The 130,729-nt window shown below is 43.9% G+C and overlaps 8 protein-coding genes across 17 annotated transcripts in view; 5 read left to right on the top strand and 3 right to left on the bottom strand.

Moving 5' to 3' along the window:
- The first annotated feature begins 12,350 nt into the window (after positions 1-12,350).
- LOC143512349 (hyccin 2-like) lies at positions 12,351-59,287 on the top strand. Of its 2 annotated transcripts, XM_077002542.1 has the most exons (13): positions 12,351-12,777; positions 29,788-29,870; positions 38,521-38,572; positions 39,230-39,331; positions 42,552-42,731; positions 44,109-44,189; positions 46,503-46,618; positions 48,449-48,544; positions 49,473-49,589; positions 50,761-50,848; positions 52,125-52,281; positions 52,975-53,097; positions 55,281-59,287. In XM_077002542.1, the coding sequence occupies exons 3-13, from the start codon at positions 38,522-38,524 to the stop codon at positions 55,907-55,909; spliced, it is 1,740 nt and encodes a 579-aa protein (XP_076858657.1). In that variant the 5' UTR covers positions 12,351-12,777; positions 29,788-29,870; position 38,521; the 3' UTR covers positions 55,910-59,287. The 2 variants fall into 2 exon arrangements, with proteins under 2 accessions (XP_076858657.1, XP_076858658.1); XM_077002543.1 differs by lacking the exon at positions 52,975-53,097.
- Positions 59,288-66,973: 7,686 nt separating this feature from the next.
- On the top strand, positions 66,974-70,113 carry tmem169b (transmembrane protein 169b). 3 transcript variants are annotated; one of them, XM_077001196.1, is made up of 4 exons: positions 66,974-67,129; positions 67,838-68,134; positions 68,347-68,693; positions 68,784-70,113. In XM_077001196.1, exons 2-4 carry the CDS (start codon positions 67,870-67,872, stop codon positions 68,976-68,978), a joined length of 807 nt encoding a protein of 268 aa, XP_076857311.1. In that variant the 5' UTR covers positions 66,974-67,129; positions 67,838-67,869; the 3' UTR covers positions 68,979-70,113. The 3 variants fall into 3 exon arrangements, with proteins under 3 accessions (XP_076857311.1, XP_076857308.1, XP_076857309.1); XM_077001193.1 differs by having other exon boundaries at positions 66,975-67,129; positions 68,347-70,113; XM_077001194.1 differs by having other exon boundaries at positions 66,976-67,119; positions 68,347-70,113.
- A 611-nt stretch (positions 70,114-70,724) lies between these two features.
- On the top strand, positions 70,725-80,868 carry LOC143512348 (X-ray repair cross-complementing protein 5-like). Of its 2 annotated transcripts, none has more exons than XM_077002540.1 (21): positions 70,725-70,846; positions 71,686-71,799; positions 71,908-72,091; positions 72,419-72,467; positions 72,562-72,684; positions 72,843-73,025; positions 73,243-73,357; positions 73,566-73,704; positions 73,975-74,087; positions 74,318-74,380; positions 74,548-74,685; positions 74,779-74,869; positions 75,211-75,341; positions 75,714-75,910; positions 76,410-76,494; positions 76,869-76,938; positions 78,373-78,482; positions 79,172-79,268; positions 79,339-79,406; positions 79,527-79,601; positions 79,714-80,868. In XM_077002540.1, exons 1-21 carry the CDS (start codon positions 70,829-70,831, stop codon positions 79,726-79,728), a joined length of 2,178 nt encoding a protein of 725 aa, XP_076858655.1. In that variant the 5' UTR covers positions 70,725-70,828; the 3' UTR covers positions 79,729-80,868. The 2 variants fall into 2 exon arrangements, with proteins under 2 accessions (XP_076858655.1, XP_076858656.1); XM_077002541.1 differs by having other exon boundaries at positions 70,836-70,891.
- A 2,100-nt stretch (positions 80,869-82,968) lies between these two features.
- On the bottom strand, positions 82,969-94,148 carry LOC143512347 (E3 ubiquitin-protein ligase MARCHF4-like). Its single transcript, XM_077002539.1, has 4 exons — positions 92,511-94,148; positions 86,872-87,027; positions 86,433-86,625; positions 82,969-84,003 (listed from the first exon to the last, which is right to left on the bottom strand). The coding sequence occupies exons 1-4, from the start codon at positions 92,901-92,903 to the stop codon at positions 83,576-83,578; spliced, it is 1,170 nt and encodes a 389-aa protein (XP_076858654.1). The 5' UTR covers positions 92,904-94,148; the 3' UTR covers positions 82,969-83,575.
- A 427-nt stretch (positions 94,149-94,575) lies between these two features.
- LOC143512345 (SWI/SNF-related matrix-associated actin-dependent regulator of chromatin subfamily A-like protein 1) lies at positions 94,576-109,203 on the top strand. Of its 4 annotated transcripts, XM_077002534.1 has the most exons (17): positions 94,578-95,243; positions 95,340-95,703; positions 96,633-96,683; positions 96,875-97,135; positions 97,372-97,422; positions 97,682-97,865; positions 98,773-98,923; positions 99,033-99,194; positions 99,577-99,642; positions 99,894-100,034; positions 106,547-106,765; positions 106,915-106,985; positions 107,249-107,351; positions 107,608-107,790; positions 108,157-108,257; positions 108,367-108,463; positions 108,931-109,203. In XM_077002534.1, exons 1-17 carry the CDS (start codon positions 95,007-95,009, stop codon positions 109,105-109,107), a joined length of 2,619 nt encoding a protein of 872 aa, XP_076858649.1. In that variant the 5' UTR covers positions 94,578-95,006; the 3' UTR covers positions 109,108-109,203. The 4 variants fall into 4 exon arrangements, 2 of the variants coding, with proteins under 2 accessions (XP_076858650.1, XP_076858649.1); XR_013130445.1 differs by lacking the exon at positions 108,931-109,203 and having other exon boundaries at positions 94,576-95,243; positions 107,608-107,815; XM_077002535.1 differs by lacking the exon at positions 107,249-107,351 and having other exon boundaries at positions 94,576-95,243; positions 107,608-107,815.
- A 274-nt stretch (positions 109,204-109,477) lies between these two features.
- Positions 109,478-118,378, bottom strand: LOC143512346 (thioredoxin domain-containing protein 6). Of its 2 annotated transcripts, XM_077002537.1 has the most exons (19): positions 118,203-118,378; positions 118,047-118,086; positions 117,872-117,929; positions 117,205-117,308; positions 116,907-116,978; positions 116,698-116,814; positions 116,441-116,522; positions 116,259-116,341; positions 116,012-116,104; positions 115,428-115,582; positions 113,292-113,500; positions 112,719-112,863; positions 112,401-112,508; positions 111,929-112,080; positions 111,304-111,448; positions 110,656-110,918; positions 110,366-110,461; positions 110,079-110,201; positions 109,478-109,801 (listed from the first exon to the last, which is right to left on the bottom strand). In XM_077002537.1, the coding sequence occupies exons 2-19, from the start codon at positions 118,077-118,079 to the stop codon at positions 109,752-109,754; spliced, it is 2,088 nt and encodes a 695-aa protein (XP_076858652.1). In that variant the 5' UTR covers positions 118,080-118,086; positions 118,203-118,378; the 3' UTR covers positions 109,478-109,751. The 2 variants fall into 2 exon arrangements, with proteins under 2 accessions (XP_076858652.1, XP_076858653.1); XM_077002538.1 differs by lacking the exons at positions 117,872-117,929; positions 118,203-118,378 and having other exon boundaries at positions 118,047-118,185.
- A 1,357-nt stretch (positions 118,379-119,735) lies between these two features.
- LOC143512344 (death-associated protein-like 1 homolog) lies at positions 119,736-122,602 on the top strand. 2 transcript variants are annotated; one of them, XR_013130444.1, is made up of 5 exons: positions 119,736-119,894; positions 121,057-121,141; positions 121,418-121,481; positions 122,146-122,312; positions 122,413-122,602. XR_013130444.1 is itself a non-coding variant. In XM_077002533.1 (4 exons), the coding sequence occupies exons 1-4, from the start codon at positions 119,828-119,830 to the stop codon at positions 122,260-122,262; spliced, it is 333 nt and encodes a 110-aa protein (XP_076858648.1). In that variant the 5' UTR covers positions 119,736-119,827; the 3' UTR covers positions 122,263-122,602. The 2 variants fall into 2 exon arrangements, 1 of the variants encoding a protein (XP_076858648.1); XM_077002533.1 differs by having other exon boundaries at positions 122,146-122,602.
- Positions 122,603-125,340: 2,738 nt separating this feature from the next.
- The window catches only part of LOC143512341 (protein FAM171B-like), a 10,831-nt gene continuing 5,442 nt past the window's right edge, over positions 125,341-130,729 (bottom strand). Inside the window, exons 2-8 of the mRNA XM_077002531.1 lie at positions 128,845-129,078; positions 128,120-128,212; positions 127,855-128,010; positions 127,586-127,756; positions 127,345-127,461; positions 127,090-127,213; positions 125,341-126,573 (exon numbers count right to left, since the gene is read on the bottom strand). Of these exons, the coding sequence (XP_076858646.1) occupies positions 125,364-126,573; positions 127,090-127,213; positions 127,345-127,461; positions 127,586-127,756; positions 127,855-128,010; positions 128,120-128,212; positions 128,845-129,078 (2,105 nt within the window). The 3' untranslated portion in view covers positions 125,341-125,363. The remainder of the gene's footprint in view (positions 126,574-127,089; positions 127,214-127,344; positions 127,462-127,585; positions 127,757-127,854; positions 128,011-128,119; positions 128,213-128,844; positions 129,079-130,729) is intronic.

Here is a 130,729-nt window from a genome sequence, read left to right as displayed (position 1 = left end):
CAGTGGACTCTAGATGCATTGTCTGGACCAACTATACATTTACATGCTTGTGGTACACACACACACACATACACACACATGCTCTCTCTCTCTCCCTCTCTCTCTCACTCTCTCTTTCTCTCTCTCTCTCTCTCTCTCTCTCTCTCTCTCTCTCTCTCTCTCTCTCTCTCTCTCTCTCTCTCTCTCTCTTACACACACACACATCTTCATAAATAGAGACACATCTTATTTAGTTTGTGGATGGGCAAAATGTCTCTATAACTGCTACAGGTCCATACTGAATAAAAAAGCATCATAACAAACAGACATTATTACCAAGTGATATTTTCATTGAATGCACATTAAAAAATCCTTTAAAGTAATAAATCATGGGTAAAAAATATTAGTTTAATATTGAACAGCGTATATCAATTTCTTAATAAGGTTCCAAAATATATTAGAAACACAATGTATAAAAAGAAAACGGAGAAAGAGAGAAACAGAAGATAAAAAGAACAGAGAGAAAGAGAGAGAGAAAGAAGGAGAGAGAGAGACCCTGTAGTGCCCTGCTTTTTCTTTAGGGAGGAACTCTACACAGGATCAATATGGGGGTAAGTGTGTGTGGTGAGAGTGTGTGGTGAGAGTGTGTGTGGGGGGCATCAGTCCTGGGTCATGTGATGAGGGGGAGCCCTGAACCACTGCTAAATGATTTTGTGCCAGTTTTGACAGCCAGGTGAAGCTTGCAAGGACAAGTGGGCGGCCTTTTTAATAGCAGTGAGAGAGAATTATACCAAACCCAGGAGAGAGCTTAGTCAAACCATCCACAGGGGGACATGCCCTATGTTTCAGAGTTAGAACTCTGAACAATCTGCACTAGAGTACATACAACACACACACACTGCGTCTGAGTCTGTCATGTTTAATTTGACAATTTTATGCCCATTATAATGCACTTTAATTTAGATGTGGACCTGTGAACTAAACTAATACAGCTAAACTGATACATGGACACACACACACACACACACACACACACACACACACACACACACACACATAGGTGTGGACTACTTAAGGAGTGAAAAGTTTCAAAAGGTCAAGTATTAATCAAACTCATTACCGAAAGAGAGAAAAAGAGAGAGAGAGAGAGAGAATCTTTATAGCCTTTGATAACTGGTTTAACTTCTCTTTTACCCTCAGTTTTCTCTGTAAAAGGTTGGAAAAACCCTGCTGAGGGTGATCAGTCATGGTGACCAGTCTGGGTTCAGACAGATGCAGGAGGTCCTGGATCTGAAAGGGTTAAACAAATACATTTGAATACTCTGCACAAAACAGGACCTCATTAAACTATGAATAACATATTGCAATAGCCAAATTCATGACTGGATGCTCTTTAAGTTGTATGTTGAAACCTGTGCATGTTATGGACTACTCACCTCTGGACCAGAAAGTTCTGAGGTCTTCTTTAACCGTGCAACTAGATCAGAGAGGAGTAGGGGTAAAAAAGAAAGTAAGATATTAAAGTGAAACAGACAGTCTGGATGAGAGAGAAGAGAGAGGTGTGTGTGTGGTGATTTGCACTGCTCTGGTGTGTCGCTTCTCTGAGGGGTCTGAGTCCAGATTTTTTATTTTTTTTACTTTGCTTTTACAAGTAACATAGTCACATAAACCAAGCACAATGTGGTCTTCTGTAGACTTTCTATCAGAACAACATTATGTAACAATATTACAAGTATATGTTGGTTCCAAAACTAGAGCTTTTGTCAAAAACCCAACCGAAATGTATAATCTCTGCTTTACTCTGGTGCTATTAGAGAGTTGTAAGATTGTTTAATGTAGTAATATTCTTTATGAAGAGCAGTGGAACTGTGAGACAACATACATTTTTCTTGTGTCATTTTCATGTCTAGAAAATCAATTCTAAAATAGCTTGCAGTAACAGAATGAGTAAAAGTATTTTTGGAGAAGAGTCCTGGATCAAAACATTGTTTTGTCTAAAGGCAAAGCTTTATATAACATCTTAGTCAGGGGCGATTTGCAAGTGACAGTATGCAGGGAGTTTATTAACAAAACGCAATGAGAAAGCAAAGCAGCTCGGAGCAAAAGCCAAACGAGAACAAACAGAACGACACCAATTCACCGTGCTAGAACATTACCAGCACTCAGGAGCAGCCATGGCAAAGCCTGCAACAGCGGTTTAAGGACCATCAGGGCAAAGCCCTGGACTCAGACACCTGTGAAGGGTTAAAAAGGATGAAGAAACAGAGGCAAAGATGAAGGGAATCACTAATAAACCGGTGACTAGGACAGAGAAGCGCGTGTGTGTGTGTGTGTGTGTGTGTGTGTGTGTGTGTGTGTGTGTGTGTGTGTGTGTGTGTGTGTGTGTGTGTGTGTTGTGATGGAATGACTTTACTCAGTGTATGTTTTTTTCAGTTCTTGTTGAAACCCTTTATTCCTATTTATTCCTAAATGAAGTGCCTATGTAGTTATTTAAAGTAGATTAACTCCTTATAATTAATAATGGTAATGATAATGTCAAAAAGCTTGAGGGACAATACATGCATATAATATACACCCCAACAACCGTGAGGAAGCACGTGGGGGTTGTGAAGCTAAGAGAGGGGACCTGTGTCCTGTTGTCCAGTCACAGGTCTGGGAATGCAAATGAATCAGGAAATGTAAACATTTAAAAAATAACACGAGTAGCAAGATTGAAGTAGAAATGAGCCTTAAAAGAAGATGTAGGAACAGAATATTCATCTTAGGTTCATGTGTGGGTATTGCACACTGACTCGCTTACAGTAACACACAAGACAGCTGGTAGGCTGAGAATTTGGCAAGCCTGTGTTTGAATTCAAAACTCTCAAACAGGCAGTGTACAACTGTGTTGTTGTTGACTGTGCATTTATGCAAGCTTAAATCGATCACCGCCTAAATCCAGAATCACTCTGTCTCCTTCCAAAGAGTGGTAAAGCACTTCGTCTTAACCCTCGTTAAGTACACCTGTACAGCTGACTTGTTAATGCGGAAACCAGACATGTTAACCAAGCATGTTAAGGTCAATATTTAAAGAATAAAATACTTTTCATCAATACTGATCAAAAAAGAATATAAAATAATATTGTGTGTGTGTGTGTGTGTGTGTGTTCTATAGATGTAATTTTTATTCTTTCTCACGGCATTTGCACAAATAATCACAAAAAGTAAAAAATGTTTATTAATATTTAATTTTCTGAGGACTATAATAAATAAAAAACATAAAAAATGAACAGTCTGACTACACATCCTAAAAAACAGAAAGACACTTATTGACAGGGTGGATAAGTCCAAATAGAGGAATCAGTGAGATATGGAGGAATGTGAGGGAAGATGAGACTGATAGTGGGCAAAGGAATTAGAGAGCAAGGGAAGAATGGAGAGATAGAGAGGGAAGGATGGAGAGATAGAGAGGGAAGGATGGAGAGATAGAGAGGGAAGGACAGAGAGATAGAGAGGGAAGGATGGAGAGATAGAGAGGGAAGGATGGAGAGATAGAGAGGGAAGGACGGAGAGATAGAAAGGGAAGGATGGAGAGATAGTGGAGAGATATGGTGAGTTTTGTGAGAGAGCTGAAAAAGTGCAGTGTGTTGCACATTATCCACATGTCAGTTAAGTGCAGAGGGAGACTGACATGGTGTCAGATCTGTGTGACAGAATTAGGTGATCACTGATGAAGGGGCCAGCATGGTGAGAGCTGCTTAAGGCTGAGTCTCACACACACACACACATAATTGCACACACTCGCACACGTGCTCATGCACACATGTACTTACACACACACTCACACACCACACACACACACACACACACACACACACACACACTCATTCGTTAGAAAAACCACTAACACAAGCATGCATGAACACTCCCCTTATGTGCCCATACATGTACACCTTCATCTAACAGACAAACTCAGCTGTGAACCCACTGTCATAGATTAAATAGATTTTAAAAAATGAATGTTGTTAAGAACAACAAAAAACATTGATTTCATATTTTCACTTTTGCATTTTAGGTTCTAATGTTAGAACTTGATTTCTTTTTGATCTGATGGCCCATTTACCAGGCAAATATGATACAGTAGACCTTGGAATTCATTCACTGAGCTTGTTTTAAAATGATTTGAATGTTTGGTCAGTGTCACACAATGTGAAATTGTATTATTAAACTAGTCTTTGAGATTATACCTTTTCTTATATTTGTTGTTGATAATGAAATACTATCTAAAAACTTAACCTATTTCATACTGAGATTGCATAAATTATTTTGCCTGTATACCAACTAAAAAAACTCTAAATAAAAAATGTAAATAACTGATCAGCAAATAAGCCATAACTTACCTGATCGTCTTTCTGTCTTCAGAAGGCCAGCTTAATGTGGGGATGTGCCATTAATATACGATTTTATTTATTTTTTTACCCACTTTCTGGGCTTTACTTTAGTGAGGTTAGTCTGACATCTTCTGGATGTAAGACAAATTGCAGCTTGGTATTACACGTCGGTGCAGGTGTATGGAAACATTGAGAAAGAAAAGAAAAAAAAAATTATTTATATATATATATATATATATATATATATATATATATATATATATATATATATATATATATATATATATATTCTGACATGCAGAGCACCAGGACAACAGAGAAAACAGCTCTAGAATCCACATAGTTGTGATCAAGAAGTTACACAGAATGTGTTCGTGCACAGTATAAAAATACATGTTTTCTGTAGAGTGAGACATATAGGAGACATATAAGATTCACTTGTAAAATATGCAGCCTGGAAGTCCTGTTCCAGAAGAGAATTACTAACATAACATATAAAAACACAGAAAATTGTTTAATCTTTTCTTGTTTATAGAATGAAAATGGATTAATAGTATATGACAAGTTCCCTGCTTGTGCAGGACCAAACGTTTGAAATAAATGCAGTGAAAAATGAGATCTCTAAATGCAGTTCATGTCATTTCTGCTCTTGTAGTTTTTAACATGATCTGAAAGACAACATGATGATAGAGGAGCTTTGGGTTCAGCTTTTTGCTGCTTTTCTGTTTTAGGTCTCGTTTTACAGCCACTATTACAATGTATTAAAGACTCTTTGGCAACAAATGGGTTAAATCTTCTATGAGAGATCCTTGAAATGGTGCAACTTTACTTGAGTGATCCTGTGTATAACTGAATATATTTGTATGACCGGGCATATTCAGGAAAGGTATACAGCAGTTTTTAAGGTCTGACAGTAGATTGTGTATGTCAGAGTGAAACAAGGCCAAGGTCAAGAGAACTGCCCAAAGATCTTTGAATCAATGTGCCAATGTGCAAATCTGGGAAGGATACAAGACACTTCTGCTGCATTGAAGGTACCCAAGTGAACATGCATGTACATGCATTCTGGGTGAAAACCTTTTTCAGACTTCTTAAGATCTCAAGTTGGAATTTAACATCACAACAGATCATAGCATTACAGAAAGAAAGCAGAGGAAGGACTTCAGGAACTCTGTGGAAGTCAAGGTGCGGTTGAGGCAGAGTGTGAACCTGAGCCTAGTAAAGTATCTCTGAAGGTAGCTGTGCAATCACACTCCCTACGCATCACAGATAAGTTTGAACAGTTCTACCAAGAAGGAACATTCATAATATACTACTACTAATAAAACATTAGGAATATTTGGGTTTTGGAAATTTCAGGATGAACCAAAAATGCACTCTAACCTTCATTGATGAACTTAGTCTGACCTTCTCTACATTTACATTTATGGCAGACACCCTTATCCAGAGCGACTTACATTTTTATCTCATCTTTATACAAGTGAGCAATTGAGGGTTAAGGGCCTAACTCAGGGGCATCTCAGTCATGGCCTCTGGTCTGGGAATCGAACCCACGACCCTCCGTTCACAAGACCAGTTCCCTAACCACCAGGCCATGACTGCCCTAAACTTGCTCTAAACTTCTCTAAACTTGCACACGTCCAACTGTTCAATGTTCGTGTACTTTTTGCACAACTTGCTGTTCTCTAATAAGCAGCTTAACAGCAAAATTCACAACAGGTGTTTGATCCATGAATCGACCAATAAATTTCCTGGTTCAGTTAGAATTAGTATTTAAACATCATGCAGTATTTTTAATCAGTCCTCCTGATCATGCTGTTCATATTTTGACATCATGAGATCAAGACAACACCTCACAATTGATCAACAGCACCTCACCATTATGAGACTTCAAACAGGATATTCTCAGATGGAAGTGCCCACTGAACTTAGAGTGTCACAGAGTGTCATCAGCAGCTTGCAACAAATACAGAGAGACTGGAAGAGACACAGAAAGGCATAGAAGTGGACATCCTTTGTCCACATCCTACACCGATGACCACTTCTTTGTGAACGGTGCCCTGCAGAACCAGATGCTGAATGCCACACAACTCCAGGCACATTTAAGGGAGACGAGAGGCACCCTAGTGTCATGTCAGACCATTCGAAACCGTTTACGTCAGAGTGTCTACGTGCTAGATGACCTGCAAGGGTACCGGACCACAACAGCAGGCACAGGCTTCATCGTCTCACATGAGCCAGGGAGAATTTACACTGGACGAGAGACCAGTGGGGCCTCAGTGCTGCTCACTGATGATAGTCAGTTCACACGGAGCAGAAGTGATGGCCACCAACGATGCCGTCAAGTAGAGCGCTATGCATCAGCCCCTGTTGTCATCAGACGAACCTTTGTTGGTGGTGGTATTACAGTTTGGCCAGGTGTGTCTTGTCAATACAGAACTGCCCTACACTCTGTGACAAGCCCATACTATTAGAAGAACATCATTACTCCAGTCATTGTGCCTCTGCATCAGGGCCGGCGCCACGGGGGGGCGAATGGGGGCGTTGCCCCCTCAGGCGAGGTGTCCCGCCCCCTCAATGTAAAAAATAAGACCCATTTATTTTACTACAATCGCTACATGGTGCCCCCTCGGCCGCTCGACAATCGTTACATGCACCTAACATATATGGTCACATAATTAATATAATACACTCTTACTCAACGGCCACGCCAACAAGTCATGCCAATGCAATACACAAAGTCTACACAATGTCTATCAATCATCCCCCCAGGCTGGCATCTACAGATGCAGGCCTAGTAGCCTCATCTCTTCCTGTCTGCCGTCCTTATATTCCCGTTGGCCGTCCTCCTATAAGGTGGAGTAGCATCTCAATTAGAAAAGATGTTCAAAACAAATCCCAACCTGGAATCTTGATCCAACTGCCACAAAACATGCATGCACCATCCCATAATAACATAACACTTGTACCTAGGGTGTAAAATTGACACAGCGAGGAAAAAAAAGACGGATTTTAAGTGTGCAGAAACAGTCTAAATAGTCGTTTGAACTAACCTAGTGAAAACCGGGACATTAAATTATTTTTTGCCGGGACCCAGAATATTAAAAAGAAGGAAAACCGGGACAGCGACGTGAAAACCGGGACAGTCCCGGGAAAACCGGGACAGGTGGCAACCCTACTTGTACCCCAGAACCTCCTGGACCTGAGGGCCCTTCAAGAAGAGTGGGACGCCATGACTCAGCAGACAATAAGTCGACTTCTTCGACTTCTGAAAAGCATGAGATGTTGTTGTTGAACTGTAATTGGTGCTTAAGGGCACGTGTTATTGAGACATTGACATGTTTTGTTGGGGTATACCCACCATTGTTGTTGGCTTTCAGTATATTGTTTGATACATTTTTTAAATAAAGAACTTGAACGTAAATTAGTTCACATTATGTGTCGTGAACGGCAGACATCACTGTAAATGAACGTTGGAATTCGTTTTCCATTGAAAACTGAACGACATCTGCCACATCGACATTGTTAACGTTCTTAGCGCCAAGTACTTCGTAACCTCGTACTTACGAAAGTTCTTAAATTTACGCCGGTTTCCCAAAAGTCTTCGTAAGTTGTTCTTAACCTGAAGTTCACGCGCAGTTCTGTCTGAAAAACGATAGAGGCCGCTGATTATCCCTTTAAAAACGCTCCGAACTACAAACACAAATCCACGAACAGTTAAATCTAGGCTACTTTTGAAAGCGTAATTGCGTCACATAAATTAGATCCACGTCCTTAGTTCAATACTGCGCATAAATATACATACTAAATAGAAATTATTGTTTTCACCTAATACAACACGGCATGCACGTTCCTGATGAGGACATTGAGGAAGATGAGGAGACGTACACATTCCTGCTATCTTACCAGGAATTGGGAGAGAAGGACATTACCAGGCTGGCTTGGCAGCACGAATGCAAATGATTACGGCTGTTTTCAGTTAACTTCCTGAAAATAAAATTTGGGATACATTTTTTACATTTGTGACCCGTGTTTGTGTGTGTTTCTTAGGAATTTAACAGACTCCATGGTATTCATTGGGTACAAGTTAAGTATTTTATTTGACTCCACTAATTACATGCAACAACAGAGGGAGGAATAAGGAATTAAATAAAATCCTTGTCTGTGCACCTTCTATACAATGTCTCTGAGTAGAACTGAAGTCTGGAAGAAAAATATTAACATTATTGAAACTGCCACAAAACTAAAGGATTTGAAAAATTAGATATAATAAATGAACTTTGAGTTTGATTCGTTTTTTCTTTATATATCAGAGATCAGTAACTTTCATTTGCATTCACTATGGTTACATGGCAAAGTATCTTACTTTGTTCAGTTGGCAATATGATTGGCACAGAAATTGAGGGTCTGGATAACAAACTCAGCCGCTGAAAGTTGTTTGGCCATTATCTCAAGTTTGGCCCTCTTCAGTTCCACCAATTTTATATGGTGCCTCTCCCTCTGTTGCATCTTTTCCCATTTTAGCTGCAGATGCTCTTTTTCTATCTGCAGCCAGGGCCGGAGTGGGCCCCTTTTTCAGCCCGGGAGTTTCATGCCCAAATCCGGCCCAAAATTCTTTTTACCTCCCAATCGCCCCACACTAGAGATGAGCCGGCCCATCGGGAATCCTCCCGAATCTCCCAATTAGACACTCCGGCTCTGTCTGCAGCCTTTGGCTTTCAATAGAAATTAACTCCTCGCTGCATCTACATTGCAGGTTGAGGTGGGGTAGCCGGGAACTAATTTGAGGCTACATTTTTACATTTACAGCATTTGGCAGACACACTTATCCAGAGCGACTTACATTTTTTAATCTCATTTTTATACAAGTGAGCAATTGAGGGTTAAGGGCCTTGCTCAAGGGCACCTCAGTCATGGCCTCAGGTCGAACCCACGACCCTCCGGTTACAAGACCAGTTCCCTAACCACCAGGCCATGACTGCCCTAATTTGAGGCTACATCTATTCCCCCAGTGATGCCTTGGGTTGCAGTTGGGCCCAGTAATCCCAGGGCTTTTTCCTCTTCTGGTGTGAGGGCTGTTGTAGATGACTGACCCCCACCAGTCTTAGCCCTCTCTTTCCTAAGTTCTGCTCCCTTTCTTTTAGCATGACTAGCGAAGTCATGCCATTTTTTCCATATGTTCATTGCAGATCTCTGGTATGCACTGCAGGTACTTATTTTCTGGGTTATTTCTTCCCATTTCTGGTTTTCTTCTTTATTTGTTGAGCTTTCCTGAGCTTTGGAGAATAGAATACTCTTGTTTTCTTCAATTTCTTCCAGCATTTGAGTTAGTTCGTCCTGAGAAAAAACTTGGTTTGCGTGGTCGGTTTGCCATGCTTGCTGCTTGATTGCTTCTAAAGGTTATTATAATAGGTTAATTGCCTAGGCTTGGCATGCGATGGACAACAATTACAAATTATTTTTATTTTTAACTTTTTTTTTTTACATGTTGTGTAAATACTTTATCGTTGTTTGATTTTATGATTAGTTACATAACGACACTTTTGTGGCTTAATAAATAGAAATGTATGCAAATCGGTGGTTCAGTTTTCCACTGGCAGACCCTGTTCTGGGCAAACGTGGGGGCGGAGTCAAGTAATGCTACTTAGGGACTCGTTCCGAAGTTTGAAAGATAAGAAGGGTTTTGTAAAAACGGCGTTCTTAAAGTTGTTCGTAAATCGCTAAGTTCAATCGCCTTCGGGAAACTCACACCCGGCTAGTCTAATAACATACTGGCTTCCGCACGACGTTACCCGTGATGAATTGCAGCAGAGCGGGGTAGGCATAGCAACGTCGAGAGCGCGGAGGGCTGGAGGAGGGAGGGAGGGAGGGAGGGAGAGAGAGAGAGAGAGAGAGAGAGAGAGCTGCAATAAAAATTATTTTAATATCTCACGAAAAAAGTAAAATGAACTGAACTTTGAACTAGTTCAGAATTAAAATTGTGAACTTTGAACGTGAACTGTTCACTTTGAGCATGTATGAACTGAACTTGAACTAGAAGTTCAGAAAAGCTGTGAACTGGCACAACACTGCTGGTTTAGTACTCTAGTATTCAGATGTTACTGAAGACCTTGATTAATTGCATTGGGTGTTTTCAATCAGGGTTCATCGAAACTGAAGGTTTGAGTTGAGAACTCCGCTATAGAGCATGTTTTAGTAACATGACTTTCAAACATGTAGTTAACTGCTTCTCCAGTAGATGGCGATAAAAACCTGCTCATTGTTTTTCTATCCAGCGCTTTATGAGATTTAGGTTTTCAAAAAAGATTGATTATGATCGATTATGTTTGATTTTATTTAGAACAAAACTTATAAAAAACGAGACAGATTACATATTGGAACCTCATAACCGAGTTAAGAAAATAAAGAGCACTGATGCTGTACTGAATCAGAGAGTTAATGAAAAGTGATGTTGGTTTATTACGCAGATCATCGAACGATCTCCATTAGCTGCACGAGGTTGGTATTAAAAAAACACTAGGAGATGGGAGATATGCAGAAGTCATTTAGCTCTATATATCATCTCTGTTGTGTATTAGCTGTACAAGTCTCTCCCCTTATTCAATACATGTGCATTAAACACTCTTACAATCCTGAATAAGCACTCGAGATAACCCGAACATGCACTCAGGACGTCGTGTACATGGACTCAGGACGACCTGAACATGCACTCAAGACATCCTGTACATGCACTCAAGTCATCCTGTACATGCACTCAGGACGTCTTGCACATGCACTCGGGATGACCTGAACCTGCACTCAGGACATCCTGTACTTAGGATGACCTAAACATGCACTCAGGACGTCGTCTTGTACTCAGGATGACCAGAACGTACTAAGGAGGTCCTGAACAAACACTCAGGACGTCCTGAACAAACACTCGGGATGTCCTGAACAAACGCTCAGGACGTCTTGTACTCAGGACGCCCTGAACATACACTCAGGACGTCTTGTACATGTACTCAGGATGACCTGAACATGCACTCAGGACGTCTTGTACTCAGGATGACCTGAACATGCACTCAGGACGTCGTCTTGTACTCAGGATGACCAGAACGTACTCAGGACATCCTGAACAAACACTCAGGATGTCCTGAACAAACACTCAGGACCAGAGTTGTATAATCCAGGTTCAGAAAGATTTTGCTCAAGCTTGCTAGATTTTCTAATTAGTCCAATCCAGGTAAAATGAGTGGAATCAACACAATCCAGGAAGCCTGAGCAAATTCCTGGTGAGGACTTTTACTTTCTGAACCTGGATTATACAACTCTGCTCAGGACGTCTTGTACTCAGGATGACCTGAACATGCACTCAGGACGTCTTGTTCTCCCACACATTACAATCTCCTTTTTTCTAAACTGTGGATTAAACTATCCCAGTCATCATCTATTCCTTTTTCAAACACAACCTAAAAAAAGACTCTCTCTTTGGTATTGTTATTTGTTTATGCTGGGTGTTTTTGTTCCATATTACCTAAAAGTGTAAAAGTCTTAAAGTGTGGTTTAGGGTTAAGAAATCATTCAGGGAGAAGAGTGTGTATGACAAAAGGATAGTGATACTGAACATATCTTAGATAAGAATGATATTTGATATGAACAACAGAAAAACGCCATTGCCTGTATGCCATGACAATTTAAATAAATCAAAACTCCACCTGGTATTATTATTATATTTTGGCATTTCAGTATTTTCAAGCTTTAAATTTTGTTATATTTCCTATGCAGCTTAAACGTTAAATATTTTTATACTTCATATTCAGTTATTATAGGTTAAGGTTTATATCCTGTTATGCCAGTAAGAGTGTCAATATTTGTCCTTTTGCAAATAGAAACCACAAATAAACATAAACAAACATGCAAACACGTGATCATTTTTTTGGTTTTGTTTTTTAACACAGACGAAAATAACTTTTTTTTTGAAAATTTAAATTTATCCCAGGCTATTGCTGCTGTGTTCACCGGTGCTCCCCCCATCCAGAACTACGACCTATGATCGGCTGGGCGCGTTTGGTTGGTGTTGATGGGCTGACGGCAGTGAACGCTGGGGGACTACAGCGTGTGCTGGAGGCTGCAGACTATCAGTTCGTCTCAGAAATGAGAACTTACGGACGTCCGACACCGCTGAGTCCAGATTTCTGGAGATTTCGTATATCTTATGTTGCCTTACTTGCCTGATGATTCTGATATACTGCAACTGGCTTTTCTGATAATGTTAAACACCTTCATGCATCGCCTAGTCTAGTATTTGCATAGCAAAGCATTGCTGACAAGAGCTTGAGGGTTTTAAATTCGGAGGTCGGGGCAGGTGGAGGGGTATCTAGTAGCCAGGTGTGCCTCCACCCGCGGTGATCTTCTGAAGTCCACATCCACAGGCGTTACAGTTCAGGCGGTAAGTACGAGGATCCAGACTAAACCCACTCACACTCGGCTCGCTGTGTTGATGATGTGGCCATAGAAACCCAATTCATTCCGCTTAGTGCTACGCCGTGTGCATTTGCCCAGTAGTTAAACGGCGCTGACTGTCTTGACTAGTTTATTATTTTATTTTATTTAGTTAAGATAAGCTTTTTAAAAGGTTGTTTTACAGAAAAAACACCCGAGGGCACATATATGTGGCTTTGCTAAGCTACGCTCCCAAGCAAACCAATTCTGGGGGTTTTATCTTCGTGATTTCGTGTTGATTCTGTTTTAGACTTTTTAATTTCGCTACTGATATTTAAATAATAAAATGGGTTCACGTTATGGTTTAAAGGGTAAAGAAAAGCCTGAAAAACAAGAGTGGTGCAGAGGTAAAGCGAGTTAGCTTAGCATAGCTACAGATGGCCAAAGCTTGTTTGCATTTCCTCCCCATTACAGAGCAAAAACTCGACGTGTCATTCAGCTTGAAACTGGCTAACGTAACTATATATCCACCGAAAAATAAGTGTGTCTGGTTAACTAAGTCGATTTAATTAGCTGTGAGTTTTATCGGACTGGTAGGCAAACCAATGGACGCCCCAGTTGTGTTGTGGCTAGCTGGGAAAGTTACAGATCTACATTATAGCTGTGGTGTCTTCATTGGGAGCTTGATTTAGCTTGGCTCTCTGATTAATAGATAGGTTGATGAAATACTGCCGTAAATACATAGTCACTAACTTCCAGGTTTTCCAATAGGAATTTCTTGTCTAGAAAAGGTTACCCTGGCTAGTCAGGTTGATTCTGTAAACTTAAATGTGTGGCCAGGTATACTTGATATGCTTGGGTCTGTGTGTGTGCCAGTCCATTAGGACTGACATGTTCATGTCACGGTATCTTGTGTAATCCTGATGGGGTTGTGTCCACACCATATGTAACTGAGGACATTATTTCTACTGATGAAAGGCTGAAACGCGTGTGTTTGCACTTCCCTGAGTTCTGCACAAGGCTAGGAAGCGCCCAAGAGCAGTGCTGGCTAATGTCTAACATATCTGTTTCAAACCAAGCATTGATTTTAATTACTTGTTTATCTCATGATTATATCATTTTTATATGCTATGCTCTCTGGTACTATGTTTTGTTTCACACTACACAAGAAGTAATCGTTTTCATGCCCACATGCAACCCCTACAAATGGGGCTGCAGAAAGCTGTTTCTCAAGTGTACCCAAGTTACACACTGGCCAGATGTTCATGTCTGACTTGAGGCTTAAGTGATGTTAAGCATCCGAATTTTGAGGGAGTTTTTTGCAACTTGCTTCCTGCTGCTTTCTTTAGCTGTAGAGCAGATATCTCTGTGTATTTTAGGAATGGGCAAGAAGAGAATTCCATTCCAGAAAAGGCTTGTGTGTCACAGGTTTTGGTTCCTGCATTCTGGTTATATTTTTAGTTATGAAAATAAATAATTTTAAAAATCCAGTGAAATGCATTTTATGTGAAACACTATCACAACATAACAGAAATATATACCTCAGGTTAGCCTCAAAGACATTTGCCGTTTGTTTTATGGTGTGTGACGGAGACCGCCACTACTATGCCTGGACGCAGGCTCTTTGGTCCAGTGTTCAGAGCCCCTGTTTACCTTCTTATAGACCAGAGTTTGAATCCCACATGAGGTGACTGCCTTTAGCCGTCATGACTTGGGGAAAGCACAAACAACTCTGACTGACTGAATCTTAGCTTTTGATAAAGTGATTTCTTTCTCTTGATTGCTGAAGGAGGGAGGGGGGCTGAATCATTTTCTTACAGTAAGAGATGGGAGAGGTCCAGGAGAATTGTTCTCGGCACAGGTGAGATCAGTGAAATGCAATACTCCAGAACTCGGGAGAGAGTTGGCAAGTGCCATCTTCTTCTCCATTCTGCATTAGTATACGGCACTTAAAGAGCAGACAGGCGTTTAATATTTAATGTTCCTTTCAGCTAATGCAGAGCGTTTGTTGAAAAATTGTCCCATAGTGAGTGTGTGATGGAAGAGTCAGTTGTAATTTAAAAAGTTGTCTGTTCAATTTAAAAGACTCGGTATGGAATTAGACTTTCAGTAATGGGTAACAGACAGCAACCTCGGGTGATTATTCAACGCCTACTATTGTAAACTTCTGCCGAGCACTCATTCACCCACATGGCATTTCTCTTATGGTCATAAAATGTTAGAGATAAACAAGGTTTTGTACTGTGTGGCATTTTTGAGGTTTGTTATGTGGTTAAACGAGTAAAACCCACAGAGCTATTTGTGCAGGTGACACACCGGAGTGGCAGCCAAGGTAGTCCTGCTTGACTCATCATCTGTGCTTTCATCTTCCCATGATCGCCTGCTATCTATTCTTAGCAACATTCATATTTATGGGCACAAAATCTTGGCTGCAGCGAATCCCCATAGCACCATCTGTAACTCCTAGATGTAGACCTGGATATTTAGCCTGTGGAACACTGTGTTTATCGCACAGTCTGTCCTGTGCGGTTTTGAAAATGGAAACAGTCGATTTAAAATGCTGTCCAGTCACACCATGTTCCAGCTGGCAGAAATGACAACTCCTATTCTGAATCCTATGGCAGTAGGAGATTATTGAGCTTTATCCAAAATACCACATATGTAGGCTGCCTAAATTGAGTTGTGTATAAACCAAAACGTTTGCCAAAATGTTCTGGGTTCTGTATGGTTGAGGTGACCGGTTTCATGAGCCCACCCCATCCTGTTCCATGGTCCCAGTGTCCACTGGGACACTCATTCCAGCAGACTCACTCCTGTAATTAGCTTTTTATGGATTACCTATACTAACTGTCCTCTGTGTTCCCCAGGCCAATCCTCTGTCAGCACGAGGATTATTTTAAGCAAATGCTACATAGTCTCAGAAGGAAGCACATCGTTAAGGGCAGTTTTGCTAAATTTCCAAACTGTGTCCTCTGAATTGCAGTCATTGAAATGGTTTGTTTTGCTAATGTCTACATTAACCTTAGCTACATTGAAATGAAGCTAGATGCTGTTTTTCTCAGGTGTGCTGCACCAGCTGCCATGTTTGTTATATCTCTGGGCCAAACGAGGGCCAATGAAAGACTATACTGACCAGTTGTTCACTAGCTCCAGATCCATCTAGCCATGTGCTTGTGATTTTGCTCCAGATATGGAGGAAGCTAATCCATCAAGAATTGCAGGAGAATATATTTTTTTTCCAATCATGAACATACTGTCCCTGATGAATGAACCTCATTAAATGCGTAGTGACCCAGTTAAATGGTTAACTGTGTCGATGCTTTACTGATTCATGGGTTTCTTGATCTGTCTTGCTGTGAAACCAATCCAGGTGAATTGTAACCTGAGTGTTTGTGTTTGTGTGTGTTTGTGTGGGTGGTTGGTGGTGGTGGTTGGGCAGTCTTTCCGTTGTCCTGTGTCCTAGCGCATAATCATACTCCTCACATATTTGCAGCTCATGTAAAAATCTGCTGTGTCGGCATCGAAGGTAGGGATGATGTCCACGGACCATGAGCAGATGAGGCTACCAATTCTCACCGTGAATCTGCTCACTCGTGTCTTTTTGTTTTTCCTGCCGTCTTCCTCTTTTAGGCCTGAGCTCAGCATCATCCAGGGCTAGCTATGCGCTGACCACTTCCTGTCTCCGCGCACCAGGAGCGCTAACGCTAATGGCCGAGAGGTGTGGCACGCAAATTCTGAGACCATAAAAACATCAACATAAATCTGAAGTAATGGAGCTTCTTTCCATCATCAATGATAAAGGGGGAAAAAAAGAATGGAATGTTGAATCAAAATGTCTGCCAGTGATGTAGACCAGCATATTTTCTTTCCCACTGTCATTTCCACAAACACTTGTGTGACTACACAGTCCATTTACCGCTGTAATGTGCAGAGCCATAGAGACGTCAACAACAACACAAACGTGTTGTAACAATGTGTTCAGACGTGGCTTGATTTTGGTAGAAGTATGTATGATGGGTTTCACCGAGGCACCGTGCAGTGAGGTGTAAATGATGTTTACACTGATCAGCAGCAATTTGGGGAAACCACTTTCTCTTGACTGTGCAGTGATGAGAATGGAGAGATTGATGGTGAAGAAATGGAACGGCGAGATGCTCCGTGACCAATAAACCAATCACGCAATGTTTCATTGCGATTGTTGCTACCCTTGGTGCTCTTTGAGATATCTGGACGTTTTGGGAGGTGGAGAGTATACTATGAATTGTGGTTCGCTGGTGAACTAGTTAAGTGGATCACCTTTCAGCTGAGTTTGGAGTAACTGTGTAGGTCTCGGCTTGATGCTGTCTTAAACTAAAAAGAACAAAACCTGCGTCCTAACTGATTAATGTAGCTGTGATGTGATAAATTCCTCTTGTAAAGAACGTGTGTGTGTTTGTCGTAATGAGTTGTTTTGGAGAGTCACAGTTGGTGGATTGGAGGATTGTTGTTGATTTCATCTTTGCTGAACATTCCTTTCTGGATCATTTCCAAAAACAACTTCACAATTTCTCTACACAGTAAATATTCCCGGACTCTTTGGTAAAATAAGGGGTGTGTGCAGGCCCTCATTTTTAAAACTACTTTAGGTGGATATTTGCATCAAGTGACCCTTTTAAAACCCTCCCCCAGCCCTGATTGAAGATCATGGTCCATGTCTGCCTGCCCTTGACTCATCGTCTAGTGTTCATTCTGACGTACATAGCAGGCTGATGTTTGATTAGAGTTATTGTAAGTGAGTAAAGTCAATTGCACTTGTGACTGAGTTTGTGGTTTTGAATGGACTTTGCTCTCATGTCACTGCCACAGAATTCTTCACCACTGCGAGGAGAGGTTCTCATTAAACTTTAACCCAGGTATCTAAGCCAGTGTTCGCTCAGGAACCGAAAGCTTGGCCACAGTCATAATGGTGTCGTAATCAGGCTGACGGCAGTTGTCCTTACGTTTCAAGCCACGAGGATTGCTGGACCAGGATTTCATGCTAAGAAAATGAATGTTTTAAACTGGTCCTAATCTGCTCGGTAATTCGATATAGTGTAACAAAGGTAGAATAGCTTTGTGACTTGAGACCAGGTTTTCCCTCTTCCTGACTGATGAATCCCTAACTTTTAATTTGCTAACATATGCACATTCTTTAACATACTGTGATGGTATGTGTTCATTGTTCTTTTTTTTTCGGTTGTTTGGTATTTCCCACAGCAGTTGCTAGAGAGCTTACATACTCTACTTAACTCTGCAGTCTCGTGTCGGTGTAGGGCCAGCTCTGTAGGTTGCTCTGAGCAGCTGAGACTGACTTCGTGTTTTGAGGGGGAGGAGATATTTTGGCACACCGCAAGCTGTATATGTGGACATATGGTGCCAATGGATGGGTATCATTAGGCTTAATGTGGACTCGCTCACCCAAGCTGTAGGGCTGCCTTATGGAACGGACACAGTGCATGAACCTAAAAAGATGGAAATGTAAAAATAATGGGTAAAAATGCTGCTGTGCTCCAAATGTGTTTTTCCTCCTTGGAAACTTGGTTGGTTTACAGAGCTTTACAGAACTTTGCATAAACCGTTTCCATTTTTTACACTGTGTTCTTACAGACTGGACAGCTTGTTTTATTCTGATGGTTTCATTCCTCTAATCAATTAGTTTAGGGCAGGTGGAGTGGGGGTGTTTTAGTTTTAATGTACCATTGGGCCACAAATTATGAACCGATGTGTTTCGCAACAGCACAGCAGTTTGTGCATCATGCAGTGTGCATTGGTCATGTATGTAAGTATATTGCCTACGTCAGATGATGTAGTAGACCACTATTCACAGTCTACACTGCAAGACTGAATGACCCGTGACTGTCCCTTCTCTACCACGCTACATTATTTTATGTATTACTTTCAGATTTTAGCCACCCCCAAGGTACTTAAGTGCCTACACGTCCCAAAATGGGCTCCAGGTGGGGGAGTTCTAACTGCTGCTGATGTAACTTGAGAAAAACTTGTCCACTGATGGATATTTATATAAAACTTAGAACCGGGATGCTCTGTAACCCAGTTGCTTTGGCATGTGTTTCTGTGCCTTTTGTAGAGTTCTTTGAAATCTCGAAGTGTCTCTGCTATTTTGTGCAGCTCTAATGCTCTCTCGATTGTCCTGCAGCTTCAGGTGGACAATTATTGAAGCATGTCCTACACCTGAAATCCGCAGAAGATGCCCTTTTCCACCAATGAGTAATTGGACCCATTCCAGTTTGCTCACCCAATCTTGAGCGGTTTGGCTCTTTGCACAAAATATATATAGGTTCCTGAACCCGAAAAGTACCAAAGAATTGTAGTTTCTTCACCATGAACCGTTATGACAGCGGCATGAGTGTTGTAGAGGAGTTATCAGGCAGAGCTGGAATTTGCCAGCGCCTTATGTTGTGCTCGATAGTGTGCTGGGTATTAGATCAACAAACCAGATCACTAAATTCCTCCACAGTAGGCTGAAGCTAACCTCGCATTTCCGTCCACATCGACTATTAATGTTAGGTTGGTTACGTTTATCTTGGCCTATATGTACTGTTATGTATTCCCATGACTATTTAATATTGTTATATTCGTTGTATTAATGTTTATCATTATCTGATATTATTAAATTCAATTATTATTGAATTTGAAATTCAATTATTATTACCAGTAGTTGTTCAATGTTTGCTTTTTGGATAAAACCAAACTAAATCTGTAACAAATGCTTTCAGGTAATCTATGTGTTCCGCCATCTTGTTACTACTGTTTACTTCTGTTGTGTGCTGTTCCATGCCCTCTGTAGAGGACACATCCTTAGTGCCTTCAAATACTGGTCCAAACACATGCCCGTTCTCTATCATCAAGGTTCTCAGAAGTGTGATCTTTTTGTCACTGTCTCACCCCCCATTTTCACATCATGCAGACGGAGTGTCCTTTGTCTCCACCCTTTAGTCCCAGGAGAGGGTAGTTATTTTAGTTTGGTACATTCAGGGATCCTTGCCTGCAGTATTGTTGCTCTGGCACAGTGTGGTTTGTTTGGGGTGATTCCTTTAGTTTTGGAGACATTTGTCAGGTTAAAGCAGTGTGTCCTGCCCATTTGATCAAACCGAGAGGTGTTTGCTGCTCAGGTGGAAAAGGTAACAGTGGGTGAGTAGAGGTGGGGGACGTGGGCAGAAAGAGGGGACCGAACAAGTGGGGTGAAGAGTCTTGGGGGGGTTGGGGTGAGGAGAGGTGTGGGGGATTCTGGGAAGGAGTGATGGAGAGGGGGAGAATTGTGGGTTGGGGTAGAACAAATTTTAGGCCTAATCTTAGCACGCCTCATTTCTTCAGGCCCAGTGGAGACAACACTCACTAGGGACAGTAACTGAATAAACCTCTAGGGGTGTGCGTGTGCATGCGTGTGTGAGTGGGGTGGGGGGTGGGCACTGTGCTGCGTCTCACACAGTGGTAATGTATATAGCTCATGTTCCCACTGAGTGTGTGCAGAACCGCATGTGCAGTGTTGAGTGTCCACAGAGGATGCTGATGTGGAAGAAGAGATTGCGGTCCAGATTAGGTCAGGGATGCTGCTACTGCAGAAACTGAAGAACCGAGCTTGCCTTCCATTTTTGCTATTTTTAAAGTTGTAGTTCTACTTTTAGGTGAGAAAGTTACCAAACGAAGTCTTTTTCTTTTGCATACCAACAAATGACTGTATTGTAGATCTGCTGGAGACGCCTGATGAAGCAGACACATAGTTTTGACCCAGGTCACATGGCCGTGGGTGTGCGGTGTACATTATTGCTACTACCTTCAAACTGAATAACGATTTGCGCAGCATGTGGTGTGTTTAACGTCTACAGTTCACGCTCTTCCCACAGTGTGCATTACACGCTACCCCTTCTAGTGCAGCATTGATGTCTGGATGCCCCCCCCCCCCCCCCCACCATTATCCTTCCTTCACCACGTACGAGTTCCTCCCCCCCTTCATCACTGCCAGGGAGCTGTGCTGTTCTTTGCCATGAGGAGCGTGCTAAGAGGCAGCAGTGTGAGTTGAAAACGGAAAGGGTGCCCAGGGGAGGCGTGCGTGTGCGGGAGACGCTCTACTGCTCTACTAGAGATCGTGGCCTGACTGCTCAATAATTCATGGCCTAGTGGATGACTGATGCCGAAAGTGACCTTGAAAGATTTCCACGCTTTGTGATGGACCAGATTACTGGCCCGTGTGCTTTCCTGTATTGGAAGTGTTGAGGCAAAATCGTGTTTTTAATCAGATGAAGTGCAGTCGTGTAGGCCTACTTGATTGGGAACTGATGGGATTAGGACACAGAGGGTGCTGAATTAATTCCTAGCCATGATTTTCCTGGTTTCTGGATATTCCTGGTTTCTGGCTCCACTGAGACTGCACAGGTTCTCCCAGCAAATGCAAGTCAAAGCAAGTCATTTTGTTGTATCCAATTAGTAACCATGGGTACTTAACATGTATTTTCTTGTCTTTTTCCATTGTGCAGTGAACTTGCAATCACACTTTCAATTCCAAGGGGAAATATCCAAATGGAACACCACAGGTGGCACCAATTCCAGGTGTCGCTACTGAATTAATGATGATTTTTGTAGTCGACCTGGGACCTGTTGAATGAACTGTGGTCTTTATACTGCTTTAATGTCAATTCCTTGTGGAGGTAATTTGAAGTTTTCAAGCCTCTTCCAGTGGTTCAGTCCTGGATTCTCTGTACAAGTCCGCATTGGAGGTAGTAGGTGGACACTACCTGTGGCTCACTCCTGGATTCTCTATATATGTCAGTGTTGGAGGTGGTTGGGTGGACACGTCCTGTTGTTCAGTCCTGGATTCACTGTGTATGTCAGTGTTTGAGGTAGTGGGTGGACACTTCCTGTGGGATTTCCTTTCCAAAGTGCCTATGTTCCATTTGGGCTTAAGAAATATGACTATTGACTGACAAATCTACAGCCGGTGCGAAACGTAAGAGAAGAAAGATGGAACCTTCTACTTCCAGATGTATATTGGTCTTCCTCAACACCTCACAGGAACAATGACCTCTAATTTTGGCCTCTCAGACTCACTGACACATTCGATCAGTCGTTACGCCCAGGTGTGATGTCGGAGCAGGTTTGTCCAAGGTAAAATCTGTCTGGATTCCATATAGCCTCTGTGGTGCTTCTCCTGGTGGGTTTACACACCACACAGCTCTCTGCTTAACACACCTGATTCAACTGCTTGGATTATTATTAAGTTTGTGGGTTGAATCTTGGCACGAGAAACGCTGCTACATTATCATACCGCATTCATTACTGCAGCAGGCAGTGGGACTATTGGAAGTTATTTGCTTACTATATATTTGGTGTTTATGCAAATTAGTTTGGTCTTTCCTGCCAAATATTGATATTTGTTGAAATGCGAGAAGAAAGAGTGCACTATATATTTTTTCTGCATCTGATTTTTGAGTGGTGGTAGTATGGCCACTTGTGTTTAGCCATTTAATTTTCAGTTAGGACAAGATTTTACAATGGCGATGTTAGTGCAGACTGGCTGCTGTACCCCAGTTATATCTCACCCTTTACTGTCTCTTAATGTTTTTGTCTTGTCTGGAGAACACTAGTGGAGTACCCTCAAAAAGAGACGTGATGTCCGACGTCCCGAAGGATTCTGAAGTGTTTAAGTAAACATTAGTTTCTGATCTGTTTGTAGGATCTTGTTGTTTTAACAGTTGATCGTTCCTAGGTCAGAGCATGTGTCTTCTGAACAGATATATATGAACACAGATATTTATGACATGCTGGGGAAATCCACAGTTTTTATATCATAAAAGAAAATTCATAGGTTTATAATAGATTAGCCCAGTGGTTCCCAAAGTGGGGGGCGCGCCCCCTAGGTGGGACGTGGAGCTATTGCAGGGGGGGCGCGGAGCTTGAAAGTAAAACGTGCACATGTGTCAATATTAGGGATGCACCGATTCCAATATTAATATCTGTAAAAAATCTAGATCGGGTATCGGGGACAATGTGACCGATCCATAAAAACAGATCTATTCAGTCTAATTCTATGCTTGTATTGCTTGCTTTTCGGAGTTAGTTCAACTTTAATACTCGCGCTGGTGGTATTCCACTTAGTCCGTTTATTTGCTGGTTGACCAAAATAAACCTGGGCTCCAGCACTATTTGACTGTTCATACATGAACTGGTGAGTTGTCCAACTGGTGAGTTGTTACTTACAGAAATAAATATTCTCATCTACTAAAGGGGGGCACGGCAGAAAAAGTTTGGGAACCACTGGATTAGCCTATATATTATGATGGATAAATAGAATATTTTGGACATTGTAAAAAATCCCCCACCATAGCTGTTTCTTTTGTCTTCTGATATTTCATAAAATACATACACTATTGTTCCACCATGATTTCTCTCATTTTACAACCACACAAAATGAGATTAAAGACTTCAGCAAACCAGAATCTTCATTGCGAAGGGCAGACTGCATGCGTCTGTGTTCTGTCCTGGATGACTGTGTATCTGTGTGCTTGTGACCTGTTTTGGTTTTGTATACATCCTTATGGCAGGAAAACATGTGGAGCATTTTGATTGGTATAGTAGGCTGCGTCCCCAACCACGCAGAGGACTAGGGGCTGTTCCAGTCAACATACACACAAGCCGTCCTGATCACCAGCCCAAAACTAGGAGTCCTATGTAGTATTGTGTAACTTAAGATGCATGTAGTTGTGTAAGCCATGAAAAACATGCTCCTTGTGTCTCAAAAGTACTGAAAGGCCTGTTTTTTAGTTTTGGTTTTGTTTGTTTTGCGTTATCATATTTTTCTTTAAAACCCCAATTTTAAAGAAATGTAGTTGATTTTGTTTACTAGACTATTTGGGCTGTAGCTCACCTGTGAAGCCATTTTTTACGACATGCATATGAGATGGACACCGGGAGTGTAAATAAATGATTATTCCCGCCCACTTGTCTGTTTGTTGTTAAACGTATGACCCATTGGTTAACGCCTAGACCCTGAAGTCATAACAATATACTCACACCATTGTGATTTTTATTGGAAAATGTTTTGAATTCACTTCTTTATGGCCTTGCATAATTTTGGCGGTAATGAGTTATTTTGTTGGATCGTGTGCATGGTGTGATTCATCAGAACACCCACATAATAATCCTCTTAGAAGTTGAACAAAAAAATGAGATTATGATTTGTCAGGGGGCTTATTTGCATATTGTAACCTTCTGTATTGTCTGTATTTTTCCAAGGCCAATATGATGAACATTTAACAAGTGATATTCTGTGCTCTGGTATTGCAGAGTATTAGCGTACTCTACAACATGGGCTCCCCAAGACTGGGATTAGGAACCACTGCTTCAGAGCAGTTTATCTACTCTGCTGAAATCTGAGTCAAGTAAGTCAGTGTAAGAGTTTTAGTAGATACAATCTGGCATTTGTATTCAATATAGTGTCATATATTGCCAGAGGCATAGTCCTAAAGCAGTCCTTAACTTTTGAATGAGTGTCTGCACTTTGCAGTACTTTATCAGGAACACTAGACTGTAATCACCAGTAACAAATAAACAACTTGTCACCATGCGTCGCTGCCTTGATTCTGAGGTTAGTCCTCGCATTCCTAAGAGCTTAAGTACTCTTGTTAACAGACATGTGACTCACACCATGTTGTCTTTAGATGAAAATCAGAAGTATTCAACAAGATCTTGTTGTGGAATGCTCTGCTGTTTGTTCATTGAGTTGGAATGCTGCCATGACCTTTCTAACCGGTCAAACCCTCGTTTAGTTTGTCCGAGGTGCTTCCTCTCCCTATTCCGTTTACACAAATGGTGTGAATTCTCTTTCAGACATGGACACAGAGTCTTCCCTCTTCCTATGTCTCCGTCAACACTCAGTGGACTACTGATTTAACATGCTAGGCACTGAATATCCGGGCTGAGATGGGTCCCCCACCAAAGATACTACTGTTTGCAAAAGTAAATACTGGGTTGTTGACACTGTGTGTTGCACTCGGGGTTCCGCAAGGATCCCTACTGAGCCCGCTACAGATGTTGCATCATGTTCTGTCTCCCATGAGATTCCAACATATGTTATTTCCATGACGACCTGGGCAGTGTGTTGGTATCGTCTTGTCTGCGCCTGATGTTGTGTTGTGTTTCACTGTCTGTGTGGCACTGCTGCCACTGTTGATGCTGAGGGATCTCTCAGTTCAGCCCTGGAAACTTCTGTTTATCTGACAACTTGGCAACATGTCTAAATGTTTCAAACTGTAGTTATGATGTCAGGGATTTGGGTGTTTTTAAGCTTATTTGAAATGACATTTTGCAAACAGAGAGGTGGAGCTTTGAGCACTGAAGATGCACTACTGAGTTGTTGAGAAAATATAACTCCTTGCTTTTAAAAGGGAGATTTCTTGAGCCGAATCTTAAATGCCAAGCTTGCTTAAACTTTTAAGAGCACCAAGTTTTCATCGTGGCCTTAATTCGAGTTTGAATGTGTCCGTGACTGCAGGAATTCGTCAGCAGCCGGGCGTCCATGCCGAGAGCTTCAACGCTGCCCTCCATCTGCGTTTGGCCAGAGGAGCCGTGGCCTTGTTCGTTGAGAGAAGCCCAGCAAACAGGAAGCCGTGTGTTGTGTGGCAGTGCTGTGACAGGGCCCACTTCCACAGGAAGGTGGTCCTCGGAAAGTTAGCGCATTGTTCTGCGAGTGTCCCTAGCCAAAACCACCAATGGATAACTGCACTGGGCTTTTACACGGAGAACACAGAGCTGTGTGGGGAACCCCCGTCTCCTAATAACACGGTTATTACATTTGTATTTCCTCCACTTCCCTTTCTTCTAAATGAATATCTTAGCAGGTAAGTATAGTGTGTGCGTGTGTTAAAAAAGATGTCTGAACACCGTCCTTCCCCACTGCCAAGGGAGCAGCCTAGACGTCATGCCTTACTTTTTGGGAAGTCGGTCATTTTATTTTAGGTGACTCTTTGTGGGTGAGAATGAGGCATTGTTTTTAAAGCCTTGCTGTTCCGAGTCATTTTTCACCTTCGACAGCACTTTTGTAAGATGGTAGAGGCTACATATATACACGCAGTAAAGATCAAGTACAATTAACCGCAATTAAGCCTCTTGGGGACGTTTCATCATCGGGTCAAGCTTTCTCTCTCAACATGCATATGCAGTTGTGAAAAGGCTTGTTATTCTGCAGCAAAAACTGAGAAATAACTGGTGACTTTGTCTAATTGTCAAGTGCTTAACGTTCTTGTAGGCCTAATGCGTTACGTGACAGTAAAAAAAAATGTGAACATTTTTTTGTTAAACACGTGGATGACGTTCGGTGGCCACTACGGTCTTGCCTCAGTGCTGTGCGGTTCTGACGTGGTCCATTCCTGCCACTGTCTTGCCGTCCCTGTTCTCATTCATTCATAACAGGGCGGATTTGGTATACATCACGCTGCACTGAAGCTATGCAGTTCATCTGACAGGACCAAAGCTGGCTTTCTATTTATTGCCCTGTATTTCTATTCCTTTTAAAATAAAAATGTTTTGCCCTGTGCAGTTGTTTCATTACACAGGGCTGGTATCTTGACTAGATTGTGCTGTGTGCCTTTTGAGAGATGTTTTTGGAAAATTTTCTTTTTCTACACAAATGCAAATGAGTGCTTGCTTTTCCTTTAGCTGGAAGCGTGCTCCTCTGTTCGCCCTGATTGGATAAACACTGAACATACGTAGGGTTTGACCAATGAACTGCCTTCATTCACTCCAGTGTGAGAATCCTTCCTGGCTTTGCGTGGCCCACAGGTTGTAATGCACAAATCTGCTTTGGTTTCGCTCGTAGGCTGCTCTGATTTGTATGTTTATAAACACAATTCTGCTCATCTGTTGAAGTTGTGTATAGTTCTGATTCACTTCCGATATCTTGCTCAACATAGTCTTGACTTATCAGTGGCGCCTGTACTCAAGACTGGACATGTTATTTCACTGTGTTACTGAAGATAATACCTTTAAATAAATCACCTGTGACGGGAAGGGAGTGCGAACAAAAAGGAAGCGATCACGCCAAGTCTCAGGAAAAAAAGGATGGTTTAATGAAGAAGTGCACAAACCAAAAACCCGTGAGTAGATCCAAATGAATGATATAATGTCCAGCGGTCAACTGGTACAAAGACAAGATATACATAGGCAAACAAACGACCCTCAGGTGAGACGGATCACGGGCTCCGCCCACCAGAGGGACGCACACGATGTAACAAAACAACAACAACTGCTGTGGACGGAGGCGACCGGTAGGGGGCCGCCTCACCGTGACAGACCCCCCCACCAAGCCGCACTCCCCTCCACTGGGTGTGTGGCACACAGCGGCTGCATACAAAACATGAAGGGGCAGGAAGGCAGGGACACACCCCCTACAGTCCAGGAGCTGAAACACAAAACACACAACATTAATTAGCTCACCTCTCTGGGCGGGACCCTGGACGGACTGGGCCGTTAACAACACACAACCACGCCCCGGTCGGTCACAGGGCCCTCACGCCCTAACCGGCCTTCAGCCGGTGAGCCCCACACGTGTGAGGACAAGGAGCTACGGCTCCTTTATTGTCCCTCGTGTATGTGTGTGTGTGCAGGTTACCTCCCCGAGGTGTGGCTACTTCACCTCCTGGACCTACCTCCTCCCAGAGCTGACCCCTGCCCTCTGCTAGGGGTCACCCCAGCCTCCTGGGGAGCCAACCCCTCCCGGGGCCCCTCATCACAAGGTGGACTCCTCCACCCAACCCAGGAGCGCCAGAGACCGAGGCCCAGAGCACCCCCGTCACGGGCTGGGGAGCAGCCCCAAGGGCCTCCTGGTCACCCCGGGCAGGAGGGAGGATCTCCATCTTCAGCAGGAGCTTCTCAGACCGGAGCCCCATGGTCCCCAAACATCCGCGGGCCACAGCCCTCTAGGGAGGGGCTCCAGTCACCCCACAACATAAGGGGGCTCCTGCCAGGTGGAGACCCCCACAAGGTCCAGGAACACCACGACACCACCCGGGGGAACCACCTGCACAGAAAACACACACACACACACACAACCACACACCAACATAAAACACAAATGCGCCCCACCGACGCCCTCCATGCCATACCCCGTGGCACGGGACCACAGCCGGTCCCCCCTCAAACACACATTTAAGGGGAGGAGCATGCGTGTAATTACACGCAACACGTCACATGCACGCGAGGACAAAACACACACGCAAAGACTAGACAAACAAAACGGTGTACAAACAACGAACGGACGAGACCCACACATGCGCGCTCTGTTCAGACAACAGTGACGTGCCGCTCCCCACATGAAACACAAGACAACACGGGGAGCGAGGCGACAGTGAGGAGCGGCATCCACGTCACACATAAAACATTGAACATTTAACACCACGAGCACGCACACTGATCCAGACGCCCGTTCATATGTACACGCTAACACCACCCAACACGAAGAGCTTTCCCAGGGAGACTGCCCTGGTCCTCGCCGTGCCACACACACACAACACAAGCACGGCGGAGCTCTTCAAACAAACAGACAACAAACACGAAGAGTTTTCCCAGGGCAGACAGCCCTGGTCCTCGCCGTGCCACAGACACAACACAAAAGCATGGCGGAACTCTTCACAAAACACCACGCAAACAAACACTTACCACGAGACATGACCACAAACGAAGGAGAAAGTAAAAGAGACTGGCGGCTTCCGAAAGTGGCTGGTTATTCTGTGAGTGCGAACAAAAAGGAAGCGATCACGCCAAGTCTCAGGGAAAAAGAATGGTTTAATGAAGAAGTGCGCAAACCAAAAACCCGTGAGTAGATCCGAATTAAGGATATAATGACCAGCGGTCAACTGGTACAAAGACAAGACATATATAGGCACGACCCTCAGGTGAGCTGGATCACGGGCTCCGCCCACCTGAGGGACGCACACGACGTAACAAAACAACAACAACTGCCGCTGTGGACGGAGGCGACCGGTAGGGGACCGCCTCACCGTGACATCACCACAACTGAAGCGATGTGATGTAATGGCTTGTCCCCTCCTGGGGATATTTAAGCTGATGTTTTGTAAAACTTGATGTGATGAAGCAGTTCTACCTTGTCTCTATGCTGTGGGTCTGAGAGCTCAGCCAGTCCAGCTATTCACGTACTGCCAGCCAAAAACGTCATCTTTTCCTGCACTGTATTTACATCACTGCTGCCACTGCAGTATTCCCCAAGCGTCTGCCAACAATCCATTAAGCAAAACTCTTATATTAAGGAGTAGTGCCAGAATATTTTATTGATTTATTTATGTGCATATGTGTATGTGTACATACGCACACACATTGCCAGCGCTTGCCTATTTATTAAATTGTCATGTATTAAACCTCTTTTACGATTTCTAACACCATTGTTGTAAATTGCAAAGCCCTCTGAGTGCATGACTCATGTCAGATGATTCTGCCTGATTTCAAATGAAAATGCAGAGCCCTGTACATACCAAGTGCTTTGATGTTGAAAAGATGGAGGGACCTCTTGTGCTAATTCTTAGCTCGGTGCTGTATGCTAATGATGGCTCATCTGTTCTTATTCGGTCATGATTGAATGAAGAGTTTGTGGCTGAGTGTTGAGGTTTAAACCTTCAGGACTAGACCCAGAACTAGCTCTGAATTTGCTGTTAAAGAACACAATTTATGGGTTGTGAACACTAGTCCTGCCTGTCTTCCCCACACCACAACCACCCCATATGATTTAGTAACTAGGATTTGCTAAGCTATATAGTAAATATGTATGTGTGTGTGTGTGTGTGTGTGTGTGTGTGTGTGCGCAGTGTTTATATGTGAGTATATATGTAGCAGCAGGGGTACACAGGCCTGCATGACATCAGTGGTGTTCAGAGCTCTGCTCCCAGCTCCCTTTGGGCTGCAGCTTTCGCTGTGGCCCCAGAGGACCTTCTGCCTCAGCCGTTCTCAGCTTCCTGTCTCCGTGCTTCTCCCGCAGGTCACTGGTGGGGATCCAACAGATGTGCGGCTCCATGGAGAACCGAACTCTTGGCCCAGTGACTATCTGAGCACAAGAGAGAGGTAAGATGCCGGCGCGGGGAGAGGGGACGCCTCGGTTTCCTCGGTCGCCCGAGAGAGAGGCACCATCTAGAGCTGAGCAGGGAAGGGCAGTAAGCTGTGTTCCCAGGCGTGGAGGAAAAAGGCAGAAAGTCCTGCCTCGCTGTGTTGACCCCCGCCACCCCTTGTGCACACATGACCTATGTGTGGCTTTGCCATAGGATGAGTTTTACTCTTAGTGCACAGTGTTCTGGCTCACGAGTGAGCATGTGTCACATGAACGTGTGCACGTGAATCATGTGGGTGGCTGTTTCTGGGATCAGTCTGTACATTGGACAGTGAGGAAGTAATGCCTTGCTGTATTGAAAGCCTACGTGAGACGTTGCAGAGACAGTTTAAAAGTTGTAAAAGCCATAGTTAAAGTTCCTATAGGCTGCAATTGATCTAGGCCAGAGACTTTCAATCCCAGATTATGCAGAAATCCTTACTACAGTAGTCTGTGTCAGAGGTTATAATTAGTGAAGCAAATTATTATTACATTAATATTTGGTTACTGATTTAGGGTTGTAGTCTAAAGTACAAATATAAAATTTCAACAGTAAATTGATATCCATCATATTTAAACCTGGAGCTAGTGCATTAATTCTGTCTTCATAGCAGTTAATGAAGTTCAGAGGAAATCCATTGTTCAAATTTATGACTTAGCCAGGAATTAATTAGTTGAACAGTAGCAATACAGAAACTAAACACAAGAGATAGCATATCTCTAGGATATGGAAAGACTACGCACAATGGCACACGATGACGTATGGCACTTTTTGCCATCGTGTTATAGCCCTGGCATCGTTTAATAATAATAGTAATCTTTATTCATTTAGCACTTACATACATGCAACTCATGCTAAAATTTCTATTAAATAAGTTAAAATATATAAAATTGTAAATTAACAATTTAAATAATTGTTAAATAGAAGAAAACATAAAATGTAACTGAATCATAATTTAATTAAATAATTTCCTAAAGAAATACAGAATGATTCCTCTTTTTCCTGTACGTCTGAACTCTTGTGAACTTGCTGCAGGTGTGAAATTGAGCTCTTTGGGAGAGCAGATAAAACTGCATTACAATAATCTAACCTTGATGTGATAAATGCATGGACAAGTTTTTCATTATCAGCAGGAGAGAGAACATGTCTCGGACTTTAGCGATATTTTGAAGGTGAAAGTAAGCTGTCCTGCACGTAGTCATGATGTGTGATTTAAAGCTGAGCTCATTATCAAAAGTGACGCTCAAGTTCTTAACACATTGTTTGGCCTTCATTTTTTGATGTGTGGAGGAAGAAGTACCTAATGCAACATAATTACCACACCCATTTAGATAAGATCTAATCCAGTCCAAGACTAAGCCACTAAGGCCTACCCAGTTCTGGAGTGGATCAAGCAGGAATTCATGATCAACTACGTCCAAGGCAGCGCTTGAATCCAGCAGAAAAACAACAGAGTTTTTACCTGCATCTTTATACAGTCTGTTTATCATTTATGACCTTAACTAGCGGCCTTTTAGTGCTGTGAATGGCTCAGAAACCAGACTGAAAAGTGTTATTTATTCATTTGCTTTAACATAATCCTTCAATAGGTTTGTCACCTTTTCAGTGAAGAAAGGAAAGGTTTAGATATAAGTCGATGATTAATTCATTAATTAATTTCTGTTCTTTAGTTTTAAGAACACGAGGGAATTCTCCCAGTTGCTCATACTGATTGACAATCGTTAGATAATGAATTCAGAACCTACTTTAAAACGTATGTTGGTCATGTCCACTCGTGGACATGGATTTTAGTGATGAAATTTTAGTGATGAAAAAAGTTACCATGTCAATTTCTTGGAAACAAGACACATTACGGTCAGTTTTATTAACTGGTATTGGGGTTGACGTTCACCAACGTCTCTCTGCCTGCCTGCAATCTTTTTTTAAGTATTAAGTCTGTGAAGGCCACGGCAGTACCAGCACTGAGATAACGCCTGGTTATTTTGTGCTTTTCAATGACTGTTCTAATAGATAATAAAATGTATTAAAAAATACACAAATGATCTGAGATTGCAACATCAGCAATTTCAAGATTATTAACATCTATACATTTAGAAATGATCAAATCTAGAACGTCACCATGCTTATGAGTTGGACCTGATGCATGTTGTATGAGATCAAAAGTGTCCTCATGAATTCAGAAGTGATTTAATGATATATCCACGTGAATATTAAAATCCACAGTAATTAAAACATAACCAAAATCAATTAAATTCTAAAATGCATTTCTGCCAAATCTTCAAGAAAGTCTGTATGTAGTCTGGCAGGATGATGATGGATGATGATCAATAGAACTGGATAATTACTGTTCAGTTTTACTTCCAGATATTCAAACGTAGCATGTTCCCCTAATGAAATCTGCTTACTGCTAAATGCTTTATGGTACAAACATGTAACACCACCGCCTCTCTTATTTACTCTAGAGACATTAAAAAAAGTTAAAATTAGGAGGAGAAGTTTCATTTAGCACTATGGCACCATTGTTACCAAGTCAAGTCTCTGTACAGAAAAGAAAGTCAAGACAACAATCTTCAATTAACATGGCTATTATGAATATATGAGTGAGCGGACATTTAGTAGAGACTTTGAAGACCTGATGTGATCGATCATTATAGTACCAGATTAGCCAGTGTAGGATAAAGTAAGTGGAGGTCATTGAAAATCAGACAGAAGAGGATACGTTAGCATCTCCTTCATTTTAACACGTAATGGCAGCCCAAGTCTTATGACTGAGAAGAAGCTGCAGGAAAATACCAAATACTACATCAAAGTATATTCTAGCCTTTCATAGCCAAGCATGCACAACTCCCTACACATTACAGTTCCTGCTCACATGATCAAGCTGTTTGGCTATTTCCATATCTGCTGTTTCATGCCTGCTTTTGAGAGAGCTTGATTGGTGTCCTTTCAGATCCATTTTCTCATTGGTTAAAAGCAGAAAAATGTCACCCAAACCAAAAACCTTTCTTTATTGACTGCAGCACAGGAGTTTCTACAAACGGGTGTTGTGAAGCACTTATGTGAAGTTTAATTTGGAAGAGAGTGGGTTTGTTATGTGCCAAATGCAAAAAGGTTGCCCTCTTTAGTTAGCTAGAGTTACCGTAGTTAGCTAGTATGCAGTAAAGGCCTGTCACATTGTGTGTGTGTGTGTGTGTGTGTGTGTCACTCAAATGTTGTTTAGTTAACCTTAATAGGGAGGCAGGCTAGTGCTTCACAGTATATTTATAATGACAAAGTACCATGATACTGGAGCTTTGAAAATGGTATAATACCAGCATTTTGAGAAAAAATCTATACTCTTTTATGTGAATAGCTCATTGATCTAGATTCTAGTTAATAGGAGTCTGTCCCTTTAAGCACAATGCTGAGAGTGGTGATGTTACGACCCTGATGGGGTTCAGATATGAGTGACGGCAAGCTGAAGTGGGTGGAGGCCCATGGTGGAGAGAGCAGAGCACTTTTCCAGTTTGCTCAGACTAGAGATCGAAGAGATCGCTGCAGATTACGGCAGAATTCTCTTGAGAAAGAGGGGACACGAGGTGGAAAACAGATATTTCTGCATAAAAATGGTCAAAAAGGCGAGTCCCCAAATCGCAGGAGCGACGTTACATGAGCGCGGTTTTAAAATGTGGGGTCTTCATTTCCCCCTTCAGAGCTGCCCCTCTGCCTTTACTTCCAACCAGGTCTGCCAAGTTGGTGTTCAATACTCCATACAGTGCTGAACACGTGCATTTTGTCCACTACTTCTAGCAACACTTAGGATTCTAGCACGCACATCCACCAGGAACCTGTCTACAGTGCAAAAATTTTAAACGCATGCATGTGAATTCACTAGACCATTTTCTTGGTCAGGATGGTAACTCTTCCACTCTGGGGAAAATATAATAATTCAAGCTTTTTAAGGGCAGACTAGAATCGCAGCTTCTAGTGTAAATCTCTACTAGCTGAACTCTTTTAAAGATTGAATTTTAAATGCTGTTATTCTAATATACCTGTTAATCTAATGTAACTGGTTGTTTATATTCATTCTGCTGCAAACATCAGGGTTTGTAGAAAATATGGCACGCTAGAAACTGGTGTGTGCAGAAGACTTTTTAAAATGCAATCCGGATGCAGTAGTTTCATTACTGAGGTGTAAAATGTTTCATTACAAACATCCCCTGATAAACTAAGCCAGCCTGAATAGGGCTCATGACGTCGGATGCAGATAACCGTGTCTGAGAGACTGTCACCTAACTGGAGACAGACTTTGATCATGCATGTTGCAATCTAGTCAACACATCATCACATCCTCTGTACCCACAATAAAAATGAATTAAAGTGCACATGCACTCCTGTGTACTGAAAACGTGATTTTATGCAGAGATTTGGCCGTTGCCTTTTTTATCTCTCATTCAGTGCTTAAAAGTAGAGATGGAGCTCTTCATATTTGTTCATTATTAGCCTGCAATATGACATCCTAGTGTGACGGGCAGGTGTGAGCAACAAAAAGGAAGCGATCACGCCAAGTCTCAGGGAAAAAGGGTGGTTTAATATAAAGTGTGCAAACCTAAAACCCGTGCAATAGATCCGAATTAAGGATATAATGACCAGCGGTCAACTGGTACAAAGACAAGGCATATATAGACAGACAAACGACCATCAGGTGGGAACGGATCACGGGCTCCGCCCACCTGAGGGGCGTACACGACGTCACAAAACAACAACAACACAGCCGCTGTGGACAGAGGCGGCCGGTAGGGGGCCGCCTCACCGTGACAGACCCCCCCACCAAGCCGCACTCCCCTCCACTGGGTGTGTGGCACACAGCGGCTGCACAACAACACGAAGGGGCAGGAAGGCAAGGACAGGCAGGGACACACCTCCTGCAGTCCACGAGCTGAAACACAAAACACATAACATTAGTCAGCTCACCTCCCTGGGCGGGACCCTGGACCGACTGGGCCGTCAACAAGACAAAACCACGCCCCGGTCGGTCACAGGGCCCTCACGCACTAACCGGCCTTAAGCTGCATAGCCCCACAGGTGCGAGGACGGCGGGCCTCGGCTCCTTGTCCGTCCGGGGTGTATGTGTGTGCAGGTTACCTCCCTGGGGCGTGGCTACGTCACCTCCAGGACCCCGTGGAAGGGTCTCCGTCCTGTGCAGGAGCTCTTCAGACCGGAGCCCCATGGTCCCCAAACATCCGGGGGCCCCAGCCCTCTAGGGAGGGGCTCTTTCCGACCGGGCTCCGGTCACCCCACAACATAAGGGGGCTCCTGCCAGCTGGAGACCCCCACAAGGTCCAGGAATGCCACAATTCAACGCCAGGGAGAAGCACCTGCACATAAAACACAAATACACACACACACCAACACAGAACACAAACGCGCACTACCCTGATCCCCCCTCCAGGGGGGAGGGGTCTCCATCTTAACTCAGGAGAACCCCCCACTTACCTGGTCAGGGCCTCCCTCAGGAGTGACGCCTTCCGTGCCACACCCCATGGCACGGGACCACAGCCGGTCCCCCCCCCAAACACACATTCAGGGGGAGGAGCATGCGTGGAATTACACGCAAACACACACGCAACTACTAGACAAACAAAACAGTGTACAAACAGACAGACGGGACCCACACATGCGTGCTCTACATACACATACACAATAGTGACGCGCCGCTCCAAGTCGCAGTCGCTCCCCACATAAAACACAAGACACACGGGGAGCGAGGCGACAGTGACGAGCGGCGACCGCGTCACACATGAAACATTTAACATGAAACAACGAGCACGCACACAGATCCACACGTCCGTCAACATGTACACATTTTCCCCACACAAAACACGAAGAGCGCTCCCAGGGAAGACGTCCTGGTCCTCGCCGCGCCACAAACACAAACACGGCGGAGCTCTTCAAACAAACAAACAAACAACAAAAACGAAGAGTATTTCCAGGGCGAGAGCCCTGTCCCTCGCCGTGCCACAAACAACACAAAAGCACGGCGGATCTCTTCAAACAAACCCCACGCAGACAAACACTTACCACGAGACATGACCACGAACGAAGGAGAAAGGAAAAGAGACTCGGCGGCTTCCGAAGGGTGGCTGGTCATTCTGTGACGGGCAGGTGTGAGCAACAAAAAGGAAGCGATCACGCCAAGTCTCAGGGAAAAAGGGTGGTTTAATATAAAGTGTGCAAACCTAAAACCCGTGCAATAGATCCGAATTAAGGATATAATGACCAGCGGTCAACTGGTACAAAGACAAGGCATATATAGACAGACAAACGACCATCAGGTGGGAACGGATCACGGGCTCCGCCCACCTGAGGGGCGTACACGACGTCACAAAACAACAACAACACAGCCGCTGTGGACAGAGGCGGCCGGTAGGGGGGCGCCTCACCGTGACACCTAGATTATGATGCATCTGATCATTCTCATCAAAAGGTTTTCTAAGTATGCCATCTCACAAGCTAATTAAACATTCAGCTATGAAAAATTTACCACAATCTGTTTTAAATTTTGACTAATTTTAACAAGAAAAATTGTTCACATGTAAGAAACTGATATGACAGAGTTAACAATAGTTTTGATGATGACCAGGAAAAAGGACTAAGGTCAGATTGGAGGTTATTGAACAGTGACATTATGCTTTCTGTGCACAGATTACACTGTCATTTTAACCTACCGTTGGTTTAATTTGTTTTATTTGTTGTTAATAATTCATTAGATTTATGTTGTATTGTGTTCGCGGCGCAAATAGGAGGTGGACACAAACGCTGAGAGGAGTTAGATTTATTAGATACAAATTCGGAGTCATTATCGTTATCACAGTCCAAGGTTGAATAACCAGGTAATCCAGAGAGAGATCCGTGATTTACATGAACCGCAGGTTTAGACATTTTTATAATCTTACCAGAACATTTGACATCAACATGAACTGATAATACTGACATGCAGACATGAGAACTCGCTGACCTGAACAGCAGTGCATCAAACAAAACCAGCAAACCAACCAAGGAAACACAGGGCTTAAATACAAGACACTAACGAGAATGAGACGAGGAACACCTGAGATAGGTGAGAAGGGGGTGGGGGTGAAGATGACTAGGCAGGGAAGTGAAGAGAAGCACATGGAAGAGAAATACAAAGACTTGCCGCACAGGAGCGAGGCGGAACCAGACCTGACAGACGGCAGGTAATGTGACCATATGTAGTTAATCTGTGTAGATGATTCAGTGCTATTAATAACTAAATAATACTACCTCTGATACTGTTGTGAACTAAATTACACTACCTAAAAATACTTGGTTGTTACAGTGGACGTCTGATAGCTGAGACTCCTCAAGCATGACCCCTGCCAACGACGGACAAGGTGTCCTTACCTCTCTGAAGAAGTCAGGGTGCTTTGGCTTTCTGCCTTAGCATACAGACAGCTTTTCTCACATCTGCGACATATAACACCCTTCAGTGACACAAAATGGGGACCAAAACTGCAGCAAAAACTCAAACCCAAAACCCTGAGCCCTTTGAGCGATGTGCAGCTGAGTGTGAAGGCCCCTGGTGCAGCGTCGCTGTCACTAAATCATGGCCCGTGTTCCTCCAGGCCTTCAGTTCCACGCCAGTCTTCTGCTTTACTACCTGCCTGTTGTCTTGCCTTTGGCTGGATCCAGTTTGATTAATGGTTTAATCTCTCTGCGAGTGTTTTTCAGCAAGCATGCAGGAGTTTTGCTCTGAGCTATGAGGAGTGCACTAGAAAGTAGTAATATACAGTAGTAATACACTGTATGGTACTGGTAATGAATTCTCTGCTGATTTACTATGGAGTAGTCTGGATTGGCGTGTCTCACTTTCGTATTCAGAACACCCACACCTCCAGAGGGAGGGTCAATCTCCATTAGCCTACATGTTCCCACTCGCACACATATTTACTTTTCTCTCTGGTACCTCCGATAAGAACCAGGATATGCCGCATTAGCCATTTATCTCCTTCTTGGTTTCTCTTCGTCTCAGAGTGCTGATGTGGGACCTGATCCCGCTTTATATGGGCTGATATTCAGTCAGTGGGAGTTAAGGTGGCACTGATCCCAGGACAGCTCTGCTCTAAGATGGCTAATAACGGTATGCGAGTCTTGGATTAATGGGACTCGTGTTTGAAGGCAGAGGGTTGAAACAATAACACTTTGAGCTACCACTAAAAGAGGGGTCCGATACATCAGTGCCAACACGTATATATTTCACAGTGAAATGATTGTGGCCTAAATTGGTTATAGCCAAGTGACTGAAATGCACACCTGCTACAACATGAAAGCTACAGAGAGGTGAACTGAATAACATTGGTTGTAATAAAATTTAATTACAATGGCACATTTCAAGCATTCCCATGTATTTAGCAGCACGTGGACAGTCCACATGGACCTACACACCACCTGGGGAAAGGGGGCCATGGGGAACCAAACCATGACAAGTTACAAAATTGAGGGGAAATGTCACCATCCCTTGTTTTGACCTCACCAATTAGGGCTTTTTCATAAAATGGAATCCCCTATTTGAGTAGTTATTTCTGATGTGCAATTCTCTTGCTCTCTCTCTCTCACTCTCTCTCTAGGATGTTGGGGGAGGGGAGAGGAGTAGTGGAGGAATGGCTCTCGGAATTCAAGGTGAGTTGCTTTCTTGTCTTCTGCCTCCATCTCCCCATCGTTCCCTTCAGTTCCTCAGTCTGGTCCTCCTACTCGGCCACCGTACACTCCAGCACTCCTGCCTTTTCTCATTCAAATCACCTTTTCACAGCTCAGTCACCCCAAACATCTAGCTTGTACATAGCAGTTGTAACTATAGTGAACGTCATGTGTATTTCCTTCAGCTCCTACCTTCTTGCCTTACTGTTGGTGTAAAGATTGCTAGTGTGTGCCTCTGTAGCAGTGGTGCCTTTGACATTATTACTTATGTCTCTCAAACTCTGCTCCGCTTGGTGTGAGTCTTCAAATCCAGTTCTCCACATCTTCAGTTTGTGTGTGCATGTGTGTACACATCATAGTGACTCAGACTCCTTGTGGAGCCGATGGAACACGAGAGGCTACCTTCTTGAAACGCACACGTCTTTAGCAAAAACGGACTCTGTTTTGAGTGTTTTGAATGCCTCAAAGTAATGATGGCCGGAACAGAAACGTCTCTGTATGTTACCGAGCTTGTGTTTCCTTACTGGCGCCATTTACACGCAATGGCTATATTTTCAATCTCCTTTCCTGTTTCTCTCTCTCTCTCTCTCTCCCTCTCTCTCTCTCTCTCTCTCTCTCTCTCTCTCTCGTCTCTCTCAGACGCTACCTGGCTCTCAGTTCTCCAGCTATGCGAACACACTCTCTCAGAAGAAAACTTTGGTTCCAGCCCTCTACAGAGTCATCCAGGACCCCCACAGTGAGGTGAGGCTTGGAGATACTCTTCCGTTTCCTCCTTATGCCTTCATAGCAGAGGTGGGGACTCGAGTCACATGACTTGGACTCGAGTCAGACTCGAGTCATTAATATTAAGACTTTTGACTTGACTTGAAAAAATATTCAGAGACTTTACTAATGCTGCGTAAACTACGCTGATGCACTTTCTTTACTCGTTTTGTTGGTGTCCACGAGTCAAAATATGACAGATGTTTATATTTACATTTATCGTCTCTTAATTACATAAATGTACTTAAACAAGATTTACCATCCCCTCACCATTGCAGCCAACAAAGAAATCACGAATGGGATGTACAGGTGAGCCTTTTTAACTGGGGTCACCAATTCTGACGGCCGCCATCAGAATATGTGACCCCACTGAATCTCCAGGTAACAATAGTACACCGTGACCCCACAATAACAGAAAACAATGAAAAATAACCCTAACCTTTTATTAGTCTATATTTAAACATTTTATCCAAATGTTTAGAATAACCATTCGTAATGACAGCATCTTGCTTACGATGAAGCTTGCTATTTTCGTGTAAAATGATGTAACGAAACATTCTTGTTTAAGTACATTTATGTAATTAAGAGAAGATAAAATGATCTGTCATCTTTTGGTTGGCGGACACCAACAAAACGAGTAAAGAAACGCATCAGCGTAGCATTCGTAAAGCGTTGGTGCCTGTAAAAAAAAAAGACACGAAAGGACTTGAAATTCCAAGTTTCAGACTTGGGACTTGACTTGACGGTTGCCTGTCTTGACTCGAGACTTGACTTGAGTTGACTGTCTTTGCTTGAGACTTGACTCGGGACTTGAGGATAAAGACTTGGACTTACTTGAGACTTGCAAAACACTGACTTGGTCCCACCTCTGCTTCATAGCCACTGAAAGTAACCAAGATGTGCTCACTAAAACTAACCAGTAGCGGCGTCCTCAGCGTAGCGGTGACGCAGGAATGGTGGTGGATGGTACGCTGGTTTGAGTGGATCAGGCCCTGCAGGGTCTCAGGGCTTTTGATGTGTGTCAGTGTCTTCGCTGGATTGAGGGTGGCCTGTCAGCCAGCCAGCCAGTGCTGGAACAGTGGGCAGAGAATGTCAGAAACCGATCCTTGATGAAACCGATCTGTTGTGGAGAAGGGTCACTTCTTGCGCACACCACAGCACAGAAGCAGGACCGGCAGCAGCTTGCCAGAGTTCGGCCCAAGAGGTTCAGGAGACATTCAGCTCAAAGCGCTTTTAAAAATGCACCAGTGAAAGTTTGGGAGTTGGGTTTCAGCTGAGTGGCTGGGGTTGATCGGGAAGGGGCGAGACCCCAGTCCTGCGGGGTCCTGTTGTAAGTCCCGATGAAGTGTGGTGGTAGGCAGCTGCAGGCTCTCGCGGTTCACTGCGAACTCCGAAAAGCTTTTGGCGGCTGGAATCTCATTCCCCTTTTAGCTTTATCTCTTCACCCGAGTACTTTCACTTTGATTAGTTTGGGAAATTGTGTCCCATTAGATGCCAGTGAGGGAGGCTATATTCATTGCTCTTTCTCCTTCAGCTTGGATCTCTCTCTCTCTCTCTCTCTCTCTCTCTCTCTCTCTCTCTCTCTCTCTCCCTCCCTCCCTCCCTCCCTCTCACACTCATATTCTTGCTCTTCATGTAAAATCTTAATTGGCTTGAACATAATCTCACATTTTTCTAAAAGTATAGTAAAAGGCGAGGTCTAAATAACACACACTGCCAAAAGTTTGGCAAAACCTTTTTTTCCATTGTATTTAATAATAGAGCATATTTTCTATTCAGGTTTGCAGTAACTCCACATTGCTGTTTATTTGTTGAGATTCAGACATTTTTTTGTGCAAAAACGTAAGGAACACCGAGGAGAATTTTGGCAACTGTGACGGGTCTTGCTTCTTGTCTGTCCTGCTGTGTCATCAGTGTTTATACTTTCCAGATGTTCAAACCACCTTTGTTAAACAATTTTGTAGCATATGCTCCTAATGGCATTTTGGTAAAAGTATTTAAGGCAAAATCTTCATGCCAAATGAGACACTGTGGAACATGAAGCCAATTATAACCAGCTGGGACCTCCAAACTTTCTGGGCTCTGTTCCTTTACCTAACGAAACACTTCAAGGTTGAGCCATAAAGAAAACAGAATGGACTATTTATTTATCTATTTAATTCACATTTTTTAACGAGACTCGTTAATTTTGGGCAATCTAGGTGCAAATGTGTTTCTTGTGACTGATGTAACATCTGTCTAACAGACAGATTCAAGTGGTAAGACTGACCGGTGAGTATATACAGCAGAAGTTGAGGTACGCAGGTGGGCATATTACTTACATATATAATATCTGGGATTATTTCTCCGTGTTACATTTTGGACATCACTGAACATGTTGACATTTTGCATCTAGGTAAGCGAGTGTAAGGGAGGACATACTGCCATGTCTCTGAGTGAGAGTGTGAGATGTTGTGTGAATGATACTGAGCACATCACCAATTGGAGCAGATGACGGCGTGGGTGTATCAGATCAGACAGGGACAGTGGGAATGTTGGCCAATGGAGCCTGCCCACCCGCTCTTCATCCAATTCCCCCTCCTTCTCCTCCTCGGTAGCAATGCATCATCGCCACCCTCCAGGCACCGACGGAGGCATACTGCGCCATTAATGTTCTGCGTGTAGAGAGCGAGAAAACCACCTTAAGCTGTGTTCGAGGAGCCTCTGGAACTCCATATGGCTGCAGCACGTGAACCGTTTCCCAGCCTTGGTTTTAAGGCGGAACGGTTGCCAGTAGCAGTGATGTGGGGTTTTTATTTTTTGATTTTTTTTGTTTTTGCATGCCCTTGGTTTAACATTTTAGGTAATATCTGCAACCAGAGAAGCTAGACACAGCACTGAGCAGGACAACAAGTCTACGATGATGATGATGATACTGCTCTGATACTGTTATGAATTGCAGTTGTCAGATAATATCAGATAATATGACAAACAGGCTCTTTGCATTACCCGCAGAGGCATTATGAATGATTGAGCTACTAAAGTTGTGTTTATAATTGCTGTGTTTTTAATTGCTTTCTTTATTCTAACAGTATTGCACATCAATAACGCCACCCTTGTACACTGCCTCGTCAAGCAACCATGAAGCATTAATTAGTAATACTAATAATTAAATTAGTATTACTAAGCTCACGCTGGTTTCCTGTGTGCTTACTTACAGCTGTTGGAGCCGGTTTGCCATCAGCTGTTCGAACTTTACCGGAACTCAGAGGCTCGTCTGCGACGATTCACCCTGCAGTTCCTGCCAGAGCTGGTATGGGTGTATTTGCGTCTCACGGCCAGCAGGGACCGCCAGAGCAATGGCTGCATCGAAGCACTGCTGTTGGGTATCTACAACCTGGTGAGTAGTAAGCCTTTAACTAGTGGAAACAGGATTGAAATGAACACCCTTGGTTATGAAACCCATTTGTCATGAGTAAAGCTGACAGGCCATTGGCCCATATGAATGTGGATTTGTACATAATCATGGCTGTTTAAAAGGAAGCTTGATAAATAGTGGATGGATTGATTGACTGATTGAGAGAATAAATGGTTTCTGGTTTGAAACAATTGATGGATGTAGGGAGTCCGGAAGAGGGAGGAGCCAATGGTTGCATGAAGGAATGAATAAAATTGCGAGGACATGATGTATGAGTGGCTAAACTAATGTGTTTATGATGAGCTGTTTGGATGGCAGGGCAAAGAAATTAATGATTAAACTTTATATACTGTCTCCATGGGCATGCCTTAGGATACTGCATTACATCGTGGCAGTAATCCTGTTAGTGGTCACTAATTATTCCATAGTATTATATACCTGTAGAACTGCCTAGCTGTAGGGTTTAGTCTGATCATTAGTCTCACGCACCTTGCTCAGGTTACAGTTGATCAACCCAGACTTTCTGACCCACTGCATGACTCTTCACACTTTAACCCAACACCCAGTGCGCTTGTACCGAGCATTCAGCATTCCTAATGGCTGCAGCTGGGACAGAGCCCAGATGTGGACCGTGAGGACCTTTGGGTGTAGCTGAACTCTGCAGTGTAGATAGCCACACTGAATTAGCGTTGGTGTCCCCTGCAGGGGGTTAGTTGCAGCGGCGAGTTGGCGTGGCCGAGTAATACGGCGAACCAACCAGGACCTGGTGGGGTTACAACACGCGGTAGCTCAGTAAGAGCATGAGGCATGTGGAGGGGAGATTGGGACGGCGGCCATCTTAGACACGCACACACCCCCAACTGGGGCACACCCATATGTAATTACACATACATACTGAGGGATGAAAGACATTGAAATGATATACACACACCACTGAAACGCTGATTTGAAGCAGCTTGTCTGGCTGTGCATGGTTGGAGACTACAGGTTATCCGTTCCAGTGCTTTCGTTCGTTTTGGCCTGCTTCTTCGTCATTGGTTTCTGACCCGTTGATCATTTGGGGTGATGGAGCACTGTGAAGCCAGCACTGACACTGACATGAGACCCAACAACCAGAAACATTTCTGACACAGTCACCACTGAGACACCTAAATTCATTACTGCTTTGTTACTGCTGTGTCGAGAATAGTCTACAATCTCTAAGATGGTACCTAATAAAGTGTCCGGTGTGCACTTTCTTTTAAAAATGAGGGGGTTTAGACTATTACATAAAAGCCTTCCGACGGTCTCTATAAGGTTGGTGGTTTGGACCCAAATCCTGGTGGTGCTTTCATGGAGTGTCTTTATTTTATGTTGCAGGAGATTGTGGATAAAGAAGGGAACAGTAAGCTGTTGTCATTCACCGTTCCATCCCTGTCGAAGCCGTCTGTGTATCATGAGGTAAGGTGTGTGTGTGTGCGCCTGCATGTGTCTCATGGCGGATTACCCCACAACCCCATCCCAGGTTCGGAGGCTGTGGGGTAGTGTGTTCTTGCCCCACTTCGCCCCTACCCTTATGAGAGCGCCGCCCTTTTGGTGGACAGGCTCCACGCGTTGTCCGCGCCCCCGCACTGCAGCTCTACGTACTATTGCCCCAGCTTTTGCTGACTCGGTGCATGAACTCGGCGATCTGCTTGAGGGTTTCCCAAAACCGTTCTGAGATTGACTGATGTAGTGCGAGCTTAATACTAATGTAAGCGCTCAATGGCAAAATCCCCAGCCTTAGGCAGTTATTGGAGCATTACTGTAGTGTAGATGCTTTTTTCAGTACACTCCGAGCTGAGGTTTTCCGTGGCAGTGGTGTCATATTCATCAGAATTCCCTTTTGTCTATTTATATCCTACTATTCATTCATCCATTCATTCATTGTCTTTTCTTTCTCTCTCACTTTTCTTGTTCCTCTGTAGCTCTCGTCCCGTTGTTTTCCGACAAGTTTCCGTTTGCTCGCTTCCCGTTCGTAACCTCTGTGTGTGTGTGTGTGTGTGTGTGTGTGTGTGTGTGTGTGTTACCCCCAGTGTCAGCAATGTCTGTTTGGAACTCTTATAAAATGCCTTGTGTTCTGTTGTGTGTTTTCTTTTTCTCTCCTGAACTGGTCCCCTTCCTGTTAACCACTCCAACGACATCGCTCTGATCCCAACACAAAAATTAGCTGTGCACTCACCCCCGCTGTGGGCTCATTACACGGCCTATCTTTGATCAGCCGCAAATAAACGTCAGACTGCCTCAGCTTTCCCACAGCCAGCTGCTCGGCCAACGGTTAAACATTTTCATCACGCAGCAGATCATTCGGGAGTGGTCACACCCCCACATCACAAGAGAAAAGGACTGCCATTACGAACACGTTTCTTTAAATGGAAGGCCTGTCGAACCTTTAATTACATTCACATTTCAAATTTCAAAAATGACTGATGCCCTTGTCCAGAGAACAGAAATGCTTATTGACCTCTATTAAAACATACCCTCATACTAGCATAAATAGGTCAGTGCCAAGAATGCTATTAGAAAAAACCCAAATGATAAAAAACCCTGAACGTTTTGTACAGCAAGAAAGGACAGAGTAAAGCTCTCTTATTTATTATAGTATTGCAAATCCATCTAATTAAATGTAGTGTTAAGACTCTGGTAGCCAAACCCCCACTGCATAGATAATATGTAATGTAACTTCATTCTCTGCCTCGAGCTGAACAGCTGCACACTGCTGCGTGGCCGCCCAGTGGTGGAACATATTATTGCACCTTTGTCTACAGGCAACTGGGCATATGACTAATTCATCAAACTAATTACAAGCATGAGAGCCCTCACTGCACTCCGAGAGAACCTTAGTTCACGGGGACGCGTAATAATGCACGTGCGTGTCCGAGTGCGCACAAGCGCTTCCACACAATGGCAACTTAATCTCTACTGCACATGCCAGCATCCTTACGTCCTGCTCGCGGTGGCTGCGGTTATTGGTCCGCAGTCTGCGCTCACGCTACAAATGCAAGACGCGGCTGTGGAGAAGCAAAAAAAAAACCAAAAATCAATTCCAGTGGAGCTCACTAGTGCTGGGCCAGCAGGAGGAGCAAGGCCGTTAATGTGGGGCCACGGCAGTCCACACTCATCACACTGAATATATATTCACTACATACGCTACCCAACAGTGTTGTGCATGCCGCTGCCGTTCTCCCGTCTAGGAATGATCGATATGAAGAGAGCGTGCGATAGCGTCCAACGATACGATACGGGACAAATGGAGACGTGTTGAAGCGCACATGCGCGATAGCTGCAGGTCTAGGCGCTAACGGGCCTGCTGATAACGAACTCGCTGAATAAATCCAAATACTTTGGGTATGCAGGGGGAAAGGATGAAGCAAAGGAGCCTAACAACTAGTTGGGGCTTTAATATGATGGGAAGAATTGTGTGAATGTTTCGTCTGATGGGTCAAACAAAGAACAACAGACTTTTTATTTGCTCCCCGCATGCACGTGAATCTTTGTGATTTTCTTTTGCCATGTGTTGATTGCCATGTTCTTATAGCGATGACTATAAAAATGAAATGTACAGACTTTACTACCCTTGACCATCTTCACGAGGCACCAGCCTAGGATGTTTTTCTGTCATTCTTGAAAAGATTATCACATTATCCCGTTCGTAACCTGTGTGTGTGTGTGTGTGTGTGTGTGTGTGTGTGTGTGTGTGTGTGTGTGTGTGTGTGTGTGTGTGTTTCTCCTCAGCCCTCAAGTCTTGGTTCCATGGCTCTAACAGAAGGAGCCCTCTCACAGCACGATCTGATCAGAGTGGTGTACAGTGGGATGCACCCTCAAAGGGAGACCTTCACCGCACAGAACAGGTCAGATGCACTTCCTGTGTAACTGACACGCACAGTCACACACTGCACCTGCCTTGGTAGTGTAGAGACTAATAATGCTGCATCGACTGGGGGGGGGGGGGGGGGGAGGGGGGGGGGGGGGAGGGGGGGGGGGGGGGGGGTATGGCTGGGGTTCAGCCCCCATCTGTGCCATCCCAGTAAGAGTCCTTGTGTTACACCCCTAACACTACACTCACCTGCCTGTGTAACATGCTTAATTAAGTTGCTCTGGATAAGAGCTTCTGCCAAATGCATAAACGTGTCTGTCCTTCATAAATATTACAGATTGATCTGGTTGTGTCATGTTTTTCCCATTGATCTCTCTCTGTCTCTCTCCCTGTCTGCCTGTCTGTCTGTTGTGTGTGTGTGTGTGTGTGTGTGTGTGTTGTGGAGAGGAGTGTTGCAATGTGTGCTGAGGACCAGCTGTATGCTCTCGTTTCGTATATGAGCGGGAGTTCCTCTTCTCAACAGGCTGGAGCTGCCTCGGGGAAACACTGTGCCTGGCCTTACGCTTACTAGCATAATCTTGGATTTCCTGTTCTGATATTTTTATTCTGTTAGCTTTTGTTTTGTTTATTTGTTTCGTTCTAGTAAAGTCCTTCCAAGTCGCACACTCTCGGGTTGTTAATCCTAATCGAGGCGCTTCATATTTGCGGCAGATGCAGCCTTGGTTCGAGGACGACACTGAAGCGCCATCGGGTTCTAAGTGTCGTACTGTTTTTTCAGAGTGTGCCCGTTTACAGCCTGTTTGAATCCAGTTGAAGAGCGTAGGTGCAGTTGGCCGACGGTACGCCGTGGTATATCTGATCCAGTGGGAGATCTCATTCACTGGCGGCTTAGGCACATTTCACACCACAGGCCAGCGCGGCCAGTTGTTGCTGCTCTCCAATGCTTGCCGTTTCACACCGGGCGCGACTATCCAGTCATCCGCGTGTACACGGGCTCAGTCAGAACTATTCCCGCTGTGGCCACGGGAACGGGGATGAGTGTTTACCGTAGCCTAGTCCCAAGGGAACAATGAAGTACCTATTAACAATGCGCTAAGGGGACTACGTCCCGCCCCGTCCCGCCCCTGGTGTAATCTGAAACAGCTTTTGTTCTGAAGAGTTTTGTCTTAGTTTTACTTAGAAAAGTTGCAATTCTGATGAATAGGCAAAAATGAAGTAAAGTTACCTTTAGCTCGGAGTTTTGCCGAGGTTTGTGTTTATGTTGCTGAGGAAGACTAAGTCTAGGATAGCTATTCTGTTTTTATTATGGGCAGAGACTGCATGACACAGCAAAAACACTTAATATTTGTGCTCCTTCTGCTTAGAACCTGCTGCTTTGTCGCACACTGTGAGCAGCCATAGCGTATGGTTCCCGCTGGCTTGCAAGCACACGCCTGGTGTGAAAGACTTGCATTGATCAATATAGGAGTGCATTGCGTCCTGTGTAAAATGGCTTTAACACGGCCCTTGCGCTTCAGATGAGGGCTTCACGATATAGACAAAATATCGTATCGCGATTATTTTGTTGTATATCGCAATTGCGGTAGGCCTTGCAATATTCCCTCGTTACTCCACCATAATAAATGGTTGTGAGCGCTGAAGTACAAACAGGATGAGTGTGTGTGTGTGTGTGTGTGTGTGTGTGTGTGTGTGTGTGTGTGTGTGTGTGTTTGTGTGTGTGTGTGTGTGTGTGTGTGTGTGTGTACGTGCTCCTGCTCTGTCCTGCTGCTTGTAGCTGAATACTTACATTTGCATTCACATTTAGAGCGTTTAGCAAATGCTCTTATCCAGTGCGACTTAAAATGCTTGTCCTCTGTGTCTGCAGGTTTGAGGTGCTAGCCTTCCTCATGCTGTGCTATAACTCTGCGGTGGTGTACATGCCGCCTTCCTCCTACCAGGCTGTGTGCAGAATGAGCTCTCGGTAAGCAAAGCCCTGCTCTGGGGTTGGGGGGAGGGGTCAAGGGGCATGGGGGGTGACTGCAGCTGCAGGCAGAAGCTCCAGAGACAGACTGATGGGAGATTAAAGATGACCTGAAGTTAAACGGTCTTGGGCTTTGGGGAGGGGTTGATGGGAGATAATGTGACATTACCGCTGACCTCAGGATGTTTTATAGGTTTTGGAGAAGCACATTTAATCTCGCCCTCCGCACTCACAGACGTGTGCACACTCCCCGATGAATCACCTGCATAAGCTCAGTCCAAAAGCAGGAAATCCCTCTCCTTCACTTATCTGGGCGGTAACCTGTTGCCTGAAAGCCAAGGCTGGGTATTAAGTAAGAACGTATTAGTACCCATCAAATGGGTGTCCTGTGCCTTCCTGGGTAGGATGGCCTGTCCTGAAGCACGGAGCCCAGCTAGGTTCACTTCCCTCTGCCTCCATCGCTAACTTCCTGTTGAGTTTAACTTAAAACTGGTGCCCAGTAGGTTAGTAAGATTTAAGATGGTTTTATGTCAAGCACTGATGCATTTCTGTGTTTTTTTAAACCAGTATACTCATGTCATAAGGAGAGTTGTATGTTGGAGTTTTCTGCCAGCATGGTTGACAATGACAATGACAGTTCTTTTTTTCTTTAATTGACATTCTTTGACAGAGTAGTGAAACTGATTCGTGGTTCTTTGTATTAATGGCGCTTTGTATTCAGGGTCTGTCAGTGTGTGCGTGTGTCTGTCTATATGTACATAGTAATTGTGCTGTCATCCTATGGCTATAACAGGTCTATGCTGTCCGCTGTAAGTTTTGATTGGCTGTGTGCGTTATACATATTAGTGTGTGTGGATGGTTTGGGTGTTCTGACTTTGTGTGTGTTCGTGTGCATTCACACTCGTATAAACAGTGCTGTTTCTTCCAGGTTGTGTGTGTGTGGGTTTCCACGGCAGCAGCAGAAGCTGTGGAGGGAGCCGTGTAACCGGGTAGTGCTGGACCCTGAGTTCATGGTCCAGATGCTCACGGCTGTCTACCATGCCATGTAAGTGTGTTCACAGAAACAACCAGAACCATTTTAGTCAGATATCTTACACTTCACCTTTTCAACTCTTACACAGCTTCAATGCAGTGTTCTGCAATAGTGACTGTCTAACAGACCCTGAAAGATTCAATTAGCGTGCCTCGTTAAACAAATATGTTCTAATTAAATCGGATGAATTTGCGTGTTTTTTTTCCTACTGAGTTACCCCACTTTCTTCCTGAAACTCACTGATTGGCAGATTCTGCTGGCTTCCATGTTCACGAATCAGTTTACATCAACAGTAGTACATTGGCTCGTTGATCAGCTGAAGGTGGGTGAGGTGGAAGAAAGAGGCCAAGTTTAACACGCTAGAAGCATGTATACGAATACAGACAACAGAATCTACTTGCATGCGTGCGTTCGTACATGTAGCATGTGGAGAGTGGATACACGTCGCCTTTCTTGGTCCCGCACGCTGTTGGAGACCCTATTAGCGCCGCTTTTGTGCGGTCGCGAGTCTGGAGACCAGCCGGTCTTGCTGCTTCTGTAAGCGGCTGTTGCTAAACAGGTTAGAGATGATTGTGCAGACTCTTCTCTGACCAGCGAACTGATTAGAGATGGAGATATTGAACAAACCCCAGTGGTGATCAACAGATGACTCCAAGGTGGGGGTGGGAGTGTGTGAATAACCTCGGTCTGGAGGACATGGAAGGCAGGGAGAGAGGGCGTCCGGACCTGAGTGGACCTTCTGCACCTCAAGCTGAAATGTCTGTGGGTGAAGGGGGATCCTGGGATTGTTGCCAGATGCCATTCGAGTTTGGTAGCTTCAGCTGAAAACAGGCTTAGTTTGTTTAAGCTGGACGGCCGGGGTGCCGCCGGACTTGAATCTCTGCTGCAGCGCAGGCAAATGTCACCAAGGCAAAGGACCATAGATGACGAGGAGCAGAGGAATCGCACACGTGGTCACATCTCAGAGGAATCACACAAGTACACGTGGTCACGTGGTCACATCTCAGGGTTGTTTCTGTAGGGTTCGTTTTGTGGTGATTCTTATTTTTGAAATTGTTTCCTTTGTACTAAGATGTAATGTTGGAATGGTGTGTGTGTGTGTGTGTGTGTGTGTGTGTGTGTGTGTGTGTGTGTGTGTGTGTGTGTGTGTGTGTGTGTGTGTGTGTGTGTGTGTGTGTTTCAGTTATAATGGAGAGTGGGATCTAGGGAGGGAAGCTCTGGATGATCTCTTGTACAGGGCACGACTGGAACTCTATTCTGAGCCACTCTTGGTGAGAGCCACCATTCCTGCATGTATAGTCCTGTTTGTACTCTACATGTATAGTCCTGTTTGTACTCTACATGTATAGTCCTGTTTGTACTCTACATGTATAGTCCTGTTTGTACTCTACATGTATAGTCCTGTTTGTACACTACATGTATAGTCCTGTTTGTACTCTACATGTATAGTCCTGTTTGTACTCTACATGTATAGTCCTGTTTGTACTCTACATGTATAGTCCTGTTTGTACTCTACATGTATAGTCCTGTTTGTACTCTACATGTATAGTCCTGTTTGTACTCTACATGTATAGTCCTGTTTGTACTCTACATGTATAGTCCTGTTTGTACTCTACATGTATAGTCATGTGTGTACTCTACATGTATAGTCATGTGTGTACTCTACATGTATGGTCCTGTTTGTACTCTACATGTATAGTCCTGTTTGTACTCTACATGTATAGTCCTGTTTGTACTCTACATGTATAGTCCTGTTTGTACTCTACATGTATAGTCCTGTTTGTACGCTACATGTATAGTCCTGTTTGTACGCTACATGTATAGTCCTGTTTGTACACTACATGTATAGTCCTGTTTCTACGCTACATGTATAGTTCTGTTTGTACTCTGCATGTATAGTCCTGTAGCTACTCTGCATGTATAGTCCTGTAGCTACTCTGCATGTATAGTCCTGTAGCTACTCTGTGTATAGTCCTGTAGCTGCTCTGCATGTAGTCCTGTAGCTACTCTACATGTATAGTCCTGTTTGTACGCTACATGTATAGTCCTGTTTGTACGCTACATGTATAGTTCTGTTTGTACTCTGCATATATAGTCCTGTAGCTACTCTGCATGTATAGTCCTGTAGCTACTCTGCATGTATAGTCCTGTAGCTACTCTACATGTATAGTCCTGTTTGTACGCTACATGTATAGTCCTGTTTGTACTTTGCATGTATAGTCCTGTAGCTACTCTACATGTATAGTCCTGTTTGTACACTACATGTATAGACCTGTTTGTACTTTGCATGTATAGTCCTGTAGCTTCTCTACGTGTATAGTCCTGTAGCTTCTCTGCGTGTATAGTCCTGTTTGTACTCTGCATGTATAGTCCTGTAGCCTCTCTACATGGGAGCTAGGAACGTTCACATCATCCCTTAACAACAGCCGACTTGTATTTTATAGAGCAGGTTGCCATTTAGAAAACTGCCGTCTGCGATTGTTGTTTAAGTGGGCTGCGTGACAAATTGTCTACTTTGCGATTCCTCCCCTTGCTCCTCTTCCTCAGCTGGGCAATGCAATGAAGAGCTCGCTGCCAGACAGTGCTCCGGAGGGCTCTCGCGGGCGGAAGGTCCTGCAGGTGGAGATCACGCCCACCGTCAGCAGAATCTCCCGCTCGGCCATCACCGCGGCGTCCATCCGCAGACTCCGCTGGAAAAGGGAAGGTAAGGCAACCCGTGCCTGAGAGGTGAACAGCGCCCCCTATTGGCCACGTCGTCCTCTTCATTAGACGGATACGGGCTTGGTTCTATTTCTCGTGTCAGTTCAGCTGATTCTGCCAGCTGTGCAGAAGCCAACGTGTAAACATACATGTACATCTCTCCATTAGTATTTTAAATGATCTTGTTAGCTGAGCCATTCTGATTAGGATTCACCACCCCTAAGGACACTTTTAGAAGCATGTTTCATGTAATTGGGGGTTATTTTTCATTGTTAAGTCCTACTCTGTGTGTCTGGGAACACGATGATCAGGCCAGTCACATCGCCAGGACGTAGCATTCATACTCTTCCAGTTATTACTGCTGTGGTGATTCAACATACAACAAAACATCAAATTTCCTGTTTTCTCTCGGTATAGGAAGTGGAGTTTGTACACCTCCCATATTGAGAGGGTCTCTACGCCCCTTGGTCAAACTCTCGCATCTTCTCTGCAGAACATTGTTTCCTGTCCCCCCACAAAGCATGTCATTTGCATCGTAGTGTTCTTGTAGTGTTGTCTTTTCTTTCTTTCATTCTTTGAGTCTGGTATGGCAGAATGTCTGTTCGCTGTTGCAAATGCCCCACTGACGAGTGTTTTGTGGTGGATAGGACCCGTGCCAACACTAAGCAGCGCGTGTTTCCCACCTGTTGAATCCCAGACTGTTTTGACTTCTCAACTGAAAGCGAGATCGACCAACCCGTGCATTCCAGCCACTCCCCCAAGGACCCGACGGCCAATCTCAGACATGGAGGGCGGGGCGTGTCCACGGTCACACCCGAGGGTAGGAGGTCGCGTGAGACGGCAGAGATTGCACGGAAATGGCGCTTAATTTCAAGTCTGCTCGAATAACATTTCCGCTTTTTGGGTACCCAAGCCCTGCTGGTTCATCCAGTTGCTTGTCCAGAGCTAAAGCTTAGCAAATTATCCCATCCTTGTAATCTTGCTGATGCTGGGCCGATGTTGAGTCGCACTTCTTTTATGCTGGGTTGGGCGAGGTGTGGTTAGTCACATGTGCATGAACCCCCACCATTATACTGGATGACCTTTTGACCTCTGCATCTTGTCTCCCTCTACTTTGGGTCCCGCCCATTGGTCGCTGACTGCGCATGCTTAATGAGGTAGATGACGCATGAGTATGGTGCAGTTTTACCTGTTTACGAAGCAGCACTGAGACCCGTGTTGCTCTTCGGCTCTGAGTTTCGAGGTCCTAGCTTCTCAGGTCTGGAGGCTCTGTGACCTTTGGCCTTTCTTGCCCTCTCCTGGATCGACATAAATGTCCTCATCCAGCTGCTAGCAAGCTGTTTTTTTTTTCTTCTCTGACTAACTACTAATATTTATGGATAATGTTTCTTTGGTCTGTTGTGCTCTAAACAATATATAAACATCAGCAACGTTAGAAACGATTGTGGTTAAGACGTCCCTTCAAGGTTAGGGACAGGTTTAGGATTATTTTGACTGCTGACCAAGACCTATAGAGAGAAAACCAGGAGAGCGGAGTGTGGCCTGTGTGGTTTGGAGAGTGAGTGGGAGTGAGCTTGGTTAACCAGGATCCTTCAGGCTGGCTCACCCCTGAGTGCAGGGGGCTGGCGTGCCAAGCTGAGCCGGACATGGCAGCAGCGAGGTACCGATCGCACCTGCCGCTGATCAGATGGTGAGGCGAGGCCGACCACGTCGTTGCTGCCTTCCGTGTTTGGCTCGGGCACCTAGGGGCCTGGGTCCGGGGAGCCAGGCGCTGTCCGCTTTGGCTGGAGAGCGTTGTTAATGGTCCGGGCTTTGGACACCTGTAGGCTGGGTTTCTGTGTTTAGTGGCTGGCACTCCTTTCCTCCTCCCCTCTGTTCTGAGCCCGTCGCCAGTGGTGTGTGTAGTGTACCATTACTCCATAACGCACTTGATTGACAAGTCCCTCGTTGAATCGGTTGCGGTCTAAGGCGGGAGCTTGACATAAGAGCATGCGTGCTATGTCCTTTGTATGTCCTTTTTCTTCTTGCATGTTGTCTTTACTTTTCTTGCTTGCATAGTTCTGCCTGACGTGTTTCTCTCTGCCTGAGCTGCCTGTGCTGTGTCCCGACCCCAGTGAGGTCCTTCAGGACATCTTCTGTCCCGCGTGTTTGTCAGTGTTCCATTGTGCTTTTATGTAGTTTTTGTATGTCCAAAATGTTCAGAATGTTTTCATTCAGTGTGTATTTTTTTTCTTCATACTTGGTCACTCATTACCACTCTTAACGGTAAACAAGCAGATCACAATCAAACTCTTTTGTGTGTGCATCCTGAGAAGGACCCGAAGCTCAGGAAAGACGGAGCGCGTGCGCTTGGGTCTGCATGTGCGTCCGTGTTTGAGGGGCGTGCACGTAGCCTGAATGTCGGGGTTGGCCCCAGTGGAACAGCCGTAATAGTAATGGCGCTCCAGGCTGAACAGCTGAGGGAGGAGCAGAATCACGCCCTTCACCGCTGACTCACTGGGAGACAGACTGGTCTATTTTTAACTCCTGTCTCGTTTAGCGCCACGCAGTGGGACAGGCGTGCTCCGCTGAGAGATGCGTGGCCCCCCCAGACTTGTTTAAATGTAATTATTATGGTAGGTAGAGGATTTGACAGACAGTGATGCATTATTTATTCTGAGTAATTTGTCCGTCTGTAACTGATCTGTCATTATTGTTAAACACTGTAAATCCAACTGATTTGTCATGCATGATTTAACCAAAGGGTGTTTGTGTGGACAGCTCTATACTACAGTTTCTCACTATCCTATTGTGACATTCCCAAGGTTAGAAATAGCTGTTTTGGGGGGCGGGTTTAACTTTGCTTTGACTACCTCTTTGTGTCATTCCCTTCCACTCACTCCCGTGTGTGTGTGTGTGTGTGTGTGTGTGTGTGTGTGTGTGTGTGTGTGTGTGTGTGTGTGTGTGTGTGTGTGTGTGCGTGCGTGCGTGCGTGTGTGCGCGTGTGCGTGTGCACACACACAGATGCAGACGGCATGAGTGGAGGTGAGGAGTCCTTCACCCTGAATGACCCCGACGAGGGCTTCTCCTCCGGAGCCTCCAGCAGCAGCCAGCCCAGCGGGAGCAGCGGGCCCGGGGTCGTGGTGGGCTTCCGCGCCGGCGGCCAGAAGGGCTCCAGGAAGAGCGTCGGGAGCCGCGCCTCCCGCGAGAAGGAGCGCGAGAGCCCGGCGGACAGGCACCGCAAGGAGCTGGCGGTGGAGGTGCAGCCGGCCCCGAGGAGAGCGCAGCCGGCGAGACCTCGCTCTCCTCCGCCCGCCATCACCCTGGACGCCATCGAGCTGAGCCCCGTCGGGAAGCACAGTGGTATGCACGCGGGGCCCTCGCTGACCCGGACCGCCAGCGTTTCCTCCAGCGTGGGCGCCGGACTGGACCGGGCCCGGGCCAGAACCGGGACTCTGGACCTGGAGGCAGGGGCCGCCCTGGCCGAGGGCCTGGGCTCCGGCGTTGGGGCCCACCGTCTCTCCAGCCTCAGCCTGAAGGAGGAGCACCTGGTGCGGCCGGAGGAGGCCAAGCAGCTGCTGTCTCCCGGGACCCCCCTCACCAAGCAGTCCCGCTCCCCCAGTTTCAACATGCAGATCATTTCCCAGGTGTAGCATCTGCACCTGTCCTGCTGTCCCATCTCGCCTTCACTTCCTACCAAGTCCTTTCACCCAGAGCTCTGGTCCATGGGGGGAGGGGGGGCGGTCTTTGTAGTGCCAGGTTTCCACTGGTCAGGAGTCAGAACCCAGTGTGTAGCTCAGGTCATCCACTCGTCCTGAGCCGAATGCACGTTTGAAGCAACCCTGTGGCTGTAGCGTGACGATGACTATACTGCCTTACGCATTCAAGGAGAATGCTGACCTGCTGAAACATGCTAGCTAACTGACAGCGTACGCTACAAGAGCCAAAAGCTTAACTATTGGCTTTTTAATCCTCTTATTTGGAATAAATAAAGAGCTGCACCCCCTTCAGCCATGAGTCAGTATCGGCTGTTTTAACTGGCTGTTTGTTTCCAGTGTTTAAGGTAGCCAGCCTGGCTCACCAATTACTTCCAGTCATGAGTGTTCTGGGCGGCATGACTGGCTCTAGCCAGTGGAGCCCGGCACATCACTTTGGAACTTCAGAGGTTAGTTCATACATATAGTCTATATTTTGAAAGACTTAAGCAATAAGACTTCAGTTGTTCATCTAAACAATCACTGCAGTGTCTCTGTATGTGTTCCTGCTGCATAATCAGGTCATGTGCAATCACGTTTTTGTTTATTGTAAATGGTTTTTTTTTTTGTTTTGTTTTTGTTTTTTATTCAGTCACTTTCATCGTTTCATCCCAATGCTGGACTGTTTGAAAAAATATATATATATAATCAGATGTTTTGAAACTGTCAGCATTCAAAACACTGATGATGGAGAGCAAAATCTAGTTTAGTTTTTACTGTCATTTGCAACCTTGATTTTGTTTTGAATAATTTATACTGTTTGTGAGTTTAATGTTTGACCTCTACAAATTGTTTTTAATTAACCTCTCTAAACAAATGTGGTATTTTTTATTTCTACTCGTTTTCATATTCTCTGTCTGAGATAGATGTTCAGATCAAAGAGGCCAAGAAATCTGAGGATGTTGCCAACGTGCATGTGTTGAGAATGTCTGTGAGACGGCGAAATCTGCAGAGAAAAACAATCATTACTGACTTTTAACGTCAGCTTTTAACGTCTACTCCGAGGAAGCTTCAGACGTTGACGGGGCAGGCAAACGCTCCTTATGATTCTCAAGAGTTGTGTGGATTCTTCAAGAGTGATTCCAACACACTGGAATCAGCAATCTGTAGCTAAACAGAAATGCTGTCATCTGCTGTTATTGGTAATGCCTTCAGAAGGCTGTGTGTGTGGTTGTGTGTGTGTGTATGTTTATGGGGACAAGGCACGAGGCTGTTTTGGGTTTACAGTGAGAGGCCATCGAACAGAGATCCATGTTTTCATTTGTTCTACCTCTTATGCTTTTAGTCAGCCATTCAAACACTGGCCTTGTGCTCTATAATTGCTGTCAAAATACTAAGTCACTGGCAGCAGAAAACAATGTTTTGATCTTTCTGTCCAATAGCGTTTAATTCAAGGATTAATTGCATTGTTGAAAGTCCTTACAGAGCTGACTTTGAATAGTTCACATGTTTAGGGCTTCCAACATTGTTGCGCTTTGTGGACTCTTAGTGGAGGATTTTTAACAGCAAGGCCTCTGTCTCATATCTCACCTCGCCCGAGGCTCATAAAGAGGGGGCCTTCAGCTGGAAGTGAGATTTTTCACGAGCAAAGTCTTAACTGCACTACATCAGGATCCTGTACACTGGGCGCACGCGTGCTGTCGTTTCTGTACGTGATTTTAGAACTGTACCAAGCTGGTAGTCCAAAGACGGCAAATTTCAGAGTCTGTTCCTGCCTCGGTTCCTGCCTCGCATCCTGCAGCTTTGACTGAACCTGTGAGTCCTGCACATTGACCGTCTTCTGTCCTCCCGTCTGTGGTGCCAGTTCTCCTTAGAAAGGCTCTCCAGGGAGCACCTCTGACCTTTCGCTGCGTCTCAAGTGAAACTTCTAGAAGCCCATGGTGTCAGTCTTCGACAGCGATGGGCACCCAAGCCTTGTTGTTTATTAATATTCCTTTTATTCAAGAATTCTCTTCTGCTGAGTTTTTTTTTCTGCTGTAACTCCGAAGATCTCGACGGTGTGTGTGAATTGTGCTCCATGTGTATGTTGTCCTTGTTGGTTTTGCTTTGCCGCACCAGAGCCTGCAGCCTGTGTGTGTGTGTGTCCCGTCCCACCCCCAGCTGTGTGCACGCTACAACCGTCCCTCTTTTGCTTCTGCAGGTCATTACAGTGAAGACGCCGTGGTTGGGTGCTGTGATGACGTCCAACTGCTGCTCTTATGCGGCCCAAGCTACTAATTAAGACAGCGGTCAAGTTAAAATGCCGTTTGCTCAAATGTTGCCTGTGACTCGGCACTGCCCACTGCTGGCTGAAATGTGGATGTGCACATAGTGTCACCAATCCACATCCCTCTTGTGACCTACGCCGGTCACACAGAGATCAATGTTTTTCCATTTTAGTGTATTTTTGATCACATCATGTATTGTCAGGTATTGGTTTCATCCCGTGCACTTTATCCAGTCCTGTCTTCAGGGTCATGTGTGCGTGTACAGATCACCCACTGCATCCCACTTAGCAATGAAAGTCAAAAAGTTATTTTTCCCAAGAAAGCCAAATATCCTGCACCTAAACAGGTTACCAAGTAAAACCAGGAATCTTCAACCTGTCTCTTCCTCCAAACACAACAATCACTAGTTTCCCCAGTTTTCACAAAAAACAAACTCTATGCAATGTTTGTCAGGGGAAATCCATTTCTTTCTCTTTGTTCTCTCCCCCCCTGCTGTATTTTGTCGGTCGTGGATCCAGACTTATGGCTGGGGAGCTGGTGGGTCGCTGGTCATGGGCTGCTAGTGTGAAGATCTCGGTTCCTCCTCAGGTCTTTTAGTGAGGAACTGTATCTGAGTTACTGCTGCTCTTAATGAAGGATTCCGTGGTTTTGACTTAAGATAATGGGTAACATTCCAGTTTACGTGTGTGTCTGTGTGTGTGTCTGTGTGTGTGTGTGTGTTGGAGAGTATAATAAACATGGAGAGTGGTGATTTGATGGACCTTCTCAAAGCTGTGGGACTCTTAATGTGAAACATGCCCGAGGTCTTCAGTACCCCTGAAACATCAGCATACTGTTATGCAAGTTTAGGGAGTGGTGTACGAAAGATTTTAGACTGAAATTATGATAAACTGAGCTGTAACAAAGCAATTTCAGAAGTGAAAATACTGTACCATTGATGTTGTAAATGAAAAGATCATTTTAAATGCTTGTAAATAAAACTGTACAAAAGAGTAAAAGTGAGAATAAATCAGTCTGCGATGCAGAAAGAAATGAATCTGTATATTGGTGAATAAATCTTGTGCTGTAACAGATTTGTGCTTGTGACTTCATTCACATGGGAAGATTTATTACTGACATTTGTGTTCATGACTTCTTTCTAATGCTCATTTGCTGGAAGTTCACCTTTTCTAGTTAAAGTGATCTCATTTTGGTGCAGGTAAACCTGTAGTCTATCAACACCAACAATAGCCTTTCTTTTTTTTAATTTTGTTATATTTATATATTTTACCTATTTGCACTCTTAATTCGCAAATTGACTTTTATTTTGAAATTTGGCACTGAAGAAAGTCAGCAAACTAGTGATGGGCACAGGAACATTTTTACATGAACTGAATCATTAGAATCAGTTCACTGAAAAGATTTGTTCAAAAGATTCGTTCACCAAATCGTTCAGTGCTTGGCAGGAGGAGCCTGCGACTCCGACCCACCTAACTGATAAACGGCTGAACGGTTTATGTTTCAGTTTAGTTCAGGCCTCCGGGACCAGTATACGAGAGTGTTGTAAAAAATGTATAAATAAAAATATGCAACTGAATGTTGGGTTTTTTTGTAGGAAATATAAATCACATTACAAATACAGTAATCCCTCGTTTATCGCATTCTGGAGATTCCAGAACTACCCGCAATAACCGAAAATCCGCGAAGTAGAAACGGTATATTTATTTAAGCATTTATACACTATTAGGGCTTTATTAACCCTCTCCCCACACGTTTACATAAACCTTTCCCATTCACTTAATAACCATTTCCACACTGTTCTGTGCATGTGTGCTTGTCCAGCAAGCAACCAGTCGTGTTGTATACAATCTCATGCAGGCGAGTAGCATCTCAGATAAGTGATGCTGCTTCTTGTTTCCAAGAGTAAATATGCACTATTTACTGTAATTTGTACTATTTTATTATTTATAACATTCCTTTATTGTTAGAATTAATACTTATAATATATTTTTATTAGTGCTGTCAATTCCAGGTGCTGCGATTAAAAGTCCTCACCAGGATTTTGCTCAGGCTTCTTGGATTGTGTTAATACCACTAATTTGACCTGGATTGCTAATTAGAAAATCTAGCAAGCTTGAGCAAAATCCTGGTGAGGACTTTTAATCGCGGCACCTGGAATTGACAGCACTAATTTTTATACATTTTGGGATTTTGTCATGTAAAAATCATAAAAATATATTTTTTCCGCCGATCGAATTCCGCAGACAACCGGCGAAAAAGTGAACAATTTTTCCCCATTAATATCTTATAAAAACCCATGAAGGAGTGAATTCACAAAAGCTGAAGTGCGAAGTGGAACGGGATCACAACATAATACAAAAATGAACTATGGACTAACCTACAACTGAGTGCAAAATAAATATAAAATTAAGAGCAATGTAAAACTTAAAAATGGGCGAGGTGTCTCAATCCCTCTAAAGCTAGCTCACCTTAACCGTGGGCTGTGAGTCGGTCGAGTTGGCGATGGGTAGCTGAACCGGACAATGAACAGGGAGACACACAGTTATTGGTTCACTGGTTCGTCTTTTAATATCGCTAAACAGGCTGCCGCTCTGGCTACATGAACCCCGTGCACACACTCATCAATCTCCCACCTTACTTTCCTTTTTCTCTCCTCTTAACTCCTGCCCCACATGACACGTCTTTCCAGTGCATACCAACAGCAGCTGAACATAGAACATTCATTTAAACTGGTAAATTCTTATTCTTACATATACTCCCCCCCTTTACAGGAAATGTCCTCATTTCCCATCCAGTAACACCCAACAACCACCAATGTAACCACATAGAACAACATGCAACATACCACTTGGAGAGGTAGAATACAAACAACTCACAAAAGAACCACCCAAGAGCAAGGAACCCGATGAAGGGAACCGCGTGCAAATGTCCAGTCAGTACAAACGAAAGTCTCTGAAGCGTGCTGGCGTTCGCGGCTGGCGGCAAACCCTTCCCGTTGAGGGGGTCATGGCCTGAAGGTCGGAGGGCAGTCCTTGTGTAGCTGGTGGTTACAGGAATGGAGGCTGAGGAATATGTGGTAAGGGGGCAGGGTTGGGTGAGTTTGAGGCATCACTCTGGGTTGGGGGTGGGGATGTGTCAGGCAGGGGCGTATGCGAGGGAGCCAAACCCGGAGCCGCAGGCCATAGGGGGCAAAGGAGTGGGGCCTTAGGACTGGGAGATGGAGCCCTAATAGCTGTGCTGTGGGGTCCTGAAATGAATGGTTTGAGACGGTTGTAATGAAGAATTTTGGGCGGGTCAAATCATGAACTTGGAAGTCCACAGGGCAGGGGTGGCAAGCGTGGCGTATTTGATCCAAGACCTCATAAGGGCCAACCCAGCGTGGGGCCAGTTTGTCATGAGCTTGAGCAGGATTGTCCACCAAAAATCCCCAGGTTCATATGGTCGGTAGTTCAACCGGCGATCATAGTACCTCCGTTGACTGTCCTGTGCTTTGTTCCTGAAAGCATTAGCGGACTGCTGCAGGGTGGCCATGCAGTTGGCGCAAAATCTGCGGAACTAGTGGTCTGGGGACAACCGCTTGTGCAAGAATCCTCTGTGATGCGTGGTGGTGCACCTGCCTGCATAGAAGACCATTGCACACCTTGAGACGGGTGAATTGAGACCACAGCTTACGAAGGAAGGGCGAAGCCGTTTTAAGTTTCCACAGGGGTGGTCGTCGACCACAATCCAACCAGTCAAGCACCACTGCAATATCGGGGTCTTTCCGCTGTTCCTCCGGTAGGTTCCAATCAGCATGAATGTGAACTAGGTTTGTCGATGTAGGACACAAATCGGAGACCGTTGCATGGCAGTCCCGATCATGGGACGAGTCCTGACCATAATCTGCTGTTGTCTGAGTCGCGACTGTGGCCAACGAGGATTTCTCAGGGAGTGTTGGCAATGCATTGTGAGGACGGCGAGACATGGCATTGGCATTGAGGTGTTTAGAGCCGTCCTTGTGTATGATTATCCAATCATGGAGGTCCAATTCGACCGCCCAACGTGCACGTCTACCTGTGGGATCCTGATCTATGGGAAGTTTCCTGAGACCAACTAATGGCTTGTGGTAAGTAATGATGGTGAACTGACGGAAGGCCAAATAGTGGCGAAAATGACAGACAGACCACACGATTGCAAACAGCTCACGGTCAAAGGTTGACCACTTCTTTTCTGAGGTGGAGAGGGTATGACTCGCATATGCCACAACATATTCCTTCCCATCCACCCTTTGGGACAATACACTACCAATAGCCTGAGTGGAGGCATCAGTGTACAGCAGGAATGGAGCTGTCAGATTAGGAAATGCCATGATAGGCAGGGAGGTTAGGGCACGTTTCAATGCATGAAAGGCCTCATCCGTTGCGGGGGACCATTCAAATGGCACACTTTTGTGAGTTAGTTGATTTAGTGGGTCTGCAATGTGGGAAAACTGCCTGATAAATCACCTATAATAGGAACACAAGCCTAAGAAGGCTCTCACTTCGGTAGCAGAACAAGGAACAGGCCAGGATGCAACCTTCTCAGTGTTCGCGGGATCAGGCTGAACCCCCTCACTGGAAACACAATGGCCCAAGAAGGTGACTGAAGATTGGGCAAGGTGGCACTTGGATGGCTTCAGTTTGAGGCCAGCAGCACAAAACCGTTGAAACACTTCTGTCAAGTGCTGGAGATGTTGCGAAAAGTCTGCATTATACATAATAATATCGTCGAGATAAATCAAACATTCCAGTGGAGGCCCCGAAGAACCAACTCCATTAAGCACTGGAAGCTTGGAGGCGCATTTGAGATACCCATAGGCATGGTTCGGAACTGAAACAAACCTGCGCCAGTAGAGAATGCGGTCTTCTCTTTATCTCGAGGATGGAGCGGAATCTGCCAATAGCCAGCAGTGAGATCAATAGTGCTAAAAATTTGAGCACCAGCCAACCTGTCTAGGGTGTCATCGACCCGAGGAAGCAGGTGAGAGTCCTTAACAGTAACTGCATTCAATTTGCGGTAGTCAACGCAAAACCGATGGGTGCCATCCTTCTTGCGAACAAGCACCACCGGTGCGGACCATGGACTATTTGATTCTTCGATTATACCATGTTCCAAGAGCTTGTCCAGTTCCCCATGTAGCCTGCGTCGCTGGAGATGTGCGATAAGGTCACAACTTAATTGGCTTAGCGTTCCCTGTGTCAATGATGTGGTAGACAAGGTCAGTGCAGCCATAATCATAAGGGTGAAAGCTAAACACATCTGCAAATTCTGACAAGAGGCTACAAATTTGTGAAACTTCATCCGGTGACAAACATGTGCCAGACAAGTCCACTGCTGGAGTGGTGGAAGCGTGGGGAGGAGACACGGACACAGCTGACACCTGATTATATTTCTCATGCGGTAGCCCTGAGAGGGAAAACACTTGGCCTATAGGGCAGCCACTAGCAAGGGAAACTGGTTCAGGGGATGGGTTAACAACCCTGATTAGGCCTCGTCCATTGTGAAGAGTGGTCAGAGTCCTGGCAAAAGCCAAAGAAGAAGTTGAGGGGGGTTGTGGTTCAACAATGCCTACGTATGAGTCAGTGCGGGGCTGAGTCGAAGGGCCATCGGTTATGGAGACAGCAATTACTATTTCAGATAAAGCTGGGACTGTCACAGGGGAAGCAGCAATGGCGGCGCACTGTAACAGAATGGGACGTTGTGCTGGGACGAAAGGCACAGCAATTCCATAGAGCTGCAAGTGTGTGTCAGGAACAGACAAGATTGCATTGTGCTGTGTGAGGAAGTCCCATCCCAAAATCACAGGGTGGCTTGAGTTACGCACCACATGGAACACGTGGGATATAGTAACATTCCCAAGATGTAGTGGGGCGGTAACGCAGCCTATCATGTCCAGGGAATGTCCAGTTACAGAAGAAGCCAGTACAAAGGATTTACAAATGGGCTGGCCGGCTAGGGAATGGATGGTTTTACAACAGTCTTCTGTTATGAGGGAGAGACCAGACCCAGTGTCTATAAGGGCATGCTGTTTGAAGCCGGAGAGACGTATGCTAATGAAGGGGGTGGATGCATCAGACTTGGTCTTAATGGGATGAAGAGGGACCAACTGGACTGGAGAAGCTGACATCTGGTCCGTAATGTCAGCTTCTAGTAGTTTCCCTGACTACTGGAGGAAGTAGAGGGTGAGGCATCATGAGATGTGGAAAAGTGGACGTGGCAGGAGGGGGAAGGGTGACGGGAGCGATAAGGGCCATCACGTTGACCTCGTGCTGGGGAGGGGGATGAGTACTGTGTACGTGAGGGCGGGGGGGCAGGGGATGATAAGCGGGTAGTACGGGCCCTGGGTGACTGTGCTGTGTGTGGAGAATAGTGCCTTGGGTGTGCATAGTGTTCCCGGGAAGGTGAATGTGCACGGTACCGTTCATAGCGGTGAGGCGGAGGAGAGGAGTCCTCCCAACGGTCCGAGCAATGGCGATGCGTACTGTTCCGACGAAAGTGTGGAAGCCGGTAAGACGGGGTGGAGTTATCATCGCAGCAGGTGTAGCGTCGATCCTCAGTGCACGCTGTCCAATTAGGGGCAGACAGGCTTTGAGGCAGTGAGAAGTCGTCACAAAGAGTCTGTCGTCCTCTGAAGTGAGTCTGCAAAGAAGTGACACAGCTATCCGCACAGCCACGATGGTGGACGCAGTCTCGTGCAGTACCGCATTCTGTCGGGCAGGAGTGGAAGGCTGCTGCGCATGACAGATGCATGGGATGACTGGCATCTGCGGATCCCTCTTGGAACTCAGAAACTTGTGAGAGTCTATTCAGTTTACTGTCCGAGTGTTTCAGGTGAGTTAGTTTCAACTCGCGCATCTCAACTCTAAGGTCAGCAAGTGCAGCAGTCAATTCAGCAATATGAGGCGGTGCGCAGGTGTTTGCTTGGGGTAGAACTGTTACAGGCATAATGGGCGTGTGCACAGCTACAGTCAGAGCCAACTGGGCTCGTTCACATTGAGTTGCCACTTTCAATGCAGCATCCAGGGTGACTGCTCCATGTTAGTGAATTTTTAGTTGTAGGGAGGGGTCCAAACCCGTCACAAAACGTCTAAAAATTTCACAGCTTTGTGCCTCAGCACCATATTGGGGAAAAGCCTCGACCACTAAATTAGTGAGATCAGCAGCATAAACTTCTAAAGGCTCCTGTGGTTTGCGGGGACAACCGCCCAGATGAGTTTGAAAAGTAGCCAAAAAGGAAGTACGTCCAAAAACAGCGCTCAATCGAGCTTTAGCTTGGTCATAATTGCTTTTCTCCAGCGTGGGCAAACTTTGCCAGTATGCAAATGTGGGACCACTAAGTCTCGCGACTAGCAGTTTGTCTTTAGCTAACTGCTTAGTCGAAACATCCAGAGCCACTTCAAAACGCTGTATCCACAAGCTAAAAGGTTCCATGCCTTCGCCCATAAAGGGAGCAGGGAGTTCAATTCTAAATGGCATTTGTGAATGCGTCGCAACAGTGGGCAATGACACTGCAGGGGCAGCCTGCTGTTCGTCCGCCATTTCGTGGTGTACACGCGACTAGCAAAACGTAGCAGTACGTAGCATAAACTGATAGGCAGCCTACAAAAATGAAAAGGTAGACGAGTCTGAATCTTATAACTTAAAGTCCGAGGTTCCTCAAAACACAAACAACCGTGTGTACCGAAAAAAAAATCTATCCCTCTATCCCTCTAAAGCTAGCTCACCTCAACCGTGGGCTGTGGGTCGGTCGGGTTGGCGATGGGTAGCTGAACCGGACAATGAACTGGGAGACACACGTTTATTGGTTCACTGGTTCGTCTTTTAATATCGCTAAACAGGCTGCCGCTCTGGCTACATGAACCCCGCGCACACACTCATCAATCTCCCGCCATACTCTCCTTTTTCTCTCCTCTTAACTCCCGCCCCACATGACACGTCATTCCAGTGCATACCAACAGCAGCTGAACATAGAACATTCATTTAAACTGGTTAAATTAAATTCTTATTTTTACAGCAACATTAAGATAAAAAACTGTATATGCAGAGGAAAATATCAATTTAAATGTGCAATCAAAAAGAAAATGTGAGTGAGTGGCAGTGCAAAGGTGAATCACGTCCTTAGCAACAGTTCTCTGGGTGGTAGCACGTTCAGTGAATGAATCAGAGAGTGAACGAGAGCCCTCAGTTCAGTGAACGAATCAGAGAATGAACGAGACCCCTCAGTTCAGTGAACGAATCAGAGAATGAACGAGACCCCTCAGTTCAGTGAACGAATCAGAGAGTGAACGAGAGCCGTGGGCGTGGTAGTGGGGGGAAAAGTGGACCTGACTACCCAGGGCCCGAGTAGGAGGAGGGGCCCATTTTGCTCATGTGCCTCGTTTACTGACATTTATAGGGGCCCACTGACATTGAGAGTGTACAGGGCCCAGAATTTGCTGCAATGATCCTGACGAGACCCCTCAGTTCAGTGAACGAATCAGAGAGTAAATGAGAGCACTCAGTACAGTGAACGAATCAGAGAGTGAACGAGAGCCCTCAGTTCAATGAACGAATCACTGAACGAATCACTGAGCATGTGCAGTTCTCTCGCAATGAATGTCTCCGCCTCCAGATTCGCGGGTGATTCGGTGATTCACAGACCACACATCAGTTCCCCTGCCGGCCTGGACGGTCGCTGCTGAGCTCAACTACTGAACTGAAAAAGGAACGAATCAGCTGAGGAAGTGGCTCGATTCAGTTCGTTCACTCAAATGATTCGTTCATTTGAACGAATCGTTCGCGAACGACACACTAGCTTGCTGGGGTACGGGGCGCATCTGCCTGGCGGATGTGTCGGGACCGTCAAAATGAAATAAAAGAAGTACGTTAAGCTGTTCGCACCCTGTACGTTTGGGTAAGATTTTATTTTACTTTTGCTTCTCCTTACCGCTCGGTGTCGTTATTATTCAGTAGCTCAGTGGCGGGGTGTGTGTTTAACCGGAGATGATCAGCTGTGGAAAAAAACCAAAACAGCCTGTCGGTTGTAACGGCTATTGTTTTCTTAAATCACTAGTGTAAACGCAGTGATCTACTTAAATATTTGTAGTATGGGGTAAATAACATAAATAAGATGTTTTACTGTCACATTCGGCACGCTACAATGTTGTATTGTATGCAGCTTACTTGCCATTGGAACAATGGGTCTTTATAGCCAGCTACATCTGACGGAAAGGGTGTCGGCAAAACAAAAAGTTATCTTATGCTGGATTATTTTAATAACTGAGCGATTTGAATGAGCACATTTAAGTTCGAATGACTCTTTATTAAAAAATACTGTAAAGACACTCCACGGGTAACAAAAACAACATAATAAGAGATATGGGTGTTATGCTTATAGTTAATCTTGCATGTAAATGCCATCATGTCAGTATGTAAAGCTTGTTCATGCCACTAGAGTATTTATGTATTTGGCACATGAAAACATTCACATTTCATTCAAGTAGAATGCTGCAAAAGGATCAATTGTGCCTTCTAGCAGATTGATACCCCATCTAAAGACCAAACAAGTTAATGTATATTATGTTAACCTCCCAGGATCAACCATTTTTTTGGTTCCAAACAGGTTTGCGAAAACAGGAGTGATATAGGAGGAAGATGGACCGAGTGGAGGAGTCAGGGGAAGAGAGTCCCCAGCTGACATCTATCCAGTCAGATGCCTCTAGGATTACAGTGGAGGAGGGTAATTATGGAACCGGCACCAGGACGAAGCGCAGGAAGAGGCAGCCCCGGCCAGAGTCCATTATTGTGTACCACTCTGACATGGAGAGAGGTGATGAAGAGGAGCATGGAGCTGATGTAGAAGGAACAGAGAGAAGCTCAGAAGAAGGGGCCATATTTCTCACAACCCCAACGAGTGAAGGTAAATGGGGGAATACTTTTTATATAGAACAGGCTATTACTCTTAAGTACTTTGCCCTATAAGATATCATGAATAAATAATGCCTGTTCCTAAACCATTTTAATATTACAAACAGAATGTAATTTAACCACATAGGGACTTTTGTGGAAATATCATAATCACTGATCAAGAACAGTTTTCCTCTGTAATTCAGCTTTGCTCACTTTTTCCAGGGGGCTGGAGCCTACCTCCCGATAGTCGCTATGTGACGCTAACGGGCACTATCACACGTGGGAAGAAGAAAGGTCAGATGGTGGACATTCACGTCACGCTAACAGAAAAAGAACTGCGGGAGATGGCCAAGTCCAAAGAGCGTCTGGACTCTGAATGTGTGGCAGGAGGAGGAGCCAAGCGACCGTGCCGTCTCGGGGTCTGCCAGGGCCCACATGTGGTGTTATGGAGCCTCTCCTGCATCCCCGTGGTCTTCATCCTCTCCTTCATCACCTCGTTTTACTATGGGACACTCGCGTGGTACAACGTCTTCCTGGTGTACAATGAGGAGAGGACGTTTTGGCACAAGGTCACCATCTGTCCCTGTCTCATCATCTTCTACCCTGCGCTGATTATGGTCGTGTCATTGTCCTTGGCACTGTACTCCGCTGTGGTGCAGGTGTCCTGGGCGTTTGGCGAGTGGTGGATGACCGTGAAGGACCTGGAGAAGGGATTCTGTGGCTGGGCCTGTGGGAAGCTGGGACTGGAGGACTGCTCTCCATATAGCATCGTGGAGCTTCTCGACTCAGACACCATCTCTGGGAGTCTGCAGGGGAAGACTCCGGGTGAAAGTCTGCAGACTTCCTCTGTATGAGAGCCTGGCTCTCTCAACAGATTTGTGTTGTTAGATAAGGCTAGGTAATTAGTCTCCAGTGTTAACTGAGTGTATTTTAGGAGTGTAAACTTTAGGCTTGACCACAGTACAATTTCAGTACTTTCAAGGTAGTGAGCCAATATTTGTTAATAAATACTTGGTAATGAATCATTTGAAGGCAACTCATTGTTTGGTGATGTTTCAGATTTTACTGTGATATGTGGCAGTACAGGTCCACTAAGTAATATTTGTTAAAAACTTTCATTGATCAAATGTTACATTTTTTTATATCAGCCCAGAGTAAACTGGGTGGATTGAACAAAATCAGATTTAACAGTTTTTTTTAGATATTCTAAAATAAAGAAGATCTAAAGATCTAAGTTATTTGTTGATTTCAACCACAAAGCAAAGGGGATCAGACATTTTACACTCTTAAACTTTTTAATTGGCTACATGGTTTGATATGGTGTAAGAATAACCATGCTGGTATCTTACATATAATATAAACCCACATTCCAAGGCTTGTGTATAAGAGAATATTGTTTATGAACATTAATATTGTGTTATTTTCAACTTTTAACTGCCAGCTTCCTGATTAAACCCTTTTTCAGGCCTGTGCATTTTCACTGTAGACATTTCTTACTTAAGCTAAATGAAAATGTGGTATTTTTCTTTCACAAGCATTGGTGCTTTCTAATTTCTAACTTTTAAACTATATTTATGCTATTTATTAATTTTCTGAGATTTATTTAAATAGATTGCATGTCTATCTGTCTATATGTGTTGTGAAAAGCGCTATACAAATATATTTGATTTGATTTGATTTTGAATTATATTATCTGGATTATATTTTTGAGTCCACACAGGTGAAAAAGAGGAAAATGCCGCTGGTAGCTGTCACACATTATACATGGTATATATCCATACCAGATATCTATTGTGGTTTCAAAGTGAAAACACCCTTGTGAACAGTATTGCTAATTATTTTTTTAACCCAATGGTTTGATCTATGTATATGTATTTTTTAGACAATAAATAAAGTTTTTGCACAGATAACACCACCATGAATATATACCTGTTATGCCTAATATTGCTAAGTACAGCACAAATGGTTTAGACTCTAACATATCTATCAGATGAGACAATAAAGCCTATTATAATAAATCTCTTTGTAACAAATGGAAAATATTTATTTTGTGTGGATAAAATGTGCCAAAGTACTGTGAAATCAATATTAAAACCCCTTGGTTCTTTTGGCCTGTATGGTCTGGTGCTAAATGTCAGTGTTTTCATAGCACTGGGCCCAGCACTGCAGACTGGACTGTGTTGTAATGTGTGGACTGTGTAGCAGGATTCTGGACATTCTTGGCCTTGGTCCTATGTAGAAAAGCAGATAATAGTTTTGTAAACAGGCTTGTTATTGACACTGTATTGTAATAATTAACATGCCATGTTTTTTGCATTTCACTGATATTTATTATGTATGTGTAATAACCTTGCCATACGTATGTGTAGAATAATGATGCCAGAGTCATTTTTGTGTAAAATAATAATGGCATAGCATCCTTTTAGAGTGAGACAGAGAAATACTGTCATACTAGCAGTCGGGGAGAGGAATTTAAAAGTTCTGGCTACCTGAACCTACAGGCTGGTCATGTCTAGCACCATGCTAAAAGGACAGTTTAGGCCATTATAATAGTATCCAACAAATATTAGAAAACGCCTCTTACCCACTGATCCAACCTGAATAATTAGTCTGGTCAAGTACCAAACGCAGGCGCGACTGTCGGAACAGCTTTTGACATGTTCGCTTTTTCACTCCGGACCCATAATACTGTGGAACTACCGAGATGGCGCGAGCGTCCAAGGTATTCAACAAAATACCTCAATTACAATACTGGAGAAAATGAAAAGTAACGATATTATTTGTAAACAGGTTTTAACATATGTGCACTTACACACGCGGGCTGTTTTAGTCTTGTTTAATTAAATGTTACACAGGGTACAGTGAGTTATAGCGTCCTCTTTCCACATGAGCTGTCATTATTAGGTTAGCTAATTGTTAGCTAGCTCGTTTTCACTCAAAACAAGGATATGTTAGTTAGGCCTGGTAGAGAGAACATTTATATATAGGATTTAAACGATTATAATGATGGTCGCTGTGTTCGTCCCTGCGGTTATTTATCTAGGTTTACTATGAATCGAAACATCCTTCTAATATTGCTAAGAAACCCACTGTAGTCTATAAATGTTTTATGGTGTAAGATTGTAGCTATTGTAAGTAACTGTGAATAAATAACAGTGTAAACAGTGCTTATGTAACATATTTAACTAAAGATACTCCACAGATTTATTCTAAAAAGTTTCACTAGTTGGCAGGGGTTTTGTGTGTGTTTTGGAGGGGCAAGTCCATGCATGTTCTGTTAGCTAATTAGCGCCGCCTATCGTTAAACCTTAAGTAATGTTTTTATTCTACTGTTGTATACACGTTGGGTACAGTAGCCACTGCTCCTCTCCCCTAAATTACTTAAGTCTATATAACTGTACCTACATTCTATCTTGTGTAGGCTAAATATTATACTGTAATGGCAGAGAAGGAGAGTTGGTCTGTATAAATATGAACTCACTAGTCAGACATGCCATTTAATAATAATCTTAGCATGCAGATTTTAATGTGTATTTTTAGTGAGACATTTTCTCTCTGTAGTCAGCTTTGGTGCTTTGCATGGATGTGGGCTTCTCCATGACTAATTCGGGCCCTGGTCTGGAACCCCCATTTGAGCAAGCTAAGAAAGTCATTCAGAAATTCATCCAGCGCCAGGTATACTGCATTGTTTTCATATTTTTCTATTTATATCCAGGCATTAACAATCTGTTCAGCAAATGTACAGATTGTATCTTTTCTTACATGAATTTGCAACTTTTGTAGGTCTTTGCTGAAAGCAAGGATGAGTTGGGGCTGGTTCTTTTTGGTACTGATCGCACTAAGAATCCCCTCGCTGAAGATGGCCAGTATCAGAACATCTCCATATACCGACATTTGATGATACCAGACTTTGAGCTGCTGGAGGAAATTGAACATCAGCTGCAGCCTGATAACCAGCATGCTGACTGTGTCCTTTCTGAAATATCTGTTTACATCAAATGCTTTTATGACTCAATTTATGGTGTTGTTTTCATAGATTTTATTCCTAAATTTATCCTAAATAGATAAGTACTATTCTCTGCAAAAAATGACATTCATATAATTAACACTGGCAATATGCGGGGTAATACACAGTTCAGTAGTAATAAATGATTGACAGTTGACGTGCTGTGCATACATATACATATATTCATACACACACACACACACACACACACATGTATATCTGCATTGTTGAGATGATGTAGGTAACATGTATGAGACAGTATTAAACCCTTGACTGGATGGCTGCCAGGGCTTGATGCGCTTGTTGTATGTATGGATCTTCTACAGAAGGAAACAATGTAAGTTTATTTCAATACCTAATAAAGATGATAAATGTGTAAATTATTGCAAGATTTTTTATGATCATGTGGTGTCACGTGCTGTGATGATTAGGGGGAAGAAATATGAGAGGCTAAACATCGCCCTGCTTACCGACCTCAGCACACCGGCCTGCGCCGATCAGTTGGACATCATCATTGGCAACTTGAAGAAAGCTGGCATTACTCTGCAGTTCTTGTCAGTGTATTTTTGTTTCTGTTTACAAACACAGAATGCAACTTTTAGACATTTGCAGCAGAACCTAAGCAGAATTTGAACTAGAACACTTCTGACCTTTTGATATTACTTCGTCCTTAATCTTGTTATATCTAAACCATGCGTGTCTTGCCCGGCAGTCTCCCATTTCCTGTGGATGCTGATGCAGAGGCTGATGGAGCAGGAGATGGAGCAAGTCAACGGCATCCACCTCCAGGGGGCAAAGGCCTTAGCAGGGAGCAGAAGCAGGGGCTGGATATGGTCCGGCAGATCCTGACCTCTCTGGACGATGAGGATGGCCTGGAGGAGGTCCACTCTTTTAGGTACAGTGGATAGAGAAACCATAATTAATTTGACATTAAGATTCGGGTAAAACATATTTGATATTGAAAAGAAGTTTTGGTGAACCTCACTTATTAGATGTTTAGTTGAAGTGTGTTTTCCTTATTATCAAATTTCCATTTTGTGGAAAAATTTACTGGTTTGACCTCAAGGGCTCCGTTAATTGAGGTCCTTATGTATTTAATCTGTGTTGGGCAGTGATGCAATGGAGAAGCTCTCGATCTTCAAACCCATTGAGAGACGACCAATGGCCTGGCCGTGTCAGCTTACCATCGGCAGCTCCATTTCCATCCGTATCGTTGGATACAAAGCCGTGAGTTCTCCCACGAGCACCATAGCAGCCGTAATGATCAGCAGCGTGTTAAAGTAGGAACCAGGGATCACAGAATCCAGAGCTGCGCTGCATCTGGACACTCATGAGCATCGCTTGGCTGGTTATTGTTCATTCACAGTCATCCGAGTCATGAATGGTTTTTATAAGAAGCTGCTATTGGGGACCCGTCCCTCTGTGTGCCATCCAGGTGTGTGAGGAGAAGGTTAAGAAGTCCTGGGCTGTAGTGGAAGCGGAGAGTCACCATAAAGATGACGTGAAAAGGGAGACGGTGTTCTGCCTTAATGATGATAATGAGACTGAAGTGGAGAAAGAGAAAACCATTCAGGGTGAGAACAGTCACTTCAGGGCAGCCGGTCCGTTGGCTGTTGTCTTTGGGGTCAGAGGATAGGTCAATCCCTTCTACATTTGTTTTGGTTGTGGAATGTTGTTCAGTTTGGAGTTTTATGTTGTTTTATGTATATTTTGATGTGTACATTCACATAACCAGTAAGGTGAATTCCAAATGTTATGCTTAAATAAGCATTAGACATGTATCTGTGTAGATCTTTTTGTGAAGGTCAATGAAATTCCAAAAGTTCTCTTTTCTCCCTTACAAGGTTTTCGATATGGAAGTGACATTGTCCCGTTCTCCAAAGTGGACCAAGACCAGATGAAGTACAAGTCAGACGGAAAGTGTTTTGCAGTGCTTGGTTTTACCAAGCAGGAGACAGTGAGTCTTTCACCACTAGGTGGACCTCTTTACCTGCAACTCAGTGTAAAGTCATCCAAGGTCCATCATTTTCAAATAGGTTCATAATTACATGAAATGAGCCAACCAGAACGAGTGTGTTGTTAAGCGTGTTCAGCTGCATGAGTCAGTGCACTAAACATCCAGGTTTTTGGATTCATGCTTTTTCTGACTTAATTTAATTCAGTTTATTTTATGGTTTATTCATGCAGATTTGTCGGCATCATTTCATGGGTAGCCAAGTCATAAAGGTTTTTGCTCCCAAAGATGATGAGGTGAGGATAAAAAAAAAAACCAAAACCCTTTTCCCCTGAAACTTTTTTCTTCCTGACATTACATCTTCTGATGCTTTTATTTGTAAAACCAATCTTAATTTCTGTCTACAAAATGGTGATTTGATGCTTGGTCTGTTTTGATCTATATTTTGCGTGCGTGCCCACAGCATGCTGGCGTTGCTCTCTCCTCCCTGATTCGTGCGCTGGACAGCTTGAAGATGGCGGCCATTGTTCGCTACGCTTACGACCGCCGCAGCAACCCGCAAGTGGGAGCTGCTTTTCCCTGCATCAAAAAGCGATATGAGGTACGTGCGCTTGTGCGGCACCGAAGCCCCTCCCACCTGTCCCGCTGGCTATGTGCTAGATGTGTCCAAACCTGTCGTCCCCTTCCTCCCCAGTGTCTGCTGTACGTCCAGCTGCCGTATATGGAGGACCTGCGCCAGTTCACCTTCCCCTCCTTAGAGAACAACAAGAAATTTGCTCCCTCAGGTGAGGGGCAGCACGTTGAGAATGGACACTCCTCACCTGCTGGTGGGGGAGAATTTGGAAGGATTGTGTGTCGCTATGTAGATATAGTGCACAGAGGAGGAAAAACCTTTTGGTGTTAGGCTAACCTCTACAGTCAGGATTCATGTGCTGACACCTTAGAGGATTTGGACCATGTTTAGTAACTGCACATGGTTAGACTCTTGATAACCATATGAAATCAAGCGGTGAAGAGCCAAAGATGGCCAGATGAAAGTCTTGGTAGTTGTTTGTCATTTGACTTTTCATAAGTGTGTGTCTGTGTGTGTGTCTGTGTGCGCGTGTGTGTGTGTGTGTGTGTGTAGAGACTCAGCTGTCGGCAGCAGATGCTCTCATCAGCTCCATGATGCTGGTGAGGGAGGATGAAGATGGAGAGAAGGAAGACATCTTCAAGGTCAACAGCATCCCTAACCCCCAGTTCCAGAGGCTCTTCCAGGTAGAAGGTCCTGCTTGTGTACTTCCATGCCCTGGTTTTATTAGATATTTCCTCAAATTGGCCACGGAGGCATAGCAGAAATCTGCTGCCTTTGTGGTTTGTATTGAAATCTTTGGACACAAATGAATACTAATTATAGACTTAAAAAATATGTGTATTTTAATCTGTGTGTGTGTGTGTGTGTGTGTGTGTGTGTGTGTGTGTAATCCTCTCATTGAGCCAGTGCTAAACTTGCCAATGTACTGGTGCATATTTAGTAAACCACAAGCCGTGCTCATACAATTAAAAATGGTCTCCAGAAAGCTTGTTGTTGTGTTGTGTAATCAGCCCTGCACCAGGCCGTAATGTTTGTGTGTTGGGCCACTCTCCCAGTGCCTGCACCATCGGGGTGTGAACCCAGGTACCGCCCTGCCCCCCATAGACCCGTGGCTGAGGAGGATGTTGGATCGGCCCCAGGCTGTCTCCGCCTGCTGTCAAGGCCCCCTGCAGGAGATGAAGAGGCGTTTCCCCCTGAAGGAGGTGTTGCATAAAAAGGAACAGAAGACTAGCGCTCATGTGTTTGGGAACAGGTAAGAAACTCCAAGCCAAAAAAAACACAAAAAAACAAAAAGAGAGAGAGGTCTAACTGGGAGGGATGACTTGTATCGTTAGGCACATGTGATACTGAGTCACCGACCGTGATGGCGCTCTTCAGTTGTCTGTTGGTCTGAGACTAGGTTTCATGTATTGCCAAGAAACCAGGCGATGTCTTCACAGATCATGCTCTTGTGTGTCCGAGCAGTCTCTGATGGCTTGAATTTCATCATTTTAAATGCAACTGCACCTGTATATAAAGATCTAAGAGTGTATTTCCAGAGTTCAGGAGAAATTTAAGATATACACCATAAATTGCAATGGTGGTGTGATGCCTGATCAATAAATTCTGTTTTGCAATACGATCCCTGGATTTACTCACACAGGAAAAGCCAAATTATAGACCAAACCAAGTTTTAAATCTAGACTCAAAATAGCCCTGTGTTGTGGTAGTTGATTTCCGGGCTACAGAGTCGAAATTTCCTCTGCTTGCAGTGACGATCCAGATGCTAAGAAACTGAAGATTGATGAACAGGACAAGTTCAGTCTGGGAGAGATTTCTGAGGGAAACGTTACTTCGGTGAGAGAGGATGAAATGAACTGTGGTCATATTTCAGAAAAATTATGTATTTGGTATTATTTGCATTACTACACACATGCAAAGCAAGATAATGTATTTGATTGAAGATAATGATTTTAAATAAATTTGATTAGCTAAATGGATCATTGCAGGATTGTGGTACTGCAGCAGGCTAATAAAATATAATGCCTTATTTAATACAGCATAAAACTATACCATACATTCGTGTTGTAAACATGTAACTCATGTTTATGGTTTTGTGAGGTAAGAGCTTGGATCAGATATTATTCTAGCTTCCTCCATATAGCTTGTGATTCTATACACAATCAACAGGATCTCAAGAGTGATGCCTCTGTGTTGCTCTCCCCCTGCAGGTTGGTAGTGTGAACCCTGCAAAAGACTTCCACACTTTAATTCAGCAGAAGACAATTCCGTTTGACCAGGGTGAGATTTAAACACACCATTCATACATTTATTGTTGCCTGTACAGCAGCCATAGTAACTTGTATTCCAGAGTCTAAGAAGTAGATGAGATTCTGCAGGCTGAATATTACCTGACCTCTTCAGACCGTACATTCTATGCTAAGACTTTTGTGTCGTGTCAGTTTTACATTCGTATTTTCGTTTCTGTTTGTGTGAATTGTCAGGAGAAACAGACATTTCCATGGCCTGATTAATCACTGATTTTGTTTTGTCGGTCGGTCGGTCGGTCGGTTGGTTGGTTTTGTCGGATGGTTTTGACCGATCGGTCGGTCGGTCGGTCTTTATTGATCCCTTTGGGAGGTTCCCCTCAGGGAAATTGAGTTTCCAGCTGCATCATTACAGTAGGAAAAAAATAAATGGATATACATACACAGATTAAATAACTAAAAGCTACTACTTAAATAATAATAATAATGATAAATAGTAAAAAAACTATAGAATATTCGAGCCAGAGTGTCCAGCAGAAGGGGTATTGCACCTGATTTAACTATTGCACTCAGTTTCTAATAATAATAATAATAATAGAATAGATAAATAAAATTATTGCACTGTTAATGTTTGGTGATCCTTGGAGTTATAGTGTATAGCCAGTTATTTTGCTTTCTATCAGTCCGTTTTCCTGTGACCCCTCCTCCCCTGCAAAGAGGAGTTGTATAGTCTAATGGCCTGAAAGACAAAGGAGTTTTTAAGCCTGTTGGTGCTGCACTTGGGAAGTAGCAGTCGGTCACTGAACACACTCCTCTGGTTACTGATGACAGAGTTCAGAGGATGACTGGCATCGTCCATAATGCCCAGCAGTTTGTCCAGGGTCCTCTTCTCTGCCACAGTCACCAGAGAGCTTCATGCCGACCACCGAGCCAGCCCGTCTGATCAGTTTGTCTAGCCTGGATGTGTCCTTCTTGGATATGCTGCTCCCCCAGCACACCACAGTGTAGAACAGGACACTGGCAACTACAGACTGATAAAACATCCACAGGAGTTTCCGGCAGATGCCAAACGATCACAGCCTCCTCAGGAAGTACAGCCTGCTCTGTCCCTTCCTGTACAGGTGGTCGTTGTTTCAGGACGATGGTGCTGCGTGAGCCGTAATGGTGCTGCGTGAGCCGTAATGGTGCTGCGTGAGCCGCAGTCATTCTGTGTGACCCGTAATGGTGCTGCGTGACCCGTAATGGTGCTGCGTGAGCCGTAATGGTGCTGCGTGAGCCGCAGTCATTCTGTGTGACCCGTAATGGTGCTGCGTGAGCCGTAATGGTGCGGCGTGAACCGTAATGGTGCGGAGTGAGCCGTAATGGTGCTGCATGAGCCGCAGTCATTCTGTGCGACCCATAACGGTACCGTTGGATAGCTCCTGCCTTCTCTGCCACCGACTCTGCTCTCGGTTTGGTTTCGTGGCAGCGTGTGAGCAGCTGACCCGCAGGATAGAGCAGTTGCTGGGCAACCGGAGCACGGAGTACTACATGAAGACCATCACCTGCGTGCAGGCCTTCAGGGAGCAGGCCATCAAGGTGGGCGCTCAATTTAGGCTCTGTATTCAGTTAGGGTTTGCACTAACAATCGATTAGTGTCAGCTTATAGCTGAACTAACAAAGATGCTGTCTAGCAAACCAACAAAGCTGGTTTGGCTAGAAGCTCCTTAGCTATTAAGTGGCTCTGGATTTTTTTAAACTCACTTAGCTGACACAAGACTACCGTTCATGCATTTAACAGAATCACTTCTGGAACCACAGAAGGCAGCAATTTATGCATCCATGACACCGCAGGCATTACTAATTATAAATGACAAGTATGCCTACTATAATATGCATACCAGTTAATCTCAGGAATTTTCATTTTGTATGTCCTAAATATTTATGCATTCTTCTTGAATCTTCTGATATAGCACATATATTTATGCACATGACCACATCATAAGCAACTGTATGGCTCTGTATGTTAACAAAGGTATCTTTTTTTTCTTTTAAACTGTATATCCCTACAAACATCGGTTATCATTAATGTCATTATTGTAATACTGCACTAAAACAAATGTACCACAATTTACCTATCATTTTAATGTATCCAATATTCTTATATTCTTATTAGCATAAACAAACTTTTTACTGGTTATGACTAAAATGATTTGTGACTGAAGAAAATATCAACTCAAAACAAAAAGACAAAAAACTAACTCTTTCACTTTTTAAAACTTGTCCAGACATCAAATGCTGAGCTTTTCAACAACTACATGCAGTCTCTAAAGAAGGGTGTTCCTGACCGGAATCTTCAGGAATTCTGGGACCTTCTTGTTCAAGGTCTGTACCAATATGAGCACATGTTTTACACTCGTGTAGATGCAGTCATGACTAATGTCGCTGTTTGCAGATGCCCTAACGCTGATCAGCAAGGATGAGGAGGAGGGGAGCTCAGTATCCAAACAAGAGGCCTGCCAGGTGCTGAAAGTGCCTTCACCATTCTCATGTTTCTTCACTAGTCTAAAACATTGGTGGTGAAGCATTCCTGTCTGCATGTCTATGTACAATCCTAACTAAAGGCACTTTTACCTCTTGTAGTTTTTGCTCTTCGAAGAGAAAATGGAAGAAGTAGCCACTCCTCCCCCAGAAGATGGAGGAGATGTGGATGATTTGGTAAGTGCAGTAAGGAGCTCGAGATAAGAGTGTCTGCTGAATGCTGTAGATTTGTTTTATGGGTTTTTGGAACATGGCTAATGTGGATGTGTGCTTCTTCTCCTTAACCCAGCTGGACATGATGTGATCGTGCCTGCAGCTGCTGGTCCTTTCGCCTTCACTACCTTCCTCTTCGTCAGAGCGCCATCTGGCCTTACCTGGATTTTCAGTTTAGTGCTTTAAGTGAAGACTCTCTAAAACAGTGCTGCTAATCCACTTCATATTGTGTTTGTTTTTTTTTTGTGCCACAGTAAATAATTCATGCTGTCTTGAAGCATAATGAGGGTTTTTTTTACTTGTTTTTTGAAAAAGAAAGATAAAAACAAAGAAAGCTTGTTTTTTATATATAGTTTTCAGCATCACATACAGGAGTTTTCAACATCACACAGAACAGAATCCAAGCTAATCCACACCAATGTTCTTGTTTAGCCATGAGAGAACTTTGATTGAAGTATGCCTTGTTTCACTGGAAAAGGCTGTAATTAGCTATTTCTCCTCACGATGATGTACCATTGATGCCTGAACTGTTACCTACTGTAATTCTTTACAAATAAAATCTTAATTGTTTAACCTCTTAATATTGTTCAGGATATGTGTCAGTGTGTCAGTTTCACTGCATTTATCTACCTCTAGAATCGTCTGATGTTTGAGGGAGAGGAAATGATCAGATGATTGAATCCACTACTCTGACTTTCAGAGCCTGTAACACAGAGGCATAACTGGATAATCTGGAGTGCATTTCATCTAGGCAGTAAGTCTGTTCTTGACAGTTCTGGGTTGTATCCTGTTGTGTATTGATCTAAATATTTCTACTCTGTACATTAATGTATTATTCCTTTAAATGTGTTTTTTATGCCATATTTAGCATTAACTCTGCACAAGGTGAAACTTTAATGAACGTTAAGGTTGGCAGGCTGTCATACATTTGCAGTGCATGCATCAATACTTAATTATCTTCAGGACAAGGACCTAATCAGTCCCTACATCCATTCACAATTCCAGGGGACATTCGGTGGTGTTTGTATGTTGACCTGATGTGCTAGGCTGAAGTGTGTGATTTACACAACTTTATAGGTTACTGAAATCACATCTAAATTTGAACTTGTAGTGCTGCATTAATTTAGAATTTCAGTACATATCTCTGACATTACTAAATACAGTATTGAAGTTATAAGAAATACATCTTAAGCATTATTTATTTTGCCACAGTCTACACACATCAGCAGTGGGAACATCCATTGTAAAAAATACTACTAATAAAAAAGCACGAAATGGGTCATAAGTCAGAGTGCTTCATATCAGTGGCACTGTGTGTCCTTGTTATACGTTAATGTGGAGTTCAGTACGGCTCTTGTGAAACTGCTGCATCTTCAGGTCTGTAGTCCTCTAGTTGCTCCTGCATCCAATGAATCCTGCCTCTGGGGTCTTGTCATTTGGCAGCACTTCAAAAACATCTCCAAAGTACTGCCAAAACACGATGAATGAACACCACCAGTGATGGAGATCTCAAGCATATAGGTGTGTTTGTGAATTGCTTCAGGATTCAAGTTCAGGCAATCAAAAAGTTGAAGAAAAACGTAATATGTTTGAACATGTATGTTGAAATAATGGCCAGAGGAAATTACCTTTGTGTATCCACTGATTGATGCTAATGTCTACTAGTGTTATTACTGTTCTTTGCCTTTAGAGAGCTGATAAATATTCCTTAGTATGTCGGGCACTAGAGTAACCTAGTGTACAAGAGATGGTTCATTGATCAGAAAAGGAGAAATGTCTTTGCACAGGAGCGACCTCGTGTAAATAATTAAATTCAAATACAGTTCTAACTGCCCTGTCGTAACGTATATTTAGGGGTTTGGTGAAATTTCTGTACCAACAATCTTGGTCATGTCCAGGGCCTGATATTGCCTTAATACTGTTTTATCATTCTATCATTATTCTTGCTCGTGTGGATGCACCATGTTCCTGACACAGTTCTGTCAGCTTAATGAAGCAGAATTAAAGTGGATCACCTTAGAGATTGGAAGGGCTGAAGCTTCATTCCCTACAGGCTGAGATTTGTACTGCCGCAGCATTTTAATGTCATCGGTCTGAGAACAAAAATGTAACCACCTGTAATGACTTTCTTTCAAATGGAAAGGGAGCTGGGCGCTACTGCAGGGTTCCCTTTTCTTCTCTCTTCTTCTCCTTCTTAATGGGGAGGGGCAGGACACGGAGAGCAGGAGAACAGGGTGGGTTTTTTAGCTGCATGATCAGTGTTTCATACCTTTGTGCTTTGGGTGTTGCGACATACTCTCTTGGGTTATGAGACTGCATGGATATTTTATATCATTTCTCCACCACTGAGATTAAGGTGACTTTTTATTGTACTGGTGCAATGTTTCTACGGTACTGATTTGTACTTTTCTCATAAAATCATATTAGAGTTAATGACTAAATGAAATTGGACTCAATGGGACGGCGGTTAAATGAAATGCTTAGCTTATAGGTTATGAAACACCCAAAAGTAACATCAAAGTAAAGTTTTTCCTTCCTATCCACTAAGCCGCTATTATCTTGTTTACAGTTAATATTCAGGCATCATGTGTCAGGATCCACCTTTATAAGTGATTTAATACTGTAAGTGAAACACGCCTCATATATCAAACGTACTTCAAAAAGGCATTTACGGTTATGTGAACTGATTTGACGGCTACATCAGGGCTACAACAAGTTTGCCTTTATCGGTTAAGGGTACCTTTAAGCATTCAGGAACAAAATGGGACAATCTAAAGCACCTTCAATCGCTAATAATGAGGTAAAAGAAAGGTCGTCAGGACTAAAGACGGCAAGCGTGATCCGCAAAATGACAAACAGAAATACAGCCTGGGTCGTGACTACAAAGTGCATGCCTGTCACCTCCTCTCAAAAAATACATTAAACATTTATGTTCTTCTCAATTGGGCTTCCCTCCTCATACTTCACCTCTTTTGCACAAGCTGTGCACCAGAAGGCTCTGACTTCAAGAGGAGTGTAGAGTGAGGCAAATGAATTCATGGTGAACTCTGAGTAACCCTCCTCCAAGGGAAGCAGTTATTGTATCTTCTGCCCGTTTATACCAGCACCTCACGGATTGAATTATTCTGTGGTCACAGACGGAGACCCCTGAAGCCCAGCAGAGCCTGGTGTTTTACTAAAGCTCTCTTGTTATCCACATCCAGCCATATAGAACCAGGCTAGTTTAAAAACACAGGAAAGGACCCAAGAATGCCTGGCTTCACAAAATCCTTAAACAAATTTTCCATGTTTGTATTTACTATTTCATATATAATTTCACATTAGACATTAATGGTCTTGATCACATCAGCATAGCTGAAGTTTATTTCGTCTTTAGTAGATGTGAAATATCAACAAGACAAAAATAATCTTAAAACACCATGTGGAAATTGATAACGTGACAAACACGTAATGGCAATTCATGTGATTGAGACAATAATGGCTTTTGAAATCACACAACAAGCATAAGACAGTCATCTTCATTTAGCCTGAAATCTGAATTTCACTTGTGCAATGCTTCTTGGGAAAACACAGTGACAGGCTGATTGAGAGACACAGATATACTGGAAAGACCAGCAGAAAACACTTTTTTTCTATCTGCAATGCTGCAGCAAAGGGAAAAATGTATCCTCCCCATCTGTGTACAGGTTAAAGATATGCAAATTCATGTTATACCCTTTATCCACACACTTCAAACGCATCAAATGAGACACAGCATCCAGAGCCCTGAGCACTGGATAGGATGTTCATCCTAACAGAATATGCACTTCAAACGGAAATGGCATGTGCTTTTGTTCCATTCAGGCAAGGACTACAGTTTTGCACAAAAAATTGTCGCTCCATTGTGCTTATATGACTTCCCATGTCCATAACAATAAGAACACCGGTGCCCCTCCGCCCTACACGGTGGTTACTCTCATCACCAGTTCCCTGGGTTGGTTGCTGACGGCGGCGCTGGGCGGGACGGGCTGCCCACGCGGCTCATGGGGCCGCAGGTGGCTGAGGAGATGGAGAAAGGTGTATGGGCAGTGCTGGTCGCCCCCAGCCGCCCCGTTGGCGCGGTCGTGTGCCGAGTCATCCGAGCCGAAGCCCGCCGCCGCAGTGCCGGCCGTGCCGGGACCCGGGGACGCCGCGGCTGCCACCAGCGAGGAGGCGGAGGGAGATAAGTCCCCTTCCTGCAGCGAAAGTGTCCACTCGCCCTCCTCGATGGCTTTCTTCTCCTCGCTGTCCTTCTTCTTGTCGTAGTTTAGGACTTTCCACTTCTGATTGACCGCCTGCCAGCGATTGAAGATGCGGAACACAGAGGGGCCCTCGTGGACGATCAGAGCTGCGGGCGTACGAAAGGAGGCAGCTTGTATCACTTTATTTAACCGCACCTTCGTTTTATGCTACTGTACATTAACAGCTCTGACTCTAAAATGATTTGTCTTATTTTGGCTCTAACATTCTAGCTAGTGTTTAAAAAAGATCCCACTACACAAGTTCTCTTTTTCTGGTTCTAATATGCCTCATTTTGCTTATTAGCTAATAACAAACTCGTGAGCGGAACCACTGACATGCAGCAGAGCTACTAATCAGGACTATAAGCAGAAACATGACACACAGCAGCCTGCTGGGTCCTCTCTGCTAGAGTCCTGGATCCCTTGTTTTTTTCCATAACATTTTCTACCAAGTGAAAATGTTTGGACCATACTGCTTAGGAGCAGGAGCCAGCTGCCCAGCTCAGAGCCAGTGTGCATGATGTGATGCATATGGTGCTACCCAGAGATGAGATAACTGAAAGCACTGTATTGCAGAGACCATCATTAAGGGGGAGTACGTCTAATGTAAGGCTTAGGGTACAACAAACACCACATAGATACGCATCAAGCAAAATACATACAAAATACATACATGGCTCAACATCGAACAAGTCAATGAGATGAAGGTAAAACCAATTTGGTGCACAAACTCCCAAAAGATCCTGCCAGACACAATGTAGTGAAATGAGAAACGATTTAAAAAATGCCATTTACTGAGGAAAAGAGGTTAATCACCAGGTCAGGTAACAGTGAAAGAGCCTAAACTACAGATCCTAAATATATCTCATGTTATCTTCATTTGACAGCATGACCTGTTGTTTGCTGAAGCAAATGATTGCAGGGTGGAGTTTCACGGTGTAAGCAATGACAAAATTTTGTCGTACCTCAAATTTAAGACTGGAGTCAGGAGTTCCTCTTAACTCTAGCTGATATGCTGCTTCTATTTTCTCTGTGTTCTAGGAACTGATGATTACTTCCTTGCCCTTCATTGGGAACAGTATTTCAGTCGATACTTTCATCAACGCTAGCGTTCCCTTTTCTTCAGCAGTGCCTGCAGGCTGCCATATGCACCTCCGCACATTGGCATTAATGGCCCTTCACAGTCAGTCGTAGCACTCAAGGCATAGTTTACAGCTCCTCACCCATAATCCCCTGATCACCCATAACCCCCTGATCACCCATAACCCCCTGCTCATTCTCTCATGCTCAACTCCCCAGTTCTTTTTTAAATTTGAAAACTGGCCTGATATTATCTTCTAATTTTATCTGTTCTTTTGAACAATTAAATCTCTCTCTCTCTCTCTCTCTCTCTCTCTCTCTCTCTCTCTCCCTTTCTCTCTCTCTCTCTCTCTCCCTTTCTCTCTCTCTCTCTCTCTCTCTCTCTCTCTCTCTCTCTCTCTTTCTCTCACTCTAAGTGTGTGTTTATGTGCTATTAGTATTCTATGAAATTGGTGTTTGGCTTGAGCTGAATATATCAAGAGCCCAGAGATCTCAGAGCATATTTCTAATTTACACTAGTGGCCCAGAATCGTTCAAGTGAGACTATTCAATCACGATGCAGAGGTTATATCAATTAGGTATTCCTGGTGTCTTTCTCCCTGATTGTTTTCTAAATGACTCTCTAATTTTGATTTGTGTTTTCTTTCCCAAGGAACCATGAACACAAGTTCACTCTAACAAGTATAAGAAGCACAAATATTTGTGGATTTTTAAATGTATGTAATATAATGAGTTAATCTGTAGTTAAAATGTTAGAGTTTCAAGAGTGGAGAGGGTGCGTCTGGTGATTACAATTATAGTAACATAGATACAACTCAAGCAAACTAATCTTACTTAGTTATTTTATACCACACACACATGGGTGGATTTATGGGTGGAACACATCAAGATGGTGGAGTTAGCAGCAGACACAAAGTGGTCAACAGTAATGACAGCAAAACACACCTTGAGTGATCAATGTTCTTGAGTGACCTTTGAGTGATCAATGTTCTTGAGTGATTTTTGAGTGATCAATGTTTTATCAATAATCACATTATTATGCAAGCAGTTATACAGATGCATTGCTGCTAAGGATCTATCTTTGCTGCTTAAAACACAAGCCACTATTTGCAAGCCAACATTTAGTAGCTTGCAAGCTATGTAAAGTGAAATCCCACTTACATTTTAATATCAAAGTTCATAGGATACTGCAGTAATTTTCCCTCAAAAGTAACTTTGGGTCTTTTAAAATAAGTTACTACCTTCCTCTGATGAACAAGAGATCCAAGTGACTTAATGTTTACCAATTATTCTTATCTGCACTTGAGAATGCAAAGTCTAAAGTGGACTAACAATCTGGAACTCTATGCAGCAGATTAACTTGCTGGAGTCTCTCAGGAGTGAGATGCAGAACCCCAATCAAACCCTACGATTTCCAAGCCTTTCTGCATGCAGGAGAGACAGGCCCCATGCTCACCGATGCACACCACATCCATGAAGCCGTACATGCCGTAGCAGATCTGGAAGAGCAGGTCCTGACGCTGCCACTTGGCCGAGGGGCTGAAGGACGACCACACGAGCCACGAGATGCTGGCGATGAGGAAGAGCGAACCTAAGATGGCGGCTGCGATTTGCACCTTCTCTATTACTGTTAGCGAGATGGCCTGCCACTTTAAGAAACAAAAGAACATGTATTCACAATGTGTTCTTCATAGAATCACATTATTTATTTATTTATTTAAAACTTTGCGATGTGAGTAAATATTCATTGTTTTTTTTTTCAGTGGAGGTCACTGTTAAGTGGAGGGGTCGTGGAAACTCGATTTAGGTTTTAGATTTAGATCTGCTAAGCAGACGTCTGAACTTTCCACAGACACCCAAGGTGTAACAGCAGCAGTGTGAGAGTGGACACTCACCTGCAGCGGGTTCTTGGTGCTGATGGCAATGACCTGGTACTTGTAGTAACATAACTCACATGTCCAGGAACCCCTCTCACTGATCCACTTAATAAGACAAGGCTGATGGGTACTGCGAACAGAGCCACTACAGCGGCATGGGCTTAACAGCTCTCCCTGACACACACACACACACACACACACACACACACACACACACACACACACACACACACACACACACACACACACACACCACACACAGACATAGACACATTACAATGGCTGACCTGGACTGAAGGAAGGATATGTGAGAAAGCAGGTAAGCTTAGGTTTGGTCATTTATGTCCTGTTGTTACAATATTAATAATGTAAAGGCGGCACATGAGGGTCCTGACATTACTATTATTATTCCAAAGAACTGGAGAGGTCCAAGCAACAGGTCCTACTCATGTGCATGTCCAATCATATCTATTGCCCTGTGCATATTTAATGAGATTTTTCTTTCTTTTTTGTGGAATTGCTTCTTTATAATCACGGATATTGTTCATCAAACATGGTCCTGACACTAGTCTTATATTCTCATGAACTTTCTTCAACTCTCAATCTCTTCTTTTCTACAAGTGCTTTAATGCATCTGCTTTGTCCCATTCATACCTCTATACATTGCGAATGGTGAGAAGGGCACTAGAATGAAAGCCAAGACTTCTGGGATTTATACCTCAACCAATCAGATTTCTGTCTGCCATATTTAATAACCTTGATTCAAACCTTTGACTATAGGACTGCACAGGGCCGGAGTGGACCCCTTTTTCAGCCCGGGAGTTTCATGCCCAAATCCGGCCCAAAATAATTTTTCCCTCCTAATCGGCCCAAACTAGAGATTGACATGAGCAGGCCCATCGGGAATCCTCCTGAATCTCCCGATTAGCCACTCCGGCTCTAGAACTGCAAACCAATCGATGGCCTGAACACAGATCACTTGCCCACGTGCCAGCATGCACATAACACAGTTGTGCTCTATAATCCTGAGCACCAGAGAACTACAGATGACTTTCAGTGGCTATAAATGAATTAGTATCTATTAATGCATATCAGTCTGTGGATATCAGTTAGGTTGTAAAATTGGTCTCTAATTTATGTACCAATGGAAGGAAACACCATGAAAAAAAGTGGTTAGAGTAACAGGTACATTGGAACTAATTTAAACAGTGAAACCTCATAAAGATTTAATGTTCAATACCAAAACCAGTATGTGCAGTTACAACTATATTCTATAGCATACAATACTGTAATAATGGCAAATCCATAAATAACAGCCAGTTATTGGCAAAAGCCTCACACTGTCCAATTTCAAACACAGTTCTGCAGCCCTGTACGATCTCTGTATGTTACACATGTGGAACAATTCAAGCAGAGTGTAAGGACGGCGTGCAAGAAAGCGAGTTATGATGTGACACCAGGCAGCGGGGACATACGGAGCAGCACTTCTGTTTGCATGTTTGTAAACGATACTGTTATAGAAATAACGATCGGGCTGAAATCTTTAGGCAGCTCTGGCAGAGGGCGGAGAGCGGAGAGCACAGTCAGGAACAGGTGCTGCGCAGTTGGAGTGGTCAACTCAGCCCAAACGCGCCACCTTCCCACAGAGCAACGTGAATATGCAGATACTCGGTGTGCCTTCCCTCTGTTCTCTCGGGGAGGAACCGAGAGAACAGAGTTTGGGGCCCAGCCTCGAGATTTAATTTTAGCACCTTGCCTCAGCTTCTCAAAGAAAACACAGGGCCACGTCATTAAAATGGAACTTTTGCAACTGGCAGGCCAGGTCACGATACAGGAGCACGGGGGTCACTATACGACCGAAGGAACGCGGATGGCGCTGGAATCTGAGACAGAAGGCACATGCATGTCTCGATGTTGTCATGCATGGCGCGAATGCTGCAATGCCTACACTCTGAACCAAAGAGACGGGCTTGCGGTCACAGGGTTTGGTCGGGAACAAAAAAAAAAACGAACGCCGGTGTTAAATAAGGGGGTGACACCTCAGCCGAAGCAGCGTGAGGAAGCGGGTGGTGAGCGTCGGTGCAGGAACAGGCCCGTCTGCAGATGGACACGGTGGGAGCGACTTGGCAGGAGCGCATGAGGAGAGTTGCACTGACCAATGGAAGTGAGACAGCCCAGGGAGAGTAAGGGAAGCCAGCCAGGCACCCAGGCTAATCCACCTTCGTGCACTCAGGGCGGAGAGTCAGAAACGGCAGTCGTGCTCTTATTACAATGGTGACAATCTGCTGCGCATACACTCTCTCGCTCACGCCACGAAACGTCCCTGACAAGTTATTTAATGGCCTGCAGCAAGTACGAGAGCTTTCGGTGCAAACCTGCGCGGAGCTGTCTCAGGGATGTGTTGGGTGGCTGCATAAACACTGGAGGTTCGAGTATGTCATTCAAAGGAAAAATCTCTTTGGACGCCGTTGGTGGTGTAGTGCTCTAAATCAAGACATGACATGACTCTAGCGCAAATTTACATCTCATTAACTTGCTCTGCAGATTATAAAAAAAGGGTCTGAACTTAAGCTAAACTTCATCAGCATGCTGAAAACAACCACCTGACACTCTGTTTATTGTAAATCCAGTTAAGTCTGGCATAATTAAAAGTCCTGATTTGCATTAAATGCTTGTAGGAATTATGTAAAAAAAAGTTACATATAAACTTAACAGCTACTTTAATTCAGATGAAGACAGAATCACAAGTCATTAAAACTGGTGTCAAAAACCCCACCTGTTTGTAAAAAAAAAAAAAGATATGCACCGTGATTTAGACACATGCTGCACTGGATAATCACTCATAATATTAAGCCTGAGAGGCCAGAAGGTGGAATCTACTAAATTCTTCATTTTGGAACACCAGTGTGAATCACATAATTTGTTTGATGTAGTCTGATACCCAAAACTTTTAATGTCTGAAGTAGGTGCATAACTGTATCCAAGATTACTACATTATTCTTACAGACTGATTCTTCTGTTTGGAAAGATTCACAAAATGTGCTAGTGAGCAAAACATTAAGAAAAACAGTTCCCGTGTAATTATTCTACTGCGTAAAAGCCGTGTGACTGTTTAAAGGTCTGATAGGTCAAAGAAAATGTCTTAGTCCCTTGAACCATAATCTTGGCAGCCTGGTTGTGTAAATTCCAAACCTCTGTATAAGATTTGGCTGTTTGCTGTGTAAAACAGTGCAACATCTTTGCCACTTCAAAGAGGAGATATGAAATGCATCTATCACAAGCAACAAAAGAAATATATATCAGGAAAGGGCAGGTTTTCACTCTTAATGGTACACAGATGTACTCCACAACAAAGGACCCACATGAGAACAGCCTCAAGCTGCACTGAAATAAATAGATTTTTCCATTGCCGTGGTGTGTGTGTGTGTGTGTGTGTGTGGGGGGGGGGGGGGGGGGGGGGCTTGCCAGGGGCACTGTGATGAGATTTTAATATGGCAGTGGAGTGGAATGCTGACTTGTGTTATTGCAGAGCCTGATATGTAGACAAGCCTCCACGGCTTATTCAAAGCACAGCCATGCATACCTTATACTCTTCAGAACGTATGTAGAAATTTAAATAAAATGCTGTGCAAATTCTGTATGATTACAGCATTTTCACATCATCAGAGTGTGGTCTACAAAACAGGCATGATACCTTCTCTATAGCTCCCTCTTTAAGAACAACAGAAGGAGAGTTAGATGAAGAGTTAGGTGTGGCTCTTGGGAGCAATGCTGCCAATTTGTGCAGTGTGTGTGTGTGTGTGTGTGTGTGTGTGTGTGTGTGTGTGTGTGTGTGTGTGTGTGTGTGTGTGTGTGTGTGTGTGTGTATGCATGCTTGCACACATGGGGCACACAGGTACAATAATGGCATGGCTTGAAATATCCTGCCTAAACATGCCTGCATGCTTTGTACAGGACAAAGCCATTAACATGGCAAGGCTAAGATTGAGCAAAAACAATGGAGAAAACAGTATGTATAAGAGAATAAAGGTCTTAGTATCTCCATCCTCATGAATTAGCATATACATCATATGCTTTGATTTGCATATGGTGATCTATGTGTAGTGTCATCTCCTGTTGAGCAAACAGTCTCAGCTGTAAATGCATGAATGGGCCCAAGAAGACACAATGTAAAATTGTTCTGCATCCAGGCTTTACTTCCTTGTTTTGCATTAAAACAGAAGCCAAACTAAGTGTTACAATGTGGCTCACAGATGCAACTATACAAATGTGACTATATAACATTATTCTGTCTTATATTCATCTACTATTCTTACACTGATTGACAACATCTCTGGTGATTGTCAAATCAGTAGAACATGCATATACTAAACTAAAGGGACAAGTAATACATTCTTAATCCTACTTTTATAATGGGAATTCGCCTGCTCTCTCTGTTTCTTTGTTCATTATCTCAAAACATGTTCTAATTGGCTTTGTCTCTGTACCTGCAACAACAGTGACATTACAATATAGGTTTTTTTTTCCCTTCCAAATAGAACTGTAGCCTGATAGATTTTTTGTATGAAGCTTTAATATCTCTGGGTTCTGTACTAGATTGCTACCATTTGTATTTCATACAAAAGCAGCAAATTTGCTGAGGCTCCTAAATAACACACCCCAGTTGCTTCAGGTTACAATCTGGTAATTGAAGGAGACAGAGGAAAATGATTTACTTGAGGTCTACATCACGACGGCATTCTCCTTGACTATTTAATAAAACAGCAAGGCAGAGGTCAGCTAGAAATGCTACTGTTTGATTCACGGCAGTACACATAAACTATCCCCTGAGAATTTGGAAATGCTTAGACATTAGCCATTTCGACATGGTCTAACAAAAAGTTTTTTTTTTTTAATACAGAAGTTTGTGGTTGTGGAGAGCTGTGGATACTGAACCCGCTCCATCCATGTTGGTTTGGAAGTGCTACTTTATGCAAAACATTTAGCAGAGGAGCAGAGTATCCATCACTGCTCAATGGGCTCAGGTTCCTTTCTTTTTGTACAGGTGAAACCTGTGCTCAGGTAACAGGGGCTGAAACACAAGCTGCTCTTTACCGTGTTACAAACGTGAAGGCACCATGACAGATTTCCAGCAATGGTTTAGCCTTGAAGAAATGCATTTCTGAACCCAGCACACTTCAAGTGACATCGCAGCTTCAACCAAATGTATTTATGTGGATTGTTGGGGAGGGTGTGAACATAAACTACTCTGCTCTACCAAAACAGAACCTACAATAAATGAATGAACTCTGAAAAATGTGACCAATGTTTTAGTTCAAGTCTACTTAACAACTTCACCAGCAGATTTGCTCTTTATCACACTATGAAGTGTGATGGTAGCATTATTTATGTTAAAACTATTTAATATTATTTATGAAATAAATTGTAATTGTAACAATGTAATTTCAACTCTGTAGTTTGTGTACCTTTTACTGCATATTTCTGAGGCTTAAACTCTGTCTTGCAACTAGATACAAGACAAGAACCCAAGGTAAATAGTTCCTTTCTAGGCTAATGTTTGTGAATTAATGAATGTTTAATTTCACCATTATCTTATAAGACAAACAGGGTTGTGATTAAACGTTCAGCTTTATAACTAGCATTGTGTGACTTCATACCTGCTCTGGTCCTTGAAAACATATCCGGCACACAGGGGTGCCCTCGGCATAACTGATGAAGGAGAACCTCTCATCCCGTTTATCTTTGACGAACTCATCAGTGGAGAAGCTGTTGCGCAGAGCCCCGGAGAGCTCGGTTGTCGTGTCCGACCAGCCCGCCGTATCCTTCTGTAACTCCGTTCCCACAGCGTCCTCTGTTGACGGGGTATTCCAGTGTTGGAGTCGATGGGCGCGCAGCGTGTTGTTATTGCTCGCGACGCACGAGTACGAGTTGACTTCGCTGTTATGGTGCGTTTGTCCGCTCATGGGGCCGGGATGATCACCCGAAGTCTGTGGCCTGAGCAGCAGCACCTTCAGGTCATTGAAAAGAAAACAACAGCGGCCTTTCAGCATACCGTGGCTGCACAGTATCCGTCCCTAGGTAAAAAAAATGCCCAATAATACTGGTTGCTGTCAGCTTCTAGAGAGACAGAAAGTTTAGTAGCACTCTTTATTAATAATGTAAAATATGACGTCTGGGTTTGCCAATATTCCTTTAAAAACAAACTTGCTGGTCTGAGATTCGAAACAATCTTCTTGTGTAAAGCACGATCGTTTTAACTTGGCTTCATTGTTAAAATGTACGATGCTCCTCAGACTCTAAGAAAATTCGTACGACTTTATCAAATATACATTCCAAATATATACAGATCGCAAAGATTTAAACGGGTGTTAAAAGCCATGTGTTCGGTCAAGACAAAAAATATTATGAAGTAGTAAAAAAATCTTAAGTAGTAATCCAACTCTAATCCAAATTGCACCTGTTTTTTTGGTCCCACAAGTTAAATTAGAAACTGACGTCTAAGCTATAAAAATGTCATGTCATACAAAGGTTCATTTTAATGTCGAAAAAGAATTATTCAAGCTGAAATTGTGTCCAGTTCTCAAGAATGTCCAGTTCAAGCACTCCACGCACGCTGGCACCTCAAGAGCAGAATGTCCTTATTGGCTAAAAAACCCCTGTAGTTTCCAGGACTTCTGCCTGTGATTCCTCTCTAGCCAGACGACTCTCCGCAGCATCTTCATTAACGATCGCAAATAAACGTAGGCTATAACTAATCCCGCGAGAAACGTTCAGAATATTTATGCTGGCTACTTTCAATTGTATTCTGTGAGGCTGGACTTTCAGCAGAACTCGATTCTATCTCTGCACATCCTTGTCATTTAGGATTGTGCCTGTCTCCGGGAGGTTGTGGCCATGAAATGGGCTATAATCCGAGTAAAGCACTATCGAGTTGGTTTGCGAATCCCGTATCAGTCAAATTTCACAAAACGGGTGAAGTGTCCAAACGGGGAAAAGTATATCTCGTTGTCACTGATTTGCAGTCTTCCTGGCGTTGCGGATTCAGCACCATGGTTCCCGGGACAGCTCCCAAGCACAGCACGTCACATAGACCCGTGTGATGCAAGAGGGGTCCAGCAAAACACCTTCCAATTTACGAATGTGTTCAATTGTACTGAATAATTTAAAATATCCTCAGGCAACCGCTTCCTTTCATGTAGTCAACGAATTTTTTTGTCACGGTAAAATGTGTATCACTTAAATTACTTTTTAAGAGGCATCCCACAATCACTTAATTTTATTTATGAAAAATACATTTCATTTTGTGATGATGCGATTTTTAAAAATATAGTGTCTAATTTTTAACTAGGGTCAACTAGCCTTTAACCTTTTTCTCAACCGACTCCTCTGTTATTTATTTATTTATTTATTTATTCATTCATTTTTGCTTAAGCTACGTGAACATCTGAACATCACGCTGTACCAAATAAACGTTTATACTAAAACGCGGGCTCAAGCATTTTGTGTAAAAGAAAAAAAACCCAAATAACTCAGAGGATTTGGATAGTCTGCTTAGTATAGGCCTATTTATTCGTAGTTTTCACCTTCTAGAGAATAAAAAAATTAAAGCTAGACTACATTCCTGAAACCAGTTTTCTTTCTTTTTCCTTTTTTACCTTCTCTTACGTTGCAAATAAAAAGCGCATGTTTATCTGGCAGTAATATGACCACAGGCGTCACGCCTCCGTAATTCCAACGTCATATCCGGTTGCGACTCGCTCAAGTTCAAAAGAGTTTAGTGGACAGAACGCGCCGCTCGCTAATTTGAAAATGAGCAACATTTACTTATTGCCGCAGCAATTTCACACGTGCCTTTAACATTAATAACTGCGAGACACCTAGCTAGTTACTCTTAATTGCTGTTCAGTTTGGCAGACGACAAACAGCACGGCTAGCTGACAGCTTAGCTATATTTCATGCGAAATTCGTACGCGACTTTTATTTTGTAAGTAACTCTCAAAGCACGCCAAGCTAGCTAAATGTACAATATTTTCAGCGTTCGTTTATCGTACGTCGGTACTGATGTGGCTAGTTAGCTAAATATGTACTTTTAGGAGCACAGCTGAAGGCACACGCGAACACGGCTAGCTCGTAGGTGAGCTGTTGTAACGGGCATGTCCTGTAATCTAACACCGGAACAACAGGAGAGGATCGAGGAGAACAGAAAGCGAGCGCTGGCGAGGAGAGCCGAGAGACTCGCGCAGGGACGCGCACACGTGTCCGCCCAGGACAGCCCGTCCTCGGCGCAGGACGTCCCCCCACCCAAGCGCTTTCTGCCGCACACCACCGGGGCCCCCGCAAAATGTGCAGCGACGTTCCCTCTAAATCGCGAAATCAAGTCCGAAAGGAGGGTATGAGGAAATTTACAAAGTGTCCAAATACTTTTGTTATTCAGGAATGTTTTCTGTTTCAAACATACATGTTGTATTTTTTCCCCTTGCTTCTAGACTCTGATCATAGATCCTCTTCCCATTTACAAACGGCCCTCTTCAAACGCGGAGTCTAATCCGTCAGGCCCTTCAACTCATTTCAGTCCCCCCGAGCCTAAATCTGATGCTGGTCGTTTCCCAGAAACAAAACCATCTTCCACAGCTGGTATTTTCTATGGGCATAGTGCAAAGCCCCCTGGTCAAACCTTAAAGAATCAGAGATCTAATGTTCCAGACACTGGCTCTGGTGTGCCTGCTAAGAGGCCAGCTGTGTGTGTGCGTGGGAGATGTGTAGCTCACTCTGAGGAGAGATTCAGAGTCGAGGTCGGCTACCATGCAGAGCTCATCGCAGTGTTCAAAAACATGCCCTCCAGGAACTATGGTAAGCAAACCAAGACTAACTTTAAAAATGTTATGTTAACAATGCCACGTGAGATCTCGTATCTACTCTGCTGTTGTGTTCAGAATGACCTACCAGTAAAATAACATGTAACTACTCAGCAGTGGCAAAAGAATATTTGTTACCCCCATAGACTACACTTTGCTGTGAAGAAGTAGTCTTTATTTTGTATTGAGGCTATATTGTTACATTCAGTTTCATATGAAGATTGTCTCAGGGAGGCCTGGTTATTCGGTGCTTGTACATTCTCCAAAATGGGTGCTATTTTTGTAATGTCTGCAGTTTCTATGTGTATTGAACAGAAATCTCATACGTGAGAAGGACATGAAATACAGCACATTTTTGTAATACAAGCAATAACGGTGCATAGTAGAGGTTAGGATGGCTAGCTGTTCTCGGGTGTACTCAAAGTCAGTGTAAAACATGGCCACACCTTCATTCGTCTTGATTATTCTTCATTATCCCAGTGTAGCTCTAGAGCTCCCCAGGTGAGGCGTTCGCTTCTACTTTATACGGTTTCCGACCATGTGACTGTTGCTTGTTATGACTGGATTGCTACTTGTTACTTGTACTGAATTGTGGGCATGTATATTGAAGTATGATGCCATCAGGGGTGTTGTGCAGTGGCCAGTCTATTTTTCAAAGGAATCTACACACTGTTCCAAGTTTCAGCAAAATTCTTAATAATAATCATTATGTTCTTAGTTATATTTGTCCAATGCTTCATGATTGTGATGCTTGTAGAGTATCAAAGCAGACATGAACAGCATTACCAGCATAATCAAATACAATCTCTTATAAATTAGAGAATTGTAAATGTGTGTGTTTTGTGCAAATTCATTTTGGTTATCTTTTTTTTTTTTTCTTTAATTTTCATCTGACCCATTTTTGGAACGGGCCTTCTCTTACAGACCCCACCACTAAGATGTGGAACTTTAGCCTGGAGCACTATCAGCAATTGAGTAGGTCTTTATTGCGCTTCTAAAATATTAATGTTGCTAATTCTTGGGTCTTTTGTGTGTTGTATACAAGGTAGTTCTATGAGTGTATCAGTAACCTTTCATAATGCTTGCCATATGATTCTTGAAGTTCTCTTTATAGTCTCAGTATATTCCAGGTGCTATGTGTTTTGTGTATACTTCTCTTGTCTTAGTGGAGGAGGTAGCAGGCATCCCCTCTGTGTCTCTGAAAGTTCTGGACGGGATGGAGGGCCTGGACCTGTCTGCCTCCAGCAGCCGTCCCAGAGATGCCGCCGCCCTGGTGGCCCTTATGAGGTTGTGCCAGGGCTGGCAGAAGCCCGGTGCTACAGTGAAGGGCCAGTGCACACTCATCTCTCGCTCTCGCCTGGAGGTGGATGTTGGTTACAACGCGGATGTTATTGGTGTCTTCAAACAGATGCCCTCTAGAAATTATGGTGACTATGTCTGAAATTCTTAATGTGTAGCTGTGAAAATGTCTTTTGTTTTTGACAATTTTGGCCTGAGAGCCTCAATAGCTCAGATCTTTGAGCTGATAATTTAGAAATGCAAATAATCACTCCAACATGTCTACCATTCTTTGCAAGTGGCTTGTTTATAAATAATTTAAGTCAATAGAAAGAAGTTCTTGTAAATTGCAGTTTGTGGTCCAACTTGATTTCTTTCATTAAAGACATGAAGACAAGAAAATGGAGTTTTTTGCTCGAGGATTATGGAAAGTTGAGTGAGTATTTGATTCACTGAAATGGCCTTGAGAAGACCTTAAAATGCCTGCTGAGAATGATCTCTGTAACAAGAGTTGAAACCATACACAACAAAATGGGCTTGGGGACGTTTACATCTTTTGTTATCAATAATTCTGATATTATTAATTTGGTTCTTTAATAATGGTGTCTTAATTATTAACATTATTTATGCTGAATTCATGTGAGCTGATGGAGTCCTTACGGTAATGTGGTTACTGCTGTCATCCCTGGGAGCAGTGGAGGCTGTGAACGCCATTTCAGCTGTGGAGATCGAACCGCTACCACGTGCGGTACTGCAGGTCTTCTCCTCCCACTTTGACAAGAGCCAGCCCAGAGCAGTGGACGTCCCTGAGGCTGACCTCACGGCCGTTGACCCCATGCTCACCCGCCACCTTATGCCCTTCCAGCTGCACGGCGTCAAGTAGGTGTCCGGCAATCTCGACGTTTTCCCACGTTTACAATTTTACTTTTTACCTAGCACTTTAATGAAATGAAAATGAAATGATGTGCCATATTTTTGTCAATTGGGATTTTTACACCCCAATCGAAATTTGTCCTCCGCTTTTAACCCATCTGTGCAGTCAGAACACACACACACACACTAGTGGTTACTAGGGGGCTGTGGATCACACATGCCCAGAGCGGTGGGCAGCCCTAGCCCTGGCGCCCGGGGAGCAGTTGGGGTTAGGTGCCTTGCTCAAGGGCACCTCAGTCATGGCCTCAGGTCTGGGAATCGAACCCATGACCCTCCGGTCACAAGACCAGTTCCATAACCGCCAGGCCATGACTGCCCCCCACTGCAACCCCACCTTGGGGTTACAGTCGTGGTCCGTTTGATCATCCCCGTATACCACGTAGTCCATCTTTCGCCCTGTCCATCAGTGGTCATATATTTTCCCTCACTGGGGATTGAGGGTGTTGCGCTGTGTTTATAGGGTTGTGTTCTCCTGGACTGGGACTAATGTCATTCTGGGGATGTGTGGGAGCGACTCCCCCAGGTTGGGGCTCACAGCCCCAAATCCCCCTTTGCTTGGCTGGATCCCTTGTGTACTACACTGCAATGTGTATAACCTCCATCTTTTTCTTTAACTACAGTTTATTCTCATCCCTGGAACTATGTAGTGATTTATATAGAGTTTTGTATATATGGAATATATCTGTACTATAACTGTAAAACTTAATAATTTTGCAGAACTAAACATGACATTTATCCATTCATTATGTTGAAAATCGAAATGAATAATTTAGATTTGTCGCTAATAATTGTATTAATTAAAAATGGAATGCATTAGCCTAAATAAACAAACAGTCTGTATTTGCTGGTGCAGCTTTGCGGTTTCTAGAGAAGGCCGTCTGCTCCTGGCTGATGACATGGGCCTGGGGAAGACGGTGCAGGCCCTCTGCATCGCCGCCTACTACAGGAGGGAGTGGCCACTCCTGGTGGTTACACCCTCCTCCGTACGCTTCACCTGGGCAGAGGTGGGATGATCGTCCTGGTCTCTCTTTCACAGATATATTAGAACTGTGGGCAAAATGCATCCGTATGTTTATCCTTTCTGAGTATGTGTGTTTCTGTGTTCTGCATCAGGCGTTCCAGCGCTGGTTGCCGTCAGTAGCAGCCGACGACATCAACGTGGTGGTTAAGGGCCGAGACAGCTTGTGCTCCGGCCTGGTCAACATCATCAGTTACGACCTGCTTAGTAAGATGGACAAACAGCACTTGGCGAGTCCCTTCGGTGTGCTGATCATGGTGCGTGGGCCTGATTCTCTACCGTCACGCACGCCGCAGGGCAACTGGAGGGGGGTAAATACGGTTCAGGGGAGGGCAAGTCCAGTGCATGGTGGGGTCATGAACTTTAGCTCTGACTGTGGACTGCAGCAGTTATGGTTTGGGGAGATATGGAGGGGCTTTACTCTTTAGGTACGTCGCTGTAGCTTGAGCTGTTATCGAGGTCCAACATTCAGTTTAGGCCGCACTTTGTTGAAATATTGATTGCGTTTCAAAAGACGTCTTGAAAGCAAAAACAAACAATAAACAGAATATCGTCCTTTTAACTCCGCAGCAGTGTCAGCTAAAGTGGTCTTAACAGTGGCGTGTGTGTGTGTGTGTGTGTGTGCGCGCGCGAGTGCAGGATGAGTCCCACTTTCTGAAGAACGTCAAAACCGCTCGCTGCAGGGCTGCTCTTCCCCTGCTGAAGGTTTGAGGAACGTCTCCATTATTTCTGCACACGAGTCGGACGCATGCACACAGCATGTGCTCACTCAGAACTGGTTACCGATGTTTGTTCACGCTGTGCTGCCCCCAAGCCTCAGTTAGACTGCTGAAATGCTCACCAATCTAATAGGCCTGCCTGTAAATGACACTGTTTTGTTTTGCTACCGTACCTCCGTGTGTTCGGTGCAGTTAATGTTGAATTTGTTCCCGTGTCTCCCCGGGTGTGCGCGGCAGGAGGCTAAAAGGGTGATCCTGCTGTCGGGAACGCCTGCCATGTCCCGCCCTGCTGAGCTCTACACACAGATCCTGGCTGTGAGGCCCACACTCTTCCCCAGGTTCCATGAGTTTGGTGTGAGATATTGTGATGCTAAGCAGGTAGTGAAACCCTTTTCAAAGCTCTAATTTCTTTTTTGTGTGTGTGTGTTTACTTACGGTCACCTCTGTGGTTGAAATTCTGTAAACCCAAAATGGAGATGGAGAGAGAAAAGAAAGAGGGGAAATGGGGGAAGAGGAATGCTTTTTAAGATTAGTCTAACTAAGCTCTTCTGAGACAAAACAGGAAAAATGTAAGTACAATAAAAGTCAGAAGCAGTTGGGTAAGGTAATAAAGTAAAATTAATTTATTAAGCAAGTATGGATTAATTCCAGAGACCCCTGTTACAAATGCACAAGGCGTTTTCCACAGAGAGCTAATCCCCCCCAGAACGCTCATCCTTTATACTTTTAATCCATAAGCATCCACGCTTGGCAGTCTCGTGATGGTCTGAGAGCTGACGTGGCCACTTCCAAGTTGAGACTAGGAGACCCGCTGGCTTCTCCACCGAGGTCGGTTTAGGAACAACAAATTCCGGGAATGGGCCGAGGACGTCCAGGGGAAAGACAATACAATTCTAAGGCCTACTGAGCCATACCAGACACTGAATGGCTTACATGATTAACATACATATATATATATAAGCCATATATATATAGGTAAAAAGTGTATATATATATATATATATATATATATATATATATATATATATATATATATATATATATATATATATATATAGTGTGTGTGTATATATATATATATATATATATATATATATATATAGTGTATATATAATATATATATATATATATATATATATATATATATATATATATATATATATATATATATATATATATATATATATATAGGTAAAAAGTGTGACTATTGTGTTTAATATGAATGAATGGTCTATGAATGGTCAATCACATTACATCATTGTTTGAAGGATTAGTTAACTGAATCAACATCAAAACATTTTGGCAGATTGGCATCCTTGCCATCTGTCATCATCGTGAGGTTCTTGGGTTTAAACGTCACGCCTACAATCTGCAAGACAACTCCTCAGAAGAGACAGCAGAAATAATACACAGAATACCATCAGCAATAATCAACATAAGTACAGGGGTGCACACAGTCATCAGCCAGGTCCTCCAGTTTGCTATGTTATCCCAAATTTTCCACGGCCCTCCTTCCACAAGGTTACGGTGTCCTGTTTCCCTGCTCTCCCCTCCTGGGGAAGTGCCAACACCCCCTACAGGATGAGCAAGAGCATAGGATTAATGGTGGGTGATCGTTGACCCTTCTTGACAGCTGTTGTGCTTGGAGTGCGGGCACGCCCAATCTGCACTCCTCCCACTCACCTGAGGCACCCCGAACACCCTCCTTTCACCCTATAGGAGCTGGGATGCAACCTACTCCGTGCACTCTGACTCTGTGCTCACCAGCTCCTCCTCCTAAAACCCTTCATGACCACCCAGTCCCCTGGTTTCAGGTTTTGCTGCAGGCCTTCCCGTGGCTTAGGAAAGGCCTCTTACAACGACCTGTGAACTTGTGACAAGACAGGTTTGCACAATAACTCGGCATGTATTTGGCGGCCTGCAACATTTTTGGAAGTAATTTTGTAAACCATTGCTGTGCAATGCTGTCATACATCCCTCCTGTGGACACATGGTCTTTTCCATGTGTCAATTTTGCATACAAAGGAAACATGCTGTGAGGAAGGCACGGTTTATTTGGGCCCATCATGCGCACTGGGACTCGCTTTAGCCACACCCCCACCTCTCACCACTGCCAATCAGTGGGTTTGGCTAAAGAAACATGTGCCACACTGTTTACCATCTGAAACATAGCCTGCTCCGCTCTGCTCAAATCAGCCTCCACCACCCCCACATGTTGACCCCAAAATATCCGTTTTAACACCAGCATTTCGCTCTGCTCATGTTTTCTGAACGATTTGGACCCATAGTATGGACCTTGTAAATCCTGTAAAGCGCTTTGTGACAACATATGTTGTGAAAAGCGCTATACAAATATATTTGATTTGATTTGATTTGATTTTTTTTTTTTTCATATTCTACATCTGGTCCTCCCTCATGTGTGTGAGCTGTGCAATGCAACATACACTGATCTATGAACTCAGTACCCGTAGAGTTAATAGCATTCTGCGCAAATGTTATCAGTTCTGTCTTAATATCTCCCGTGGGACAGGTGCACAGTTGCCACTCGTATGCATAACAGAGTGGCTCTAAAGAAAGCTGTACAGCTTGTATCGAATCAGGTAATTCAACTTTAGACCATCCGGCCTGCTTTTTATCTGAATCCTCAGCTGACACATTAAATCTCTTCTAAGCAGATTTATTGGACATACTCTTGATCTCAGAAATGAAAACTTAAATTTAGGCCCTGTCTCCTACAATGAGTAGGAGAGGGGTACGGGAAACTGTTCCGCTATGGGCACACCTGACTCGCCAACCGACTGGAGATACCTGCCCCTCATACGTGGCTGCTTGCTAAACTCGGATGTTTTAATAACCGAGTGGCCAGTGCCAGAATCCACCAAAAATGCAGTCTTAGGTTTCCCCCCCCACCATAACAGTCAACATGGGTAGATCTGCAGCTGCATTTGTTTCATAAATAGCACATGCCTCCCCACATAGCAAATCATATTTATTTAGCAAAAACTCAGTAGCAGATTTAATCACTTTAACACTGTCATCAACGTGTAAAGGCAAAAGCATTTCTTCATTGCAAGGCATTTTATCATCATCAACAGTATCAGCATGTGTTGGCGAAAGCATTTCTCCATTGCAAAGCATGGAAAAAGTTTGTCTTACCTGACCCTTCCAGATCGTCACCAGTCGACCCCTCCGACCGTCAGTCCACACTTTGACTTTGCCGAACTTGCTTCTCACGTTTATCCAGTCTTTGTGGGCATGTCCGCGACCAGTGTAGAGTGTGACCGGCCCGTCATTGATGTTGTCTGGCTTGTCTAGGCTGCAGTGAGCGTCATGTACCTGGATAAGCCGATAGAGGTACTGCTGCGCAGTTTCTCCATCACCCTGCCTGCAGTTAGCGATTTTGGTCATGTCCATTTTAATGGGAAAAGCATCTTGTAGTGCCGAACACAAATCGTACAGCATTTGTCGGTAAGGCCAGTTACCTGCATGTGTCCACTTCGTGTTGGTCAGCCGTCTGTTTTCAGCTGGCCAGTCCATCCGGATCTTTGCCACATCTATTCCCAGTTTCAGGCCCAGAAGTCGTCGCAGCTCATGTGATGTCGGTCTGATCTCACGGCAGAACGTTTCCAGTTCACCTGCAAACTTGTGACCCCCAACGTCACTGGGGTGTCCCAATTGCTTCATGATTTCCTGTAAGTCCGTTAATGTCCATATTCGCATAACCAGCATAGGCTCATCCTGCCCCACCACCTCCATCTTTGAGCACGTCACGTGATCGTTGATTATTGCCGGAACCATCGACCATTCCTCTGGAGGCGGGGGCAGGGACGATTCACTGTCACGGACCATCGGTTCTCGGCTTGGACCGTCTTTCGCCTCCTGCATGTCTCATGATCTCGTGTGCGAAGCCACTGGGCTGATCAGGCGTTTCGGAAGCCCCGGAAGAGGTTTCGCTGGTCTTGGGGTTGTCGTCGAATGGAGCGGGTGGGGCTGTCGGGACAGGTCGGGGTCGCCTGGGACGTCCGTCCAGGTCTGGATCTGCAACACACTTTGAAACCCATACTTGAAATTGTCTCAAACTCTCGGGCCCATAATGTTCTCCCATGTATTTTACCATAGGTTGGCTACGCTGTGCCTTATCAGCCCCTTGCTTTTCAGTTTGACTCAGACACCCGTCCATTTTACTACTGCTTCTGAAGGAAGAGACAATCACTCACCCACACTTTCTCATACAACACACACTCACGCAGAGCATGACCTTCACTCTCACTGGTTTTCTGCAAACTGTGTGCCCACAGTTATGCGCGGCCACCTGGTCCTCGATTCCCAGCTGAGGGTGAAACTCACAATCACTCAGTTACCCTGCCTGGTAACCACCAATGGTGCCACCTGTATACCCCCTGTGGAGTTCGACCGCCAAACCTCTCGACTCTTGTCGAGTTAGAACCCCTGATCTTGACAGTTCCCTACGAACTGGCGTCACCTGTGTATACACGCACCAGGATAGAAATCACAACCTCTGCAATAAGTTTATCTAAACACTTTAGTTGTACTGACCAGGGTTTAATGAACTTATCTGTAGTTCATTTCTGGGAAAACTCCAGTGCTGAGGAGGCGGTCACCTGCTAGTCCCACTCAACGTAATTTGTCGTTGGTCAGCTGAAGTAAGGCCTTCAGGAGCTAAACGCTTAGATCATGGGTTAAAGTTCTCCGTCACTACGACGGATTTCCGTCATTTGATTTTTTTGGGGAAAAAATCCGTCAAATCATAATAAACCACACGCGCGTGCGTGCTATCTTTTGTGGCCGAAATATGATTCTCACTGGCGCTCATCAGCGCTGGATGGATGACGGCGGTGTCATTTGATTGACTTGCGGGTCATTCCGCCTTCAGATTTACGGACATTATGTAGAAAAGTGACCTCCCTCCTGCCTGGCGTGACCGTAGCTCGCGACTCTGTACACCTCGTGCAAACTTGCGCGAACGGCGGAGGCTAGTTGACGCGTCACATTCTTTTTGCAGTCTTGTCCGAAACGATATGTGGTAGTATAAAGAAACACCGCTCAAAAACAGGAGAATTTTAATGTTGCTATGTGTTCCAGGTTTGAAAAGTGCTGGAATTTAGGCTAAAGTACTTTAAAATGTTGAAATTGTAACTACTTCGTTTCACAACAAATATCTGTCTGACTGAACAGTTTTCTTGCATTACGTTAACAAATACGAGCCTCTTGTAATTCCAGGAAACATGAGAGAACGTGAAGACATTAAGATTGGGTGTTTTGAAAATAAACAACCATTAAAAAATGTGATAAAAAGCGAATTATTTCGAATCATTTCGAGTATATGTATAAATATTTAACTTAATTAAATGTAACATTGAAAACGTGTTGAAATGGACCTTGAAAGTGACGTGCAAGTGCTTTAATTCCACCTTATAAAGGTGTATGAACCCTGCAAACATGACTTTGTTCATTGTGCTGAGGCGCGGCGCGTGCGAAGTTACAAAATTCGAGAGGTGCACGACCTTGCGAATCACCAGCGCGCGAGGCTCTCGCGCACGGGTGGAGCCACCGCGATTACGTCATTTTCGGCGCACGCACCGCCCGCGCCGCCCGCACGCGCCGCGTCAAATATAATGGCTTAAACCAGGCTTAACATGGATGGTTTTGTTCTGTTTGTATTTAAAAGCTCTATCCAGTGTAATTTTTTTGTAACATACCTACTTAAAGCAGGTAATCTTACGGCTTATGTTTTTGTGAATAGTGAATTTGATAAAAACAAGAGAGCTTCATACCTTTTAAAACTCACCAGGATTCACTAAATTTGACTTGATCTTTAAATAGTTTTCTGAAGAGGACCCCCAGATTTATGTACATTTATTGCTCAGGTGTTGCATTTTGTCGCTTCATAGATTCTCTCTTCTCTCCTTACACAGGCTGTTTAGATAAATATACTTTATAAATGTGTTTATTGCGTAGAATTAGGCAAAAGAGGTCGTGTCCCAACTACACCACATTTTCAGTAATTGCTAGCATTGTCTTTTGCCAGGAAAAATTTTCAGTCAAATGAAAATTTCTTGCTTTAACCCATGGCTTAGATCCCCCTCAGGTGTGCCGTCCTCAGTCGCGGAATCCCATCTGGGGTGCCAAATTGTGGTTGAAATTTTGTAAACCCAAAATGGTAAGCACAATAAAAGTCAGAAGCAGTTGGGTAAGGTAATAAATTAAAATGAATTTATTAAGCAAGTATGGATTAATTCCAGAGACCCCTGTTACAAACGCACAAGGCGTCTACCACAGAGAGCTAATCCCCCCCGGAACTCTTATCCTTTATACTTTTAATCCATAAGCATATAATGTGTTCATGAGGTGAACATGAATATGATTGGATAAACATGGCATAATTCACACATGATTGGACAAATGTATATTGGCCCCTCCCTTCACATGCCCCATCTACGCTTGGTGATCTCGTGATGGTCTGAGAGCCGACGTGGCCACTTCCATGTTGAGATTAGGAGACCCGCTGGCGTCTCCAGCGTGGTCAGTTTAGGAACACCAAATTCCAGGAATGGGCCGAGGACGTCCAGGGGAAAGCCAATAAAATTCTAAGGCCTATTGAGCCATACCAGACACTGAATGGCTTCAGTGCCCTTCTTACATGATTAACACACACGTATATATAGGTAAAAAGCTCTAGCTTATACATCTATCGTGTGACTGTTGTGTTTAACATATACTAATAAAGCATAGCATCAAGGAAAATGTTAGATTTACCACCACACCTCACTGCTCTGGGCTCAGCGGAAACGGTGTGAATGTGAATCTCTTTCTCATGACCCTCTCTCGTTTTTTCTCCACCTCCTTCTCCTGCTCTCCTCCACCCATAGCTCCCCTGGGGGTGGGACTACTCTGGCTCCTCTCACCTGACGGAGTTGAAGCTGCTCCTGGAGGAGTCTCTAATGTTAAGGCGTCTCAAGGCAGACGTGCTCTCACAGCTGCCCGCCAAGCAGCGCAAAGTGGTTAACGTGACCACAGACGGCATGGACTCTCGCACCAGGGCCGCCCTCTCTGCAGCTGCCAAAGAACTCTCGGGCGTACGCCGCAGTGTGAGTGCTTCTTGGATAACAAGGAGGCAGTCGTGGAGTCCTTTGACTCCTAGATACTAGCTAGAAAATAGGATCACATACATTTTCCCGTGTGTGCGCGTTTCATATGTTTCTAACGTTTGATTGGATGGATATTTGGTTCTCTGCAGAAGATGCAGGAGAAGGAGGCGCTGCTCGTCTTCTTTAACCACACGGCGGAAGCCAAGATCAGAGCGGTCTTGTGAGTATCTGATCTCTGTCAGTGCCTTCCTTCAGGGCTTAATCCGGAATATTCCACCAAGGCACAGAAAGCACATTGCTCAGTGGTAATGCTCTAGTGATAGGGTAATGTAACGTTTCACTGAGGTAGGGAATTTCTGCTCTCCCCTTTTCTTAGTCAGAAATATTGATGCTGTCGGAGAATTTAAGTGGTAGACTGGGAGATTCCTGAAATGTAGATGTTCTTGTCAGCAGCCCTGTTCTCTACCGTGTACCTTTCTTAAGGGAGTATATATCAGACATGCTGGAGTGCGGGCGGGACAAGTTTCTGGTGTTCGCACATCACAAACGGGTCTTGGACAGCATAACCAAACACCTCTCTGACAAGGTGAGAGAAGCAGGTTAGCTTTTTCAGACAGGTACCCGAACCATGGGCTCAAAGAACCTGGGCGATCCTGTGTGTGTGTGTGTGTGTGTGTGTGTGTGTGTGTGTGTACGTGCGAAGTAGGGAGGGGGTGCTGGGTGAGAAAACAGTAAACAGAAAGTTTTGTTGTCTGGGGAATTATTGAAATTTCTTTTGCCCCTTATCCCCTTACTCAAAAGTGTTATACCCTGATAAGTTGTCAAATGTTCTGTGTTGACAGAGCGTCGGCTACATCCGCATCGACGGCTCCACTCCCTCAGTGGAGCGGCAGCAGTTGTGTGACAGGTTCCAGTTCTCGGCAGAGAGCTGCGTGGCTGTGCTCTCCATCACGGCAGCCAACATGGGCCTCACCCTGCACGCAGCAGACCTCGTGGTGTTCGCAGAGCTCTTCTGGAACCCGGGGGTGGGTTTGCGTCTGGAACCCGGGGGTGGGTGTGCTTCTGGGACCCGGGGGTGCGTGTGTTTCTGGGTCCTGGGGATTGGTGTGCTGCTTCTGCCAGCACTGAGGGAGTTGGAATGCCAATGTGATTCTTTATACGTCTTTTGATTGACCCTCCCAACCTCTCTAGTCCTCTTGATTTGAGCTGTACAGTATAGTACAGCCTCTGATTACCTATACACTTCAAAAACTGGATCTTTGCTCCCAGAGAAACAATGGTTGTGCAGACAGAAAATAAATATCGATAAAGGACATAAAACTAGACACATAAAGACTAACTCTGTGCTCTAGCTTTCTGCTGAAATTTTTCCTATTTTCTTGTTTAAACAGATACTAATACAAGCTGAGGACAGAGTGCACCGGATTGGTCAAACCAGCTCTGTGGACATTCACTACCTGGTAGCCAAAGGCACAGCTGATGACTATCTCTGGTAACTGGAGTTCTCTCTCGGGGCCCCGTGTGAGAACATTACACCCCAGGTGTTGCAGTACCTCCTTTATGTGCTTGGACTCCATCACTCTTTCTCTTCCTGTCCCCAGGCCCATGATCCAGGAGAAGATGAATGTTCTAGAACAGGTCGGCCTGTCCGAGTCCAATATTTCAGACAAGGCAGTGTGCGCCAGTTTCCATAGCAAGGTTGGGACAATAATATTTACAGTTTTTGATGGATTGCAACACAACCAAATTCCATTGGGTAACTGTAAATCTGGAAGTTTAAACACTGAAGTACTGAAAGCAAAATACTAAAACAAAGATCAGACAAAAGCAGTATTCCAAATTTGTTTCTTAACGGTAATGAATTTTAGAAATGAATCTTCTTAAAATGCCTCAAACAAACACCTAGGATTAAGATTTAAAATGATTAAACATTATGTATAAAACTGTAATTACCTCATGATGATAATTTCTTTAATAATAACACAAAACATGTCCTGTGATTGGAAATAGGTAACAATTTCTCCATGGTCAGATTGTATTGACCAATCAGGAAACCTCTACAAGGAGACAATCCTCATGTCTGTTGCTAATTTTGTATGTGCACATGAATGGATGAACCCCAAGCCTCCAACTCTTACAGCCTCTTACTCTATTTCGTTTCTCAGGACCCAAAGCAGCAGAGTATCGCTGAGATGTTCCAGAGGTCCTTCTCAGAGGAGGATGTGGATGAGTCTGTGTTGCTGGAGGCTGTGACTGACTGGGATGGCACAGGACAGCAGCAGGAACACTTTTCCACGAGCCCCAGCAAGGAAATGCGCCATGAGGACTACCACACCAGATAACCAGCCATTTTTTTTACATGTCACATTTTGCAGTAATTTATGTAAGTGTAAAGTTGAAACACTTACCCAAAGACTAAATAAAGTTTCCCAAGCTCATCTTTTCACAAAATATTGAGCATGTATCCCTTTTGGTCATCATGGGTATAAAAAAATGTGTCTGGAGGGAAACTATAACTTGTATATATGGCTATGAGAATTGTTTAATAAAGCTCTGTATTTTAGCTTTCCTCCAGCAATTTCAGTTTGCAGTTTTACTTATACTTATAAAAATCTTAGTGATGAAATCAGGTATAACATAAAATGTGTAACATAAAGTGTATAAAACTCTTATCAGAATAAGCCACAGTGTTTTTTTTTAAGTGTTTGTTTAATCCAAGGAACTTCAGGGGACAATTAAGCTAGTGGAGAAAACCCTTAAGACCTAATGTGTTACCAGATGTGTGAATAAAATTTCTCCAAACTTATGATTTAAAAGCATAAAAGCAAATGTAGTAGGTATGTATGTACAGTTCACTTAGGACTTAGAAATGTTAAAAACACCGTCTCCTGGTGATCTCGATGTCTCCTGCTAATAATAATTCTGCAGGCACTGCCACAGTTAACAAGTCTTTATCACCGCAGAAACATCTTTGCTCTTGCTCTGCTCAAGACTCTGAAATTTGGTCTTGAAGGTCTGATGTGGGTGTCTGGTGATCTAAAATGAAGGATAAAAACATTTATTCAGTGTGGGTCATTTGAACGGATATCGATCACAAACAATTTGAGCGCCATTATGAGCGGAGGACTACTTGATTGGGCATATTGATAAATGAACAATAACAAATTAAACGTAATGTGTAATAAAAACATTAATCGTCGGCAGTCTCTAAACTATGCCTAGCCATAGAATCCACCAGTTACAGTTTACCACTGTAAACCTAGTTCAGAACCAAGCCTAGACCAAGATGCCTATGTTAAAGAGAGAAACAGACCTTCATTATGAACACTGTCCATCTCTTGTGCTTCCTGCTGTTCTGATGAGTCCATGTTTAGACCAGGAGACACTGACTGGCTCTCTGTTGCTTCAGGGTCCAAATTGATAGAGCTTCCTACTTCTGTACAAACATCAGTGGTATTCCTGAGTTAACCTATCAAGTATTTATGCCTAAACATTAGCTCACCAAAAGGATTTATGACTTTACCGTCTTTGGGTCTGTACCAGCAATGGAAACAACTTTGATACAGTATAAAACGTTATTCTACTCGCATCTGGACTAACCTTCTCTACTTGGCTCTGTCTGGTTCCTTAGATCACTAAATGAAGGTGATCTCGATGTCTGGAGGTTCCTCAGCTCTGCAAAGCTCTCATCTGCTTCTATAGCCAAATAAGTTTGCGAATCTTTAAAAACCGTATTTTCTCTAAATAGGCCCAAACTCTCTTGCCCAGTATAGCATGGCTGTGAGTGATTTCTAGCTGCAAATTAGTTACCGATGTTTGAATATCTCCACATACGTTGGATTGCATGATGGGCATTGGCTATTGAAGATGTTTACCACTGATTAGATTACCTAAAGGACAAGACTCGTCTTCCCCTGCGCTGATGATCTCACTCTCTGAGCTGATGTCTCCAAAAATCAAGTGTATCTTCTCCTGTGCATGGTGTTCACTGGAAGAGCCATGGACGGTGTTCTCCAGGATGTCTTTAGCAAAGCGGGCTCTCAGGGACCCCGGGGCCATCTCTCTCGCCTTACTGGGGTCACTGGGACCCATCATGGCCCTCCACTCCTCAACAGCATTTTCTTTAGTCAGAATCAGCATCATGCATGGACCACTGCAGGAAAGTTAGAGACCTCAATCTAGAATCTAGCTCTCCACAGAACACCCGTTGCTGTAAGCACACACATATCTAAAAAACCAGTCTGATAACCATCAAATAAGACTGATGGAGAGAATCAGTCCACCCAGCCGCTAAGAGGCATGTGCAAATGTGTTCATGTTGAAACCAAACTGCTATAGACATGTGGCCTGAATCATACTTTCTAGCAAATGTGAGATAAGCTATGAGACTTAGTCACGTTAATTTTGGGTTATCACCACATACACTTGAAATATGGACCTTATTGAGATATAAGGTACTATGTATCTTTTGACTTTGTATACATTTGTATTTGTTAGGACATTAAAAGTGGTTTAAACTGGTCTGTGTATGAGCTTACCGGCACATATAGTCCACTAACTGACTGAAGAAAGGCTTATCCCTGTGTTCCTTGTAGAACTCCTCCGCCAGCTCCCTGGACAAGACCGTCTCCTGCAGTCGAGTGATGGCAAAGTGCCTTGCTTGGATCTCCCCCAGGATCTCCTCTGTGGAAGACCGCCATGCAAAAATAAAGCCCACAATAAAATTCCCAAGAACCTCAGGATGGACAAATGCTCAGACGTCTATTCTTGTGCACAGGCAAATACAAGCTGGAGATCCACACAGTGTCAGCATCACACTCCAAATCCACCATTTCAAGGAGCTTTACTGTCTTCACCACTCATACCTCATAAGAAGTGAAAATCAGTTAACTTCAAATAAGCATTATTAGAAGTACATCTTACTAGTGTTATTTAGCTTTCACCCATTAGCCATGTTAGTACTTTACTCAATTGCCAATTAAACTGTTGAACTAATATGGACTTCTTCCACTCTCCCAACCCGTGAAATATGATTGTGCATTATAAAAAGAAGCCATGGGCTACATCCTTTAATGTTTAAGGGGTTGTTAACACCTGTACCATAATGGTCTGTGTGGCACAGGAAGTTGTCACAGTCATCCTTGGCCCTACTTGCCACAGTACCTCTGTGTTCCTCCACAGTGTCGGGTTTGATGACGGCTAGCGTGTGTTCTTTAGGGAAGAAGAAGTTGATTTCCTGCTCCGCCTCCTCCAGACTCCTGCTTCCGTGCAGCTGATTCACACTCTCACGCTCTCCCGCAAACTGAGCTCTCAGGCTTTGGAACAACTCATCCACATATACACCAACACGACAGGATTGCTCAGATTTAGATTCAGCACTTGAAAATGTACCAATATAAAACGTCGTGTTTAAACACGTAGATCAGCACCCCAGTCGTGGGGCGTTTGGTGCCCTCTGGAATTACCGCCGCCTTTAGTCAAGAGGTAAAAGGCTTCACACTCAAGATGACACGTGATAAATCCCACGTGGCCAGAATTCACAGATGCTGTTCTGAAATCGTATGTTTGGGCAGCTGAATCCAGGATGATACGCTGTGTGATGAAACGCAGTGTGAGAAGGAGCTGCAGCACCTACCAGGCTGGCTGCTCCTGTTTTGCTTGTGTGGGGTCTTGGGGACCCAGAAGATCCCTCCAGTGCTGCACAGCACTCTGCTTAGCCAAGGCCAGAGCCAGTACTGGACCACTGCACACAGCACCATAGTTCAGACACTGCTCACGATACACACAGCGTATTGTGATCAGTTATTTCTTATGTTTAAATAAGACGTTCCGGGCCCCATAAAACATTTACATCATATTGCAGAAGTGGGTGAAAATCAGATCTGACTATTTTTCCAGTCAATGGAACAAAGGTCCTACTCATGATTGTTACGTTATAGAAAAAAAAGATCACCTGGTCATGCTGGCGAGGAGGGCAGGGAAGTACGACTCATGCTGGAGATGCGGGTAGAAGTGACACACCTGCTCCTCTGTAAGCATCACCTCCTTCTGCATGGCCACTGTAAAACCTGCCTCGTGGATCCTTGCTAGAATCTCCTCTGCCAACATAAGAGAGCGTTTTCATTCTGCGCACTTAAACGGGGACAACTGTCACAGTCAGAAATGTCAACGTGGTATGAGACAAAAGTCCCCCCAGGTTTATTATCCATATCTTGTGAGAGATCAGAGTTTTTGTTTCCTCAGGACAGACTGCAAAGCTTTAAATTGTAATTGTATTCTTCCATTACTGCAATGATATGCATGGACATTCCATTAATTGTAAAAATCATACAACTTTTAGTACTGCACTGTGAATTTGCTAAATTACATAATTACATAGGTGTCTAAGCATCTCTCTCTCTCTCTCTCTCTCTCTCTCTCTGTGTGTGTGTGTGTGTGTGTGTGTTTTGCTCCATGTCTCTGCATGGGTGTGCCTGCAGGTCTGCGTTTCGTTTCCGTGCACCACAGACATGGCTCTGGCACATGCCTCTGTTCTCTCTGGCTGCGTCAGGCCGAACGAGTGCCAATGTCCTCTCCACAGGCTCGAGTTCCGGCCCGGTGTGGCCCGAGCGCCGGTCCGACCCCGCTGGCCTGAAGTTGGGAAAGAAGAAAGCCAGCTCCCTGCTGGCCTGCTCGGTGTCACTACTGCCATGCAGCGCATTGAAGAGGGTCTCCGTCCCGTACTGGGCCCGCAGACTGGAGGAACAGGTGAAAGAGAGATGAGAGAGACGATTGGTTGGGGGGTTGAGAGATGATGGGGGTGAGAGACGATTAAGGGTGTTAGAGATGATGGGGGGTTGAGAGAGAGAGGATGGAGGGGTTGAGAAGATGGGGGGGTGAGAGAGAAAGAGGATGGGGGTGTTTGAGATGATGGGGGGGTGAGAGAGGATGGGGGTGTTTGAGACGATGGGGGGGTGATAGAGAGACGATTGGGGGTTGAGACGATGGGGTGAGACGAAGCAGATAAGTCGAAGTGAAGGAGGCGGGGAGGGGTAAAATGATGGGATAAGAGGGAAAAAAAGATAGGTTGGAACAGAGGGGGAGAGAGAAAGTAGAAGAGAGAGATGAGGGGGTGGAAAGAGAGTCAGATGGGGATGCAGGGGGAGTGGAGAGAAGAAAAGTTAGACAAAGCGAAGTCTGTGGATTAAAGACAGAAAGAGAGAGAGAGGAAGAGAGAGGGAGAAGAAGAACAGATGGTGGGACTGCTGGTTCTCAGCGAGAGCAGAGAGAAGGGGGAAGCTGACAATAAGCACAGGATGCATACAGTTATAGCCGTTAACACTCAAATCTGTGAAAACAATATGGCCCTGCTCTCTAAGAACACACAGCTGCTGTTCTGCAGATTTCCCCAATAATGCAACACTAAAATATTTTGAGCCTACTAATAAACTACATGCAAGCCCTATATATTACTGCATATTTTTGTGTATATGCATACATATCTTCATATCATACACTCTGGGAGTCTGAGGGTGTTGCACGGTATTTTCAGTGTCTATAGGGTTGTGCTCTTCTGGGATGAGACTGATGATGTCATCTGTTGGAGCGACTCCGCCACCTTAGGCCTCACTGTCCCAGGTGCCCCCATCACCACTGGGACAACGTTGGTGTGAACATTCCACCTTTTCTCTCTTCTCTCAGTCCCAGGTATATTTATTGATCTGTCTGGATGTGGAGGTCCCACAGGATCTTTGTTCCACAGCTTTGTTGTTCTCCACCACTCTGCCTTTCCTCCCCACTGGAAGTCGGCCTGCCCCACACATTTGCCTTGCATGACATGCTGCAGATGATCTCTGACTCTTGGTTGTGTCATGTTTTCGTTCTTGGCGCCTTGAATTCTACAGCTATTTGCTGCATTTTCTCAGAGGCTTCCCTGCACTGTCTGCATCTTCTGTCTTGTCTGGGGCTCCAGCTTCCTCAACAGACTTAATGCTTAGGGCTTGACCTTGTGCTGTCTTGCTTTTTCCAGCTATTGGTAGGACTGTCATATGTCAGTTACCTCAACTATCTGTCTGGGGTATATTACATGGAGATCCTGTGTTACCCAATGGAGGTACAATGCCTCACGGTTCCCGTGTGACAGGAGAATGTCAAGGTATTTGTAGACCTGTTTTAAGACCTTATGGATGTTCAGTGTTCACTTTTTTCCTCATTTTACTATCGGCTCGCCACATTTCTTCATCCTGAAAAGCATTCCTGTGTACTTGCTGTAGAAATGTTAAGATTGCAACACTTTGCTATATATTATAAGACAACAGATGTGATTCACTTATGTGATGTGCTTAATGATCGAACCAATATATATTTAATATATTATTATAATATATTATTTTTATATTTAACAAAATGATTTACTCTTGTTGGATCTTGGGAATGCTGTGAGAGAACACTCATTTGCATTTCTGAGGAGAAATGCTTTAATGTGTTTCAGAGGTCATTTGAATATTGCACCAATCTGCAGAACCAGTACTGTAGTACTGTGGAGAGCAGTATTGAGAAACTGATAAATAAACAATACACATCGAAATCCCTTTAGTTAGTGGCTCAAAAATCTCAGAAGATATGATTACGAGTGTAGCTTTAACCTTAATCATTAATGCTTGAATGGTGAGATGTCTGCTACCTTTCTGGACGCTCCCTCTTGGCCTCCTCTATGTCCACTGGGCCCAGGAACTCCCGCCAGGCCTGAATGACATCATCATAACCCTCGGGCTTAGAGATAACCAGAACATGGGAGGGGCCACCGGACATGAATCGAACCAAGTCTTCAAAGTATGGCTGGAAACAAAAAATACACATACACATGGCATCAGGCATTCACACTACGTTACATGTTCAAAACAACCCGAGGCTCTGTCCCACATGGCCCTGGGGTTCTGCAGCATAAGCAGAACTTGTAGGGCGTGCACATAATCAGCAGTTCTATTCTTAGACTCCCACGCAAAGTACTTCCACGCGGAAGAGACATCAGAGGGAAAGAATGAATTTGGCCATGTCACACTTAATAAAAAATTTTCCTTTTTGGTGTAACAAATAAAGCGGTCCCACTCAGGCCGCGTGACATCTAAAGCACCTTCGGTAACTGGGATCCATCATTCCTGTCCCACCAAAGCATCCTGAAAAGTTGAATGTGCCTTGTACAGAGTGATAAGGCAGTTGGTTATTAGGGCTCTTGTGCTGAACTCTGTATGGACTACATCACAATACCTCATGTGCCCTGTGCTGGTAAAACTCCTGAGCCTCCGACACACTCAGAGTCCGTTCCTCATGGGCCAGAATCTCAAAGCCTGCATCCTGTATCTGAGAGATAAAAAGGTTGTGTGTGCAGACACTTGTTTGGGACTCATATGTGTATGTGTGTGTGTGTGTGTGTGTGTGTGTGTGTGTGTGTGTGTGTGTGTGTGTGTGTGTGTGTGTGTGTGTGTGTGTGTGTGTGTATATATGAATATTTTACCTTCAAAATTATTTCATTAGTCTTTCCATGGGCAACAACATCTGGTTTAATAATTGCCACTGTGTAAGGCCGGTCAGCAGGTACTGTGGGTTTGGGAAATGGAGAGTCGTGATAATCACTGTACTTCACTACAGTACTTGTAACACATGCGTGTGTGATTGTTAAACAGGAGGTGAATGTACCAAGAACATCTTCATTATTTTGATGGCCTTCAACGTCCTCTTCCTCTTCTTCTTCAGCCTTGGTCAATCCATCATCCTTCACCTGAGATTATTCAATTAAATTTATTTAACAGCAGGAAACAAAAAGCATTTCCTAAACCCTTTATTTATCCAGATAAAAGTGGAGATTCGTTATACGACACTATATAGTAAATGTTCAATAGCCTGGAAGCCGGCACTCGTGTTGTGGGGTCAGTCTGAGATGTGGTGGAGCTCACCACGCTGCGTTCCCCGCCCTGCTCCAGGACTAGTTTCTCTTTGGCCAACTCCTCCACCACCATTCTCTGCAGTACAGGAGCGTTAGCTCCCCGCAGAACAGCCACCAGCTCCCCGCCCTGCACCGACGCCGGCAAAAACCCAACATCACACCGCAGGACTCAACCGTACAGCACCGCAATAACAGAGCACTCTCTGTTCACAGACTTACAGCACAAAACAGGAAGGTGGGCTCGCACTTTCCTCTGTATTTCTCCAGTGCTTCAATGCTGTCAGCCTCTGCCTGAGGAGTTCGGGAGAAGCAAAAATATAGCATTACAACGAATATTATGAATATGGTCATATTTCAAAAAGCAGCCCAGAACAATTACAGATTTGGTGTAAAACATGAATTGTGTTAGGTGATTACATACTACATTTAAAGCCATTTAAAGCCAGGAGGTTTCATGAATGATAGAAATCAATTTTAATAGTGATTGTTATTTAAATTAATGTTATTACTAGCTTACTATAGCGAAGTGTAAGAGGTCATCTCCTAGCTCGTTTTTAATTTTTCTGAACAGGCTGACGACAGCTCGACAGGGTCCACACCACCGCTGATACACGTCCACCACTGATGGAGACACACACCAAACAGACATGTCCCCTCACAGAGACACACACCAAACAGACATGTCCCCCCTCAGAGACACACACCAAACATGTCCCCTCACAGAAACACACACCAAACAGACATGTCCCCCCTCAGAGACACACACCAAACAGACATGTCCCCTCACGACCAACAGGCCGTGTCCCCTTTCCCGTCGGAGGACACACCAGGTCCCCAACAGAGTTGAGTGGGAGGCCATAACAACTAAATATTATATCACCAGCATTTTTGTTTGACCTGCATAAAATGCATTACATTTCGTGTATTATTTCCAAATATAACTGCTTTAAGCTAAATTTCTAGTTTTAGAGTTTAATAAAAGGAGGAAACCCGCCGACTTCCGAGTTTTGTCATCAGCGCTCTATGAATGAATTTTAGGATGGAGGCCACATCCGCAAAGCCTTCCTTTAGGGCTCTAAATATTCACTTTCCTCTTCTGAAACGTGTACATGTGGTTTTAATATTTATCTCGTTTAAAACTGCTTTGTTCTGTAAAACCCTCCGTTTGAGTTTTATTTCCTCACCTGTTAACCCATTCGTCGCCAGCATTTCCCCCCATTGCTCGTCATTATTGACAGACACCTATTACACACAAATATATATTCTAATAATGTTATTTACATAACGTACAAATAAAATGCACAAATATATCATATTTTAACTACCCCACACTTACTGCCCAGAATCAAGCCTGGCTACCTGTAAACTAACTTCTTTCTTCTTCCCGGCCATCAAAATCCTTTTGAAGCGAAACAGTAGCCAGATTTTTAAAATGCTTTTTATATATTTGATAAGAACGATGTAGTTTGAAATGTTCAGTATAAAATATGTGGTAAAACATAAAAGGACACAAACGTTATTCTGTTTCCAAATGTTTCGGGTCGAAATGTTGCATAAACGTGGACTTGTTTGGCGCTGGCGTTGCCATGTGAACCGAGCTACATCCCCATGTTTAGAGCGCCATCTGCTGGAGCATGTAGGTGTTACGATTTATAAAGTTCCTGCCAATGATTTACGGCAAACATAGTGACTGTAATCGTCCAATCAGTACCCCCCGGTAATTCTATATCCAAACCACAGATAAGGGCTGTTAGATTTGTCCAAGAAACCATATTTGGAAACCATGCTAAAAATGTAAACACATCAAAGGAAATGCCGAATGTCCGGTTTCCTATTGCAGTCTGAGATGTAATTTATTTACTGGAAGTAGCATTAGATTTTTGTAAAAGTTCTGTAAAAGTTCTGTAAAACCAGATTTGCAGATTACACAATCGCTGCAACTCGCGTGGCTTTGCAGGAGTGGGCGGGGTTATGGCCGGTAACACACTGTATTGTCATTTTAGGGGACAGAGCAGAACAGGAACGACAACACACACACACACACACACACACACACACACACACACACACACACACACACACACTTAAATCATTGTTCATCTCCACTTATGTGTGAAAAGACTTTCAGCGACTGGAATGTCCATGCATATCATTTCAGTAACGGAAGAGTAAACATCACTTAAATATATAAAAACATTTTACCACTCAAAGAAACTATTTTCAATACTATTACAGTTAATGAACACAGGAAACACCCCACCCATCACCCCCACCATTTTCCAAAAATAAAAACCTCAACATGAGAAGAGTCCTGTTTCTATTGTATCATGAATAATTGTGCACTTTTATTATGTGCGCAAAATGAAACTGCAGAATTTCTACTTTGTAGGCGGTTACAGGATCAACTCCAGTCCAACACATCTGCAACACACCAATATTACAAGCTGTCAGTATTGCACGTTCTGCATCACACTGCATTGCTTAGGAGGCTTCACGTGGAGGATTATAAGTGCACGCTGCAGTATGTCTCCGTAAAAACAGCCGTAGGGGCGCTAAGAGCGCGAAGCTTACAGTCCCAACTGTGGACGCCTGTAACTATAGCAGCTGCTTGTCTCAGAAAAGGCCTTATCCACCAGGCAGTTTATTTTAGATTGGGAGGTTTAACGTTTAGGGAGTACGGTTTGTTAAACAGGCTGAACCGTAGGAGACAGGGGCGGAACGCGAGGGGGACACATTGCATCTAGCGTGCAGTAAATAGTTTAGCGAGCAGACCAAGAAAGACAACAATAAGCCAGCTGAGGTTAGGGCTTGTGAACAGACGTGCGTGTGTTACAGCAAGTGAAAGTGAAGAATGCGAAGGAAATCCACACAAAGGAAATACGCTGCAAAGCGCGCTTTGTGGTGATCATGAAAGCGTTGCAGGCAGGTGTCTTGATTCTTGCAGCACTCGTACCGATTAAATACCGCGTGCAACAAATTCACGCAGTAGATTCCTGTGTGCAGCGCTGAGGCGCGCGCGCGCGCTTCCTGCCTCGCGCTCAAACTCGATGTACGTCACGTTTGTTTCACGACTATATAAACAAAACCTGGAGTGGGCGTCGTAGGATTGGGCTCAGTTCTGTTGTAGACTTAAGTTGAAAATGGTGCAGCTGTCTAAAACTGGTGCAAAAGACCCTGTGTCGCTGAAGGCTGGTCACCCTCCTGCAGGTTTGACGTTGTTTTGAAGTTTTGGTTAGATTTGTAAAAATATTAATTTCTCTTTGTTGTGTTGACTCCTCCGTGTCGCTGCACCCGTCGATGAGCGACTGGAGAAGCTCCTTCACACTAATGAAAAGCCTGTTGCGGAGCATCTAAAAATGTCTAAAAACATTTTTTCTGTTTTTTTTCCTCGTTAAGAACTTAAAATGCAGCCCAACATGCTCGAAGTGTTCGTGCTTCAAGCGCAGCTGGGTAGTGATTAAAGAGGAAAGCTGCACTCCATCAGCACACATCACCCTTCCTGTTTCATTCGCTTGTTGGATTTCAGTTTGTCTCGAGAAAACCAATAAAGATGCAATTTTTCTTCAGGCTTTTAGACGTTTGCTATAGTTTCGTATTTGCGTTCCTGTGCATTCATCACTTTATAATATAATATAAACTTTAATGACTATTGAGCCGTTCATTGAAAACTAGCTACTTGGGGCAGGGACGCAAGGTACGAAGTTGCGTAATTGCAGTAGTTTATCTCTTGGTGCTCTGTATGTGGAACAGGGGATTATTTAGTGTAAGAAGTACAGCCAGGCACGTTATTTCTGGACCACACAGATCGTACGGTGTACGGGTGTCGCATTAGATTCTGGGACTTGAGGACTGAGTTGGCAACCAGTCAGCTCTTGGTTTAGGAGTTGGCCTTTCAAACCTCGACTGATTGGACAGACGTGTGTGTTATTTTGCCAGTCCTAATGCCTGTTTTGCCTGAGGGTGTGTAAGCGCTCAACTGGTCCAGACAACCCTGGCTGCTCTGTATACACTAGTCTGGTGGGGATGGGCATTCCACGGATGGTTTTACTTATGCAGACTGGATTTATTAAGGTACTGGATTAGATGCTGGATATCATCCCAGGAAACTTCAAAGACTAACTTATCTAGGTCATTGCAGATTTAGTGTAAAATGTATCAGGATGTTTATTTTTGTGGCACTTTTCCTGCTGTCCAGTCGTATTGTGTAGTGACTGTCATACAGTGTGTGTTCACTGCCACCAAATGTATTTGACCCGTGCTTGAGTGGCCTCGTGAGAGTAAATACTTAACCTGGGTTTATTTCATTGGCTGTGGTGTGCTATTGCCTGGACGTCGTATTCATTCTAAACCCCGCCCCCTTTCTCTACAGTGAAGGCTGGAAGAAAGCGAGTGGTTAAGAAAAGTGGTGAGGATAATGTACCGGAGAAAGAGGGCAGGAGACCAGACAAACCCAGGTGCACCATTTCTCTTTTTGACCTGCATTGCCATCTATTTGTTCTCCCAGCCTCTCCTGCTCACTGCTGTCAGACGGCCCTTTTCAAATCCGTTACAAAAAACATTCTTCTTTGCATGTGCCTCTGTTGCTGCAGAGTTCTAACGCCTCTAGTGTGTTTTGTTGATGGGGTGGGGGAGGAACAGAAACAGAAACTGCACGTGAAGTACTGACTTTCAGGTTGTGTTCTGTGCATGCATCATTGTGTGTGTGTGTGTGTGTGTGTGTGTGTTTACAGGTCTCTGACCACCTCTTCACGCATGCAGCAAATTGGGATTCTTTGGGCAGGCCCACTGGACAAGGTCTGTATCTTTGCCAGCTGCTGATTGGCCTGCACAATACCTCATTTATGGCATCATTATCACAGTGTTGGACTGCTGTAGCTTTAACAATCAGCATTTGCTTCATGATGTGCTGTGAGCATGTGAATTTGAGCCACTTTGAGTGTTTGGATGGGAGAACTGATTGCAATTTTGTGATGCAGCAAATGTAATTTAATTATAATTAAAAAATACAGGTCCAATGTTTAGCAAGGACGCATCAAGGTATGTGCTATTGAGGCCTGTTGGACTTGGAATCTTATACGTTATTGTTGTCGTGCCACTATAACTCCTGAGCCAGGAGTGTCTCTATAGGCTGTTTATTATTATTTTTTAATGCTGTAGTCCAGAACAGCACCTCTGTTGAACTGAAAACGATTTTAACAAGATGGGGGGAAAAAAAGCACTAATTTCACTGTGGTACATTGTTGACTTATTTCACGAGGTGTTTTGTTTTGTACAGCGTTTGCATGTAGGTGTTATTGGGGTGTAGATGCACATGCACTGGTCCATTTGTTTGCCAACAAGGGTGGACTAGTGTAAAACCACTGGCGCAGTATATTTGAAGATACATTGGAAGGTTTACGTTCTGATTGGGTCTGCGGTTGAGGACTGAAGAATGACGTCTGTTCCTGTTTTCCTGCAGTTGAGTCATGATTTTCCGGAGACTCCGGTTTCAGTGAGGCACGGGAAGGTCAGGCCTAGCATGGAGAAACCCCACATCCAGCGTTCCTTCTTCATCCAGCAGCCCCGCAAGTGTTGAGCCAAAATGTCTGCGCGCGTGCGTGTGTGTGAGAGGTGAAGAGGAAGCAGGTCGGTGGTGTACATCAAAGTCCCACTGAAACACTTGATGTGTTTTGATCTTTCTTAATGATGGCTGATTTAGTGGGTGGATGTTTTTCTAATCTTGCAGCATTGAAGCGGGACTCTTCTGCATCGATTCAAAATGTTATTGCACTTGGATATGTCTGCTTTTGTATACAAGCTATAGAGCAACCCAGCAAACACTTAACCATAGATGGCTAATGTATTGCCACATGATTCCACAAAGTAATGTCTGTAAACTCATGTTAACTGGTCGAATAAATATGCATAGTGTTTAACTTCTGCATCAGTGTGTTTTTGTGCTTTTATCGAACAATATCACTAACCGGCTACGCTGCAATCGGGTTACATTTTTTAGCTACTTTTTTTTTTTTTTGCATTTCTGGTGCAAGACCACAAGATGGAGGCGATGGGTAAAAATGGGCTATCTGAGGAGATGCACCTCATCTTCATGGAGTAGCCTTCATCAGTGGTGGGAGAAGTTAAGTGGATGAGACTCTTACCTGCTCTACCCTGTGTATGCTTCAGCTCTTAATGGAAGAACAGAATTTATAGGAATAACATTTGATGCACCGTTATAATATTTTAAAGTGCATGTCCTTGTGATGGACTGGTGCTTCCGAGAATCTGCTTGAACCAGGCTGCACAGGGCCAGTAAGGGTAAAGAGAAAATATGACTCCTCATTTGGGTGTGTCTGTCAATCAGATGCAGTGCATTGCCCTAGTTTGTTAATGTATTAATGCATTTAACCCCTAACGGACGTTTGTTTAGCCAATATTAGTTGTTGTGGTAGCTGCTCGGGACTTGCTTAGCAACTACACTTTTTAAAGTAAATAAATGTAGGCCCAGTTCACCTAAAACTAGATTAAGATTGGAACATGGTGATTAACCACTGCCACTGTAGTCTGGGTTGAGACTCTGTTTAATCCAGGTTTGGGTCCAGATTAGGGTTAATCCATGGCCTGGAAACTGTATTTTCTTTAAACGTTCTGACATTGCATCCTCTTGTATTCAAATACTTAAGGAACATTTGAAGGTGGACTCTATGTTGGTCTTCAGTGGTCATAAACATTTTGTGATGTCTTTCGGTGAACCCAACAAAGCAAGATGAGGGTGTGGGTCTGCTTTAAAAAATAACATTAGTGTTTGGACATTAGAAGTCAAACTGCTATGCCATTATCTTAAAAGCCCTTTAGTCTTTAACACAGGTGTGGCTGAACTGGTAATTTGAAGGGTTTAATGCACAGCTGCTTCTTAAATTAAATCTGACTGCTCTGTCAAAACAAGCACACGTCTCCCTGAACTGCCACTACACATTTCCTTAACCAGATGTACTGCCAAATTACATGATCAGCCCAACTAAACCAAAACACTGCCTTATAAGGACACACATCACTACAGAACAACATGTCTGGAGCACATTTCTTAGCACACCGTCTCCGATAGTCAGTCACTCCCAACTCCATCAGTCACCTTAATCTCTTCTGATCAGTGATCACTTTCTCCTCTCACTAATTATTCTCTCCATGTATACTAGTGTAATTGACATGCCTATGTTGTGTAACGAGCACTTTCTCTACCTGTTTTTCTGGTTACCTCTTTTGTTCATATAGATTATCAGAGATTACTGCCTCTGCCCCAATTCTTTCTGGTCTGTTTGCGTTGTTGGGCTCATTCTTGGTTCAGAGTTGGGCACTGTTCACGTCTTTACGTCGTGACCTAACCTGTAGGTTTTGTTTGACCTCTCTGGTTGTTGACCCATGCGTTTCTTTAAACTCCTCTGAATTCTAAAACCTTATTATTCGATCATACTTGGGTGCCTGTCTCCTGCTCATGGCATTACAGTATTATGGTGCATGTCAAATATGTCTGAATTTCACCCCATACAAAGACAAATGTTAAAATGGTCATTTGTTTCACTTTTGAGTCAACAATGATGCATTACATTTTGAGAATGGCCATTAAAGACTGATATGATTAAGCCTTCCTCTAGTTCAGCATGGTACCTCAGTGTGCTTAAGCAACTTAGCACTTCATTAAAACATGCCAAAAAAGTCCACAAACATTATGGTATAAAGTATATAGGCCTAGGTATGGAAAATCTATGTATCTAGTTGCAAATCTGTATTGGTAACAAAACTCTTGCCCTAAGCCTCAAGTATTAGGCAGGTATAAGTTAAATCTCAGATAAAGCTGAGATACAGTGACACAGACAGATGTATGATTTTAAGTGAAGGGGCAGGTAAGCTTTACCAAAGTGCAATGTGATTTTTATTATTTTTTACAAAAAGTTTTTTTTTTTTTTTAGTTTTCATGTGTTGTGAGTTTTTTTTTTTGGGGGGGGGGGATTGTGTGTAGAGTTTTGCAGAAACGAGCTGTAAATTCAGAAAAAAATCTAAGTACAGAACAAATGAAGTGACTAAAAGAGCATGCCCCCCCCAACCTAGTCCATTATCAGTAATCCTGATACTGATAAAACACTCACTGAAGTGAACTTGGAAAGTCTACATAGCCAGGAAATCACACAAAGCGTGAACTGAGGTGAACTGTTTTTGAACAGAGCAGCCTGTTTTTGGTTATGCTCTAAATTCCTATCAAACTTTAAACTACCCAAAAGATTTAAAAAAATTATTTATTTTTTTCATTTCAGTCCACTATAGACAAATCAAACCTATGACATGTTCATCCTTTTTTATTTTTTGACAATCCGATGGTATATAAATAATAATCTACCTTTCATATTTAAATAAATGGTGGTAATAGGGTGAGTAGAGTATTTTTTTTAAAACAATCTTTAGCATTCTGACTTCTCTCATTACGATGGCAAGTGCGACAACAAAAAAGACGGCATGTCTGCTAGGCTTATTTTCACTGGACAGACATTTCATTTCATACTTCACAATATGGCATTAAGCTTTTAACAATAAAAGTATTGAAATGTAATCAGATGGTTTTAGCAATGCCATTTAATCTTTGCCATTTAATCGGTTGATGGATAATGGCAGAATCCATGTCACAAGCGTTTCACCCGCGTGTGTTTAGTGCAGCTTCATACGTGGCCTGTCCTCCTTCGTGTGCCACGTGCTTCGCTGCTTCTCCGCTCTGCCCTCCTTTGGTTTTCGGAGTCTCTGTACTCGAGGGCTGGGCGCACACTCGTGTGGGTCCGCTTCGTGCCTCTCCTCGGGGAGGTTGGGGATGGTCCCGCTGCTGCTGTGGAGGACGCTGCGGAGGGAGAGATCCTCCGTGCTGCAGGCCGCAGTCGCCGCGCTCTCGCTGCTGCTCAGGTCCGCGTCCTCCGCGCAACGCGCCCGGATCGTGCCCCGCGCAGCACGCGCAGAGTGGACCGGTCCCGGTTTCCGGCCGGACCGCCGCTCGTTCAGGTCGACGCCGGAGTCGATGCTGGCGTCGTGGCTGTCGGGGGGGAGGGGGCTCCCGCGGAGGTCCACCACGGAGTGACGCACCTGGGCCGCGGGAGTGCCCTCTAAGGACACGAACCAGGCCCGTGGGTTGGGGAACGGCTTGCTTTTGGACAGCTGGAGCAGGGTCTGCTCCGAGCTCCTCTGGTGAGTGTCACATACGGGGACCATGCCCACAGCTTCATTGAGGGTCTCTGGTACAGATACAGACTCAGACAGACTGTTAAAGCAACTCCAGGCCCCTGGATTGCTGGATAATCCAGGGTCCCCATATGGAGTCTCCCTAATGGCCCATTGCTGGCTGTCAGAGAGCAGTGAAGATTTTGGTAAAGTCTGTATAAAACTGTTATTGCTAGCTGGCTTTTCTATGGTATGATCCTGAATAGCTTTCCGGGTTAGCGGGGCAGACCGGACACCTGACGTGTGCTCTGATGGACTGGAACGCTCTAGCATTTGAAGTATTGCCACAGGCTGGTTATAAACAATTAATCTCTCTGGAAGTAACATGTCTTCTTTCATAGACACAGGCATTGCTATTTTCTTCCTGTTGACAAACACATGAAGATGTGAGTGCTTGGAAGATTCTGGAGCCAACCCACTAATGTCTTCATAGATTTGTAGAGGTGGGTGTTGAATGTCCCCCACACAGGCACTGCACTCCAGTTCGATGTCGGAGTGACGCCTTTGACGTGTGCTTGGATATGCAGCTGAGGGAGAAATCTCTCCATGTGGTTCTGCGTCTCTGAGGGAAGAGTCCCTGTTGTTTGTGCAGGTAGTCTCATCTCTCTTTCCAACTGCTCTTATTGTGAGGCCGATGCGCTCTCTGTCAGACCTGAAATAAGTACAAATAAATGAATAAACATCACTAACCAAATATTTAGCATGTTCACAATGAATGTCTGATTAAATGAGCAGCTTGTGGATGCCGCACCATTATAAATCAATGTCAGAGCACCTTTCTCATAGCTTGGCTGGCCCCTCTGTAAAAGTGCATATATATACTGTATATAACATAAATACATGTTCTAACCTCACTGCATTCTATTAACCTTGCTCCCAGTGGATCTGTGGGTGTTTTCTGCAGAAATTTGTATTATATTGCATCTATTTTGTTTTGCACCTGTTTGAGTTATTTTCATATTTTTTCATATGCACAAATGTGCATAACATCAAAACTGGCTCAGTGTATTCAGGCCTTTATCCTATTTGTATCATTATTATATTGGCATACTTTGATATGCACATCCTGCAGGGCAAGTCTTGCCATTTTGACGTAAAGGAACCATTGTAGCAATAAACACAGGACAGCAGTGGCAGAACAGAGCTGTAACACAGAACAGTGTCTTACCTACAGTAGCATACAACCACAGCAAGCAAACCGACAGCAACCACTAACGTCCCACCTAGTACTGCCATAAGAGAGGCCTCATGGTACGAAATGAAGTCCAGAGTGTTTTCATGCCCCATGTAGCCTAGAAAAAAAAAAAGAGGAAATCTGGTAATTGTGTTTATGGGTTTTCCATAAAGAAGGTAACGGTGGCACACGTCTCTAAAACCACGAGTTATGGAAGTATGAGTGTGAGAGAGGGGCAGTGAGTTCTACCAGAGTCTGAGGGGAACGCCGCAGCCAGCCAGTAACCCAGGTGGGGCGCGATGTACACCCACACCAAACCACGCTGCTCCGTCCGCACCATCCCAAGACCACGGTTCACCCATGCGCCTGCATCCACCCAAAACATGGGCCAAGTGTTATGTAGACATATTTAACTTACGAAAACGCTTCTTCTTTAAGCCGGAGTTTCACGTGTCTGCTGCAACTCTCTTTGATTCTAGGTCCAACCTACCAGTGTTACTGTCAAAGGACCAGGCTGGAACAGCGTCCGGAGGCTGTGATTGGCTGCTTTCATGAAGGGGTAGAGTGATCCGGATTGGTCCCTTCACCTGGACATCTGCTCCGTCATACAGCAACTGCACCATAACTGCTGCAAGTGGCTTTAGCTCAATACTCCTGTACCCTGGGAACACAGCAGACACCCTTAAACACACGAAGACTGTCAAAGGTGCTGCTTAATTGTTCACTTTTAGTCTTGCGCCCAGACCACCAGAATCTTACCAGTCTTGCCGAGGACGATGCCCGTGGTGTAGGAGGAAGAGTGTTTATCAGCAGGAAGCTGAGGTCCAGTCAGGTAGGCTGTTAGGGAGGATATGTTGCTGGTCGGAAATGACAGCAGGGTCCTTGGGAACTGCACATTTGGCTGAGGCACAGCATCTGGTAATGGCCAATGCAAAGAGCCAATCAGAGACAACAGCACTATGACCTTAATGTTGTGTTTAGGTATTTATGGTCAGTCCTGAAACCAACATATGCATTTTCATACCAGAGATTTTTCCTGTTATGAGGACAGAATCTTCAAATAGCCATATGTTTCCTTGGTTTTGTGAGAAAAGTGACAGAGTCACAGAGGAAAATACTGAAAAATAAATATACAAAACAAAAAACATTACCACAGTAATAATGCTGTCAAACGTAAACTCCTCCAATACTGTGCAGCTATATTGACACACCGCTAGGTGGCGACATTCACATTTGTTTGATCAGAAACAGTTATGGGCAGAAGGCAGCCATAGCGTTTCAAGTATTAATATTGTCTGCTGGACTTGACACATAAACCTAACCTTACTTGAATATCCTACCAGTAACAATGTGCAGCACTTCAAATGCTCTGCCACAGTGACTCAGGAGTTAAGTAGTGTAATAATGGTTATAGTGGAGAACATGGGTTGTAGGCCACGTCCTCTCTTGCCTTCAAAAACACAAAGCCATGCAACATTTCTCCAGAGAAAACATAAATCTTCAAATTAAGCACCTCTACTGTTTTGAATGAAAATCACATTTCATATGCTATTTAATATATATATATAAATAAAAATGTGCATAAACTCATTTTAATATGCTGAAATTCTATGATTTTCTCATCTTAAATTATAAAGTTATGGATCAAGTAAACCATTTAAAGATTCTTACAGTTCAAATGTTATACTACAGTCCCACAAAAGATCCCCAGTGATCATTAGCATATCTGTGGCACTTTATACAACTTACGGGGCATCTCCACAGTTCTCCAAGGCAGTGATGAGTGGATGAACCCATCCTGGCGTGCCACTATGGTGAGAGCCCTGCCCTGTATGTATGGGATGCGTAGCAGGGCAGATCCGTCGCTGCTGGTTACGGCAGAGCTGATGAGCGAGTGGTTGGCGAACGTGTCCACGGTCGCTGCGCTCAGGGGCTGATGGCTCATCGCATCTTTCACCTGGACCCTGAGGGTGAATGCCGTCTCTGAAATGACAGAACTGGCATCAGAACAACAGAACTGACCCAATGTTAATTTGGACTTAACTGCTGGGGACTGGCTGAGAGTCGTCCGAGACCGAAAATCTTAGAGCCACCATGTGGCTCATCGGTTATAGTGACAAAACAACTAGCAGAGGGGCAGAACTCTTTTAGTGACAAAACAACTAGCAGAGGGGCAGAACTCTTTCAGGACGTCCACGTCCACGTCCACGTTCTTGCTACGTTTACCTCCCACATGGTTTTGCTAATAAGATCAAGTCAACAGGTGTAATTTCATTTTGAAATCTGTTCAGTGTGCAACCTCCTACCCAAGAAAAAAAACAGCATTAATTTATAAAAACTTCAGTATGCACAGTGCTATAATTGTGCTTGTATACCTTCTTCCCAAATGTAGATAAATATAGTTCCCAAACTATGATGTATGACAGAAATAGTGCATGTTTGAAGGATTGAGAGCATATTTTAACATTAGCACCACAGTTTTTTTGTCTTGCTTTGCCTACAGCAATATCTCTGATCTTTCCCTTTGATGTAGAAAAAAACAGCAGTCCATCGCCCCATGGACCTTACCTCCACTGTGTACTTATGGAAGCCTGTGATATAAGTTCCATAGGAATGTAATTAATTCACCCTGACACCTAAACACAAATCACAACCATCGTGTTAGTCTGATGGGCCACAGGGTTAATCTGGCTTGACCTGAAACCAATATTACTATCCCAATACTGCATTTGGCCAATGGCCTTACCGTTGCACAATATACCCTTAATAAATTCAACACACACTATTAACAATTATTGCACTTTTAATTCTCTCTCTGGTTGGTCACTGTCATGATGCACAGGAGCTCCACGGACTGCAGGTTAGCTAACATGGCTACGGGCCTCTTCAAGTTCATGTGGTGCTTGGTGTAGGACGTCTAATTTCACCTGAGGAAGGGAGAGAGGGGGAGGGGCTGAAACGAGGCTTCTAGGAAACCGTGGCGATCAGAGCCAGGTTTCTGCTGTGAGGTCTTCACAGAGGCCCTCCACCCCGCCAATCCCGCCGCTAACCAGATGGGCTTACGGAAAACAGTCAGCAGGTCCGTCCTATTAGTTTACCGTGACCTGTTCAGACCTCGTACATTTTCAGTGAGTGCTGCTAATGACATTTCAAATTTATTAGAGCACTGACAAGTCGTCTGTAATTTAATTGCAGCGGAGTCCACTGGCCACAGACAGTGGGAGTTTAGCATTCAGTACCACACCATGAAAATGTTATGAAAAATGAAGGGAACAAGCAGGACTGACAACTCCTCCTGTGGAGAAAACGCAGAGTGACAGCAAGACAGCCGACACAGCAGATCTCAAACACAGAGCAGCAACGGCACCTCGGAGACAGATAACGGCCAAAAGAAGCCGTTCACTGGAATGTCTCCTGCTGTCTTTAAAAGGTACTCTAACTCAGAGCATTCAGAACCTGTTCCATTGCCCATAAAATAGCTGCAAAGTGCTGTGAATATAGTATAATAATTACAGAACTGCAGAAAAGAGTGTATGAGAATTTGGAACGTGGCAGCATTAATATCCAAAATCAATGCAAGTGGAGTAGGAGAATAATTCCTGGCAAATTAACTTTTTGCGAACATGACCAAAAT

The sequence above is a fragment of the Brachyhypopomus gauderio genome, chromosome 4, assembly GCF_052324685.1.
Source record: "Brachyhypopomus gauderio isolate BG-103 chromosome 4, BGAUD_0.2, whole genome shotgun sequence".
Taxonomy (NCBI): Eukaryota; Metazoa; Chordata; class Actinopteri; order Gymnotiformes; family Hypopomidae; genus Brachyhypopomus; species Brachyhypopomus gauderio.
Note: the sequence above shows the minus strand (reverse complement) of the source record. Positions and strands in the feature narration are given on the sequence as shown.

What these genes read in the sequence shown, in the direction of transcription:
- LOC143512349 (XM_077002542.1), top strand. Translation starts at nt 38,522, where the DNA reads ATGTTGGGGGAGGGGAGAGGAGTAGTGGAGGAATGGCTCTCGGAATTC. An exon ending in TGTTGGGTATCTACAACCTG is followed by an intron (nt 42,732 to 44,108) that starts GTGAGTAGTAAG and finishes TTTATGTTGCAG; the next exon opens with GAGATTGTGGATAAAGAAGG. An exon ending in ACGGCTGTCTACCATGCCAT is followed by an intron (nt 49,590 to 50,760) that starts GTAAGTGTGTTC and finishes TGTGTGTTTCAG; the next exon opens with TTATAATGGAGAGTGGGATC.
- tmem169b (XM_077001193.1), top strand. Translation starts at nt 67,870, where the DNA reads ATGGACCGAGTGGAGGAGTCAGGGGAAGAGAGTCCCCAGCTGACATCT. An exon ending in CACAACCCCAACGAGTGAAG is followed by an intron (nt 68,135 to 68,346) that starts GTAAATGGGGGA and finishes CACTTTTTCCAG; the next exon opens with GGGGCTGGAGCCTACCTCCC.
- LOC143512348 (XM_077002540.1), top strand. An exon ending in GCATCAAAAAGCGATATGAG is followed by an intron (nt 74,686 to 74,778) that starts GTACGTGCGCTT and finishes CTTCCTCCCCAG; the next exon opens with TGTCTGCTGTACGTCCAGCT. An exon ending in GACAATTCCGTTTGACCAGG is followed by an intron (nt 76,939 to 78,372) that starts GTGAGATTTAAA and finishes GTTTCGTGGCAG; the next exon opens with CGTGTGAGCAGCTGACCCGC.
- LOC143512347 (XM_077002539.1), bottom strand. Translation starts at nt 92,903, where the DNA reads ATGCTGAAAGGCCGCTGTTGTTTTCTTTTCAATGACCTGAAGGTGCTG. An exon ending in GCACCAAGAACCCGCTGCAG is followed by an intron (nt 86,626 to 86,871) that starts GTGAGTGTCCAC and finishes TGTTTCTTAAAG; the next exon opens with TGGCAGGCCATCTCGCTAAC. An exon ending in CATGGATGTGGTGTGCATCG is followed by an intron (nt 84,004 to 86,432) that starts GTGAGCATGGGG and finishes GTACGCCCGCAG; the next exon opens with CTCTGATCGTCCACGAGGGC.
- LOC143512345 (XM_077002534.1), top strand. Translation starts at nt 95,007, where the DNA reads ATGTCCTGTAATCTAACACCGGAACAACAGGAGAGGATCGAGGAGAAC. An exon ending in CCTTCGGTGTGCTGATCATG is followed by an intron (nt 99,195 to 99,576) that starts GTGCGTGGGCCT and finishes GCGCGAGTGCAG; the next exon opens with GATGAGTCCCACTTTCTGAA. An exon ending in GCCAAGATCAGAGCGGTCTT is followed by an intron (nt 106,986 to 107,248) that starts GTGAGTATCTGA and finishes ACCTTTCTTAAG; the next exon opens with GGAGTATATATCAGACATGC.
- LOC143512346 (XM_077002537.1), bottom strand. Translation starts at nt 118,079, where the DNA reads ATGGCCGGGAAGAAGAAAGAAGTTAGTTTACAG. An exon ending in CTCCTCGCCAGCATGACCAG is followed by an intron (nt 112,509 to 112,718) that starts GTGATCTTTTTT and finishes TGCTGTGTGCAG; the next exon opens with TGGTCCAGTACTGGCTCTGG. An exon ending in GGACAGTGTTCATAATGAAG is followed by an intron (nt 109,802 to 110,078) that starts GTCTGTTTCTCT and finishes CCTTCATTTTAG; the next exon opens with ATCACCAGACACCCACATCA.
- LOC143512344 (XM_077002533.1), top strand. Translation starts at nt 119,828, where the DNA reads ATGGTGCAGCTGTCTAAAACTGGTGCAAAAGACCCTGTGTCGCTGAAG. An exon ending in GGCTGGTCACCCTCCTGCAG is followed by an intron (nt 119,895 to 121,056) that starts GTTTGACGTTGT and finishes CTTTCTCTACAG; the next exon opens with TGAAGGCTGGAAGAAAGCGA. An exon ending in GGGCAGGCCCACTGGACAAG is followed by an intron (nt 121,482 to 122,145) that starts GTCTGTATCTTT and finishes GTTTTCCTGCAG; the next exon opens with TTGAGTCATGATTTTCCGGA.